General features: G+C 44.7%; 1 protein-coding gene across 2 annotated transcripts; it reads right to left on the reverse strand.

The window, feature by feature from the left end:
* Window positions 1–15,319: 15,319 nt before the first annotated feature.
* On the reverse strand, window positions 15,320–74,449 carry SLC15A2 (solute carrier family 15 member 2). Of its 2 annotated transcripts, XM_032763641.2 has the most exons (23): window positions 74,369–74,449; window positions 66,767–66,813; window positions 60,721–60,808; window positions 58,922–59,063; window positions 56,792–56,884; window positions 55,595–55,694; window positions 51,109–51,199; window positions 48,174–48,251; window positions 44,361–44,443; window positions 42,196–42,282; window positions 41,496–41,585; window positions 41,007–41,051; window positions 38,636–38,668; window positions 37,033–37,121; window positions 34,944–35,025; window positions 33,037–33,162; window positions 31,787–31,951; window positions 28,637–28,683; window positions 25,212–25,322; window positions 23,698–23,791; window positions 19,212–19,358; window positions 17,343–17,447; window positions 15,320–16,293 (listed from the first exon to the last, which is right to left on the reverse strand). In XM_032763641.2, exons 1-23 carry the CDS (start codon window positions 74,415–74,417, stop codon window positions 16,117–16,119), a joined length of 2,169 nt encoding a protein of 722 aa, XP_032619532.1. In that variant the 5' UTR covers window positions 74,418–74,449; the 3' UTR covers window positions 15,320–16,116. The 2 variants fall into 2 exon arrangements, with proteins under 2 accessions (XP_032619532.1, XP_032619531.1); XM_032763640.2 differs by lacking the exon at window positions 74,369–74,449 and having other exon boundaries at window positions 66,767–66,927.
* Between the last annotated feature and the right edge of the window lie 69,730 nt (window positions 74,450–144,179).

A 144,179-nucleotide genomic window follows, 5' to 3' on the forward strand; every position in this document is an offset into this window, starting at 1 on the left:
AGAGGAGTTTTCAAGTACATGAAAGGTTATTGCAAGGAGGAGAGAGAAAAATTGTTCTCCTGAATCTCTGAGGATAGGACAAGAAGCAACAGGCTTATATTGCAGCAAGGGAGGTTTAGGTTTGACATTAGGAAAAACTTCCTAACTGTCAGGGTGGGTGAACACTGGAAAAAATTGTCTATGGAGGTTGTGGCACTAAACCATCATTAGAGAGTCTTAAAAGCAGGTTAGACAAAGGGATGGTCTAATACTTAGTCCTTCCATGAGTGCAGGGGAGTGGACTAGATGACCTCTCGAGGTCCCTTCCAGTCCTACGCTTCCATAAGAATAAAATAGTGTGAATTAATTCTCAGTGCAGTGAAAAGTGCTACTCAATTTACCTTCTACAACTTTTTCCTCCTCAGGGACCAATCTAGATAATAATGGTTGTGGTATAATAATTTGGTTTTTAATTTAGCTGGATGATCCAGTAGTTAAAATATCTACAAACTTTAAAAACACAATTTTTTACATGTGGATGGGCTCATGTGGAACTCCTGTCATGGAAATCAATGGGAGGCTTGCCCAGGCCAGGCCTGCAGGATCAGGTTCTGCATGAATTATTTGCACAGCATTATTTGTGGTTTTGCCATGAAAATTAATTGAACTTCTAAAAAAATCAATTATGACACGAGACAGTTCATAGATTGCAAATGTGAATGATGAGATCTTCACAATTAATGATTATGAGAGAGAAGCTCAATAGTTTGGTTCATTATTGCTGGTTTAACTCCCAGGCTATGTGTAAGCACAGCAGGTAACTGGGACTGTCTAACCCGTAGTGTGGCAAGGTGGGTGAAGCTGGGTATTAGAAAGACAAGGTGGGGAAGGTAATGTCTTTTAGTGGACCAACTTCTCTTGATGAGAGAGACAAGTTTTTGAGTTTACTGAGAGCTCTTCTTCAGGTCAGGGAAAGGTACTCCCAGAAAAACACAAGGTGGAACCTAATCTTTAGCACAAGTAGTTTGCATATACTGTAAGGGATCATTCAAGGGGGAGTGTTCTGTTCTGCAGTCATTGGCCAAAAAGAGGGAGGCTAGTGAAATACATATTGTTGTAATAAGCCATAAATCCAGTTTCTTTCCCAGACCTGAAGAAGGGCTCTCTGTGGCTCAAAATCTCTCTCACCAACAGAAGTTGTCCAATAAAAGATATTACCTCACCCACCTTGCCTCTCTAATAACCTGGGACCAACATAGCTACAACTACATGGCATACATTATCCTTAGCAAGTCTATATAGTGATGGCACTTTGAAAATTCTGACTAATGCCTTTTACTTTGTAAAATCTTGCTCCCCAATGGGGGCTGCAGATCTCAGGGCAGCGATATTCATGTGACAGAGCAGATCATGTGGCAAGGGGGGACCTAGAAGAAGTATGGCTCCTCTTTGCTACCCAGCACATACACAATCAGCAAACTTCTCAAAAACGTCCAAGGAGAAAATGGCTGCAGTTTAGTGTCATATAAATTGTGACTTTAGTGTACATGAAAGATGTTGGCTTGAGACTTGGAGACCACGGGACTGCATTCTCCACTGCCTTGAAGCCTAGGTTGCACCTGCACCTGTGCAAATCAGAATGGTAGCATTTTACCCTTTGCCCAGGGTCGGTGGCTACACAAGATACAAGGTAGAGAAGAATTAGGCCCTGGAATCCTTTATTTGTATATAGAGTAAGCACAAAACAGGCATATGGTGCAAGCTTCCCTAGCACTTCCCTGACAATAAATCCTAGCCCTGCTCCAGGAGGTGTTCACCTCTTGAAAACACATCAGTCTTAGTATCAGAGGGGTAGCCGTGTTAGTCTGGATCTGTAAAAGCAGCAAAGAATCCTGTGGCACCTTATAGACTAACAGACGTTTTGGAGCGTGAGCTTTCGTGGGTGAATACCCACTTCGTCAGACGCAGGTAGTGGAAATTTCCAGGGGCAGATATATATACGCAAGCAAGCAAGCTAGAGATAACGAGGTTAGTTCAATCAGGGAGGATGAGGCCCTGTTCTAGCAGTTGAGGTGTGAAAACCAAGGGAGGAGAAACTGGTTCTGTAGTTGGCAAGCCATTCACAGTCTTTGTTTAGTCCTGAGCTGATGGCGTCAAATTTGCAGATGAACTGAAGCTCAGCAGTTTCTCTTTGAAGTCTGGTCCTGAAGTTTTTTTGCTGCAGGATAGCCACCTTAAGGTCTGCTATAGTGTGGCCAGGGAGGTTGAAGTGCTCTCCTACAGGTTTTTGTATATTGCCATTCCTAATATCTGATTTGTGTCCATTTATCCTTTTCTGTAGAGACTGTTAGTCTGTGAGGTGCCACAGGATTCTCTGCTACGTCAGTCTTAGTGGTCCCTTTGATCTAATCTATATCAAAGTGCCTCTTGCCATAGTATTTGCACAACACATCCTATATCTCTGCTGAGTCTGCTACCATGGGCATTAGTTAGCGCTCACAGTGGTGGATTTGAGGTGTGAACAATTGCCTGCTACAAGCGGAACTGAGTACAGTGCCTACCACAATGGGGCCCTGATCCCTGTCTGGGGCTCCTAGATGCTACCACAAGACATATGATAACTCATTTCACCTAGGGCAGGGGTGGCCAAACTTCCTGGCCCTCTGAGCCACATACGACAATCTTCAGTTTGACAGCAGGGGCGCATCTGCTGGGGCTTGGGGCTTCAGCACCCCCAGTTTTTTGCCAGGGTTTGCTGGCCCTGCTTGGTCACATGGTGCTGCTGGGCCTGGCAAGCTGGGAGCTGCGGGCAGTGGAGAGAGGCAGCGGCAAACAGCTGGATGCTGCAAGAAGAGCTGCTGCTTTTGCTGCCGCCTCTCCCCGTGGAGCTAAAGCAGCAGTCCCTCTCTGCAGCTCCTAGCCGGTTGCTGCTGTATCTCCATGCAGAGCTAACACCTGGGAGCTGCAAGCCCCCCTCAGGGTAAGAGCAGGGGCATGACTCAAGCTGTTGGGGGGTTAAACCTTTAAATTGTGGGCCTCCCCCACTCTCAGCAGGTGCCAGTTGTCTTTGGCAGAAGCCCTTAGCCCCACCGAGGCCCGGCTCTGGCTTTTTTGCTGCCCCAAGCAAAAAAAAAAAAAACCCTGTGGGGTGGCCGGAGCCAGGGTGCAAACTTTTGGCTAGCGGGACTCCCTGCACTGCAGATGTGCCCCAGGCAGTGGAGTGCGTGCCACGGCTAGGAGGGGGGAGGGGGAACGAGTGTGGAGGAGAGAGAGAAGGGGGGCGACTGGGGCTTCTTTCAGCCTGGGCGCTCACCACTCGGCCCCTCCCGCCGCACCGCCTGCCGGGAGGGCTCCGCATCGCTCCGGTCAGCGAGGAGGGAAGGACGCGGGCTGCCGGGCTTGCTGCAGACCCGGCACCGGCTGGGGTAGACGGAGCGCGCAGCCGGCTCCCAGCAGGATGCTCCCCTCCTCCATGCTGCCGCCCCCTACAGGGCGGCTAGAGCGGCGAACAAAAGAAAAAAGAAGGGCGGCTGTGCCGCCCTAGGATTGGGTGGAAGCTGCCCCTTAGAATCTGCCACCCCAAGCACGAGCTTGCTTGGCTGGTGCCTGGAGCGGGCCCTGGCCCCCACCATCCCACCACAAGGCAGAATCCCCAAGCTCCCCCCCGCCACATCTGGAAGGCAGAGAATGGGGTAGTGGTGGGAGCTTTGTGAGCCACACTGCACACGGCTTACAAGCTGCAGTTTGGCCACCTCTGACCTAGGGCAACCAGCTGCCATTAGCTGGTAGCGGCTTCCCTTAAGTGCCAACCTAAGCCAGATACAACAAATTACTTAGATGTGAATGGCTCCATCTCCCTTCAGCAAAGCCCTGAGTCATCCTATTCCTCAGTAATAGTTAACGTGAGCTCTTAGATAGGATGTGGCCGGTGCATTGTAATCATAAGGAAAAGTTTTAAACAAAAGTGCTAATAAGGTTAAGATTTAACTACATATCCAAGATGTCTAAGATACAGTTTATCCCAAGATTGAAATGTGCAGCTAAGATGAAATATACCGTAGTGCCCTTCTCCTCTTACATCTGTGCTGTGGACTGACAGGTATTATTTCCTAACGAGGTTTCCTGATCAGTGTTTAAGATCTTGTTGCATTAGGATCTTGTATTGGAAATTACCAGAAGGTGCATATGAACCAGATTGTGAGTGCTGTATCATTTTTACTGGTCATTGAATACAACAAAAAACGAAGACTTAAGAATTAGAAACCTTATGTCTTTGTTATATAGAGAGTTATCTCAGGCCAAGCTGTGGCACTTACCTGCTTTTGTGTCCTTATATTTATTCTTATCTTGCTTCTTCATTTTTATTATAAAAAAATCTTGTAACTATATTACAGAACTACATATGCAAACTCTACCAGTGTTGCCAACTTTTGCCATTTTTGGTGTTGCAATGATCTGGTGTTTTTCTCAAAGCCCAAGCTCCTGTAGGCATGTTATTTCATCAGCTTTCATTAAATAAAAAAGCAAGTTTCTAGCCCTCATTGTTGTGAAGAAAAGTTGAAAACATGACTTACCCCCCCCCCAGCCTTAAAAACTAGAAGGCAAATAAAGAGAATCCCAAATGTGTTATCATTTTTAAAAGTCTTATGATTTTAAAGGAACCTCATGATGTTTGGGGGGCCTAGCTCAAGATTTGTGATCATCTGAGGTTAGCAATACACCTCTATATAACGCTGTCCTTGGGAGCCAAAAAATCTTACTGAGTTATAGTGAAACCGCGTTGTATTGAACTTGCCTTGATCCGCCGGAGTGCACAGCCCCGCCCTCCCCCAGAGCACTGCTTTACTGCATTATATCCGAATTTGTGTTATATCGGGTTGTGGTATATCGGGGTAGAGGTGTACTTTGTTTCAGAATATTGCAAACAAATTCAATTTTATGTCAGAAATATAGTCCAAACACTGGTGAAGTAAGTGTATGCCCTATGGCTAGATGCTCCAGAGGGAAAGAGCTCTTTACTCCCTTCATTGGTAAAAAGGGAAAAGAGCTGCCATAGAGAGCTTCATTTGCATAGGCTATCTACCCACAGTTCCTTTAATGAATTCCTCCAAGTGCATGCCTGGAGCAGCACCTCCGGCGGCTTGCCTGTGGGAGGTCTGCCGATTCCAAGGATGCGGCAGCAATTCTGCGGCGGGTACGCCGAAGCCATGGGACCAGCGGACCTCCCGCAGGCAAGCCACCAAAACCACGGGACCGGGGACCTCCTGCAGGCAAGTCGCCAAAGACAGCTTGACTGCCGTGCTTGGGATGGCAAAAAACCTAGAGCCGCCTGTGTAGTGACTCTTGGGGAATCACCATAACTAGACATGAACTTGGAATTGGGGGTAATAGGCTCCCAGAGAGGCTAGAGCTCATTTCTAAGCAGTCAGAACACTGCTCAAGCTCTTAAACAGGAGAAATCCTCCCGCAGTTGGATATATTGCTCGTAAGGCCTCTCGAGCCCTTTCCTGAGTGTACAGAGGTGAAGCTCTTACCATGTCAAGAGCTGCATGTACAGAGAAAGCCATTTCCACTGCACCAAAATAAGAAGCTTTAGGGCCCCACAAATCCCAGAGAGATGACATCATCTATTGACACCTTATCTATTAACTAACTAATATTTACAGACATCTCCTTTATGTAGCAGTCCTGTTATAGATGCTGTACATATACTCTGTATCAGACAATCCCTATATGACAACTTTACGATCTCCACAAACAAGACAAACACAGGGTGAGAAGGAAAAAAATGGATCTGTTTGCAGGATCATAATGTTAATGTTCTCATATAAATAGAAGGAATAAAGGAAGAGACTAAATACTTTAACAAGCAAATAAGAATTTTGATTGGAAGATTCAAAGGGACTATACGGGTGAAAAATTTGCTCCCAGGATGGGATTTAATTTAAGTTTCCAATGGTCTTTATTCACATTGTTTCTGTAAGCACAGAGGACAAAATTACCTGCAACAAAATTATGTTTTAAACAAAATAATTACTAATCCCTGCTCTGGCTGTCAAAAAGATTGAGATTTCAAACCAAAATGCCAGGGGGAGGGGGAAAAGCAAGCTTGATAATTTGTTTGTTAAGTATTTGCAAACTGTCAAATCAATAATGCATAATAAGAAAATCCTGGTGTTCCAGAACCAATACACACTACAAAGCCGCACTGCATTACACCTAAGCCATTATCAGCAGCACATTTATTATTATAATAGATGAAAAACAAGCTTCCTGGCTGAAAAACAAGATCAATTGCAGCTCAAGCTATTTCCTTATAGCCTAAGAGCTGTAATTAAAATGCAGAATATATGCGCCTCAAAAGAAATTATGAAAAAAACCTGCCTTATTGCAATCAGCATACACCTTCCAGCTCAGAGCCTGCAGCCATAGAGGAGGCAATGTGCCCACTGTATTCAGTTTTCTTTGTATCAGGGGGCCAGATTCAGAGCTCATTGAAGTTAATGGAAATCAGGCCATGGGACTGCAGGATGAGACGTCTCAAATATTTGTAGCTTGCACTGAGCTGGCCGGTTTGGATTATGAATTGGTTAGAGTTTAGCAAAGATCCAAATTGGCCTTAAATCACAATGTTCCCTCCTGGACTTAAAAGCTATGACTCTATGGATGTGAAAGCAGGTTCAAAAGACTCAGTTCAATTTAAAGTCTAATACAATAACTGAATATCAATAGATCAGGACACCTGACTTGCACTTTTACACAGTACAATGATCATTTCCAATACACAGCTCAATATTGCAAGTTAACATTGACTTCTCCCAGGACTTTTATCTGAACAGGGTCTGCTGGACTGGCTCTATATATTATAATCAAGCTCTGAAACCATCCTGCAAGTGCTGAGTAGGGTGACCAGATGAGATGAAGAAAATATCGGGACACATGGAGGGGAGGGTCTGCCAGCAGAGTGGAGAAAAAAAAAAAAAGGCCAAATGCTGCCTGTAGAGCAAAAGAAAAAAAAAAGACGAGAAATATCAGGACAAATTGTGTCCCGACCAAGGATTGGGTCGGGATGCGGGACAACCACCCAAATATAGGGACGGTCCCGATTTTATCAGGATGTCTGGTCACCCTAGTGCTGAGTGCTGAGTGCCTACTTGTTATGCTTTTCCATATGCCCTGGGCAAGCAGAGGCTTTCAGTTTAACTTTACTGTATATTAGAACAACAAAAGAGGAAAAAGGAAGGTCTGCATGAGAAAGAACATGTTGTGTTTGTCTCTCCTGTAACTGGCTGCATCTGAACCTAAAATGGCAGCTGCATCTGTACGGGGCCGGCTCCAGGCCACAGCGCATGCTTGGGGCGGCACGCCGCGCGGGGCGCTCTGCTGGTTGCTGGGAGGGCGGCAGGCGGCTCCGGTAGACCTGCCGCAGGCGTTTCTGCAAACGGTCCGCTGGTCCCACGACTCCAGTTGGCCTCCCGCAGACACGCCTGTGGCAGCTCCACCGGAGCCGCGGGACCGGCAAGCGGCAGAGTGCCCCTGCAGCGTGCCGCTCTGCTTGGGGCAGCGAAATTGCTAGAGCCTGCCCTGCATCTGTAGCATGGTCTTTACTCAATTTAAAGGTACACTGCACACAAATCAAACTGCAAGAGATCCAGTTTACAAATGCCACCCTAGACGTCTCTGGGAGTTGTAGGCACTTAGTAATTTGCAGAAAGTTGCTCAGCAGTTTATAGGCTTGGGGTTTTATTTTGTTCAGACAAATAAGTTACTACTGAGTCCTAGAAATCTCTTGCTAGCTCTCTAAACAAACTACAGCTCATTGTCTTTTGATGTTTAATCCCACTCCCCAGGAGATCTATAATACCACATACACAGTACAAACTGGCTCATCAGATCTGTTTCTCAAAGGAACCTAGCTGAATCTCACTCTTTGATGAAGACAGTGCCTTTGAAGACTACCCTGGCTGTAACGATTTGCTTAGTTTACTCTGTTTAAGGTTCTGTGGCATGAGTGTGCTTAGACTAAAATTGAGAGAGCACAAGGAGCAATAAGGAGAATCCATGACTAAGAAGATTGAAGTGTCAGTAGTTTGACAGCATGAACCAGGGGGAACCAGATGAGAAGCCCAGAACAATAGAGGAGATTGAAGAGATGAAATAAACACGGGGATGGATGTCACCATTAATAAAAATCAGGAGAGCAGTCAAACCAATGAAGAATAAGACTCCCAAGGAGTGAACAATCAACTCCTAAGAGAGATCTACAACACATAGAGGGGGAAGAAACTCGGGAGAATCAGAACCCAGGCAAGAAAGATAGAGAAAAGTTATCATCCAGAGAAAAAAGGAAGGAGGGGCAAATACAGCAATATTTGAGCACCCAGGATATATTCTGCTCTGAGTGACGCAACCCCAGTGAGACCAGTGCACACTGGTATAACAAAGAGAAGAATTTAACTGGTTTAATGGTTGGGTGTGAATGGGTAATTTCATGCGGAAGAACACCGGGCTGTAATGGTCTGAAGGGGAAAGGGAGAATCATGTGTATTAGGAATTCTTATTTCTGAGGGGGTTTGTTTTAGTAGTTTCTTTTAAAAACTCTGGGCCAAATTCTCCTTTCAGTTACACAAGTGTACTCAGCAGGAATTTAGGACATCTTGTTTTGAGTGGACTGTATCCTTTGTTTCAGAGTCTGACAGCCTTTTGCATACTAAGGCTATGAAGTAAAGCTGACAGAGACCAGTTAGCAACCAAGAGAGTGTGTCTCTTTAAGAATGCCCTCAGAAGGCATAGCATTGGTTCATTTCTATGTTGATCAGCTGAGGCAGGCGTGTAATGCTCCCAGCAGGCTGGGAATGAGCAATTTTTTCTTAACACGGTGATTGTTTTATTTCCTGTAAGTTCTGTAATACATTGTGAGCCCTTGTCAAGGCAAAGCATGAGACAGGATTCCGCATTATTCATTTGGGAAGCACTTGCACGAGAGATGAATTTAGGTGCCTGCATTAGGAAATGGCTGGTTTGCTTCAATAATCAAGTGGTGTTACCATTATTATTAATCTAGTTTAGTTACGAGTATCTTATTTTTTAGAAGAATCTTTTTTTAACAAATGTCTATGGTAATTCAAGCGGGCTCACTACATTTGCAGCTCTGGAATGCATGCGGGAGAGCACATCTCTGACAGTTCAAAGTGGGAGAACAGTCAATGGTCTTTAATCAATAGTGATCTTTGATATGATGAAAACCTTCCTGAAGACTCAGACATTCTCAGAGAAATAGCCCACTCCTTCCCCAGAAGTTAATGCAGGCCAGCACCTCAAAAGAGCACCTCATCCAGTAGTTTGCACCCAGGGCATCTCAGTGTTACTGCTATGAACATTTGAAAATCTGGTGATCAGCATAGAAAGTTCTGGCCAAACTATTCCACATCAGGAACCAAGAAAGCTCACAGAGTGTGTCTTCATAGCATGGGTAGCTCAAGCGATACCTCAAATTTTACCTCTGCTGTAACTCCCATCCACACACAAAAATCTCTAGCTCAGGTTAAGTGGCGCTTTATACTTGAGCTAGCTGTCCCATTGTGAGTGGTGGTGGGGCTTGGGTTGAAGCCTGAGTGCTCCTGAAGCTTGAGCTAGTAACGCAGTGGAGATGCAACAGCTAAGTTACAACTCCTCAGTATGTAATCCAATGACTCTGTGGTGCTAATCCAATGACTCTGTGTAACTCCAATGTTGTTTTGAAGTGTGGTCACTCTCGTTTGCACTAGGCTAGTGAGTACAGTAGTTTGAGCACACTAAATCAAGCTACCTGTTGCCATGAAGACAAGTCCATAGCGCTGCTGTTGAAATCATTTAAAAACAGTGACTGTTGTGCACATGAAATGCAAGGCATGTGTATTCCACAATGAGCAGCCATGGCAGTTGCCATGGAACTGTGCTGCCTGATTTAAGCTTCTGTTTAAAAAAAGTTTCTCGTGATTGTGACGATAAACTTGTGAATGTGAAGAGGAGGAAAATACCGTTATATCTCAATTGAATGTTAACCCTGAAACCTAAAGATGTCCATTCAATATCAACCCCATCAGCTTTCTGACAGCAGATCATTTAGCAGAACCATCCAGCAAATGTGCTTCTCTCACAATCCCACTCTGTCTCCCAGGCCTAGCCTGGAGGGGACATTTAGTATCCAACTAACACAGGAGCTGCTGTACTGAGTGTATCATTCATTTTCACATTTGATGCATTAAATTTGTTGCATTTTAACTTAAGTGAGTGACTTTCTGGCTCACTGCATTAATGCTGCAGAACCACTTCTTCAGGAACCTTTCTGCAGATCTCGTAGCCTTTGTCTCCGAAGGAATCCTGGGTTGGAAACTAATCCAGATCAGCTCTAGCTCCTGAGCACTGGAAATGGACCGGGTTTGTTTTCCATGTGTGACCAGCAAGCTGAGCTCCCTCAACTCTCACTGAAATCAAAATACAATTCAACTTGATTTCTGGGAGTGGAAAGGTGCTAAACATCATGCAGAATTGGGCCTGAAATCTTTGACCCTTAATGCTTTTTAGGGAGACCGAGGGTCTTACTGGGGTTATACTGATGTAAAACTGGAGCCATGCAATGTTGACTCCTGGATGTTGCATACCTTTTCCCCTCCTGGATTGTTCCAAATTTATACAAATAAACCCTGCTGGGTCTGCAGGGTCAGGCCTGGGTTAGTACAAGTGATTTATTATATCATTTCATGAGTCTACAGTAATTTTAATGGTGCAAAAACAATGAACAACTCTGATTATTTTGCCCCAATTTTATCATCATGGCTTGGTACATAAAGAAGTTTGGAATGGTGCAATATGGCATCTGAAATTTACAGATTCAAATCACATGTTAAATGGATCTTTTATGAGTTTGGAATGATGCCTGTAATTTGAAGTCAGAGTGTGCGACATCCTCTGCTAATGCTGCCAATGAGCTAAAAAACATTTGAAAAAGGAGATTTTGGAGCAGATGTGGCTTTTAAGAAAGCCTCATTTGGCCACTAGACTCATCCTCTTACAAATCAGTTGTCAGTGCGCAGCCTGCTGATCGCTTCCCTAGGAAAGTGCTCCAATAATTTGCAATTGCTTTTTACTCTGCACAAGCCCTGAAACCCCAAACTGCTTCCGGACTCAAAGCTTATAAAAATTTAAATGCTCCAATAATTTCAACTTGAGTCTGCTCGGTGTTGCTGGAGCTTGCCCTTCATTCCACCACTTTTCAGGGGGAGAGGGGAGAGGAGGAGGAAGAAGGTCCGTTTATTAGTGCTTCACTTTGGAAGCGAATCAAACAGCATCATAGCAGAGCACTTCAGCAGCTGCTGAGCTGATTCTCAACGTATCATGAAAAAGGATTAGGAAAGCAAGAAGACTGCCTTGAGGGGAAAGAACCAACAGAGTCCTGGCAAGAGGAGAATAATATGAACAGAAGCAAAGGGCATAATCCTGAACTGGGCTCTGAAGAGTGGTCTGGGTGACCTAATAGATGGTTTTGTATATCCTTTACTCCTCAATGAGATGTAGCTTCCTCTGGAGTGGAACCCAGCAGCTGTTCAACAGCACACAGCACATTAGCCAAAACATATACAGAACCATTGCAACTATGCAATGGTTTAGGACAGGAACTGAAGGCAAACATCATACTCAACTGAAATTGCAGAAGAAATGTAGGGAAGCAGAATGCAATTATCTGGAAACTAAGTAATTTGGTCATCTCACATGAAAAGTGCCATGGGATTGGCAGGCCCTGATTCTGGACAGCATCCCTGTTTAACACAGCTCTAAAGCATATCAAGTTAAGCATGTGCCTAAGGGCTGTCCAGAATAGGACTGGAATTAAGCATGTGTTTCCAGTGCTTTCCTGAATTAGGGCCACAATGACCACATACGATCAAGGCCTGACTTCTGCATCATTTGAAAGATGAAAGTCTCTTTAAAAGTCTATTCACTATAAATCTGCCTCATCTGCTATTATTCTAAGAAAATGTGCTGAGAGCACTGTTACAGCTAAAAAGCTGTGATACACCCTTGCCAAATGAGACAGCACACGGAGAGAGTCTAGGTGAAGAGTGGGGCACAGATGAGGGAGGGCACCTCCCTGGCAGTTTTGCTAGACCAATAATTATGAGCTTATTTCTGGCCAGAAATCTCATCCTCATACAAACTAGAAAAATTGGATAATTATGTCACAGCTCTGCTAAAATAGCTATTTCCAGATTCTGGTGCTGAAGAACAAAAGAGAAGACAGACCTTTGATGAAGTTAAAAAGAGAGCTAAGTGAGCAAAATAAATCACTGGTGCAGTGTTCTGCCTTCTAGGCTGAAAACTGAATAGGATAATGAAGCATCCTTGTTTAACCCTCTGCAGGATGCCTGGAATTTTACAGAAATTGCTGCAACATTTCTCCCCGTGGGGAACAACTGAAGCATAGGATGGGTTGCTTCAAAACAGCTATATCCTAACCTGAAGTCGCAAGGGTATAATGTAATACCAAATGCCCAGTAAGGTTTTATTACTTTAGCAAGGAGTCTGGGTCTATGGGATTAAAACATAATCAGTTCTTTAATTGTAGCTTATTGAAATAGTTCATGAGTCTGCAAAGCCCACTATAAACTCCGTACATGAGACAGATTAGACCAGCGGTTCTCAACTTGTTTTTGGATCAGGACTCATTTGTAAATGTTGATGGCCAGTCCCAACGCAGTAAATAGCTTATGTAGAAAATATGCAAGTATTTTGGCCCCCAAATATTTATTACTCTCTACACAGCATCATAAATTGCACCCAGCCTTAGCCCTGTCACAGATCCTGCAATGGCTGTTGCATCCCCCTTTATTCCTCACCCATTGCTTGGTGCTCTGTGCAGCCTCTCCAGGAGCATGGTACTTGCCTGCAGTGGAGCGCAGTCCTGGAGCCTCTACCTCTGCCCCCTGTCGCCCCCAGCACTCTGCAAGGCGCTGTGCCCAGCTGCCCCCAAGTTGCCCAACTGTGCCAACTTCTCAGGAAAGGCCGAACGCGGCATGCTCTGCCCCTGGCTCCCAAGCAAGCCCTGCGGCACTACCAGCAGGGCCAAAATGTGCACAGCCAGCGTCCGCCTCACTGCAAGTGCCCAGTGCACTGGACAAGTTTGCATGGGCACACGCAGAGTGCTGCAGGGCCCAGACACTTGCAGAATGCCAGGTGCACTAGCTGCAAAAGCATCCACTGGGTACTCTCACCTTCCTCCAGCTCCCCTTGGACTCCAGTCCCCCAGGATTCTGGTATCTGCCACTGCTTTGTGAGGCAGGAGTAATCCCCCTTTCTCTCCCCCTGTGCATACCAGCTGCCCCAGGTCAGGAAGGGGCTGCTCAGAAGCTTTTTCCTTCTCAGAACTGCTGCAGCCCAGAGCTGGGTGATGAAGGCGAGGTGCTGAAAGTTACTGGGGCTGAGTAGGAGACCCCTGAAGCTCCCTCCTGCCAGACTGCACTTGCTTTCCTTACCTGCAGATCTCCATCTCCTGCTCTCACATGTATCTCCCCTCACAGGAGCCGCCACATGTCCTTTGGGTTGCCAACTTTCTAATTGCTGAAAACCAGACACCCTTGCCATGCCCCCTGCCCCGCCTCTTCCCCCAAGGCCCCATCCCAGCCCTGCCTCTTTCCCTGAGGTCCTGCCCCCCCACTCACTCCTGTCTCTCCATCGCTCGCTATCCCACCCCCAGCCCTCTCACTCCCCTCTCTCCTGGGACTTACCTGCTGCCTGCAGAGCCAGACTGGGAGGAACTGACACAGAGCCTGCTCACCTGCCCAACTGGGGCATAGCAGGGTGTGTGGGGGTTGGTCCTCAGAGCAAGGGGCCTGGGGTTGGAGATGGGTCAGTCCCCGTAGCGAGGGTAGGGCCAGAGCAATCAGGCTACAGCAGGGGGGCAGATAGGATGCTACCCAAGCCAGCGGCACCTACTTCTCGGAGCCCGGTCCAGAAGCCAGCCACTGCTCTCTGTCAGGTGTCAGCAGCTGAGCACAGAGCAGCCCTTCCATGTGGCTCCACGCACAGCTCTTGCTCTTCCCGCCCCACCAGTGGTGGAGGCTGGTTACTGTGGCCAACCAGACTTTTAGTATCCAGTCAGCTGTGTTGACCGGATGCTGCCAGATTCCCTTTTCGACCGGACACCCGGTAATCCTACATATTCTTTGAGTAGCAAGCAGCTTGCAAGGCAGCTGGGCACCAGCAGAGGCCACCATGTGTTGGGATGATGCCAAATTGGTGTGGCCATATTGAATGAAAGGTGTGAAAACATGACTTGACATGACTGAACTGTGAAAGAGTTCACTGAGCATCAGGCAGATGGCAGAGGTGAAACTGACTGCCTCCATGCTGCGTGGATGATCAACACTGATCTTTGAGTCAGCAAATATGTCCATTTGAAAGCAAACAACACGTGTAGAACATCCTGAGTGGAGCATGGGCTCACCGGGGCATCTTGACCCTGTTGAAGGACATCATGCATGGGGCTGAAGTGAATTACTGATAAAGGAGCGAATGTGGGGTAATGTTCAGTTGGCACCATGCTGAAGTATCCTCCTAAAAATACTAATTGGGTAAAAATTAGTAACCACACGCCCACTGGGCATGCTTTTAAGACATGTGACTCCTTTGAGGAAAAAGAGTATAAAAATCAAGCAAATTAAATTACTGTTGGGATTCCTTAATTAACACTTAAAGAAGCAACGCTGTTAGACAGAGTAGCCAAAACTCTGCTCCATAGGCTCGAGTAGGATTGTGACCAGAGGGGTGTCAAGGCAGCCGAGCCTTTGCCTCGAGGGAATCCGAGACAGACCAGAGGGCTGAGAAGAACAGACCTGGAAGGAAGAAGCCATCCATAAAATTGGTAGCCACCTTCTCTGTTTGCCAAGCAGGAACTGCATGAGGCTAGTGCAGGGCCTGTTTGTGTATGTTTGTGAAAGAGACTCGTTAAGGGGAATGTATAGCTCTGAATGTCTAACATAGGAGTTAGGTGCTTGATCTAACCCTTTACCGCTTGTGTAATTCCTTCTCAATAAACTGCTGTGCATTGAAAAGAATTACTGTGGACCTTTCTCACTGGTATGACAGTAATCTGCTGCACCGCGGCAACACTCCATTTCAGTGGCAGTAGTGCCCCCTGTTGTCAACACCACGCACATGGCAGAAATAGGCGGCTGGGCCAATAGTGTCTACCACTTCCCTTCCGGAGGCAGTCAGCTGTGGGGGCTGAGATGGAAGAAAGCTGTTCCCCAGTGCACTCTTTCCCATAACTCTTTGCACCCGACTGGCTAATGGGTGGCACCCGCATGTTCAAATAACTTTATTGGTATGCACAGCATTAACATACGGCGAAGCACAAGAGGCATCTATTTTAAAAAACTGTATGCAAAATATCATCTATTTTTAAAGTTTCATACATTCTGGGTTGTGACCCATGGGTTGAGAAACGCTGGATTGGACAGACAGATGGCAGTGTGCACATCTTGTAGGGTAGTTTCTGGGGGACATTTTGTCCTGCAACATTTCATTGCCCATTATTACATGTGGATCCGGAGGTAGAAACCATAAATCAAGACCCCTTGTAATATGTAACAATGGAAGCAAAATGCCCAGAAAAAAAATCACATGATGAAATCTTCCATGATTATACATAACTCTTCCCAACCTTACTGATGACACGGAAACCTCCTACCAATCATTCCACCAAATTGTTCTTCCGTAAATTCCATCCTGTTCTTCCAAATGCTTACATAAATCAGCGGTGTTGTCTCAAAGTCCAGTGTACGTGCTTCCCTCTGCTGCTAAATATATATTTAAAGCCAAGTCACAGAAAATAATTTCCTGGCTATAAAGGGTGGGCAGATTTAAAATTACATTGTATTTATTTGTAATAGTGCCTTAAATCCTAGGGGAGCTTTCCCAGGCAGTTTTATACAAATTTTCAGACCCCTTGTTTGGAGAAAAGGGGAATTTTTTCCAGTTTAGCAGAAAGATACATTTTGAGTGAGAGGCCAGAATGCAAAAAACCCCATCCCCATTCCCAAACCTCCTTCCTCTTAATGTGCTGTTTAAAAAAAGCAACCAGCCCAACCCACAGTCACGTTATAGCTCCGTTTTCTGGGGAACGAGGCTAATCACGTTTCCATTACTGGGCATCTCTTTCTCGTCTTCTTTTTTTGTTAGGTCTTCGGGATCCACGCTAACGTAGAAATATCCCATGATGGAGAAAATGATACACACGGCAAAGAGGAGGCAAGCGAACAAGACAAACTCAGCCCACTGGAGAAGAAAAAGAACAACTCTGAGGACTCTGTGCCTAACACGAAGGGCATCACACTTCATTTTAAAGTGGCTCCTTAAAAACAGTACCTTGACTTCCCAGGAGTGCTCATGGTGGAAGTCGTGAGTGACTTTTCTTGTAAGCCACTTAGAAGCCTGCCTTACATATACCATGCTAATTATAAACAGATGGATTATAGATCAAACTAATTGGACCGATCGAATTAGTTTAATTAGGGCTTCTCCTCAGAATCCAGTCTGAGTGTGCCCTATCTGCTTCCCCCCTTTTCAATGGATGGGAATACACTCTAACAGCTTATGGGCTAGGCAAAAATCTATTCTGTTCCTGTGTATTTGAATTTAGTGTTAAATTTTAACTTAAATCAACCCCAGCCAGAACCTTTTCTGCAAGACCCCCAGAATACGGACAGTTTGCAGAAAACCATATCCAAATCCAACCCGGACTGATTCAGACCAACAGGGACAGCTAACCCTTGGGGACTAGTGGGGCTCAGCCTGACCAATAATGACACAGATGTGTTGTGTGACGGGTGTTCTGAAGGTTGCAGTACCCTTTGCTGCCACTAGAGATCTCCTGGTGGAGCTAGAGATAGCTGCACAAACCCGAGAGGCTGCAGGATGCTTGGCTGCCTCCAGTGGAGTACAGACAGCCAAGGCAAAAGACAGGGATTAACAGACTTCTGGGAGGCTACTGCAGCTTAGGCCCACAGAGGCAGGGTATATACCACATTCCGCACATGGTCCCTGCTGCCTCTGCTCCAGCAACACCACTTGATCTGAGCACCAGCCGCTACTGAACAATTAAATAACAGTGCAGCCTCAGCCCGTCTCCAATTTGGACTGCCTGATTTGCGGGGGTGCAGAGAACACCTTGCTCCCGCTGCGGCCAATGAGGCTGCTGAGTGCTTGGAAAGAAAATAATTAGGCCCTAAATCTACCAAATGCTTTACTAGCAGAGAGCCGGTCTTGGGATTCTGCCAATGTCATGACCTCGGTTCAAACGCGGTCAGTAATATTCAAAGCCATACCTGCTCCAGCAGCGCTGCTTGGGCAACAATGAGCACAATGACATTTCCAAAGGCCACGGTGAGCAGCCAGCCTGCCTGGAGCACTGATTTCATGCTGACGGGAGCCTGAAAATAACAACGCATAGGCCTGATAAGTGGGTTTTCCTCGGTTTTCGTGTTCAGCTGCTTTCCTTCCCTCTTATTTCCTGCCTTACAGGTGTGTGGAGGGGTGGGTGCTCTACAGAGAGAAACAGGACTGATGTGGGAGGAATTTTCTTCTCTACCATGGCGACTTTCTGCCTGGCCCATGGCTGCAAGGTGATTACCAAGGGGCTGCACACTTAATTGTCCCCCATTCCTCCAAGCAGAGCCACAACTCTGGTCTAACACAGCGCCTGGGTCACGAGCACAGGGGCTTTCCAGGATGTGTGTAGATTGGGTCCAGGATGGGGTGTGCCAGGATAAAGGAGACATGTCTGGGACAGACCTGTGCCCCTGCTAGCCCCACTGCTGCAAGCCCCATAGATTCATACATTTTAAGGCCAGAAATGATCATCTAGTCTGACCCCCTGCATAGCACAGGCTGGCCATAGAATTCAACCCAATCAATTCAACCTCTCTAGCCCAATACCTTGTGGTTGGATCAGAGCTGAAAGAGACCCAGTCATGACTAAAAGTCTCCCAACTGATGGAGAATTTACCACATCCCTTCATAAACTGTCCCAATGGTTAATTATCTTCACAGTTAAAAATGTGTACCATATTCCCAGTATAACTTTGTCTAACTTCAACATCCAGATGAATGGATCTTGTTATGCCCTTGTCTGCTAGATTAGCCCTCTTGTAGCAGATACCTTCTCTCCATATAAGCACCTAGTGACCATGCTCAAGTCGCCTCTTCCCTTCTCTTCACTAAGCTTCTCTGAGCTCCTTTAGTCTCTCATTGCAAGACAAGTTTTCTTGTAGCTCTTTCTTGAACCCTCTTAAAATTTACAACATCCTTTTTAATTTGGGGACACTAAACTGGGCTCCAATGCTGTACACAGAGACTAGGTAGGTATATCTTCTTATTCCTCCTCAGTATTCCACTATTTCTACATCCAAGGACCACCCCCATTTCTCTAGTGAGAATCCAACTGAAAAGACAGGAAAGAGTTAAATAGTAAGCTTTTAGAGCCCAAATTTCCCTTGCATTACACCTGTGTAACCCCAATAATGGCATGAGGTGTGCACAGCTGTAAATGCAATGGGCTTACATATGAGTAGCAGCAAGGGATCATTTGACTTCTAGATAACAGGGTCAAATTATCTGCTAGTGTCCACTGGAGTCAGTAGAGCTGCACCAACTTGCACCAGCAGTGAACAGAGTCATTCATGTTACATTTTGGCTGCTGTCTCTATAAAATATGCATAAAAATGAGAAGAAGAAAATCATCTTGGGGGAAACTGATGCTATGGCATTTGGGTCCTTCCCCTTGAAAAGTGACTGACCCAAATTCCGCTTGTTGTTTCAGTCCTGACTTGATGGGAGGTTACCTGAGTATAGTTTAGAGCAGAATTTGGAACATCTACATTAACCATTTCCCCAAGTCTGCCTCACAGTCCCAATTTCTTATAACTGCAACCCAGTAATATTTTGCCCTCCTAAAGCATCCTTCTTCCAAGGGTATCAAGGCACTTTCAACGCTTGACTGAATTTAGCTTCACATCCCTTCTGTGAGATACACACATCACTATCCCCATTTTAAACTGAAGCACAGAGATGTTACCATAAAGTGTCATGCCCAAGGCTCTGTTACAACTCAGTGGCAGAGGCAGGAATAGAAGAAGAAAAAAAGAGTCAAGACTAATGGATTCTAAACTACAAACCATCAATTCCAAGTACAATACCTGAGAATAAGAGAATGCTAATCCCGTAACGGAGAACATCACTTCCCCGGCTGATATTAACAGGTACTGTGGCAATTGCCAAGCAATATGGACATTGTTGGCCATGATATCTTCTGTCTTCCATGCTTCAGTAGTGTTTGCAGAAGTCTAAGTGAGAAAATAAAAAGTCACATTGATTAGCTGCTGAAGTGTGAGATCTATATTACATTGGCTTCCATGCAGAATTTACCAAAAACGGGTTTTCCTTTAAAGATTGAAGCAAAATCCTGCCCTTCAATTCACTAGGTGGATCTGAACTGTGCTCTTCCTCTCTGCTAGCAAAATTCTGGGCAAGTCAGGAGTGCAAGATACCGGAATCACGATCCGCTGCACAGATCCAAGAGAGGATTATTGTTCTAAACCTCTGCCAGACGGACCCATATGGTTTATTGTATATTCATTTACAATGCTTTTATTTTATTTTTCTAGATTTCAGTAAAATCTGCTCCAATTCAGAGAGAGAAAAATTTGAGTGGTAGCCAAGAAAACACTGGGCTACACTGACTTAAAGTCAACAGCAAACTCTCCTTTCAGGAAGGATATTATGTAGAACAGAAATGTGCAGAAGATGCACTTAATCACCCTAAAGGGAGGCAAATCAAGAGAGTGTATTTAGAAAGCTAAAAGGGGGGAGAAGAATTTCTGTGCTCACTAGACCCCAAAGAAATATCACTAACCCCTAAAAATAACTGGAGATTGATGAAAGCCAGATGGAGACACCGTCCCTAGCGATTTACATCTTACAGTCAACCACACTAACATGCCATACATGGCGTGTAGTTCATTTATTTATGCAGCACCCATCACAGGGGATCTGAGTGCTGTACAATTCGTAGTAATAATTAGAACTGAGCTGGGCCTAGAGAGAAATGGCCACTGAGCCTACAGAAAAAAAAAATTGCCCAGAGGGGAACAGATGGTAAAATGGAGAGGTCAGGAAGGTCAAAGATGACCTCAGACAGATGGGAAGGCCTTGCACGGAGCCTTAAGAGACAGCCACAGCAGGACTGTGGTCAGCGATAGAGTTCGATAGATGGAGCCCCTGAACTGAGCATCCCCTGCCTCATCCTTGTCCGCTTGGAGACAGAGCAATAGAGATGAATGTGGACAGCCCAGAAAGGACAGCGTATGAGTGACAATCATTCAAGTACCTTGGAGAACAATTCTTGAGGGCCTCATATACCATGAGCACAACCATGAGCTGAATCCATTGTCCAACCTGGTACTGCTGCAAGGTGTTACTCATTCCCTCATTCTGATAGGAAGGAGCAAACAGTGGGGCCAGATTCCAAAGCCTCCACTTGGTCATGACTCAAGCTAAACTCCCTTTTGAAGAAACTGAGTGAGAATGCCAGGCTTTGTCCCAATTGGTTAGGTCATGACTGGCCATCTCTCCAGCCACCTGTGGCTTCCCTCAATACCCATCTACTTGAAGAGCTGCTGAAACTCTTGGGGCTAGTTCGTTATTTTTATGCATTAGTACAATATTGGCCAATCACTGTGGGGATAAACAAAAGTGAAATGAACATCCTTGATTTTCAGTGTCCAAGCTGAAAGAAATGCTGCACACAAAAAAATAAATAAGGAAAGAGCATAAACAAGCAAAGGGCTTGGGAGACTCTTGCATTTTTAGTATTAAAGGGGGTGATCTTAGTAATGTAGGTCAAGAACTGTCTTTGTTTATAGCACATGAGTTTTGTATTAGTGGCCCCTTACCGATGGAGGGCAAAAATAGGAAGTAAACAAAAAATAGCCACATTGATTTATGTTCTGTGCCATAGGCTTGTGGGAATACATGGAAACAATTGGTCTTTGTGTGCAAAGGGGTGCAATCTCTTTTGCCAAATAAGAAAGCCCCTAAATGCACATTTTAAAAATAAAAGTAAGTGTGTGGGACGGGTTAAGGGCTCCCCTGAGTCCTCACCAGCCCCAACTTCAAATTGTTTATGTCCCCTCTACCACCACTCATAGAATACAAGGGGTCTTTAAGCAAAACAAACAAACCAACAACAACAACAAAAAAGACTTTTTCTCAGGGGAAGGATCACTTGATGATCACCTGTTCTGTTCATTCCCTCTTGGGCACCTGGCATCGGCCACTGTCGGAACACAGGACACTGGGCTAGATGGACCTTTGGTCTGATCCAGTATGGTCATTCTTATGCTCTCTTTTCCTTATGAGATGGGAATCCAGATGAAAGCAAAGGAAGGCACAGGTGGCAGTCTTAAGCAGTCTTTCACAAGTCAGCCCTTTGGGCTTGGGCTTTCAGCAGGGCTATTGCCTTTAATTAAAAGTCTACATCCAGTCCCTCCTCTTGGGACATTCTGCTCTACAGCTGGTCCATGCAGTTCCAGGAACAGTGAGACCAGCACCTGTGTTCCTCTTGGCTGATCTCTCTCCGTGGTCAGCAGTCTTTGACTCTTCAGTGCCCCCTTCCTGTGGCAGGTTTTTCCTTTTTAAACTCCCCCCTCCCCTCCCCTCCCCTGCAGGCAGAGCTAGCTTTACAGGTATGTGCACCTCATTAGTGCTGAACAAGCCCAGAAGAGTTCATGAGTCTCCTCTCCATCGGAGGGGGGGAGGTGCCCTGCACAGTATGGCTAATTTCAGTTCAGTAGCCTCAGTCTAGGAAGAGCAAAATCTACCCTAAAAATAATGGGCTGGGCCTGAGCTACTGCTAGCCAGTGTCCCTCCATTCAAGTCAATGCAGCTGCACCAGTTTACACGGCTGATGATCTGGTCCAATATATCATAATAAATCTGTGTCTACTTAGGGCTACGCCGATGTTACTCTTCTACATAGCACTGACAATAGGAATAGAATCCAAATTCTCGTGCCTCCAAAACACAGACTTCTACCATTTAAAATGAAGGAGAAACACCATTAGCGTCAGGGCCTATGATACATAGCTGAATCTGAGCAGTCCTAATTCCATCCAGCAGAGGGCAGCATTATGCATATATCTGAGTCAGCTCATTCCAACGATTATTTACACTATAAAACGACTTTTACGTAATCACAATCACACTTACTGATAACATGAGTTGCAGAGATAAGAAAAACATCCCTTCGCAGAGGATAAACAAATTGGCCAAGATCCATTTGCTGATTTGTAGAACCGGACTGAGGTTGTTAAGGTAACCAAAATTGTAAAAGTTATCTGAGCAAAAAGATACCGTGCAAATGATGCTACTTATTGCATAAACTTTGGAATGCTTATAGTTCAGAGATAGACTTAAGAGTATATTCTCAAGGACTGGATGAGTGTGATTCCTGATAGCATTTATGGGTTAGCTACATAAATCCTTGTTCATAAAGATGACAGCGTATGTCTATTCCCTTTAGAATTCTACACCCCATTCTAGCCACAGCTGGTTATTTTGTGGTTGCAGTTTTTTCTTTAGATGGTTGGGCTTTCCAGACATGGACAGATCCCATTAGTTATCCAAAAGGGAGACTTTATTACCTGGGAGTAGTTAACGGCACTTTGCTATCCGAATCACAAGCCTGTGGTCAGAGACAGAGAGGACAGCTGAGCAATGTTTTCCTGTCAGACCTGGTTTATCTGTATGACTGTGCACTGGAAAGGCTTAAATAGTAACTGATCTGATCACATTTATATACTTAGCCTTTGCCAACCAGAACAGAACAGAAGATTTGAGCAAGGGCATCAGTTAAAAGGATTTGACCGTACATGGCTCAGAAGGTGCTCAAACCCCAGCAAGGGGTGTTTTATTAATGAAATCCTTCCTTTCCATTGCTCTAAACCAGCTAAGAATAAAGGGTTTCCTTGGTTACAGCCCAAATTTACTACATTGACCCCAACTGAGGACTGGAAGGACAGAGCAAGGTCTTTCCAATCTTACTCACCGTTTTGTACCCTAACCCCATCTAAAATCCTCAAAACATGTCATATTGGCCTAGAAATTGGTAGTTTAGGTCTGGGGACATGGTAGAATGTTTCTGCAAAGTGATGTGGCCAAGGGGTTTCTGTTAGGACAGTATTTCAGTGACCACATATAGACAAGACCAGAATGCCTCATTCAAAAGATGGTGTTTCCAGCAGCACAGCAGCCCACTAGTACTTGCTGGGTCAGTATTAACTCAGTGCAAACAATGTTGCTTAGTGGAATTGCCAAGAGCAATTCGTGGATCACATGGTTTTCCTTAGAGGGTTCCCATCCAATGTACTTGCCAGGCCTTACCCCTTATCTGACAAGATGACAGATTGTGGTGGGATGGCTGCAGGCTGCATTAATTCACACGGGTGGGTACCAAAAATCTTCCTCAGGCTCCCATTGACCCACATGTAATTCATGCCTTTAAATGGCCACTCCCCCATTCCTACCAGGGCAAAGGAACAGTCGCCAGTGGAAGAGCAAGAGCAGTGACAGATACGGGCTGAATGCAGCATGGAAACAATATGTTAAAATAAAAGCGTAACTTACTTTAGTTATAACAATGGTGTACGATGCTCCGAAGTCAAGCAGGCCTAGATCCAGGGTGACTTCCGTAGCTTCAGTTTTGCACTGTACATTGTATCTTGATACAAGGACAAAGTACAGTATTTGCTGGTTAGTTTCATAGACAAAGAGCACAGAACAGAGCCATTAAAAATACTCCTGAAGTGGACTAGGGGGATTGAATAGACTACAGTTGTAGTCATATAAATCTCCATGGGCTGCTCTAGAGTTTTTCCTATTGCTTTGAGTTCCCTTCCTTTCAGGACTACTTTGTGAGTATTGGTTAAATTCAGCTTATGGTACATTAAATTCCTGGCGTTTTTTAATGATTTCTGCTTCTATCTGGCACTGATCTCCTAATTTCCTGAGTTTATTTTTCTTCAAAATTAAATCCCGCTCCTTCAAGGTTTGTGGACCAAACACTTCAGAAGGGCCCATAGAGTCTTCAGCTCTCTTAAGAAAATGAGCTCTACACCTCCACAATCTAGTTAACCATTTGCTTTCAAAAGAACAGGACTTGCCTTCAGATGTGTTCGTCTTGCTGTGGACAAGTGAGATTTCCATTCAGATGCATAGGGGCTGGATGCAGTTACCAGAGTGGCAGCTGAATCTCAGCAATAAAGTTCTTGGGCAGGGGTGCATAGGAAGGGGGGAGTTGTGCAAACTTTTTTTGAACCTAACATGTGTTAGAGTGATGGGCACCTTAGAAATACCAGCGTATTCAGTTCAGACAGTTCTGCCAAACCTGAAGCCCAGCAGAGACAGGCTGAAATACCAGTGTGGCTTCGCCCAAGCCCCAGCCATACAAATGGCTATGGTGCCGACATCTCAGTGCTGATTATAGCTTGAGCCCCACAGAGAATCACGCTTGTTATCATCCCTTCAGCAGGGGCACCGTGCAGCTCTCCCGTCATCCTGTTTAACAGATAACCATCCCTACAATTCCCCTACCTCTAGCAAATCACACACCAGTTCTGGATGCCTTGCCCATTCTCTCCTGCATTTCCCAGACGACACGGAATAAGAATTTGGGGCAAGTCGGAGAAAGTCACACACTGTATTTTTGACACATTCCAAGGGGTTTGCTTGACTTGGCCCTTACAATAGCTAAAGTAAGATATTGGGCCAAACTGCTACATCTTTACTTGGGTAATGGAAATCCAAATCATGGATTTCAGAATTTGCCCCCTTCACTGTATCTTAATCATCTATCCCAAGCAGTAACAGCCTTGGAGAAAGAGCTAGTCTTGGCATTGACCAGACGCTGAATTAATCTGACTATAGATCACAGAAAGGGACCTTGATCTGCTGGACACCCCATGGAGTAACAACTCTGCTTCCCTCCAAGTCTATCCAAATGGGACGTGTCTGCTTTTACAAATGTAGTGAGCAAACTGGGAGATGGTGCTCAAGGATCTTTGTATCAGCCCGAGAGAAGCCCCACCTAGAGGGGGCAATGAACTCCAGATGTAGGCTTTAGCTGAGTTAAGGAATCTTACTTTCCCCTCTCTAACGTTGTGTATTTTGAAACACTGTAGTTCTTATTAACACTGATGATCTCCTCTCTGCCAATGGTGACGTTGACATCTTGGTCCAAAGCATTAATGAACCTGCAAGGAAGCCATATTTTATTATGGTGTCATATGAATCTGGAGAAATACAGCACCAGATATTTTACATGAGCCTCTCAGTCTCTCCTAATGCACTTTTTACCTTTTAATTGTTATGGCCTGCCAGATACCAACATTTAAGCCTGGGCTGTTGCCCACCTATTCATTCTACGATTACTGGTTCCCACCCTCATATAATTTAACCCCTTATTTCCCCCAGAGTTGACTGCCACCGCACCCCCTTTCTCCCCTATGAACTGACTGTTAGAACTCGCAGGCAATCTCTGTGGGGCCACTCCAAGAGGAGATTTGACCTCTTCCAAGGAAACTAGGTCTTACCTGCACAGTGTAGCTGTACTGGCAAGTCGACATGCAATTCATACTGGCAGTGCATTTGCCGGGATAGCTTATACCAGTTCCGAGTGAAATAAGTTTCACTAGCAAAAGGATTTTTTTGCCAGTATAACTGTGTTTACACTAGTGTTTGTGCTTGCATTTTGATGTTGGTCAGGGGTGTGATTTTTTTTTTTCACACTCCTAACAGACACGGCTATTTCAGCAAAACATTTAAGTGCAGATCAGGCCTAAATATTAGAGCTGGTTATAATTTTTTTAAAACAAAAAATGTTTTTTTCATCTACATGGAAGTTTCTATAGAAATGTCTTTTTCGACACAACATTTTGGATTGTTCATTGAAAAATCAATGTTGTTTCAGTTCCCAAAAACGGAAAAAATTTAGGTGGTCAGGAGAAAAGTCTCAGTAAAAGCAAAAATGTTTGCTCAATCAGTTGAAATTTTTCAGTTGCCAACAACTGAAAAAAAAAATTAAACTGTCTTATTGGCCAAAAAACAATCAAACCAAATGTTTTCAGTGAAAACCCAAAAATTTTGAAGAAAAGAACTCAAGGAAAACTGAAAACCTTTTTCATTTTGTCAGAATTTTCCCCAGGAAAATAAAAAACTTCCTGATCAGCTCTACTAAGCATGTCTCACTGTGATGTTCAGTCACTACTGACAGTGGTTATGAAAGTGCTTCTAGATTCAGCTAACCAATAAGGCAATGAATGATACATTCTACTGGGGCTGTGCACCAAGCTATCTGGCCATTAGTAACGTATGCCTTCAGCAGAGACGTTCTTCTTCATACCTTCCTTCCAAGAGGGACTTGCACTGCAGAGTTTGAAATCAGTACCCTCTTTTACAGTACTCGGTGCTGCTTCTGCAGCAGCCTGGTCACAAGGGACAGGCCAGGCAAGGCTGGCTCCAGTGTTTTTGCTGCCCCAAGCGGCGAAAAAAAAAGAAAAAAGCTGAGATTGGTGGCACTTTGGTGGCATCTCTACCGCTGCCACTTCTTCAGCAACAATTCGGCGGCAGGTCCTTCCCTCCGAGAGGGACTGAGGGACCCGCTGCCGAATTTCCGCCGAAGAGCCGGATGTGCCACCCCTGTCTGTTGGCCGCCCCAAGCACCTGTTTGCTGCGCTGGTGCCTGGAGCTGGCCCTGAGGCCAGGGCAGGCCTGGGACTGAGCATTCTGGAGACGAGAGGAAGGAAGCAGGAGGAAAGGGGGTGCAGCAGAGGCAGATCAGCATGTGACAGACTGTCAGTATCCTGTAATGTACTGAACAAATCTTATGGATTTAAGTTAAACCTTATTGAATCAGGGTTAACACCTTTGGAGTATGCAGTATTAAAAATGCCATTGTGTATGTGTTGTTGTGACATTGTATGTACCTTCTCAAGTAGGGAGTGGGGAGGCTAATGAACCTTCTCCATTATCAACCCTTAGATGTCACCTCTGTGGGGAGAAATGCACATACTCATTCAAACTGGATTCTCCAGAGACCAACCAGAGTTTAGATACACTCAGGCCCTTCTTCCTGATCCAGCACATGACCAAAACCCCTGGTCCTTGGCAGGCCCCAGTCTTTAAGGGAAGATTGGGAGGACTTGACCTACAAGGAGCTCCTAAGATTGTGTGCTTGTTCTGATCTGAAGCTCTGATGAACTTGTAACCACAAGGATGCCCCTCAGTAGGAGCGCCACCAGCTTTTTTGCCACCCTAGGTGGCAGAAGGTCCCGCCCCCGAAATGGTGCCCCCGACAGAGGCGGCAGAAGGTCTGGCTGCCGCAGTCACTGCCCCCCAAATGTTAGCACCTTAAGCGACTGTCTAGGTTGCCTAATGGGTTGCACCGGCCCTACCCCTTGGGCGAGGTATGAAAAGACTGCACTTGCCAGAACCCACATGAGAGCTGGGATGAACTCTGGGAAGCTTATTAACCTGCATGGAGGATCTTTCATGGTTTTTAATGTTTTCTCTGTACTGCTTTCACCTGAGGAACAAAGGCTGGCTTAGAAAGAGCTGTGGGGTGACATATCTGTAGCAATTATGCTGCTATCCATCTCTGAAGAGAAAAAAAGCAGGTATCCTAGGACAACTGTCTGGCCTGGGCATACGCTGGTCAGAAGGGAGAGAGGAGTGTCTCCACGCAAGAGAGGCAACAGCTGGGGATCTGGAAACTGAGCGTGGGAGCCCTAGCTGTACCATAGAGAAGAAATACCCTTACCTGGGACACAGCACTTCTGTACAACTCCACCAAGGGCGCAAGTTAGGTCAACCATGTGCCAGGGGGCAAAACAGGCTGCCTCCCATTAACCTCAGTGCCATCCCAGCAGCGGTGTTGGCACTGAATCCATCCCTGGGGGCCTGATTCTCTGCTGCCTGACACCTTGTATAATCCTTTACACCTGAGCAACATGGAGGTCAAACCTTGCCATCGCTTGGAATGGAGAATTCTGGTTTGATAGCTGTAGACAGATGCCCGCAAGGGTCAATGACTGCACAAGGTGAAGGAGAGGGGAGAATCAGGCCTGAGGTGGGTTGAGATGAATGATCATCATGGGTTGGGAAATTTCCAGAGCAGCAATGACGGGCCCAGTTAGCTGGTGCAGTTTTCCAGCCTGCTTGCTCCTGGTGCTGTCAGATCAGGAGCAATAGAGGACTATAGTGTCCTCCTCCTTCAAAGTGACAAGAAAGCAGTTGTTTTCTTGATGTGTTTTTTTTTTGTTTTTTTTTTGCCATCTCATTTCTGAACTTCTTAGGAGGTGACTGCTAGTAATACCTAATTCTGCCTGGCAAGTGTGATGGGAATTTTACAGCTCACCAGGGACTGAGCCAAAGCGGCTGACACCTGAAGCCTCCTTCCACTCAGGAATATTGATTGGATTCAAACTCTGGCTGAGAAGGGCATCCAAGTTCCATTATTTCCAAACCCCATTAGATAGCACCATACAATCAACCCAAAAGCAATTCCCACCTGACAGCAGTCTGTCCCTTTTCTGGTTTTGTTTCCATGTCAGCAATCTAGAAATAAATCAAATAAATAATTACTATGGTTGCCTTTCAAAGGAGGTGCAGGGAAAAATGTAGAAATCAGGGGAATTAGGAACCTGATCCAAAGCCCACTGAAGTCAATGGGAATCTGTAATAGGCTTTGATTCAGGCCCTAGGGACGAAATCCTGACCCCCCTGAAGTCAATGGCCAAATTGCCGTTGATTCCAATGGGGGCAGGATTAATAGATTTTCAGGCTAGAGGGGACCATTAGATCATCTAGTCTGACCTGCTGAGTAAAGCAGGCCATAAAATTTCACGCAATTACCCCTGTATTGAGTCCAATAACTTATGTTTGACACAAGCACATCTTCCAGAAAGGTGTCCGGTCTTGGTCTGAAGATATCAAGAGATGGAGAACCCACTACTTCCTTTGATAGTTTCTTCCCAATGACTAATCACCCTCACTGTTAAAAGTCTGTGCCTTATTTCTAATTCAGATTTGTCCGGCTTTAACTTCTTGCCATTGGTTCTTGTTATGCCTCGTGTTATGCCTTTCTTCACTAGATGAAAGATTGCATTCGTATCCAGTGTTTTCTCCCTGTGAAAGTGCTTATATACTGTAATCCAGCCACCTCTTCATCTTCATTTGGATACGCCGAACAGGTGGAGCTTGTTAAGTCTCTCACTATAAGGCATTTTCTCCAGCCCTCGAATCATTGTTGTGACTCTTCATTTAATCATCATTTTATGATCACTCTATGCAGCTCTTTGTTAGGACCCCCAAAGGGGACACATGGAGGGTACGCAAATACATCCTGGAGATGAGAAGCGTAGCAGCAATTCTAAGATTAATTATATTCTCTCTTTTTATTTGAGGAAGGCCAACTGTGTTCAGGGCTGGGAAAAACAGGAAAACACGGTCCCTACCCAAAGGGGTAATAAAATCATACGGACAGATCCTCAGCCAGTGTAGCTCCATTGATGTTCTGTGGTCATTGAAGTCAGTGGAGCTATACCAATTTACACCAGCCAAGGATGTGGCCCATACCATGCACAAGGTGATCAAAATATGGGTTTATCTCAAAGTAGTGCAAACGTTTTACATTCCCCACCACCGCACACACTTCTTTCCCTAGATTAGACTGAGTTTCTCAGGGCAAGGACCTTGTCTTCTGACATGCCTATAAAATGCCTATGATGTTTTTGGTGCTGTCTGCTGCTCTATACAGAATAAACAGTCATAATGGATAGTAAACACATGTATAATACATAACAGCAGCATTTATTTAAATGGTGGCTATATGGGAAATAACGTCACCTTTTAGTGAGGCAGGCCAGTTAAATTATTATTGGCTGTAATCAATGCACCCTAGAGCTGTTTATTTCTTTATCTACAGTTCAGGGGCTCCAAAGATGGGAGAACATCACAGAAAGCTTCTCCAGGCTGGCTCTTACAAGGAAAGCACCACAGACCTGTGTCAGCAATGGGCAAACCCAGCAGTGCCTCACGACGGTGAGATATGTCCTGCTCTCAGTGGCAGCAGTACAGTTCCACTGACATTATAGAGTGTAGCCAGTGAGAAAGCTGGCACATTGCCTGCAGTGTAAATGAGAGTATCATTTGGACCCCAGGCTTTAGAAAAATAAGGGTCAGCTACAGCTCTAAAGCGTGAAATCTGCACCTGCCCCTCCTGTATTCCTAGGCAGGTGAAACGGATGGAGGGGTGACTCTCTCTGAGTGCAAACCCTGCCTCCTGGGTCCTGCCATTGGGGCACAGGGCAGGTATGAATTCCAACTGAGGCTGCATAGCAGCCCTGTCGACTGGGTTTATCTCAAAGTAGTGCCTAGGTGATGAGTTCACAGTCAGCTTTGCCTGGCTCCTCCCATGTTTCTCTTGAATTTGTGGCTGTCTTGGATAACTCCAGGCTCCAAGGCACAGTGTAGGGCTTGCAGCAAAGGTGCCAACCTGGCCCTAAAATTTACAAGCGATGCTGAGGAGCATTGAATCCTGGCACATTCAGAGCTGCTCTCGAAGCTCTTCCGAGCACATGCCCGCAAGCCAACATAGTACTACTTCATTCTTTTAAGGGAGAAGATGACAAGAGTTTCGTGCTGCCAACTCTTGTGATTTTATCCTGAGCCTTGGGTATCTGATGTTTTTTCTTAAAGCCCCAGCTTCTGGAATCAAGAGATCTCATGAGAGTTGCAGATTTGGGTTTTTTTTTAAAAAGCGAGTTTCTAGTCCTCACGATTGTGGAGAAAAGCTTGAGAATGGGACTCGAATGCAGCCCAAAGGCTCCAAAACCCAGAAAGACCAAGAAAATGAACTTCAGATACAAACTGATTGTTTTTTATAATCTCCTGAGCTTTCAGCCAATCTTGTGATTTTGAGCATTCAAATTCGCGGTTTTCAAATGCGTGGAGCTAGCAACACAGAGTGACAAGGCTGAGGAATCCCAGGAGGAAGCATGTTTCAACATGAGGTCAGATTCCAATCACATTTACCCCTTGGTCAAATTTGGAGTACCTCCATTCACTTCAATGGCGTTTCTTTGGCTTCATGTAGGTGATCAGAATCTGGCTCATAGTGTCCAACATACATCTCCAAGGCCATTGCAGCAATTCCCGAAACTGCACACCAAGCTGGCTCTGCTGCCGGCGCAGAGAGAAGCTAGCGTAATCATTTGTTCTGTTCAGTAAAATGAATGGCTCTTCTGTGTGTTTTTAGTAGACTTGTAATGACTAAACCTACAAAAACATTCCACTGACGTTTTCATTCTATGCCTGGCCCCAGAGTCTCTTTTTAACGTCATTGCTGTATAGAAGCTCAGATGCTCAGCTTCCCTATCTTCTGCTGCCCTGCTGCCTGGCAGGCACTATTCCACTCTCTTGCTGCAGCATTCACCAGTTTAAACAGTGCCCAGTAACGATGATGCCATAAAATCTGCTAGTTCGTTAATCACCAGCAGAACTGAGCACAGATTCAATGCTGCTAACTGCGAAGTCAAGTTTACAGCGTCTGAGAGCAATTAGACTCTGCAACTGAGCGAATCAATTAATGAACGCATTACCCACTGTATCATCTCAGCCATTGAATTAATACTGTATTTACACTTCAGTCTTCACTTACTAAGTGGCTTGATAGGCTTCCCTCTGACTTGTAGACAATTAAGCTGTATACTGATTTTTCCTGCACAGTGTGGTAAAAAGTGGACACCGATCCTTGGGACTGCAGCTCAAAGTCAAGGTTTTGTTGTGCTCCATTCAACATTAATTTTGAATACTTAGCTGGGTCCTGCAAAAAGAAAACAGGCTCTGTTACATATTGTCTTCATAAGAGAAAAGATCAAGTTCCTCCTGGGGAACTGCAATCCCATTCTGGATTCCAGGAAAGTTGTAGAGACAGATTAATAGGGAGGGGGGTTAAGGTTAGCTGAAAGCATCCCAGCCTTTCTTGGTAAATGACCTATGTGCTTGATGCTAGTCTACCCAGAGCTCAGAGCGACTCCTCCAGGTTTAATGCTACCCACTGCTCAGGGCATTCTCTCTGTGCTTGCTGCTACTGCAGCAGGACAGATCTTCCACTGGGCTTGTTGTGCCACTCAACAAACTCTATAGCTACAAAAGAAGATTATGGACAGTCAGTGGCCAATGCGTTACCATGCTGAACACCTAACGAGGCTGGCATCCAATGTACTTGGGATCCTGAAAGGAGAGAGAACTAAGCTGCCAGGTTCAAGTTTAAGTAAACCCCCATCCCTCCTTTTCTTTTATTCTTTCCAGGTAAATACATTTAAAATCTAAAATTCAAATCCCAGCAGTGACATTTGATTTACTTCTAAGCAATGAGAGGTGCAGACTGAATGTGGTTTTTTTTTCTTCCTCCTGCACATGTTCATCCTGGGACAATTATCCTTTATTCCTAGTTATAGGTGAACACAATTAGCCATCTGTTCATCTTCTGCTTAAATGCAACTCAGAAATCTCTGTTTAAATTTTGCCACCAAAGGCACAGTGCTCTGTCTCCAGAAGGCACTCCTTCCAGGCAGGGCTGGCTCAGGGAGTGAAAGGTAACAGCTTTCTGAGTCTCTAAACATATAGGAGTGTGAATGCTTCCTCTTGCAAGTGGGAGCCACAGGGCCCCATCTGCTGAGATGACATCTGAGCTTTCTGTGAATTAGGAAGTCTATGTAGGAAGTATTCAATTCAGGAGAATACAAATTTGGCCTAATATTTGCTGCATACATTATTTGAGGTGCCATTACACTCCTACCGCCACTGTTTAAGGGCTTCATCTAAGGCCATGGATGACACTGGAAAGAATCTCTTTGGTTTCAATGGACTTTGCATCAGGCCCTTAATCCCAAAATATGTTCTTACCTGAAAAGCCCCAGTGGGTTGCTGAAATAGGTCTTGGCCTTGGATTTTCACATGAACACTGTCATTTGCCAGATTCAGAACCTGAATGAAACTTTCTTTTGGAACAGGCGAGGGCAAACTGGTTTCCTGATTAAAACAAAATGCTTTAAGTGCTAGTTTTACCCTTTATTATAGCTGCTTAATACCACTCAGTTCCTAGCTGTAATATTTTGCCTCTGCAGTGAGGATGCTGTTGGGTGCTGCACTGTGAGACAGCTGATTGTAACTCTGATTTGGGAAGAGCTTACTTGGTAGGAACCTCACTGCCTGATCTACCATTCTTTGGAAAGGTGGTCTTCACACCCACCCCTATCAAATACACCAGAGACGATGTGTAGCTGGGATACTTTTCCTGGAGAGTTGGCCCAAGCTGATTTTTACATTGTACATTTCCCAAGTGCAGAGGTTTAATTGAATAGTGTATTACCATGTTAGATAGCGATACAATTACAGTGATGTCCATGGGTAGGGTTTTCGAATGCACTCAGCATCAATCTAACTCTGTTCCCATTGACGTCAACAAGTATAACTCCCATTAACTTCAAATAGGAGCAGAATCAGGCATGCTGAGCACTGTGTCTCTACGTCTATAAGAGATATTTCTAGCTTACATATACAATCCCAATATCAAAGGGCTATTTATACATGTCTTTATCTATTGACAGAGAGGCAGAGAAACAAACAAACATACATGTACTTAGATCCTTATTGGAAATAATTTGCTAGTAAGAGCTTTTCAGAAGCATCTTGCATTATTTGCACACCTAACACAAATCAGAACAGGCTGTTTTTAACCATCCCACCCTACTTTTAGTGACTGCAAAGGCTGCAGTAATGCCTGGTTGGTTCTGATTTTTTTGTCTGATGTTATAAATCACGTGTCTTTGATAGAGATTTTAATGGCAAAAACTCTCATGGGGTCTGTTTTCCACACAAGGGCGCAATGCCTCATTGGGAAATAACCACACCCTGGGACCAATGCTCAGACAGAACTCTCATTGATTTCAGTGACAGAGTTTTGCCTGGCAAAGGAGTATAGAATGGGGAGGAGAAATGAACCCACAAAATCTCATTTCAGCGAGTGGTTTCCCAGTAACTTCATGAGAGCAGCAGTAAATAAAAGCCCAATTCTATGGGCCATAGCAAGTTAGAGATTACTCTGTGTCAAATATATCTTGATCGGTTGGATCTTTTATCAGTCTCAGTGGAAGTTTTAAAAATTAATTCCTTATTAATTTTTTAAAAGGAAAAGATCAACCTATGTCTTCAAAATACCTGCCATGCTCAGCCTAGAAACAACAAATAGTAGTAACACATATGACAGACATACAGAAATTGCAAGTGATTAGAAAACATCCGGAAAATAGGACAACTGATTACAAATGACTGTAACTAAATAAGTCTGAGTACACTCAAACCCATTGTTATTGAAAGCATTATCCATGCAAACAAATCTAATCCTAATGTAATCACATGGGAAGGAACAAAACCATTCCTACTTAAATACAGGCAGGATAAAACATTAGACAGAAGACAGCATACACTACCTATTGGAATTAGCCACTAGTGTAAATTAGATGTTTGTAAAGTACACCAACAATAGACAGCACTATATACTATAAACTGATACAGATGATTGGCACATCAGAACGGCAAAGATTAGGAGGTGAGAGAGCCAGACAAGGTGATAAGTATTATTAAAAGTAACAGTGTGCTTAATTGTAAAGTATATGTTAATGAAGGAGATCAAGCTGTACAATAGTTACAAGGAGTGTTATCCAACAGACATTAATAAAATAGCCCAATGGAAGCTATGTATCTATGTGGATTTGTGTATATCGCCACATACGCAACTGCTCTGTACTTACATTTATTTTGATTTCTACAATGGCTGCAGCTGCAAACGCCAGACCTGCAAGGATCATACCTGTTGTCATTTTTCTAATAGGCCTGCAGAGTGAATGGAAGAGATTTCCTGAATCCAAGTGTAATGTAAAATGTGTAATACCATCCCTCAGAGTCAAAGATATTCCAAAGGCATGTATTAAATTGTCCAAACAGGTGCCATTGTGGATGATGGGCTGTTGAAATTGACAATCGTTTAACTTCAAACTATTCTATTATACAGTACAAGGCCAGCACTGAGGCCAATTAAAATTGATATGCCATGAAAAAAGCTCTTTGCTTGCAAGTTTCATAATATTTTGTTCCAAGCTCTTCTAGTGAGAATAGATTCTGGCATTATGTTAACTTGTAATGTTGGAAGAAGCACCACAAATGATCTATCTTCAAGTCCTTTTGGGGAAAAACAAAAAAGGTAGCAGGCTATTTAGCTCCAGACTTCAAGAACAAAAATATAGTTCACATCTTCAAAAATTCCAACCAGCTGCATTATCTGTGCTGTTATTTCTCATGCAAATACATTTAGAGTCCAATTCAGACCAGGCTTACTGTACTTGGTGTAAACCAAGAGTAACTCCCCTAGAGTTACAGGAGTGATACCAATATGGAACCAGTTAAAATGAGATCTGAAGTCAGGTCCGAGCTGAATATTTAAATTAACGTTAGACCCAAACCAAAACAACTCTGGATGCTTAGGCTGTCCAAAACCCAAATGTGGATCCATATCCAAATAATGCAAATGGCCCCAGATCCAAATTTCCTGAATGTTGGACTGTTGGACCTCCAGCTAGGAAGCCAATTTTTCAAGTCTGAGCCCGTCTCTCAGGCTCAGTAATGAAAAACACTTGTTGACTCTTTATGCTGTTGTAATAAATGAACCCATTTTGGCCCTGATCCTGCAGTAGGATCTAACAATCCAGACCCCTGCAGCCTCGTGGAGTCCTTTGGGGACCCTGCATAGCGCTAGCAGATGTAAACGTAAGACAGGGCATTGGTTTGTCAGCACCTGTGTCTTGGGGAGGGAAAAAGACTGAATTTAATTCAGAATTATTTTTAGAGGATTCTTTTTAGATACAGTATGACACTAAGATAGAGCAGAGTCTGAAGCATGGAGCTTTCTCTAGTCCCTGCTGCATGGCAGAGCTTTTAATCGGCATGTGAATTTAGGGCTCATGAGTGGAATGGACGAAGAATGGGTTATAATGTGGTTAGACGTCCAATTAGCTCTGCCAGCGTAAGGCCCTTTGAGGCGGGGTGGAGAAGCGCTGCTCCAGTGTGCGCTCCACAGGGTACCATGTCTCAGGAGGGCATAATGCTTTCTTCTCTGAGGCACGCATGGGGGAGTGTGACCATGACACTCCTCTGGAAGAGGGCGCAGCTTCTTGCCCTCTCTGCATCTTTCCAGCTCTGCTCACAAGCAACTTGTTCTCTGAGGGCCTGATCCAAAGACCACCGAAGTCAATGGAAGACTCCTGAGAGCAAGGACTGCCAATGAGTTTAGTTTCCTTCTTTCCTGGTGGGGCCAAAGTGGAGAAAGCCTCAATTAGGCCCTAAAACAAGAGGTCAATTATTTAGAGTAGTGTGAGAAGGTGCAATGAGGTGCTGTGGGATGAAATTAAGAAAGGGAGTGATGAGATTGACTGCTGGGGAAAATTCACTGTCAACAAGATCTGCTAGCGCCTGGGACATTCTGTCAAGGCTCGGGGAATCCCTGTTTCATGAGACATTTACTTTGGACTAGACAAAGCCCTACTGAACGCTCACTTGGGAACAATCCGGCACCCTCAGTAGGCAACAACCCCCTGATGTGGAACTGGAAGAGCAAATCTAATTGCTCTTTTCCCTCTGTAAAGTCCATGGACTATGTGTTAGCTTGGTGATGTTGCCAAATGCAGAACAGAAAGCTAAGTTAGTAGCAAGAATAGGTTGTGGAATGAATGTAAGCTCAGGTGTCTTGTCCACCCAATCTTGTATAAACTTATTTTGGGTGGCAGGAGAGCTGCAAAGCTGCAAAGGAATAAGAACTTGGCAGTATGCACTGCCTCAAATACTTACGTGAAATTAAATCTGCACATGTCGATCAGGGGGTAGACTCCAAAGTCAAAAATTGGGATGAAGATCAGAATCAGGAGTGGGTTCAAGAACTGCAGCACCAATGGATGGGAGAGATTAGGCAATACAAAGTGATTTACAGTAATTAAACCCATAAAGCAGAAATAATTCCATTATAGGAATGACACAAACAAACACTCAAAACCTCCCTTAAAAATATAATCATACTTTGCACTTCAATATCTTCCTCCATTTAAGGTTCACAGACATGAATATATTCATCCTTACAACACCCCTAGGAGGTGAATAAGTGTTATGAACCCAGTATTACCAATGGGGAAACTGAGGCACTACATTTTTAAAGAGCACAAAGAAATGCATTAATAACAGAGATGGGAGAATTTCCAAAGGCTCAGAGCTCTGATTAGGGAATCAACCCAATAATTCAGATGTTTAATCAACAATGATGCACAAATCTTGGGTCTTCATTACAGGGTTAGAAATCTCATGAGAACAGACTCTTTTTGTGAGATTTCCAACACAGACTGTTTCCAGTCTGCTCAGAAGTCTCATGAGAGCAACTTTTCTTCTGGGACGTCTATGTGCATGCTGCCAAATAGCAGTGGAAATACAGGGAAATGAATAATGGCTGTGGGGAACAAACATCAAGGAACGTTCAGCTTGAGTTTTGAGTGAAGATTGTTGGGAAGAGATGACTGAATTTCTCTGAAGCAGTTCAGCCACCCCTAGAGAGCACACAAGTACTGTAATCAACTGTGATTACAATGCACAGTCCTGGAGCCTTAAAATTCCACCTTCCCTGCAGAAAAGGACAGAGAATTTCTCTGTCCGGCGATGCAGAGCACAGCTCAGGCACCAGGAAGAAGGAGAGGTGGCTTGTGCCTCTTCTATGCAGGGGCTGCTGGGGGCTGGTTCCACCATCAGTGCATGTTGGAGCAGTTTAGAGGCCCACTCTAATTTGTACCCCAGCTGCAAAGACCCTAAGGAACCATTATGATGACAGAGAACAGTCAGGGAAGAGAAAAGTCGTGGCTGCACTCCCCCAAATCCCAACCCCAGCCCACACTGACATGCCCGTGACACATTTCCTGCATTGGAAATTCCTGGACCAGGGGGTGGGATAAAGCTGGCTGTGCCAGCTCTGCACTGGTTAGCAAAACCCTTTGTGCTCACCTGTATTATGCCAGCATAACATGACTGCAGCACAATCATTTGGTCTTGCCTCAGAGCAGGACGCTGGCCTAGATGACCTCTTGAGGTCCCTTCCAGCCCTACGTTCCTATGATTCTAGGAATTCCCTCTGAAGTCCCTTGTTTTACAGGCACTCACCGTTAGTCAACAGAATTCACCTGACAGGGTAGGAAATCCCCTGCAGCACAAGGGGAAGTTGTATCGCCAGAGGACTACGTTTCACCAAATACATAGCAAAATTAAGGAGTTGATCCTGCACCATTAAAGTCAGTAGGAATTTTGCCATTGTCTTTAATAAGAGCAGGACTGGGCTGTGAGTCTAGTGAGTGAAATATGAATCAGACAGACAACACATTTACCAGGACAGTGCACTTTTTCCTATGGGTTCTTTTACCTGCATTTGGTCTGGCTTAAAGACTGCTCCTCCCTGAAATAAACAGACATGCAAACTGATTAGTCAGCACAACATAATACCATGTCTATTGATAGCAATTAAGCAAACAGCCCACAATAGAGACCTGGGTAGCTGAACTGTCTTCTTGGGTTCTATATCTTTGCTTGAGTGGTGTATGCTGTGTTCTCCTTGACATTTCTCTCCTAAGGATGTGGTGTTTGAACTGATCCCTTTGTAGAAGGGACATAAATCCCTGCACAGAGGACAACTGGGGGAGATCCGATCCCTGAAAATGTTTTGCTAACACTAGAAGCTACTGCCCCAGATTTGAACAGCCCTAAACTTGGTAGGGAAAGAAGAATGGGTATTATGGAATTCAGATTGGGATCCAAATGTTGAGCTTCCCCTCTACATCCATAATGGGATGAACCAAACCTCTGCAACACAATGTTCCCAAACTCTGGGCAGCTTAAAAATATGGTTGTGGGATTGTTTTATTTAAGTCCGTTTCTGGACAATGCCGGCCATTTGGCACAACTGTAACCCACACCCACTCAACCTGGTGCTCTGGCCCCCTCTCCTGGTGGTAGAGCCCTAGTTCTAAAAGCATGAGCCTCTAATTCTGTTAGTCAAAGCTGTATCAGGATCAACTACCTGGCCATGAGGCCCCTACGCCATTGGCAGGGATAGAACACTGCACTTTGTGTGAGGGGGGAGAGGGCGCTGTACAACCTAGTACTCCAAAAATTACTCTTTGGAAATATTTTTAGGAGTGAGGGATGTGTATAAGTGCCTGAAAGGGATAGCTTGGCAGTCTCCAGAGAGGAGGAAGTATGCATTTCCCCAGCGGCAGGTGTTTCTCTGAGCACAAAGAGCAAACAGATATTTTCAGTCAGAATGACTTTCATTTTAGAGAAACGAACCCCCCCGCCAAACAAGAACAAAAGTAAAATCTCCGTGAAAGAACACAGCGTGCATTTGTCTCCTCTCTGAGAGTCTGCACTGAGCTGAGTGCAAAATGGCTGCAGGTCTCTGCAGACAGCAGAATCTGTGAAAGTCACAACTGCAAAGCTAAATATGCTGTGCCAGGGAAATATCCGCTCCTTCCATCAGTTTGTATACTGTGTGCTAATTTGGCATTAGCAAATAAGAGTCTACATATTTCAGCTCACATAGGAACAGATCAGACTTTCCTTTTTCCTGTTAATGGTCAGTCCTTACTGAAGGAGAACACTTGACTGAGAAAGCAAGAGGGATTTTACAAAGAGAAATGCCAGGAGGCCTTGAAGAAACAGTTTGCCCTTGATGTGCACAGAGGAAGTTGGACAGGTTGATACATTAGCCAAAAATCCATAGGAACCGTTGGGACAAAATGCTAAGAACAGTTTTATTTTCAGCCAGAGAGTATTTAGTAAATGAGTTCTGTCAATTCTTAGATGTTTCATTAAGATACCACTAAACACAGAGACTACAATATTTATAGCTACCAGTCACAAGGGCTGTGTGAACTTTCCTTCCAGGGAGGGAGGTATAAAACACAGAGTTGCAATCTTTTCATGCCTCTCTTGGATTAATTACCCTAACAAGTGACAAATGCCCTGGGCCCAATCTTCAAATGTGAGTGATATAACAGGACTCGCACTTTGGAGATTAAATCTGAATTTACACAAAGAAAATGGCCATTTACATGCCCAAGTACTGATCTAAGTGTCCACATGTAAGATGTGGATGGCCTATTAAGACATACATGCAGCGCTTAATTTGTGCCAGGACTTGCTGGGGCTGAGTCCCAGCACCTCTTGGTTTAGCAGTTCATAGTCCCAGCCCCTCTGGGCTTTCTGTATCAGGTGTGAAAGTAAAAAAACTGTTTGAGCTCTGGCACCTAATTGCTTGACCCCTGGCACCTCTTTCATTGCAAATTAAACGCTGCATACACATCTGCAAATGGGACCCTGTATGAAAAAATCCTTACCCAGCTGATTTACACACATTATACTTGACTGCACGCTGTTCCATTGGCAATTTACATCTTAAAAGGACTTTATGGATATTAACTAATAGATCCTCACAACATCTGCACATTTTACACCCAAAGGAGAGAAGTTAAGTGACTTGCTCAAGGTCACAGAAGTAGAATGCAGGTAGTCCTAGCTCGCAGGACTGGGCTCAGTTTACTAGGCCTCACTTCTTTCCGTAACATTTCATGATCATTATGAATTCTGGTACGTACATCTACAACATTTTTTCTAATCCATAAAAGTGCAACTCTTAAGAGGTTGTAAAGCAGCAGGTTTAACCATTGTGAACAATTAATTTAAAAAAGCCAGGGTTACTACTAGTTTTATAATCCCTAGTAATCTTAAATACTTACAAAGTCTGCATTCATTTGAGTAGCTTGCAGAGTCCATCTAGATCCCTAAGGACAAAACAGACCATTGTAAGTACCCTGGTGCGCTCTGAGGGATGGGAGAATAAGGGAACAGAGGAGAAGTGAGTGCTGGAAGGGCCTGACTTCTCCTCCCCCTCCTTCACTCATTCTCCCAGTATCTCTTCTGCTGTTTTCTCCCACCTCTGGTTCCCTTCACTCAGCCCTCTTTTTCCCCTGTTCATAAGCATGGCACCTTCTTTCCAGCCACCTCTGGCATCCACCTCATCCTCAAACCAAGCAGGAGATTGAAGGCCAGATGCCCATGAATGGCAGATGCTGCCTCATCAAGGCAAGTGGATATCTATTGGGAAGACAAGACCTCTGCTGCCCTCAATGCACTGTGATTTCCATGGAGTTACCCCAGATTTACATTGGCATGATGAATATCAGAACCTGGCACAATAACCATGTCTGTGATTTGTTATACTTTACCTGTTGATCAAAGAGAGCCCAGAACATTGGCAGTGGGATAAACAGGAAGAGAACTCGTGTCACCATTTTAATCTCCGTGATCAGTTGCTTCTATTAAGAGAAAAAAGCAGAAAGAGAAAATGAGAGTGGAACAGCTAACAGCAATTTCAGTCCCCATGTGTGAAGGTCCCTAATTAACTCCAAGGAATGGTGTGTCAAATATTTATCATACTTATACATGCTACTTTCACTATTTGCATTACAGAGAGCCTAGAGTCTCCAGTCAGAATCAAAGTCCCATTGTACATACACAGAGGTAGACATAGTCCAGGTCCTAAGGAGTTTACAGTTTAGGAAGGCAAGTAATAAAGAGAGGCTGGGGGGAGAGACAACCAAATATATACAGTATTTATATACATAGGCCCTATGAGATACTCGTGTACTGGAGATGCTGTGTAGTGCTCAGTGCAGCATGGCTTTTTTAGTGCGGCATTTGTTTTACATCTTGAAGTTCACTAATGTTAATTAATTTCAGTGTTAATTTCAGTGTATGGAGAAATTCATCTGTTCTGGCAATTGCTCAATGGCTCAGATACACAGCTTGACACAAGGTGTCCCTTTAAAGCTACCTTATTACAGCCCAAGAACCCAAGACACCACCCAGCCCATGCCAGATCAAAGAACCAGACACTCAGTCACTTACATGTAAGTCATCACTTACTGAGTATTTTTCTGATGCCCAGTCTAGCCAGTGCTCCCTCTTCGGAATCCATTTGGAGTGGTTTTTCAGTCGGTTTGTAATAGCAAACTAGAGGGAAGATCAAATGAATAACAGGGGTAACTCATGTGTATGTCAACCAGTTAGACCATCTCCCTTATCTCCTCTTTTATCCCCTCTATCCATGTAGAATTTCTAACTCAAAACTCCCCTCATCATTCTCAAACCTCCAAGGTATGGCCTATGCAGCCACAGAAACTATGCAATCCTGTTTTCTTTGTTCTGTGCCTCTATGTTCCTAGGAGTCTGCTCCCTGCAGGGGCAGCTGCCTTTTTGCCAGGCAAAGTTGATGCTGCATGCTACACAGGAGACACACACAGTGTGCTCTCTCTCTTCCCACATGGAGACTTTTCTTGCTTTGCAGTTTTTCTAAATCAGACTGATATGGTTGTCCTTTGCATGGGGAAACTTAACACATGAAGTCACTCAATATTTTCCTGACCTCAGAATGTCTACCTGCATCTTCCTACACCCTCACCCCTCAAATGCTCACTCCAACCCCAGATCTGCCCTTCTCCTCAATATTACACATTTGGTGTAACTCCTCTTCATGTCCTGCTCCCACCAAACAACCCTCTGAATTCCTTCCTCTTCTTAACTATCCCTGTATTTTTTCCCCCTGATGTCTTTACTTTGGGATCGGTCCTGGGAGTCTCTGGCATCTCCTGAGGGATTCTCACAAATGAAGTCAGCGGGAATTGAGGGGTTGTAGGATAAGCTCTTTGAGAGTGATTCTCTCAGGGACTCCTCTTTTGATGCTGGTCTGTTTAAGAGGATCAGCTACATCCTATTCTTATCTCTCAAAGGCAAAGGTGACACCAGCCGCCATGATCATTTCCTTCTTGTTTTAAAACCAGTCACAGGAAAAATCTTCTTATTTGAAATTCACTTAACATCACTTCATTTATTTTCCTTTTCTAAAAAGCACAGTTTAAATTGACCACTGGCAGGAAGGAATAAATGCCTCATTATTTACAGTAACTTCAGAGCCAGAGGCTACGTCTACACTATGGACCTTACAGTGGCACAGCTGTACCACTGCAAGGTCCCTTGCGTAGCTGCTGTGTCGATGGGAGAGAGTTCTCCTGTCCGAAAAATTAATCCAGTCCCCAGTGAGCGGCACAAGAGCGTCTCCCACTGGCATAGCGCGGTCCAACTGGTGCTTCTGTCCATCTAACTTATGTTGGGCGGGGGTGTGGTTTTTTTCACACCCCTGACCAACAAAAGTGTTACTGTAGACATAGCCAGAATTTTCATTCCTCTGTTTTCCTGCAGGTCTGTTTGTCGATGAACATTGTTGTCCCTTTCTCGAGCAATAGCTGATTTCAGGGCCTTGCCGCTTGGTTTCCCATCGGAGGACAAGTGGGTATTTTTTACATGTGATTTGTTTATTTACACTGTCTACACCAGTCCTTGAGAAACCAATGGCCTGTTCCCAGGAATCAACTCTGGCTCAAGGATTGAGTCCAGTTAGAGACATTAAGGCAGACGGAAAATGCTTGATGTTTGTAACAACTCCCCCAGATAGAAACTATATGGGAAAACTAACAACAATACTGTATTTCTTCAAAGACTGTACACAGCTTGCATGCCAGGAAAAAGGACTGGTAAAACTGTGTGTTACAGTGCACTGGTGACTCCCACCATAACAATACCAAGCTGAGCTTGGTTAGTGGGTACGTGTACTACTGCTCTCTGCTGAACTAATCAACTTTGTAAAAGTTACAGGACAGCTAAAAAGAAAAATGAACCTCTGATTCGGCCACTCAGTGACTTTTCAGAGTTTCCTCTCAGACAGCATAAGGGTCAGATTCTACTATCCTCACTCTGCAAGTCACCCCACTGACCTCAGGAGAACACCTTGTGAAGTAAGGCACCATTCAGCATGAGGACGAGTGTCAAAATCTGTCCCCAAATGAGTTTCCCTTCCTCACATCTCATCAGTGGCACCACCAAGAGCAGAACCCAGGTGTTGCTGGCTCCCAGATACCTCCAGATTACATTATTATATAAAAAAAGGTACAAAACTTACCCCAATGAAAATGTGCTTTTACAATGCTACAACCTGTGAACTGTGCATGAAAATGATGGGACAGAAACAAGCTCACCGCAATGCACTGGCAAACTTCAAGTAGGATGTTCCCTCGCGGCGGTGTTTTTTTGTACATTCCACTTCCAGCAATAAACACAACTGTAAAATATTAGAATCCAAATCTAGAATTCTTCCTGGTGCCACATGACTGTGGGCTTCCTCCTGTGCAGAGAACTCCCAGTGACTTCAACAGGAGTTGCACTCGCAGCAGGATTGGACCCAGGGTGTATGTAGCATAAAACAAACACATAAGCATGCATGTACCATCTACCACCCGACTGTGAGTATAATGTGTCATTTACATGTATTCAGTGGCACACACTGTATACAGGGAGATTTTCAAGGTCTCACAGGGCAGTTTGGCACCCAATCCCCCTTGGACTTCAATGGGGCTCCTAATTCCTATGCGAGCCTTTGAAAAGAAACCCCACTTTGCATGGCCTGACGCAACATTATAAACAGCCATGAACTAGGCACGCCATTCATCCAGTTTTAAACTGGACAGTCCTCTCTATTGTTGTGTTGTTGCCTGTCCAGTACTGAGATAAAACTGGATGTAGTTTTGTCCAGTATCAAATGGGGGACACCATTTTGAAGAGCACACTGCTCCGCTGCCACCAACATCTGCGTGAGCGGTCACCTTGGCAGGAGTGGAGCAGCCTGCTCTTCAAAATGGCATCCACATGGTGCATACACAGCCCATGCCACTCCTGGAAGTACCGGAATGTCCGATATTCTGAGACTGCAGGAGTGGTCACCCTACCCTAAACCGGGGTTGCAATCTGAAACTCGAACCAGGTCTAAATGTTGCATTTGGTCCTTATCTGCAACACAGGCTGAGCCAAAAAAACCCCTACCATTTATGAACACCTAGAACTTTGACGAGTGGAATCCAGATGCAAGACTGCATCCAAATTTTGCATCTTGAGGCCATTTCTAGCATTATCAGTCAATCCAAGTCATTTTTTTCATAGATTCTAAAGCTGGAAGGGAACATTGTGATCATCTAGTCTGACCTTCTATATAACACAGGCCATTCAACGTCCCCAATATAATTCCTATACCAGATCTTTTTAAAAAACATCCAATCTGGATTTAAAACATCAAATCTGGATTTTTAAATCATCAGTGATGCAGAATCCACCACAACGCCTGGTAAAATTGTTCTACGATGCTCACTGGAGTTCACAAAGATCAGCTCTGAGTATGATGAGATGGACAATTTGAAAGATCTTTCTGTGCCAAATCATTCTCCCCAAGCACAAGATATATCCACAGCAGAACAGGCTTCCTAGAGTGTTTGTATGAGATGGGGATATTCAGGATGAAGTATCTCAAATACCAGGGTTACTTTAATTACCTGCATTGGCAAAATGCTGTCAGTTTTAATGGCGTGATGCTCTCCCTTTCACAGATGTGTAAAATGAAGCACAGAAATGGCTAAAAGCCTTGTGCAGTGTCACAGATTGTGAAACAGAACCCATGGAGTCTTCATTTCTAATCCCCTGCTCTAGCCACTAGACACATGTTGTGCAGCTTGGCAGGGGGTTAAATTAGATGACCCTTGTGGTCCCTTCTAACCCTATGGTTCTATGATTTCCAGCTTTCCATTGCAATGAGTATATATCCCATGTCCTAACACGTTGCACCTGGACCCCATTCATTTTGACATTTATTCAGCATGCTGTGAATGCTGTAGGAGAACCACAGCAGAAAATAGATTTATAGTCAATTTGTGCAATGAAATTGTCCAATATTTGCAAGTCAGTTTTCCCAGGCTATTGATACCCTGCTAGAACTATTTGTCATATATGTGTGTAGGAAACATCCGGTAATCTCTTAAACTGATTGGAACAAACCTTGTGGGAAAATGGGCCGCTTCTCAGAGCCAGTGACCATGCACTTTTTTAAATCAATTGCTGTAACATTAATCGTTGGCTCACTATCTTTTTCTAGTGTCCTGTTCTGTTCTCTTTGCTGGAGGCTCTCCAGAAAGATGCCATGTTCATTATCTCTGGAAGAGTGAATTTCCAGGTCACTGATGTTACGGCTAAGCCAATATTTTTTGAAAACTGCATGATCTCTTGGACTATTAATTAAACTTACAATCTGAAAGAGAACTCACACAATGCAGTGACGAAAACTCTTGAGTGCGGCATAATAAGGGGAATGAATGGGACTTGTTCTCAACGGTCATTAACAATTTTAACAGAGAAACAAACAAGTCGGTGTTTCTATTGGTCACTGAGGAATGGCAACAGAAACGCAGCCAGCATTCGCTATTTTATAAGGCCTATAAGAGACATATGTTGGCAATAAGATGATGCGGCTAAAGTGTTGGATTTGGGAAGCTATGTGCCTGAGACTGAGGAATAGTAATGTACAGTATTCTTACGCTGTAACAGTAATTGCACGAGTAATCACAGCCAATCAAAGCAAGGCAGTTGCTCTAGTCTCAGTTAACCCCCCTGTGGGAATCTCTGGATTGTGAGTAGGTCATGAAGCAAACATTGGATACAAAGTTGAGATGGCCCTGAGCTGCAAACTGTGTGAGTTTGAGGCAGAAGCACTGTGATCAGCTTCCATCCCACACATTGGGGAGCCTGTTGTGACAGATACGGTAATTTCCTGAAATATGTTTGGACTATCTTATTGTACTACATGTATGTATCGTTGTGGCCAGAGATTGTATGTAGTTCCCTGTGGGAGGGTGACCGCAGCCCCTCCAGGAACTAAGAACAGTGTTTGTGGTGGGGGGTTGGCAAATTCACTCAGGTTGTAACATCCCCAAAGATGTCGCACCACCTGGAGAGGCTTACACATACTGGTTCTGACTGGATTCTCCAGAGTCCAACAGACAAAGAAAGGACCTTTAGATAAACAGCCTGAGTTTAAACTAACTCAGAGCTTTCTTTCTGAGCCAGCAGACAGACAAGCCCTTCCCTTCAAGGAGGGCCCCAATCCTTCTTGGGAAGGGTTGGAAGAACTTTGGCCTACAGAGACCCCATAAGACTAATGGGTGACCCCAGGTTAGCTTTTAGCATGCACCTAGGAACTCTATTTATATCTATGTTTTTGCTGAAATGCTTTCACCTCAAGAATAAATGTGCTTGCTTAGAAAGAGCTGCATGCTAACTTATAACAGCTGGCAATTCCACTGTTCATAGATTTCAGAAAGAAAGAAAAGTATAGACACCAGCCTGTTTAGGCAGTCTGGCTTGCTGGAAATATCTTAGTGTAGGCAGGGAACTGTGCCACCTGGAAAAACCCCAGCCAGGAGGGAGAGACTGGTGACAGCTGAGAAGTCAGCAGCCTAGAGTGAGTGCCCTTGGTGGACCATGAAGGGGAAATCCAGGTGCAATTGCCCTGAACTGAGAGACCTAGGACTGCATATTGTGGAGGCCCCAGAGGCCAAATTTACTCAAGGACAAAGTTGCAAACCACAGCACTGGGACATTTGCTTTGCAGCCTTTTGAAGCAGAATCATATGAGGCCATCATATTGTGAGATACACCTCACAGTATCAGCAGATAAGTGTCACAACATGGCACATGCTGCAGAAAGGCCATGATGTGACAGCCGCTAATCTGAACTGCCATTTTATAGGACATAGCCAGGACCATTCTGTGAAAGTGACAAGTGGCAAGGCAACTCCTTGCATAGGGGGATCAGCGGAACAGAAGATGTGGATTGTCCTGCCAGTGGGGTTTTGTGTGGGGGTTCGACACTTCCTTTGTTCTCTGAGCAGCGGGGGAGGAGAGATATACTGGGCAGTGAGAGGAAGCCTCCTGAATGGAACATTCTAAACATTGTGATTGTTTCCACTTACCCAGGGCTATAACCATGAGTGCTGCTGGGACACCGAAAGCCAAGGCATAGCAATCTCCTCCAAAGCATTTCACATCCCCTAAAAGAGAACATCATCAAAGCATCTCATTTCACCATGTTTAAATTCAACGCATGCTCCCCACCCTGACTCCTCCACTGCGACCTCTGCCGAAGCAGTCACCTCTCTCAGCTCTTCACTTGTGCAGTGGGTTTTGACATTGTGCACCCAACCCACTTAAAACAAGCGCGCTGGGGCTCCACTGATGGTGGCAGTTTGGAAGCAGAACTGGCACAGCAGCCTCTTCCAACTACAGCAACGGTGAAAGGGGCCAGTCCTAACCACGTTATTGCGACAAGCAGTAGCAGATGCTGCATGGGGCAGAGGGTGCTGCTACTTAAAGCAGGGAGTAGCAGCAGGGTCAGAGGAAGCAGGGAAGGCCCCCCTGAGTGGATAAAAAAGCCCTACATAAAATAAACTGATCATTTTACATTTATTTTAATAGGCTTGGGTAATCAGTACAGTGGTTCTCCACCATTTGGGAGCATCTTATCTCACTTCTATCCCTGTAATCAGGAGTAGCCAGGGTGAAGCCATTGGTACACCAGGATAGGTGAGATCACAGAATCAAACCCTAAGATTTCAACTGTATGAACCAGCTCCCTTTGCATCCTATTGACTTGTGTCCCCCTGCCTGGCCCCAAGGGAAATAGCCTGCTCCAAACCCCAGTCCTGTGATAACTCATAATGAAAGTAGCATTGTGAGAATGGGGAATGGAGCAGTTCACACTACAGTACAGTGTGGGAACATAGCACAGGGTTGTACCATGACCCAGCACAGCTCCATTCCTGTGGGTGCCTGGAGAGCCAATCCCAAACAGACATTCAGTAGTATGATCTGCACACCAATAGTTAGAAGCTACTGCTATTCGTACACTCGACAGTAGTAAATAAATGTGGTTTAAAAACCCACGTAGCTAAAGCAAAACAGGAAACCATCGAGCGAAACCTCCGGTCATTACTGTGTATTATTCATGTGCAAAGACACAGTCAGTTTCAAAGTTGTGTGTGTCTATCATTTATCTGGCCACTTTCCAAAGCATTAGCTGAAATCCAATAAACCAAACAGTGACACTCTAACATGTACATTTAACTTATGACATACAGCATGGGAAGAAACGGTTGGATTTTGCCATCTAAATCCACATGCTCAACATGAAGCTGCCAAGTTTCAAAGGAATTGCTTCTCTCTCCTCTCCAGGAATCGCAGAAAATAATTAGAAAACCTACACCTCCCTTTATACTCTCACTCTCCAGTTTGGTTTGATGTTCCAGTGCACTGACATAGAGTAAAAGTTTTAAGGGAACTGGATTTTCATCCACCCACAGAACAAATTTAGCAACAGCCTCTTAGCACCGAAACGTTGACATGGGTAAGAGAGAGAGAGAGTTGTAGTTTGTCTTTTGCTGTGTGCTTTGGCACAAATATAGTGGACACACACACCTCTAACTCCAGGAAACAAGCAGGATATTAAAGTAATCACTCAGAAGAAAACCTTTTGGAAGATGTCAGAAAAAATTGCTATTGAATGTGCCAGGTACGTCAGTTTATGGGACACTGCCCTCTTCTCTGTATGTCTGCATATTTATAGATACAGCCCTACCAAATTCACGGTCCATTTTGGTCAATTTCACAGTCATAGGATTTTAAAAATAGTAAATTTCATGATTTCAGGTATTTAAAATCTGAAATTTCATGGTATAATTGTAGGGGTCCTGACCCAAAAGGTGTTGTGTGTGTGTGTTGTGGGGATGTCACAAGATTGTTGTAGTGGGGGTTGCGGTACTGCTATTCTTACTTCTGTACTGCTGCTGGTGGCAGAACTGCTTTCAGAGCTGGAGAGCAGCTACTGCTGGCTGGGAGCTCAGCTCTGAAGGCAGAATCACTGCCAGCAGCAGCGCAGAAGTAAAGATGGCATGGCATGGTATTGCCACCCTTACTTCTGCACTGTAGCGGGGTGCTGCCTTCAGAGCTGGGCACCAGGCCAACAGCCACGGCTGTCTGGCTGCCCAGCTCTGCGGTGGCAATACCGTAAATACCCCGTAAAATAACCTTGTGACCCCCTTTTTAGGTCAGGACTCCCCATTTGAGAAAAGCTGATCTCCCCTGTGAAATCTGTACAGTATAGGGTAAAAGCACACAAAAGACCAGGTTTCACCATCCGTGACGTGTTTTTCATGGCTGTGAATTTGGTAGGGCCCTGTTTATAGGGCGCCAATCACTGAGGTATTTGGGCACTGAAATACAGTGAAGTAAGTGCCGCAAGACTCAGAACAAAAATGGGTTCTGCACAATGGGTGGAATGCAAAATAGGCCTTAAATGAGGCATAGGCCATGTGCTGATCCTCAAAACAAGCCACTCTAGGCCATGATCTGCAACCTGATCCACGCAGGCTGAGCTTTATGCCTGTCTGGAGTCCCACTGAAGAGAGTGGGGCTCTGCATGAGAGCAGGGGTCAGTTTGCAGAACTGCAGCCCTAGGCAGCACTGCTAAAGTAACCTAGAATTGAAGCCTACAAGGAGTAGGATCAGATCAATCATTATCAATATGTTAACTATGGGCTGCAGAATATGCCAATCCCACATTAGCAGGGAAATGGCCTGATGGGTCTTCTCCATCTCTAAATTTTCGATTCTATGACTCAGGCTGGTTTAAAGAAAATAAACAGCCTGTAGCATGGTATGTCTGACTCTTCTGCTAGTTTCCATAAATCTGTTATGCAGCTTCAGCAGGATTAACAAGGCATAAATATAACACCCTGGTCACTCAGAAGATAATGTAATCTCTGACATTCAATCATTATAAGAACCTAACCATCCATAGCAGAACAGTCACAGTGCAGCTAATTTAGTGGTTCATTCTCAATCAACACTGACCTCTCAATACAGGAGTAACAAATGTGGAGATCAGACTTCCCGCATTAATAGCTAGATAGAAGACTGAAAAGAATTTGCTCCTTTCTTTGGCCTAAAACGAGACAAGGCAACATCAATATCACGGACAAAGCGCAGCATTGGATTTGCAAACAGAACACTATCAATGCTCTCCTTAGGAGGGCTGGGTTAATATTGACACATGGTGCATAAAATGCGAGCTAAAGGCACGCAAACCAGCTTGCTTTTAGGTGATGGGATAGGTTCACACAAATCAGTTCATATTACTGAAAAGAACTTTGGGTCTCTTAGCATTTTGGAGGAAAAGCTGCTGCTCTGCAGCTGTCAGGAAGTTCGAGGGGGAAAGTGTTTACTTATTTAGAACAAGTAGCTTGATTCAGATTTGCTGTCACCTAATTCAATCCAATTTGGCAGTGCTTGATAGCTTGTCATTTGTTCCCACGTCCTGCCTTTTTTTTTCCTCAATAGAAACAGAAACCTATGCATTTTGAGGAGCTTGTAATGACAGCACAAATGAGACAGTGTGTTTGAGAGAGACTGATCTGCTGGAGAGTCTGGGAGGAGAAGCTAAGAATTACGAAACTGAGTGTTGTGATGATTTAACCAGCCTCAAACAAATAGGATCCATTAAACCAGGGGATCTGCTGCTATGTGGCTTCACCAACCATTGCTACCCTCAGAAGAGTCATGGGGGCTACTGCGGCTTGCATGGGAAAGGTGCTTTGATCTCTGGTCTCTGCAGTGAAGTGAAGAAAGTGAAAAGCCCAACTGCTTGGACTGTTCACTGATCTCCTGGATTTGGCCCCTACAGAAGGTTTAGGCCTTGTCAGTGCCAGCCAATCTAGCCTGCATATTGTTAGTGAATGGTTTATCTAGGAGTAAGGCCCAATGAACCTTTATTCAGATAACTGTCCTCGTAGTTCACGTCTTTGGTTAACGGTAAACAGTGCCGGATTCTATTAAGTCCACATCGCTATTTTTATCTCTCATTATCTATTTCAGTTAGTTAATAATCTCCAGTGCTAGTCTATATAGTTAAAATATTACACTTTTCTAGTCACCCTACCCCTGCGAGGTATTACTTATAGTTACAAGGGGCCGAGGGACCCAGCATTGATCCACCCCCAGTAGCAGGCAACACTTTTACAATGGGATAAAGATGGGGTGGAAGATTACTTCTCTGCTCACTTGGGTTCTAAGTTCTCAGACCACACCTCTAACCCTTGGTATTCGAATGTCACTGCATTTTTTTATTTGTTTAGCAGGATTCAAATCCATGAGCTTTGACATCATAAAACTGCTGAGCCATAGAGCGCTCTGGATGAGAAAGTTTTAGTGTGGTCTCCTCTTTCACTTCCCAGTATGCAAAGGGTAGCTTGAAAGGAACAGCCAAAGAAAGCTCACTCAGGCTCTGCTGGTTCTGAACACAAAATATCGCATAGAATAAACTGGTGCCACGGGTAAATTAAGAGCATTGGTGGCAATGACAGTTTAGGCTTTGAAAGAGGAGCTAAGAGCAATTTTAACAAATACAAATAACATTCACCTGCTTGTGGGCCGGTTTCTGAGACAGAACCTCTGTGAAATTAGTAAGGCACTTTGAGACCCTTGGATGTTAATGAAAGGGGGTGGAATTGTGTCTTTAGATATAACAGGTGAAATCAAATAGACTGAATAGCAGGGAAAATATCTTAATGGAGAGATCTCTTTGATCATGCAAGAATCTCCCAAAAGAAGTGTGAAAGACCATTTGCTTGAGGCATTTAAAATGAGACTGAACAAAGCTCTAGGAAATATGTAGGCAGGCAGGTGGATGAACAAAATGACCATATGGTCTTTCCATGTGTAAATTTAACTATATATAATGTCTACTAGATTAGCAAAAAAGATAAACATTAATACATGTAATTTATATAGCACAGAAGTAGAAGTGCCTTACAAGTACCCGCAACTGAAACCCTCACAAAACCCTTGAAAACACTTAACAGATAGGTAAACTGAGGCACAGAGTGGGTCAGTATCTTGCCCAAAGTCACATTTGTATCTGAAACAGGAGTAGAATGCAGGAGTCCTGACCCTCAATTCCTTGCTCTAATCACCAGATAAAAATTGTGCTTCTTGCACATGATATTGCAAACAGATTGGTTTTTGTAATAACATGATTATTTTACCAGGACGTGGCTATTTTTTAAAGATAACAATGATCTGTAAAGAATTTTGGTCATCACATTTCACACGTTTACAGATTTCAACGACTTCAAAAAATGATCTGAATGCCAGAAGTGTGAACATAAAAAATGACCTAGCAATTTTTATATTACACTCATTAGAAAAATATATCCTTCCTTGCTTTCTTAATCTTTGCAGCAGACATATGTTCATATCATGATTCGGATTAGCTAATTCTGAAAAAGGTACCATTCATGATAATCCTGATCTCCCTAGCAACAGGAAAATAAAGAAACAAAGAAATGGTTTTCAGTATTATACAAAGCATAACACATTGTTTGAAAGCAGAATAATAATGCACAGAAGCTTTTGCATTTACACAAAATCTTGCCAATCTGATTTTGTTCAGCCATATTTAGTCTGGACAACCAATTGTCTACAGACAAAAATGCTTGGAAACGAAATTTCCTGCAAATAAATCTTTTTTTTTTTTTGTGTGTGTGTTCTACCGTACCTGCAGCTCTGAGCCAGTGGCCCCTACAATTGTTCATGGAAGCACCGCCCAAAACATGGCAGGTCCAAGGACAATTATATTTATAAAGTTCTTTGAAGAAAACAAGTGTTCAGTATTAGGGATTAAATTCAGTCTTGGTGTAAGCAGCTGACACCCTACTGACATCAGTGCAATTCTGCCCACAGGTACCACAGAACTGAATTTGTCTCTAGATAAAAAACTTTTCCGCGTCCCCATGAGGTAATTAAAGGAAGGTTACTTATCAGAGTTGCAGGAGCACTCTGGTTATATGGTCTCTGCAGGTCCTCACTTGGATAAATAGGGATCTGCAGAGGCAGTTTTATGTATGTAGAAATATTACTATCTCTACCATTTTACATATGGAGAAACTAAATCAGTGATCTCAAGTACTTGCTGAAGGTCACAGGAGTCAGTATAGTTGGGTGGGAACCAGACTTTTTATTTTGCAGGAAATTTCATGATTTTAAAATGTCTTCTACTCCAAAATGGGGGTGGAGGAATCTAAATTGCCCACAAAATGGAATTCTAGGGGGAAAAAACAAAACATTTCATTCCAACAAATGAGAAAGTTTTGTTCCTATTTTGACTTTTTAAATTTTATATTCTATGATATAATAGAAAACTTTTTAAAAATGAAACACAAAGTAGTTTCAAAACAGAAAATCAAAATGGAATTTGAAAATGTCAATTCTGTAAAATTGCCACAAAAAGCATTTAATTTCAAGTCAATTTGACATTAATTTGAGTCTGCCTGAACTGCTTTGGTGCTTCATGGGAGTTGTAGTTTGGGTACATCACGCTCCTTGTTTTCTTCTACAGGCTGGCCTCCCTGGCTGGACTACATATCCGATGACTCACTGGTCTCCCCTCCAACTGAGCCATTTTGGTGCATCATGGGAGTCCCCTGACTGTGATGCATCATGGGAGATGCAGTCTGGCTAAAGATCCCAGCCCAGAGGGAAGAATGGCGGCATGAAGCACCTGGACTACAGTGCTCATGAGGCACTACAATAACTAAGCTAAAATGAAACATTGTGCTATTTCCAAATTGAAATTTTTCAGAACTTTCTGTTCTGTGAAAAATTTAGATATTTTGACTTTTTACCCTGATTTGGTTCCAAAACAAATGTCGACATATTGGAATTACCCACAAGATAGAAATTCTGATTTCCAATCAGCTCTAATAAACAAGGAAGCAACTGGTTGGATGGAAAACATCAATGAACACCTAGGATCTTCAGTCAGCAGTGCTGATGATGTGGTAGGTAGCACTCTCCTGTCTGGCTCAGTACTGAACCAGTGTTGCTAAGGATCACAAAGTCAATGAAAGTGCTGCCTTTTGGATAAGATATAAAGCTGAGGTGCTCAACACTTGTCATTAAAGAAGCAATTTCACACATATAGAGGTGACAATTTTGGTGTCTTCCAACTCAGGAAATAATCTGTCTACCTACTTCTCCTCTGTGCCCCAGTTTTAATCAAATATAATATTTTTCTTTACTTACTGCCCCCAAATTATTATTTTGTGCTGCTACATGTTAGTGACAAGAGTTACTGAAGCTTTACCTCTCTCAAGGCTGTTGTGAGGGCCCATTAACTAATGTTTGTGAAGTGCTTTGAGATTCAAGATAGAACAGTGAAGTACTATCATCTCTCTTTCCCAAGGCAGAGCATGCTTTCATTTGATTGTAGTCTGCTCGTGTCATATACCTCCCCATACACTGATACACCAGACACTGCATAGTTTAGAAAATAAAATCTTACATGTTCTTCTTCAAACTGGTCCCCACCAAAGGCAGCCACACAGGGTTTGATACCTCCCGTTCCAAGGGCAATCAAAGCCAGGCCAAGCATGGACAGAACCCTTCAAACAGGGATGAAAAACTTCAGCACCACAGAACCCCTTTAGGATAAAGCAGAGCACTCTAGCTACATCTTAAACCAGATGTGTCATTTATTAATCTGCACATAGGCTGTGAGTGAAGAGCAAGCTGAGATGGGCTAGTCATAGGAACAAAAGAATTATCCCCAACCCCATCCCAAACCATCAAAACATAAACCGAACCATTGCTTTCGGAGTGTTGGATAAATTCAATTAACTTTGTCGTTTTCTTGCATTTCTGAATATCAACCAGGTATGAAAGTGGAAGTGCAGAGATGCATGAGAAAGTCAGTTTCTGGTCCAGCTGGAAGCAGGAAGTACCAGAGATCAAGAGAGAGAGTGAACTTTTTCTTGTAAGATTTTCAGGCCAGATTTGCCAGCAAAAAAGGTTTTGATCAGCATCACTTCTGGGTGCTTTCTGCACCCAAACTCCTAACCTAGTGAGATCCATCCATTGCTAACTGCAATCAGACAGTGGCCTTCCAGAATGCTTCCCAGCTAGCTTTAAAATACATGGAGTTGGACGGATCCAGGGAACTTAGAAAGGTGTCTAGTAAATCTGATGTTGTTTTGCCTGGTTGTGCACATTTTCTGAGCTGTGCCCAGCTAGCAGTTTATCAGACATGCCAAGAAGCGAGTTGGGGAACTGTACTGGGGAGAAGACTGATTGAAGCTCTGGAGGGAGAGAAGAGAGATGCACTGAAGAACAGATAGGTTCCTTAAGTTGTGGTCCTGCCAATCTGTTTTGGAAATGTGCTCAAACTGATGATTTCATGCTCCATTGACAGACACACACAAAGTTGTTTGCACTTTCCCTAAACTTCATCCATATCATTCTGCCTGAATTTTTCTTAGCAGGTCTCGAGACTGGCCATTATCTCTAGTACAAGTTATCTGCTTGGTTTACAATTATGAAGCTGCATAAACTACAGGATGTATATGAATAAAAGCATCTTGTGCAAATCTCAAAGGCTGGCGGCCTGACAAAGGGAAGACACAATTAGAGATGTCTATTTGGGAGCTGTATAAATGAATAACCACAATAATGTATCAAAACACCAGTTCGAAGATTTACTTACACATGAACAACCTGGTTTCCCACAGTTGGTATCGCACCAACAGATTTTATCACGTGGCCAATCACATAAACAATGGAGAGGTAGATAATCGTCCTAAGAAAGAAAACAGTAGCAGCTGAATACTTGTCAGATAATTTATGACCTGCAAACAGAATGCATGTCTGCATTTCCTGATACAGTGGGATTGCTTGAGATTTGCACTGGTAACTGGCCAGTCCACAGCATAGGCAACTCCCAGGCTGTAACTTCTGTGTCAGCACTGAAAGTGTCATAGGAAAGAGACAGGCAAATGGGTTCAGATGGTGGGGTTAAAATTAACAGAGAGGGACAGACATTGCTTTGTGCACACACAGATCTCCAGGTGGAATTAACTAACCATGTTCCAATTCAAAATGTTGTTTTAGGTGGTTATCCAGGTCATATTTAGTTGATTAACACACACAGGGATTTGTCAGCTCACCTGCAAAATGAATGCGTACTTTGGAGGGTGCATATTGTATGCTCATACACTCCAAAGAGTTACGTTGTATCTGCGTTTCAGGCAGATGTTTTTAAGAGCAGCATTGACAGATGCAGTGGTTAGGATAACACAGTGTGATGAAAGCACTCTGATGATCCCATTCTAACAGCAGCTGAGGCTCCAGAAGACAACTTGTGATCCAATGGTCACAGCAAAAGTTGGGAACCAGAGCAGCCCTGAATGGGTTCAAATCCCAACTGATTCAGCTAATTCCTAGGGAAGTAAGAATTGCCAGATGGGATCAGACCCATCTAGTCCAGCAGACTGTCTTCATCAATGGCCAGTATCAGCTGCTTAGGCAATAACCCTGCAATAGGCAGCTAGGGCATAACCGCCCCAGGGAAAGTTTCCTCTGAACTCCTACTACTTAAAAGATCTGCTTGAGGGTTTATATCCTTCAGGTCACCGACACCCTTGTATATCAGTGAACTCAGCTATTAAACTTGAGTAACCAAGCTGCAAAATAAAACCTCCAGTGTTACTTTGTTTGTTTGAATGGACAAGGGAGTTTGGAAGCTGGATTTTAGCATAAGGGAAGAGGATGTTGGCGGCCTGTTGGGAACCTGCTAGCAGAAAGAGGGATCCAAACTGGTTTTCTCTTGTTCAGAACCTTGTTTCTAGGACAGCATGAAGTGGGAAGTCCATGCTCAGTTCTGGAAAAAAGGGAGATCTTCATGTTGTTTTTGAGAAGACAATATGGTCTAGACATTAGAACACAAGACTGGGAAGCAGGATTCTTGGATCCTCTGCCACTGACCTTGGGCAAGTAACATGTTAATCTAGGAGTCTTGTGGCACCTTAATGACTAACAAATTTATTACAGCATAAGCTTTTGTGTGCTATGACCCACTTCTTCAGATGTATGGAGTGAAAATTACAGTAGGCAGGCATAAATATACAGCACAAGAAACGATGGGAGTTATCTTACCAAGCCCGGGGGAGGGGCGGGGGAGGGAGTCAATGATTCAGTCAGGAGGATGTGTCCCATTCCCAACAGCTGACAAGGTGGTGTGAATGTCAATACAGTAAAAATTATTTTTTGTAGTGCTAATGATGCCAGTTGCATCAGGGTGGATGACCCATACTCAACAGTTGAAGGGAGATTACGTCTTGTAGTGACCCAGCGATTCCCAGACTTTATTCAGGCGTAATTTGATGGTGTCAAGTTTGCAAATGTACCTCAGATTCCTCATCTGTAAATTGGCGAAATAATGGTTGCCTACCTCAGAGGGGACTTCTGGGATTTAATTTGTTAATTATTGTAAATCATTTATTGAGCCTCGGATGGAAGAGAAATACAGAGCTTTATTAAAAGTAGTGCTCCAGCATCTTCTCTCTCTCTCTCATTTGGTTTTTATACCAGGCCTACCACCGTGCTCTACAGGTACCTTGAGAATCATGGGGAATCTTTGAATCCTGTGCCTCATCACCATAATACGGTGCCACCACAATACACACATCATGATTCCCCACATGCGAGTGCTGAAGCACTTCTTTTATGGCGGCCCTGAAAACAACAGGCTTCAGCAAGCATATAAGCTGTTCACTCCTTACTGGAGGGGTAAAGCTGGTGGTTTGTATATTTGAACTAAAAAGGTTTCCTTCCTTACTTGAATTTTCCCAGCCATGTGTCAGCGATGAGAGCTCCAATGACAGGTGTGAAATAACACAGGCCTGAAAAGGCATGGTATATGGTGGTAGATAAGTTGTCATCCCAGTGGAGGAAATTCAGAAAATACAAAGTCAGCACAGCTTGAAAAAAAGGAAACAAACAAAACAGGTCAGATAATCCATACACACAACCAGGCAGGTGAACAAAGTGGGTTAAATCACTGTGACTAAGATCAACTGAATTGTTTGTATAAGACTATGATGCACACAATGGTATGGAAAGAATTAAAGGTCTTGGACTCGCCTTTGTGACTTTTCTTTCCCTGCCTGTCTTGCGGTCAAGTATCATTACATGTCTCATTAGATCCCTTTTATACTATAGTAGTAGACCCCTGGCTAAGATCAACTCCAGTACCTCCATATTTAATATCATCAGTCCCTCCTACATGAACTAAAGGAACAAGTCATCATCTTGAGCACAGAAGCAGACTTATAAACTCCTTAACATAGTCCAGCTTTTGGAGGGGGACAAAGAACCACATTCTGCCAGTGTGCAGTACACTCCCCCTCTGCCTGAGGACACTTGCCCTGAGCATCAATGATCCACAGCAGTTCAGTAGTTACATGTGGACAGTGAGGTGACGTGTAATGGGCCTGTTTTCTTTTATGAGGCTGATACTGAGTTCAGCTGGGGCTTTGTCTTATACAAGGACAGGATCTGGATGTCTGTCACCTGAACGTATTCAGTAAGGGTGATACTCACTCCTTTTGGGTAAGGCTGGCATAAGGACAGGCAGGAGGTTTAAAACCACAGGGAAAGGGTAGCATGGTGGGCAGTTAGGGTGGAATAGCCATGTGGTAGATCTCCACATTATCCTGTGCAGCAACCAATGTGCAAGGTCAGTTTCAAGGGAGACCAGGGCAGGGCTACAGGATTTGCATTTATACAGATCCAGCTGCTTAGAAACCTGCAGAAGCATGTGGAACAGAAGCAGCTGCCTCATCAGCCTATGGGCTGGAACAGGGGCTGCCAAAGATTGTGCTGCACCCTGTAAGCAAAGGTGACCCGAGGAGGCAGTGTTGGGATCAGGTTAAGACTAGGGCTCATTTTGCTATCGTATTAAGGATTAAGATTTGGATTAGAATTCATTACTGTCCACAAATCTGCAAATGGCAGATCCCATATGGCAAAGCTGTCCGGAAATCAGCTGATATTTGATGGTGGAAATCTAGCAAGATCAAGTGAATCTCTGAGACTGCAACCTCACGGGGAGATTCCAGCTATGTCAGATAGAAGCCCCCTTCCCAGTCTGGCATCTGATCTGAAACCAAACCTGTAGGTGCAAATGTGGATCCATGGTTTCAAATTTGACCCTCCCACCCACTGAACCTGGAAGGGGTTCTGACTGGCTAGTCTGGTTTCAGACCCCCTCTATTTGAAAGTGTATTGATGTCCTGAGTGCATACTGGGACATATTTTTCTGCCAGCCCGATCCTAACCTCTGATTTTACACAAGCAAGTTTTGGGTGAGCGTGCCCTTGCCCACATAGTTTCCTACATTGCTCGTGTACATGTAATAAGTGCACACACAAACCAGTTTATGGACGAACTCAGAAGCCACGGGAAAACCTGATCCAGGATGCACATGGGGTTTCAATTAGTTAAACTGATACTTTCAAGAACTCTCTCTGAGTCACTGTGCAGTATAGCAATGGGCATATATTTGAAGACAACAGGCCAGGGTGAAGGGGGCCCTGCCAAGAAAAGCAAAGCAGGCTTATTAGATCCACTGTGTACCTTTCATGCCATAGTAGGAGAAGCGCTCGCAGAACTCGTTCACCACGATGAAGGCAATGCTGAGCGGGTAGTTGGTGCCACATAGTTTCTATGAGAAACAAATAGGAATATGCAGGCTTTGTGAAAAGCAATGGTCCCAGCAACGTCTTCCCATATGCTATGTGTAGCTGATGTCACAGATGAGTCCAATCCAAAACCTCACAGCCAAACACCCCAAATTCCAAGGAGATTAACATCCACATCCCAGCCATGTAGTTCTGGCACAGTGGTGAAAATCAGGCTCCGAGGATGGGCTGCTCCCTGCCAGCCATGGTTACTGCTGCAGTCAAGGTTCTCCTAGGTGAGTCGCCTAGGGTTACCAACTTTCTACTTGCACAAAACTGAACACCCTTGCCCTGCCCCCTACCCCACCCCTTCTCTGAGGCCGCTCTCCTGCCCCATCTCTTCTCTGAGGCCCCACCCCCTGCTCACTCCATCCCCCTCCCTCTGTTGCTCACTCTCCCCACCCTCACTCACTTGCTCATTTTCACCGGGCTGGCTCAGGGGGTTGTGGTGCAGGAGGGGGTGAGGGCTCTGGCTAGGGGTGCAGGCTCCAGGGTGGGGCCAGGGATGAGGGGTTGGGGTACAGGAGGGGGCTCCAGGCTGGGGGGTAGAGCCAAGGGATTCAGAGTATGGGAGAGGGCTCCAGACTGAGGCAGGAGGTTGGGGTGGGGGAGTGGAATGGGGTGGTGGAAGGCTTCAGCTGTCGGGTGCATACTCTGAGGTGGGGCTGGGGATGCATGGTTTGGGGTATAAGAAGGTGCTCTGAGTTGGAACTGAGGGGTTAGGAGGGTAGGATGGGGATCAGGGCTGGGGCAGGGGGTTGGGGCACAGGAGGGGATCAGGGGTGCAGGCTCTGGGTAGCACTTACCTCAAGCAGCTCCCAGAAGCAGCAGCATGTCCCCCCTCTGGCTCCTATATGGAGGTGTGGCCAGGTGGCTCTGTGTGCTACCCCCATCCACTGACACTGCCCCTGCCCCTGCAGTTCCCATTGCTCATGGTTCCTGGCCAATGGGAGCTGACGAGCTGACGCTTGGAGTGGTGGGCAGCGTGCGGAGCCCCCTGCTGTCCCTATGATTAGGAGATGGACGGGAGACATGCTGCTGCTTCTGGGAGCCGCACGGGGCCACGGTAGGCAAGGAGCCTGCCTTAGTCCTGCTGCGCCGCTGACCGGACTTTTAACAGTGCTGACCGAAGCCTTCAGGGTCCCTTTTCGACTGGGTGTTCCGGTCGAAAACCAGACACCCAGCAACCCTAGGGTCACCTGCCCCTCCCCCAGGCATGTTCCACCTGCTGAGGTCTGAACTTCCTTCAGCTTTTCTTTTGCTCCCTCACTCCCATGGCAGCTACTCCATCAATGAGCAGGAGTCAGGGTTCATCTGCTGCTCCTGTTGAGGCTGGGATTCCCTCCAGTGATTCCCCTCCTCTCCCCACAGGTTACTGCTCCTTCTGCTGAGGCCTTCTGAGCAGGACACTCACTGTCCCTCCCCACCCAGAGCTGCTTTTTCCACTGAGGATTCGTCTTAGCAGTTCCATCACTCTCTGTTGCCGTGGCTGCCCCCTGGGCTCTCACAGCAGTGCTCCGCCATTTCCCACCAGCTCTCTTGCCCAAGGCATGTAGAACTGTCCCACCAGCTTTACAAAGAGGGAGAAGACCAGCTCTTCCCAATTTTGCCAATCTGTATCCCCCTGGCCCAATTCATCTATTTGGCACTCCCTTCCCCAGTCAATTCAGTTCTGCACCACTCTTCCCCCAGATTCTGTCTCTAGTTTACTCCTACTGTGGCTGGAGTCGGTACATAACCTGCCTTTATCACAGAGTAACTGCCCCTCTCTCTTATTCCAAGAACAGAGCAATGTTGTAGTATCAGTGGGGGTTTTTTTGTTGTTTTCTTTTAACGACTGGTGAATAATTCTTCTGTGCTTGGCTGCTATTTCACTGAATCTCACCTAACCGAGGCTAGCTGTACCCTTTCAGAGTAAAAACTCAAGGGATTTAATTTAAACACAAGTGAGTCTTGACAGGACCACAGAGCGTGCCTCAGTCATTCCTTCTATATGCTCTTGTCCATGCATTGCCTGCTTAGCCTCGCTTCCTTACAACAAGGGATGTGCCTCTTCAGAACACGGCCTATCCCATACCAAGTAGGGACAGCCCCATGTAGTAAGAGAGAGGGACTCATTACATCCAGAGGCTGGGTCTACACTGCAAAGTTAGGTGGACATAAGTCACCTTACGTCGACCTAGTTGTGCACATGTCTACACTTTAATTTTAATCCCACCAATGTAAGCACCCCATTATGGTCACACACTAACACCAACTCCCCAAATGGCGTTGAGGATCTGGTGCTTGCAATACTTGTGACAATAGTGCAGGGCTTTGCAGTTTCCATCCTACTGTCAGAGATGGCAGACAGCAAGGAGGGCTGTGTGAGCTCATGGGATTTTTTAAAAAGGCATGAAAATGATGGGGTGTCGATGACATGGGATGGAGAAAATTGCATGCTGAGAACTTGCTTCCAGTTATCTCTGCATGATTCATTTCTGCACTACCATGCATTGCCAAAACTTCCCCAAACACAGTGCGGTTGCAAATTGCACACTGGGATACCTACACATGGTGCACCGCACTATGCAGAGACACAAATACTCCTGGTGAGTACCTGTAGAAGCCAAGTAATCATGCACATGAGTGACATATTAACTGCAATGACTTTATGCCAACATAACTTGTGTCAGCCAAAGTCTGTAGTGCAGACATGGCCTGATTCGTGGGTAAGGCTCTGTGTCTGTCAGTGAGGTCGTGGAAGTCATGGATTCCGTGACTTCCCTCTACCTCCATGACTTTTGCAGTGGCCAATGTGGCTGATCCCTGGGCCACCCAAGCAGCTGGCTTCAAGGCCAGATGCTCAGGTGGCTCCGGGGACAGCCACACCGGCCGCTGCTCAGGTGACCCCTCGCAGCCGTCCTAAGGTGGCAGGAGCAGCCGTGGTCTGCTGGCCCCTGCAGCAGTCCCCAGGCAGCCCGCTGGAGAAGCTGCAGTCCACTGGCTCCAGCAGCAGTCCCCAGGTAGTTGGCTGGAGCAGCCACTCTCTGCTGGCCCCAGCAGCTAGTGCTGATGGCCCCAAGAATCCCCCCAAGATTTAGTCACAGGTATTTTTAGTAAAAATCATGGACAGGTCATGGGCCGTGAATTTTTTGTTTATTGCCCAAGACCTGTCCATGACTTTTACTAAAAATACCCATGACTAAATCATAACCTACTCATGGGTGGTGTTTGTGTTTTTAATTTCTTAAAGAGCCATATTATGGGGCCAAAATGACATGAGATCTGGTCTTCCCAGTAGATTTTAGCTCCTGAAGGATGGAAATACTGATCTCCTCTTTTTTCAGCCTCAAAAATGGCTCACAAAACACAAAAACAGATGCCAAAATAGATGTTTATTCCAGCATGCCCAAATATAGAGGCATTTTGGGTTTATTTTAATTCCTGGAGTGACAGAATATTTTAACCTCAAATACCAGTGTAACAATACTTTTTTTTTTTTTTTGGCCAGGAATGTACAAGAGCAATGAAAGACTGTATGAGTGAACTAAAAAAGAATAAAAAATTAAACCTTCAAGAATTTAACCCCATTTGTCTAAACACAAATATTTTGGTGCATCATTTCAAACACATTTTTCATCTCTTATTTATGGGATAAAGACTTCAGCCATCATACCTGTTTCTTCAGAAACCTTCTGATTATGTGCCCAGGTTGAGCAATTGTTATTAATGTTATTTATTATTTACTCTGTAGCTATAAAGTCTGGAATACAGTTTGTATGCAAAATCCTACACAAGGTGGCCTAATTTCTCAGATTTCTGCACTAGTGCCCCTTGTTAATTAACGCCCAAAGCATAAAAACTTGTAAATATTGCAAGTGTGGATGCACACCCAGGCGCACACACATACACACTCACACCCCAGAGTGTAATGTCTGCCTTTCTCCAACAAGTTGTTTGCAATCAAGAAAAAGCAGAGAAAGGGAAGTATTCAATTCTGTCTTATTTTGCAAACAGAAATAAAAGTACACTATATGAACATTTCTGCCTATCCAAAAATTTGCAAGAGCGTCCTGATTTTCACAGTTCTGTGTGGCTAGTGTGCAGAAAATGTAAAAAGTTACAAATTTAGGGCCCAATTCTGCAGACACTTATTGCCACATGTGACGATTACTACCCACTGAAAGTCAAATTGCACTTCTCACATCAGTGATCACTAACAGAGCTGTGACTTTTTGGTTCTCTGGTCATCTGGAAAAAATTGGAGTGAAGGGTGGAATTGCTTCAGGTCAACCAGAAATAAAGTCTCTGACAAATCAAAAAAATCATTTTGGGGCATGCAGTGTTTTGTTTGACTTGAAGCAAAACATTTCCTTTCGTTTTGAAGGATTTTTTCATTTTCTAATTTTTTTAAATAAAATTGAAGTAAATTTCAATGTGAAAAGTCATTGTGCATCAAAGAAATCAAAATGTTTTGTTTCAAACAAAACAAACATTTCAAATGAAACAAAACATTTTGATTTTTTAGGGGAAAAAAATCATCTTTTCTTCCAACCAAAACAATGGCAAATTCAAAATGGATTTGTAAAATGTTTTGGTCACCCTAACTGCATTTTTCAGTGAAAAAAAGTTTCATCTGAAAAACTTCGCCCAGCTGTAACTACAAACGCTGCGTGTAGCAATTGTCTGCAGTATCGGGTCTTTAGTTTTGGCTTCAGCATCACGATGTGGCAATGTTGTGTTGCGAGGAACGAATGAAGTGGTATCTTCCCAAACTGATGTTGCATCAGCATGTGATGTCATCTAGGAAGCAAGAGGTGGCAGCACAAAACCAAAGGCAGGCTTGACAGTTAAGAAATAGTTGTTGTCCCAGCTCTATCACTGACTTGCTCTGTGGCCTTGGGGCAAAACTTTTAAACTTGGGTATCTAAAATTAGACAACTTAATCCATATTTAGGACAGCTTCTGCCACACTTACTGACACTGAGTAGCAGCACTTGACTCTGCAACTAGTCCCATTGAAATCAGTGGTGCTGCTCTTGGAGTAATGAGCTCCTCAAAGTATACAGAGGTGGAAGAATCTGTTACCTAGCTAATGGCATAATTTGCAGAACTGTTGAGCACTCACAGATCCCAAGGAAGTTGACCCTCATCACCTTTGAAAAACAGGCCCCATATGAAGGTGTCTGTATATTGATTTAGACCCCAGATCCTCAAAAGTATGTTATAGGTGCCTAACTCCCTTTGGCTCTAGAATTAAAACGAAATATTCCCATTTACAAGCACAAAATAGCAGCTGTTTTTATGGGCCACAGAAGTCAGGTCCAGAAAAAGCAAACTTCAGGCTCAGCGGAAGCATGACAAAACGCATAGGTCTCAATCACTGGATGAGAACTAGCCTGAGAGGCAGCACATATGTCAAAGCTGCATGGCAAGAAAATGATTTGCTAGATATGCCTTTAAATCTCAGCTGAAGATTTTAACTGGAGCCTCTCACTCTGGAGACGGAGCACTGGAATGTGCTGCAATGGCCAGTGCTAGCATTGCATCTGTTTCACTGCTCAGCAGCATCTGGAAACTGCCTCTGTAGTGGCTTTACAACAAACTGTGCAAATAAATAGGCCCACTCCGGAGCCCCTACACTCCTCCATGCCCTCCAAATCTTCACTTCAGAGGAACCATCCTGCAAGAGAAGGAGCCTCCAGGAAAAAGGCAGGAATCAAAGCTGCATTTCCCAAAGAATCTGACAGCTCATTTCCCCCCATAAACTGCCCTTTCTTAATTTAATCCGGTTAGCAGAGGGGATTTTGTTTTGAGTTTTTAATGCTAATTCCAGTCCAAGGCAAGAAGGAGTATCTGTCTGCAGGCACAGCATGACAAGGGAAGGAACAGAGTGATCCTGCAAGGTTTGGAGTGAACAAAACAGAAAGCAAAAAAGAGAAGCCCGATGTAATACTCACAGGGGATTTTTTCTGAGAAGAGAAACCTCCTCTGGGGGGATCATCTCCTGCAGGAATAAAAGTGAACAAAGTTTCCATGGATTTGTTTTTCTGAAAAGCGTTCATCTCCCTTTTCGCCTCGTCTCACACCATGGTGTGTAGCTGTTGTGAGTTGACTGGAAGACTTCCAACCGCAGGGCTTGGAGTTTGATTCAGTTAAGTTAACCCTAATCAAGCACATTTCTGCACTGGTGGGGATGATACTAGGAATGACAACAACAGAGCTGTTGTAATAGCTCATCCTAAATCACTAACGGATTTGGGTTCTCAGCACTTTGCATTGTTTGTTTGGCACTCCCCTGGCTATCGTGCATGAACTAGCCCGACAAAGAACCATGTGCCACAGAGATATGATCCCAAGAACAAATGCCAGATCCAAACACCTCTGGAGCCTGTTGAAGCTCAGATTTAGGAGCAAAGTTTGCATCTCAGGCCACTCTCAGTAATAACAGATTTGCATCTGACGAAGTGGGCATTCACCCACGAAAGCTCATGCTCCAATATGTCTGTTAGTCTATAAAGTGCCACAGGACTCTGTTGCTTTAACAGTGTTATTAAATTCTTTCCAGAGCTAAAAGGTGGACTGGAGAAAATTACCACATGGATAGCACAGTGAAAACATAAAAGATATTACCTCATCCACCTTGTCTCTCTAACAAGCTACCTGTGGGTTATACTTGTGGCGCCAACCTCTGCTGCACCTTTCAGACCATAGCCCTGATGGGTTCCTGAACCCCATTAAATAAGACCTGCTCTGCTTTCAGCATATAGATACACTTGATATTTTCCCCACATTCAGCTCCCCACAGCAATCCTGCAATCCCCTGTGGAACCATTTCATTTGCTGCCCCCATACAGATCCCTCCCCCATGCTCCACCAGGACAGCCCCAAGTGGACCCCCCAATTCACTGCCCCATTTCCCCCCCAGAGAAGGCCTAAATCCCTCCCCCTGTACAAACCCTTCAGCAAGCTCATTCTGGAGGCCTCCTGATGTGCTCCCCATGGTGCTGAATGACTCCTGCATGGTGCAGTGAGCCCTTGATTCCCACTGAAGACGATGGGAGTTAAGGGTGCTCAGCTCCTTGCAGGATTGGACCAATAGACACCCAATGCCCTTTGCCTATATACGCCCCTCCCCCTAAATCTTCTGCAAGGGGCTCTGTGGAGCTCTGTTCCACAAAATATATCCCTGATGCATTGCCCACACTTGCAACACTGCTGGCCATAAAGCCCCATATCCATTCCCTCCTGGAATTTCCTATCTTGCATTTCCACACCCACCAAGACTCCCTGAAGAGCTCCTGTACCCTCTTCCCTAAGATCCATGACTTTGCCCTGTCTAGAGACACCTGGGTCTGACCATTACCATCTTGTATACGGACAACCAGACACTTGTCCAACACGAGCACAGGAAAACTGCCTTTTGATCATAAAGGGAAGCCCCACCAATTTCTTGCTCGCTTTACCCCTTGCACCTTAATCATCAGTAAGAACACGTCTTCTCTTGTGAAGCAGACCAGCACAGGTTGACTTCAGTGCACCAGCTGAGAAGGTGGTCCGGTCAGAATCTGGCCGCCTCTGTGCAAGATACACTGCATTGGTGGGGATGCAGCACCTCTACCTGCTGGCACAGCTGCGAGGAAAGATCTCCTTCCCCACTTTTGGATGCTTATGCTGACTCCATAATACTGCAGGCCTGTCTCCTGATTATTAATCGTCACAATACCTTACATGCCTGCACAGTAGAGCCTTTCATTTGAGGGTCGCAGATCATATACAGCGGATCATTAATTTAGTCTCCTGTGAGGTGGGTAATATTATCCCCATTTCACAGATGAGGAGACTGAAGCACAGAGAGAGAGTGACTGACCCACAGTCACCCTGTCAGTCAGTCACTAGACCTAAATGTCCATTTGAAATATCTCTCCTGATGATTATGAGTCAGACCCAGTGCTCACTGAAGTCAATGGAAAGACTCCCACTGACTTCAGTGAGCATTGCATCAGGACCTAGCTGCTTTTCTGGTGTATCATCAGGCAGCCCTGCCACAGAAGGCTCTGGTCTTCCACCAGTGCACAGGTTTGCAGTGGGAACTCCAGCAGCAAACGAGCTAGACCAGTAATAAAAACAGGGTGGAAAATGTGGACTGGACTCCATGCTGCTAGCACAATGAGATGCTTTGATTTTTCCACAGTCTTGCACCTACTTATCCTGAGCACGTGAACAACCCCAGGGCTGCCGAGAGTGGGTTTGGGCACTGGTGAAAATTTTTTGGAGGCCCCCCAGCAAGGGCAGACCAGCTAAACAGGGCTGACAAAGCCAGGGAAGCCAGGCCCCGGGCCCGCTTCCGGACCACTGGGTCCTGGTAATTTGTACCAGCTCCCCCGCCTCTCGTCGGCCCTGAATAATCCCATGCTTTACATAAGGTAAGTGATTTACTTAGAACCAGTAAGAAAACTTGTATCAGGTAATGGGCTTAGTACACAACTTACCAAAAGCATTGCAAAGATATTTACACAATTAATGACTAACAGAGATTAGCAGACAGAAGTGGGGAAAAAATCATATCACCAGCAATCAGTGTTATTTTGTTTTACAGGACGCTGAAAATGAGGCTTTGTCTACACCTAAAACTTTTACTGGTATAGTGAAAAAACCCATACACCCCCTAGCAATAGAGCTATGTTGACAAAGTCCTCCATGTAGACGCAGCTATGCTGACAGAAGAGTGCTTCTGTTGGCATTGCCAATGTCATTCAAGGAGGTGATATTCCTACACCAGCAGAAAAACTCCTCCTTTCATTGTCTGACATTGCATCTACAGATGGTGCTAAGCCAACCTGCTTGTGCTGAAATAGGCTCTGTAGTGTAGATGAGCCCTGATTCTGCAGAATTAAGAGAATAAACCTGAAAATAGCTAAAATAAGGGGAGATGCAAATGAATACAAAATAAGACTTGATCATCTATGGTTGTTGCAAAAGCCTTAAATTCTGTTAAACTGATTCTCCAGTTAGTTACAACAGTGTCAGTAAAGAGGAATTCAAGAGAGGGCAATGGAGTGACACTGCTCTTAAACCAGTGCAAGTAAAATTATAATCAGACTCAAGACTTTGTACATTTTAAGATGATACAATGAACCAGTATTTGGATCTGGACCCAGATTAATTTTATGCTAGACTAGGGGGTTGGGTTGGTTTCATTGATGTCAAAAATCTCATGAGCTGTTCCTACAGATCTCAGCCCCAAATGGCTGTCTCAGAAGCCTTCTACTGTAGTGGGACTTGCAGGATCCGCTGTTTTGTTGCTCCTCTCTGAATTCCTTCCAATTGCCAAAGAAGGGCTGAGAACTGAATTCAGCATTCCAGTCTCAATCTTACCATCCTTAGGCACAGGCAGCATATGCGGCTGCATAGGGCACCTGAACATTTGGGGCACCACTGGGTCTTAGTGGCCACCCTTCTAGATTTCCTATCCCTGTTCTGACCCTTCCCGCAGGCTCCCAAAGCTGGCTGCTGCAACCTGGTGATTCTTACTCCGGAGGGGATCTAGTAACTTAAAAGTGAAAAGGCCTCCAGCCTGCCAGACCTATTAGCACAACAATGAAACCGTTAAAGAGTCATTCAAGTGGTAATGAAGCCATTTAACAGGCATTTGCCAACCTCCAGGTATATAATCAAGTGTTTACTCAGAACATGTTAGTCTACAGGATCTTAGTTTAAAATTTGCTTTAGAAATATTTCATTAGTGAGTTGGTGAAGATTATAAAATCACATCTCTAAAAAATCCTTGCATAGATTTTTAGATGTACAATCATCTTTAGCCTTAAACGCTTGGATCTTCAAAGATATCGTTTTTTAAATAAATCCTTCAAAAGACCACTCTTATCTAAAATACACATTTTAAATTTTTAATTACTATAGTAAAAAAAACAACTTGCTTCCAAAATCTTCCTGTCTTTTCTGTCCATCCCTTTCTCCCTTCACACAGCCACACCCCCATTGAAGAGCACCCTTAAAGGGACAACACCCCTTTCCTTCCAGATAGCTGGACAAACAAGTTTCCCTTTCTTTACTTCTGACTACCTGATGAACTAGTTTTAAGAGAACCCTCCAGCAAAATCAGTGCCTTAGTAAGATATAAAATCCTTTGCTATTCCTAAAATCTTTGGAAACATATTTTTTAAAGTTGGTGAAATTTCATAACATGTCTATTGTTATGGAGATCATACAAAGTAAATTAGTGTTCCCTTTTTCTAAAAGCAATGAACATTGTTATGAACACACTCAATCTCTGTGACTGATTAATTTAAAATAATGTCTTTGTTTCAGTGAGTTAAATATGTAGTAATCTGGAATGATTACTTTATGAAGGCTAAAGAGTACATTTAAACTATAAAACAGCTTAGAAATACTGATTAAGAAAATGTAAAACAGAAGAGCTGCATCATGTATTCCATAATATTTAATGTTGTATTCAGCAGGATAGCTGACTCCCCCTTACTACCAAGTTTTTGCAAATAAATCTCTGACAAACTTCAGGGCATATCAAAAAACCTGTGACTGACGTTTTTTATTCCCAAATGTAGTGCTTTTAATTAGGTACCTTCTGAATGGCCATTCTGCATGAGGGAGAGGTTACAGGGGTCTCTGTGGGGAACTGAGACTCTTTGCCACCGGGAGGCGAGGCGGGCCGGGCCGGGCCGGGCTGGGCTGCCGTCGGGCATAGGGGCACCAGTTTAATAATAGTGCGTAGGGCACCATAAATCCTAAGGACAGCCTTGCTTACCATGTAACCACTTCTCTCTTTTGTGATATGCCTCTGCATGTCCCTACTGAGTTGGAGGGTTTTTGTTGCTATATTGCATCATGAGCAAATATCTAATTAATAATTCACAGTATGTGTGGCAGTGAGGCAGGAGTGCAATTCTTCCTCTCCCAGAATACCTCCATTTTCCACCTGATACATTAATTTGCATTTCTCCGGCCTGTGTTAATTTATGCCCATATTCCAACAAGCTTTCTTAGTTCCCCCAAATTTGCTTTTTCAAAATCCTTGAAGTCCTTTTGTCATTTTGCAGTACAGAGTGCTCATCCCCAAGCCACTTCAATGAATACTTCACACACTACTCAGGCCCAAGACCTCTCCCAATTACTACTGAAGTCAGTGGAGGGTTCCCATTGACTTTAATAGAAGTTGGATCAAGCCCCAAGCTTCTCAGCTCCCAGGATATTCTTCCTTGAAATTGAAATGGAATGACCTGTGGTCTATTACACCATTCCTTGACATGTTACACTGAAGTAGCTCATGGTCAATAATAGCAGCTAAATGTCCTATTAATATCATATGGCCAATCAATCCTAATTGGTAAGTGCTAGATTCAGAATCATTTCTTTCCAGGGTAGATTTCCTACTTTCTGGATAACAGAGTTGTTCTTTACAATGTAACTGGGGAAACTGTTTCATGAACCTCTGAGTTGCAAGCACCTCAGGAACAGAGGTTATTCATAACTCTGAAATGTTCGTAATGCTGAACTAAACATTATGGTTGTTCTTTCCAGAGTTTACAACTGAACATTGACTTAATACAGCTTTGAAATTTTACTGGGCGGAAGAAAAATGTTGCTTTTAACCATCTTAACTTAAATAAACAAGAACAGAAACAATTTCCTTACCTTGTCAAATCTTTTTGTTTTTTAAACTTTCTCTTTATATTTTTACTAGTTTAAGTTTAACACAACACTGTACTCTATTTGCTTTGTGTGTGTGTGTGTGTGTCTCTCTCTCTCTCTCTCTCTGCTGCTGCCTGATTGCCTACTTCCAGTTCCAAATGAGCTGTGTGGTTGATCAGTCAGTCTGTAACTCTGGTGTTCGTAACTTTGAGGTTCCACTGTAGCTGTAATTTCCACCCCACAGATGTCTGCATAGTACTCATCAAGGACTCTGACAGCATCCTACGGTTTTGAGTTCATAGATACCAAGGCCAAAAGGGACCACTGTGATCATCTAGACTGACCTCCTGTATAACACAGAGGCCACAGCACTCCCCTAAGAGCAAATCTTTTAGAAAAACATCCAATCTTGATTTTTAAACATTGCCAGTGATGAAGACTCCACCATGACACTTGGTAAGTTTTTTCAAATTCATTCAAGTGAATTAACGATTAGGGCATTTTTCACTATTGTCCTTCTCCAGTCCTGCAGATCTGATACCCACTGCAGTTTCTCATTTGCTTTTGATTCATTGGATCCCCGTCTGAGGCATGAAAAACTGGGAAATCCTTTTATTTTTGTTATGGCTCTGGGGCAGGCTGCTGTGTGTTTGGTTGTTGTGATGTGCGATTTGCAGTGGAATTAGATCACAAGGGGGCTGTTATAGGTAGAACCCCATGTGGCTACACACTTATATCTGCAGATGTGGATATCTGCAGTGCTGCAGGGCTCTACCAGGAACCACAGTGGGGAAAGGAGCAGCATGTCAGGCTGCCACTCCCAGGATATTAATTTGTATTTGCACAGAGATCTAGTTATAGGAACTGTGCCAGAAAAGTAAATAACTGAAACAGATAAAAGTCCTGGAGGAAACAAATAGAAAGGCTACTTATTGAGGAACACCCCCAGTCTGGCTCCATCCAGGAATATGCTAAAGCCTGGGATGAGAGGAATTCTCAAAGAGCCTAGAAAAGACAAGGTGATTGGGTGAATTAGGAGGGGCTACCCAGGGTATGTCAGTGAAAAGCACACAGGTGAGTAAACACACAGAGAGACAGCTGAGACAGGCTGGTTCTCCTGACTCTAAGGTCTAATCTCCCTTAGTCAGCACCACTTCCTTAGGTATCTTGCTTACTTTCCACCTGGCCAATGCATCTATGTACACTTATTTCCACTCTGTGCCTAGAAAAGATTTGCTACTAGTTATATCATTCACTGCAATATTTTCATTGTTTTGCTGATCTTCTTTCTGACTTGATTCAGAGATTCCAGAAGGGACCATTGTGATCACCTAGTCTGACCTCCTGCATAACACAGGCTACAGAACTTCCCCAATATAATTCCCAGAGAGATCTTTTAGAAACACATCCAATCTTGATTTAAAAATCGTCACTGATGCAGACTCCACCACAACCCTTGGGAAATGGTTCTTAAGTACTAATTTGTCTCCTCCCAAGACAATAATAATACAACATCCTATGGAACCTTGAATCCAAACATTTTTATAAGAGTAAATTTTCAGATGAACTGAGATACAGAGGGCCAGATTCTTAATTGATGTGAAACATCATAACTGCATTGACTGAAGCAGAGCTACACTGATTTACACTATCTGAAGATCTGGGTCAATGAAATTAAGTGATTTGCCAAAGGCTAAGTAGTATATTAGTGGCAGAGTCAGGAACAGAACCCAGGAATTTTGAGCCTCAGACCCACACTCTAACCACTAATCCCCATAGCCAATGAAGAAGAAAGAAACCCTATTCTGCTAGACTCATCAGCATTTTCTTTGCATCCTCTCTCAATCTTTTTTTTTTTAATTAGCAAGGAAAACAAATATAAAATCTCTCACCAGTTTCGTTTTTCTTTGCTGTTTCCTTTGTACCTTTCTCCTTTGCCATGTTTGCAAATTCCTGTGCTCTGTGTGATGCCAACCCTGAGTGGCTGAAAATTAATTTTGCTGAGCGATCCTGCCTATCTATTTAACTTTTGTTAATGTTTTACTTTACCATAGTGACAAGTTAGTCACCATGAAAATGCCATTGGACAGTCTTCGATTATTCACCTTCAAGAGGAGCTGAAGTTATTTATTCTCAACTTCTGTAGACAGAAAATCATGCATGGACAGGCCACACATGTAAACTATTGGTAAATTACAGTCAGAATGTTCCCTGTGTTTTTCATGGTAGACATTCCTGAGAAGTCACATTTAGTTTCAGCTGTGGTGGGGTGGGGTGGGGTAGGAGGGTGTTAAATAGAATTATTATGCTGTTGAGGGAACAGGCTTTTAACCCAAGACTAATTAGGGCCAGCTCTACAGCTGGCATAATCCAACATAGCCCTATTGACTTGGATGGAGCTACTGCAGTACACAGCAGCTGCAGATCTGGCCTTACCTGAGCGCATGTGACAATAGTTAACGCTGTTCCGAGAGGGGCTTCATCAACTCTTAACAAGCCAACTTTAATTCTAAGCTCTTCCTGCTTCCGGTGTGCTACCCTTTATTAAATTGATGCCCCATTCATCGTGCACAGAGCCCTTTCTTCACCCCTCGTACTTTAATGTAACAAGGAGCCTTGTATACAAATCATTTCCTTTGCACAATTTTTTTACTTGCCTTTCACGTTTCTCCTGAACTAACCTCTAAAGGGAAGCCACAATATCTCTCTACAGAGAAATGAGTGCCTGTCTTTCCCTGCCCTCCTCCCCCTCCGTGAGCTGCTACCATCCTCCAGTGATGACCCAAACATCTCAATATACTTAAAACAATGCGAGTTTGCTAATCCACAGTTATCAGTGTACACCAAACAATAGGAATTTTAATAAACAGAATCTAATTTTATTGGGTTTATTTATAATTATTTATTTTTCAAAAACTCCATAATAGAAACATCATCACTTTCTATTCTAGTCTATACGGCTTTTCAGTAGGGGAAGGCCCCTTCTCCAGACACATTTTGAACAGTCAAATGAAGGGGAAATGGCTTGCAGCAAAGCTCAGTTGGCTGAGCAGTGATGTGAAATACAGGTCTCCAATGACCCCTTTGTTGCCACATCTCAGGGCCTCTAATCGATCCTCATCCTCTTTGAGCTCTCCTCTGCTTTGACACTGCTGACCACACCCTCCTCACCGGCCCTGAGTTTCCATGATCCTGTCCTCTCTTCCTCCTTCCCCTAGCCCATCTCATCAGCATCATCTCCCAGCTTGATTCTCACAACCTCCTCTTTTCCGGCCTCCCAAGCCTGACTCCAATCCTTCAATCCATTCAAAACACGGCTGCTAGGATTCTCCCTTCATCATTCTAACCTCATTACCCCAATTCCCCGATGATTCACCCTTTTCCCACCATATTATAGTCAAACTTCTTGCCCTCTTCTTACAGACTTTTCACAGCTCCACCATCCCTACTTTTCTGCTCTTGTCTATGATTGCATCCTTCGTGTCCACTCCAGTCTCCCAACAGGCCCAGCCCACACCATCTCTTTGTCGATTGGTCCTACAAATATCTGTGCCCTTTCTTTCATTCTGTATGGAACGCTTTTCCCTGAACTCATCCATCAACTCACCCTCTCTCCTCTTTCAAATCCCTCTTCAAGGTTAACTGCTACCAGCCAAGCCTATAAGAGACCTGCTAACAAACAATGTCAAGGCTTAGGGGAGGGAATAATCATTTCAGTATGATGATGTGAACATAACATTTATGTTGTCTGTATGATATAGCTTTCCCTCTTTCTCCTCTGTCATGTGCCAATTGTGTTCTTAGTTCCTGCTCCCACAGATACCTAAACACTTATGTAACTTTATATAATGCCATTGACCTCCATCTGTCAGGATGGATAGAAGGGAAAAAAATGACAGTCAGAGGGAAATAAAAGGGAAGAGTGAAAGGTAAAAGTTGTAGTGGTGAAAAGAGAAGAAATCCAATAGGGCTGCTCACAGAGATAAAGTTACTCATGTGCTTCAGTGTTTGTAATATCAAGGCCTTTGATGGTAAGCTCTTTGAGACAGGGACATTGTCTCCCCAGTATAACACATGGGCTCCTGATTGGGGCCTATGGTAATAAATAGTGCTAATGACATGGGAGAGACAGGGGAAAGAGGCTGGGATTGAATTTCTTCTCTTTAAATTTCTTCTTCATTCACCAGTACAAATGTTCCCTTTCAACCTTTCCTCTGTTTGCCTGCTATTGCAATCTTTCCCTTCAAAGATTTGCTCAGAGGTGCCTCCAATTTTAAACTGACTACAGAATAGGTTTTCTGCAGAGCTTTCAGCTGCTGTTCCTATTTCCTTTGCTCTCTTACTTTTCTCCCGACTCTTTGCAGCAGGGACAGTCTGGTATGTGTTGAGTATGGTGCATAGCATGATAGACCTGATCCTGACAGGTGCCTCTAAGCTTTACATCAATACAAATAAAGACACTTTTGTACTCCTCTGACTCTGGGGTCTAATTCAGCTGTTGGTGTAAGTTAGCACAGACTCAACTGTAAAGTCATGTGCTCTCAGAGCATGATTTAAGTGGCAAAACCAATCAGGAAATTTATGACAAAATGGTTTTCCATCTAAAAAGGTCAATGTGGGAAAGGGTCTGTTTGGACAAACTTCCTGCTTCAAACAAAAATTCTGAAAAAGAGTTTTGAAATTGTCTAAACTGCCTGTTTTGACATCATCTAAACAAAAAGTTCTGATTGTTGGTTCAAAGTGACTTTTTGTTTGGAAATTTAAGTTAATTTGTAGTAAGAATCATCTTCTAAAAAAATTTCAAATAAAAATGAAACGTTTCAAAATAATCAAAATAAAATGTTTGGCTTGACCAGAACCAAAACATTTGTTCAAATCACTGGATCATGAAATTTTTCAAGCTTTTCACTACCCCCCGCCCCAACCAACACAACCTCAGTTCAAAATGGGAACATTTATTTGAAATCATCAACATTTTCCCAGGATGAGAAAACTGTTCCGCACCCAGCTCTAACAAGCAGGATCAGTTAGTGCTTAGATCTAGTGCAGGTCCTCAGCACAGGAATGAATTTCACCTGATTTTCCATTTTTCCCTCAAGCAGCACTTCATTTGTCTATGACGTATCAGATATGAAGTCAAACCTTGCGCTGTGGGATACTGGCTTGATCCAAAGCCCACTGAAGTCTGTGAAAAGACTCTCACAATTAGGTATTCTATTCCAAGGTTCCACTGAGTGTCATTTAAATCAGTGAATGTTCAGGCCCTTGATCTTCAGTTTGGATTGCCGGAACTTGCCATGTTCCTTAAATGTGTACATTTCAGAACATGAGTTCCGTTGTCCTGATTTGCCTTCCTTTCCTCTACATTCCCTTTGGTAATGCAGGGCACGTTGTAAGAGTTTCTGGGATGCAGCACACCTTTCCAATATAATCACATCATGGCTAGATCAATAAACATTTATGAGGTGAAAAGTAAAAGTAAGGTCAGCTGCAAACTGATGGTTTTCAGCAAGAAAAGGAGAGATGAGATAAGGAAAACAGAAAGTGAGCTAGACAATCTGTTAGAAAATAAGCCTAAAGTTTGACTTATAAGGATATAAATAACACATTCTGAACACTTTTTTTTAGGCTCCTAACAGATTAGGGGCATTAAACTTTCATCACTCTACATACACAACAGCCTGTATGTCTTTCTGTCTTGAGATCAGCATGGCTTGGATTATATAGCAACTAGAAACAAGCTGTAAACCAAGGGTTCTCAAACTGGAGGTCGGGACCTTTCAGGGGGTCGCGAGGTTATTACATGAGGTGGCGGGGGTCGCGAGCTGTCAGCCTCCACCACAAACCCTGCTTTGCCTCCAGCATTTATAATTGTGTTAAATATATTAAAAAGTGTTTTTAATGTATAAGCAGGGGTCACACTCAGAGGCTTGCTATGTGAAAGGGGTCACCAGTATAAAAGTTTGAGAACACTGCTGTAAACTGTCCTGTTCATACCTAAACTTGGAATGAGGAAATCAGGCCATGTCTACAAGACAGGTGCTACAGCTACGGTGCTATAACTATGCCACTGTAGCATAGATGTGTCCCACGGAACTAGGCGCTGTACAAACACAAAATAAAAAGACAAACCCTGCCTCAAAGAGCTGACAATTTAAGTATTAAAACCAGGGATAATAGATGGATGCAGAGAGACAGACAGAGGGTGAAGAACAAGGAAACAGTATTGGGCTGCCTGAGAGACACTGGTCTCAGCACACCAGCAGCCGAACCTTTGTCCATTTTTTTGTACTCATCATGGCATAGGAGAGTTTGAAGGAGGGATTTGAAGGAGGCCAATGAGGTAGCTTTGAGGATGTTTATGGGGATCACTTCCCAAGCACGAGGAGCAGCATAGGACCAAGCATGGAGGTTCCTGTTTGAAAATGTAACAGGTGGGCGACAATGGAGGCTGACCCCATGGGCCGATCAGGAGTCGACATTTCAATAGCAAACGAGAGATGTTAGGTAGGGTGGGGATAGGTCATGAAGGGCCTTGGCTGTGAAGCCACGTGGTTTGTGTGTGGTGCAATAGAGAAAGGGGAGCCAGTGGAGGGAGGCAAAGCAAGGGGTGCCATGGTCAAACAATGAGCTAGGAGAATCAACTTTGGAGCAGCATTCTGAGATGAGCGGGACAAGGCCAGAGAAAGAAATGTTGCAGAAACCGAGACATGATATGACGAGAGTTTGAGCTGCGTGGCTGGCTAGGAAAGGCCTTATGTCAGAGATGCTATGCAGAAAGAATCAGCAAGTTTACACACAGCCTGGATGCGAGGACCTAACTTCCCTGTGACAACCACACAGAGTAGCACTGAGTAGTGATGTGTTTATGCTGTCTCCGCAGTGATAAAAGGCTAAGCAATTTGTCTACTTTTGTGCTTGAATGTGTCTCATCTGCCTTCTTACCCCTCTCCCCTCATCCCACTTCTAGGTCTCTTCTGCCCTGAACAAGTTGTCCAGGATGCTTTTCTCCCCCATGCACCTGCAGCTGGCTGCCTGATTCCCTTCTCTCACTGGTGTCTTCAGTCCCCCACATAGATTCTGTTTCCTCCTCATTTTACAGACTCTTCTTTAGTGAGGTGAAGCTGGAAACAAGGAGAGTTGGCAACACGTGACTAGCCAGCTCTCCCTCCGCCACCGGAAACCCAGGCTGTAGTATCATGGAGTGGGGGAGAATTTGTGGGGGAGGATTTGTTTCCTACTTGTTAGAAGACTTGGAGTCAGGACTCCTGGATTCTATTCTGTCTATGCCACTGACTTTGCTGCACATCCTTGAGCAAGTCCTTCAGCTCTCTGTGCCTTGGTTTCTCCATCAATAAAACTGGGGAAAACAACATTTATCTACCTTCCGGCAGGGCTCAAAGGTTTGATTCATTAATGTCTATAAAGTATCTGAGAGATCCTCAGATAAAAGATGCTGTAATTACAAAGTTTGCATGCAACCTTTATAGGATCACTAATCGTTTTATTTCTAAAGAGCGCTACATGTTTGTTGTTTTAATCTTTGTTATTATCATACAATCAGTGTTTTATTAGGGCAGTCTGCAAGAATCACACAACATGGATGATCCCAAAAATATTTCTGAGATAAGGAAATGGTTGAGCCGATTCACAGCTTTATCATTTATTTGTCTGTCACCTGTGCCTGGGAAAGCTATGCCTGGGAAATTGCTCCGATGATGGACATTTTGTGTTGATGTCAGACTCTCGCTTCCCAGAACAAGCCCTCTACTCTCAGCTCACACGTGGTCAGAGATCCCGCGGTGGTCAGATGAAACGCTATAAAAACACAGTGAAAGCGTATCTCAAGGAAACGAATGTGAACATCACAAGCTGGGAAAAGCAAGCCACCAACTGACTCCAATGGCACCAAATCCTCCATCAGTCAGTGGCCCACTTCAAGGAGCAGCGCCTTGCCCTCAAAGCTGAAAAGAGAGAGAGATTGAAGGAAAAAGAAAGAACTTTCTCCCAGCCGGCAACTGACCCGCCAGGAAATGTCTGTACCTACTGAGGGCAGCTCTGCGGTTCCAGGATCGGATTCCTGAGTCATCTCAGGCCCCATCTGTAAGTCCGTGGTAGAGATTATCCTCAAATTGAGGGATCGCCAGTGATGTCTAATTGCTCCTCTCTATACCCCGGGGACTGCCATTCATGCACAGTATTGAATCTACCACCTGTCCCACTATGACCTGCTACCCTCCCACACCATCCCATCTGCATTGCCATCCAGAGAGCCAGGCAGCACACAATTTCATCCAGTGGAATTCATAACACCTTCCTCCCCCCAGTTTCAGAAATGAACTGTAATTTGGGGGTAACTCAATTTCTCAGCTTCCCAGTTTTAGCTCTCTGACGGCGTGCGCTCCAGCAGCTCCCATGGACGCCAGCTGGAACTGGAGGCGCTCAGCCCCTCTGCAAATCAGGCCTTCGGGGCTCAAAGTTGGAGGCACCCAAAATTAGAGGCCCCTTTTAAAAACACTGGCCAAAGGAAACAGCCACTGAGCTCAAGCCACTCAGTTCATGACAGCATGGTTATGGACATACCTGGGCTGGAAACCTACCCACACTGAAGTCAATGAGAGACAGGACAGAATGTATCCATCCTTTCCTGTTGCTTTCTCACTGCCATAGACCTAATCCTGCAAGGGGCTAAGCGCCCTCAAGTCCTGCCGATGCCAATGGGAGTTAAAGGTGCGCAGCCTTCCCATATCACATTGCCTCTTTCTGTCCTATATCCTCTTGCAAATTGGCTTTGGGTTTATTCAATTTGCCCTTCTCCTAGAAATAACCATCCCCCTGTTACAGCAGCTTCAGCCAGAGTTTTTAAAAGGCCCCCTAAAGGATTGAACTCACAACCCTGGGTTTAGCAGGCCAATGCTCAAACCACTGAGCTATCCCCCCATTACCATTGCCTGAAATGGGAGCAGGCTCCCTGTGATCAAACTGCATAAACAATCCTCTCTCTGTCTTTTAATTGCCCAAGCGCTCTCAGATCATCACCACTGCTAGGGTGGCAGAAGGTTAAAGCAAGGCATTGAAAGCCACATTCACTCCATTGACCTTGGCTCCTTAGGATTTTCTAATTCATTTTTAAGCAGTTCCTCAGTTCACTATGAAGGGTAACAAAACAATCCTCCACAGATTGTCCAGATAATTCTACAGACAGCGATTAACCACTGATCTGATCATTCCTTCCCTCGATTGCCCATCACCTGCCAATCCTGACAACTGCAAAAACCACTGTCTGAGCAGAGTGTGATACCATGATATGCAACGCATGCAGATTTTGGCAGTTCCAGAGGGGCACTTGCAATCTTTTGAAACTGGTGCCTTTGGAGGAAACCATTGCTAGGCAGTCGGGTAAGTGGAGCTCAGCTGCATTTGCAAAAACGAATGGATGTACCAACTATGAGGTAGTGTAGGGAGAGGCAAATTGGAGCACCGGCTGCTGTGCTGCGGGTGGAGAATTCTGTCATTCAGAGAGGGCAGGTGATGGTTCACCACACACTGAGCCTGGGTATTCTGGCAAGGAAAGGGAGCATTCATTTTCACCAGGGACTCCTTAAGAGCATACAGGGATGATGCCCCTTCCATGACCAGCACTGTCCAATTCTGGAAATGTGTTGGCACAATCTCCCTCCAGGTCCGTCTGTCACTTGTGCCCTGTCATAATGTTTACTTGTAGTATATTATTCACCCACTAGATGTCTCTCTATGTTGTAAAGAGTTCCAGGCAGGGTGTTGTCCTTGGGTAAACACAGAAGACAAAACTGGAATTCATGCTGCGTAGAAACCTAGTTGTTGGTGGCTGTAGCTATTATCTTTAAAAGCTCTTCCTCTTTAAGCACATCTGTGGTTTTCTACATGCCCTTCACCTGGGTCTGGACTAATGGAAGCAGTACAAGCCATGAGTTGATCTGGTCTTGCCAAATTTGGGCCCAGTACTTTCAGGTGTAAGTGATCTCCTAAGATGTATAAATCCAACTGATCTAGAGAAGGTTTTGTGTGCTTAGCAACTTGCAGGACTGGGCCTCATGTTTAGAGAAAGTAAAGTAAAATGCACAGGACACATTTTCTCCATCTCTCCTTCAGTTTTATCTCTAACTATACGTCAGCAAATAATTTCATCACGGAATGTCTCAGTATCATATTCAGCCATGGATATCTTTTGGCTGATACGCAGCTGTACAGACTCAGCGATTAAAATTCATTCTCTCCAAGATAAAAACATCTAGAAAGAATTCAAGGTAATGAAACCGGTTTTCAACATTCCTGACATTTCCCATTGTTAACAAAGAGACGATCTAAGAATAGTAAAGTCAGAAGGGTAATTTCTCTCTTATATTAGGGCTGATTGATTAAACTTATGACAGAGATTTTATTACTTTTTGTCCTTACCTCACATTTTCAAGGAGGCCTTGTCTAATATGGCCCAGCCTCTGTTTTGAGTCCTAAACTCTTAGATAAGCAGTTTCTTCAAGTTCATAATTTGATTCAGAAAGGCAATTTTCCTTAAAGTTATTCTAATCAAGTAGTCAGGGCCCAAACCATAGAGGTAGATTGACTGCCGGCAACACTTAGATCTTTCTGAAAGAGACTAGTTTTAGATTAAAAGAGGAAAACAATTGTTATTTTTACAGAACCAATTTCTATTGTGTCGTAATGTCTTCAAATATTTGCATTTACTGCAGAGTTTCAGAATTATCTACAGAGATAAAAAGAAGGCTAATATATTCATCTCTAGCTTTGTTTAATAGCAGGATGGATGGATGGATACCTCAAGACGAGTAGTATGTAAAAGTAATGCTCTTATCTGTGTTTATTAATAACTAGCCTTATATACTATGGAATGTACAGCACTCTTGTAAATTACATTAACAGGATGACACATGCCTATAGGAGACTATAATCCTATGTGTATTTCTGTTAAATTTCAGGAAAAGGGTATATTCTTCTCTTCAACCATCTCCAGTTTGATATTTCAGTGCTCAGTAGTAGATTATATAGGTGCAAAATCAGCAAAGCAGGTCACCAGACGTTTATATTAAAAAAATGCAGACCCGGTTATGCACCTACATGCATATGCATTATTGTTATTATTCGTATTACAGTTGTACCTATACATTCCAACTAAGACTGTGCTAAACACTACTAAAAAAAATCACACAGTAAGAGACAGTCCTGTCCTGATAAAACTTGCAATTGAAATAGACAAGAGAGGCAGAGATGGGAGAATGGAAGTATTGTTATCCCTATTCTACAGGTGGGAAACCAAAGCCGAGCCATTAAAGCCCAGATCTTCCAATGCATTTGGGTACCGAACTCCCCTTGAAATCAATGGTCCCTTTGCACCTAGTGGATTTATACCCCCATAGAAAATTGGCTCCTAATATCATGCGTAAGAAATGCTGAAATATTCAGAGTTTACAAAACAAGAGAAATCTGATAAAAGAAACTTTGCCTGAGTAGCTGAGCTGTTGTCCTGATAGCTTCGTTGAAGTCAATGATGCCTTTGAGGGTTTAATCAGGGAGAGCATTATGCTGTAATTTCAGGGCAGACATCTTTCCAATGATGATTATCCTGAAGAATCTATAAAACCCCTGAGGAAGACATTAATCCCTTCATTCCTAGGCAGAGTTGCAAGCCTGAGAGAGGTAGCAGCTACTCATATAAGGGGGAGTGTGCTTCCTCTGCACGTAACAGTACAGTGGTTGCTGTATCCCACATGCTCCCTCTTTCTGCCTTTGGCCTTTGCATAGGGACAAAAAGCTGCCCTAACAGGCCAGCGAGAGGTTCTCCCTGTACAGGGAAATCCCTGGCTATTACAGAGCAGACAAAGCTGGCTGTATATCATCCATACCCAATCTACCCTACGGTGTACAGTTTGTGGCAGGGGCAGATGGAGCTTTGGTGACCCTGGATCAGCGGACTGGGGAGCTGTTTTAACTTATGCCAGTGGCTGAATCAACCAGCAGGAGCAAGGGAAAGCTAAGGTGCAAAGTACCATACTTGTAAGTAACAGTTCCAAGGAGCTTACAATCTAAACATCTGATGAGACACAGATAGATACAACAAGCAGATATGGTAACAATGAATTTATGACAGGGTAATAAGACAACTTTAAGGCAGCCTTTGTCCTCCCTTCCCGGGGTCTTTTGTCAAGCACAAAAATCTGTTACATGAAATAATGGCTTATTTTGAGGCATATACGCTGAGTAAACCCTAGACCTGAACCCTTCTAACCTGAAACTCCACTTCCGCTGAAACTTGGCTGCGTCCTGAAGTGTGGATCATTTACCCATTAGTTCCCCAGTTATTCAGTCTACTGTTGGTCAAATGTTTTGCTTTCCTTATAGATTCAAAGCCCAGAAGGGACCACTGTGCTCATCTAGAACTTCCCCAAAATAATTCCTATGGCAGATCTTTTAAAAAATATATCCACTTGATTTAAAAATGGGCAGTGATAGAGAATCCACAATGACCCTCAGTTAATTAGCCTCAGCTGTTAAAATTTTACACCCTATTTCCAATCTGAATTTGTCTAGCTTCAGCTTACAACCGTTGGATCATCTTATATCTTTCTCTGCTAGACTGAAGTGCCCGTTATCAAATATTTGTTCCCCATGTAGGTGCTTATAGACTGTCACGTCTTAACTTTCTCTTTGTTAAACTAAATAGATCAATCTCCTTGAGCCTACCACTCTAAAGCACGTTTTCTAATCCTGTAAACATTCTCATGGCTCTTCTCTGAACCCTCTCCAATTTAGCAACATCCTTCTTGAACTGTGGACACTAGAACTGGACATGGTATTTTAGCAACATTTATATCATTACCAAATACAGAGGTTATATAAACTCTCTATTCCTACTCGAGATTCCCCTGATTATGCATCCAAGGATTGCATGAGCCCGTTTGGCCACAGCATTAAACTGGGAGATCATGTTCAACAGATTATTCACTATGATCCCCCAATTTTTTTTCAGTCATTATTTACTTGGATAGAGTCCCTCTTCCTGTAAGTATGGCCTTCATTCTTTATTCCTAGATGCAAACATTTACATATTGTTTGCTTGCACCCAACTTGCCACGTGACCCAGACTGCTTTGTATCAGTGACTTGACATCTTCATTATTCACCATTCCCCCAATTTTTTTGTCATTTACAAACTTTGTTTTCTTCCAGGTCACTGATAAAGATGTGAAGTAGCATATGGCCAAGAACTGATCTCTGTAGGATTCCAATAGAAACACACTCACTTGATGATGATTCTCAATTTACTGTCACATTTTGAGACCTATCAGTTAGCCAGTGTTTAATCCATTTACTGTGGGCCATGTTAATTTTGTAACTTGTTTTTTAACCAAATTGACTTGCAGTACCACATCAAATGCCTGACAGAAATCAGAGTATATTACATCAACACTCTTACCTTTATCAATCAAACTTGTCATCTCATAATATATATATATAGGGATAGTTTGACAGAACTATTTTCGATAAACCCACATTGACTGGAATGAATTATATTACCTTCCATTAATTCTGTATCAGTCACATTCTGGATCAGCCACTCCATGCCTGGAATTGATGTGAGACTGAAGGACCTATAATTAGAGGGGTTGTCCCGATCACCTTTTTCAAATATAGACACAACATTAGATTTCTTCCAGTCTTCTGGAACTTCCCCAGTGTTCCAAGAGTTATTGAAAGTCAATATTAATGGTCTTGAGAGCTTCTGAGCCAGCTCTTTTAGGTTGCAATAAAACATTGCTTTATTTCTTAGAATATACAATTACACAGAAGAACAGAGAGAGAAATAGGTGGGATACATACAGTTGTACATGTCAAGGAAATGGCATTTGAGTCAGACTTTCAGCCTGGCTTAGATTTTAGCTGGAATTTACAGTCTGGCCAGGGCTCAGGTTCACATTTGAGGGCACACAGACCGTCTGATTTTTTTTGTGAAATTTCAGCCCAAAATAGTGGAGTTTCTCATGAGATTCCTGCCATCCTTCCAAAATCAGCCATTCGCAGAGTTTCCTCTGATTTGGGGACAAAATCTCCCAACACAAATTGATTTTGTGGGACTTCAAGCTGCATATGAACAGGAACATGGACCACTTCTAGCTTTGGACCCAAACAGAATTAAAACTAAACGGGTACACTTGGGTCTGGGGATTCACATCCCAGCTTAAGTCCCCAAATACACTGGGGCAATCAGATTCAAGAAGTAAAGGTTCTGATCCATCTCTAATATATCTGATCTGCCCAGGGAGCTCTAAAAGAGCTTGTTAAATTTGAAATTCCAAGCATGCTGCTGAAGAGGCATCCTTTTAAAAAATAATTCTTCCCATGAATGACACTATCAGCTTGGTTACAGACATGCCATGGCCAAGAGCAGCTACTTCTTGGAATTATTCAGACAAGAGATCAATAAGGGGACATAACTTAAAAAGCGTGTCACATTTGGGACAGTCCCCAGGGAGAGCCCTGGAATTGTCAGTGCCGTTAAACAATCACTAAGAAGTAGGTATCTGTCCTTGTTAATTACTGAGGGAAACAATGCATGGGCCAACAGAACAATAAGGAAGAAAGGCCAGGATTTTCAGCATCAGACCTCGGCACTTTCCAAGCTAATTGATGTATGTGGGGAATAACCCAAAGACCGCTGAAAGAATTGCCATATTGGATCAGAACCATGATCCATCTAATCTGGCATCCTGTCTTTGACAGTGACCAGCATCAGAGAAAGATGCAAGAAATCCTGCAGTTATAGGGTAACCTCTCCCCAGAAAGACTCCTACTGATTCTATAATGTGTTAGTCCCCACGCATACAAGCGTCAATGAACTTAAGAGGTCGTCTACACAGCCCCACACTGTGGATTATGGGGGGGTGAGTTGCAGTACACACTAAAGTGTTGCACTGTAACTGCCCCATGTGGACCCTGAATTTAAAGGTACCAGGTTCATGCTAACGTGTAGACAAACCCTAAGACTGACTAGTGCAGCCAAAATGCTTCTATACAGTTAAATCAAACCAATTTCAGAAAACTGGCTAGAAATCTGGTCAGAACAGGCATTGCAGAGAAATTTGGGGCACTTTTGCTTCCAATGCTGGCTGCAAATAGAACAAAACCAGCTTCCTTTGTGTTATTTTGTCAGTTCTGGAGCTGGGCAAAGAATTTGCAAAAAATCACATATTTGACTCATTTCCTATCTTTTCCATTGCTAACTATCTGGGGGAAAATCCCAATTTTCTTGAATTTGTTATTCAAAATTATTTACCAAATAATATCTACAAATAATTGCAGCTCATTCACAAACAGTTCCTTCAGAATATTAAGGATTGAAATTAAGCTGTTTTGATGGGACATATAGGTCACCTGGTCTCTATCCGTTATCTGATTGGATAAGCATAACTTGCAGATTTAGAATCAGGTACCTGATGTGAGCACTGATGATTATGCATTTGAAATTAACTTCATGCGAATTATCTGAAATTCTTGCTGAAAATTCTCTTTTCCCAGCAAACCTACCTGTTAGAATATTCACAGAAAGTGAATGCAAAAGGAACTTAAGCATAATCAAATTCATTGGAAAGAAGATTTGTGGGAATTTAAGATCTTTCACTCAGATCCAGACATTTCCATTTTTGCTCCCATATGGGAGCAAGAAAGTGCCGTTTTCTGAAGATGAAAAGCGGTGGTGGAAAAAGCGACATGAACTTTTAAAACCTCAAGAAATGTCTGATTTGAATTTATGGCTAGGATTTAGGTTGGTTTTTATTTTATCTGCACTAATTGGTATTTGAGTGTCTAGGTGGGCCAATCTGATGAGTGAGTTAGGGTGACCAGACAGCAAGTGTGAAAAATCGGGATGGGGGCGGGAGGTAATAGGATCCTATACAAGACCCAAAAATCAGGACTGTCCCTATAAAACTGGGACATCTGGTCACTCTAGAGTGAGGTATAGGTTACAAGACAGGTGACTAGCTCCTTAGAATTCATGCTTAATTTGTACTTGGTTAATCTTTGGCATCTTTATTTGTGGTTTTGACATGGTTAGATATGCTTGCAATGTATCTCCCTATTCTGATTTCTCTATCTAGACCCATTTGCTTCCTGAGAATCAGCTAAATTAATTTTAAAAATTCATTTTGTTCTTAATTTACCTTAATTTCTTCAGGATGTTAATTAATATATTCTGTGCCACTCATTTCCTTCATACAGATGTAGGAGGGTCCTCCTGCAATGCAAATGCGACAGAGAGCAAGTTCCCATAGGAAACAGTCTATTCTTTTGATTATTGAAACATGGTTACAGCGAATTTCCTTTAAAATATCAGAGCAAATCCTTCAGCTCTTCCTCAGGCTTCCTTCAGAGGTTTGACCAATTTTGGTACTCCATATTTAGCCACTATCCCAAAGAAGTGCTGGCGTGTCTTCAGAGGGAGAAGGGAGAGATTTAAGTGTTAGGCATTGTATCTATCATGCCCAGTATCCTTCGCCAAATTTGAAAGCACTTTACCAGCTGTAGGCCAAATTCTGCTATCCCTGCTGGCCAATGGGAACTTTGCTTGAAGAAGGACCACAGGGTTTGGCCCCATTGGACCAGATTTTCAAAAAAGCTCAGCAATCCTACATGCATTTGAGGAAATTCAGCAACCATCTAGGCATCAAAATAAGTGGCCAAATTTCCAAAAGACCTTTATTGTGTTGGATGCTGAGCTTTATTGAAAAACCAGCCCCAATTGTGGGTGCTGACCCTTTGACAATCTGGCCAACCATATTCACATCCAAGAATCACCTTGCTTGTCACTGAAATGCAGCTATCTCTGCATGTGTGTGTGTGACAGGCAGACAGAAGTGTGGAGCAGGGGAAGGGTGGGGAGACTTTCACCAAGGACACAGGAAAAACACCATGGGTTCTTTAATTCCCAAAGAGAGCAGAGAGAATTTCATTTTTAAAGTCTCACCCACAAGACTTACAGTAAAATTCAATCTAAAACTTCCCTGGGGAAAAGATAATGGGCCTGAGCTGACTGCCTGGCTGTCTATCCAGGTGCTTCTAGGCCCCCAACGCAGTAGTATCCAAGCGAGTCAAAGACATTACTGATTCTGCCAGGATTCAGATGTAGGGTTCCAGTGAATCTAATTATTTCAGCCCCGATGCTTCAGCCGCTAAGCCACCCATGGCATGTTACTTAGTCATTTAATAAGGCCAGTCGATGAGTGATGTATTCATCATTTTAGAGGAGATAAACAAGCCATTAAAGCTGTTTGCGAATGGCTGGAGAATAAATTAGAGAACATTATTAGACACGATCGTGTCCCTGGAGACTGGAATGAATACACTAAGAGCCAGATTCTTCTCTTGCTTATGCTGGTGTAAATCAGGAGGGACTCAGCTGAAGTCAATGGATTTATACATGCATAATACAAAAGGGCAGACTCAGGCCTTTTGAATGCATCCCCCATCTAGACTGTACCCTTGCTCACTGTGCATTGAGTCCTACGTAAAACCTGTGGTGTTCTTCTTTGCTTCTGGTTCTTTCGAGTGATGTTCAAGGGAAGGGATTCTGGAAAGCAGTCAAAACTGGCTCAGTGGACCAACTTCTGTATCATCGACGCCAATTACTGGAGTTACTCCGATGAGACCAGTATAACTGAGATCGAATCTGACCTATGCTGGATGTATGTAACCTTCGGCCCTCAGTTGGCAGCACAGGGCCAGGTTCAGTTATCCAGGTTCCTGTTCAATAACACAAGGCATAACTAGCTCGAGCCCCCACCAGTGACCTGGGACAGTTCATACCACCCTGGGCTCTAGGCAGGCAATACTCTCCCTCTCGCAGCACGGAGTCTGAGCTGTAGCAAATCTTTTTAATAAGGAAGGATCAATGCGGCTCCCATTGGAGAAACCCACAAACAGAGTTATACCACAGCTCGGCAGTCTGGGATGGGGTAGGCGTGCCTATGCAAATATTTGAGATTTCGCATTCCAGACATTCTTTCCACACTTCCCATACTTCACCACCAGATGTCAGGGTCAAATATTTGAGATTTCGCATTCCAGACATTCTTTCCACACTTCCCATACTTCACCACCAGATGTCAGGGTACAGCTCATCCTGACTCTGCTTACATATTTGTATAATTTTAAATTAATTTGGTTGTGCTGGAAGGTGCCAGGCAGAGTCCTAGAGACTGAAGTCCTCCATATACTGCATAGGCAGTAGCAGTGCAAGCTTCCCCCCACACCATCCAGCAGCACACATGCCATGCCCCACATCCATGTGCATCAGCTCTGAACTGGAGGGACCAACTGTAGAGATAAGAAGGTAGTTTAGTTGCTACGTCCATACAGTCATAGACCCATCAGACAAGACTTCCATGAAGGGCACCAATCAGGAGCAGCCCTGGTAGGTTTTCAACATGCTACTGTGTGACAGAATTCTGCAGAATTCTGCAGAATTCTGTGGAGCATAAGGACAAGCAACGCTACAGCAGAATTGTCTAATCTCCGCCCCCCTGTTGCTGCTACAGCAGAAAGTAAGGCAATGTAGACAGAGTGAAAGCCTCAGTACACAGTCGCATGGCCAGCTAAGTTATTAGTAATGCTCAGTTACACCTCAGGCTGGGGGTAGGGACATACAGACACCAGCACAGCTGACAATGGCAAGGCTTGCAAGAAGGCGATAAAGAGCAGTAGCCCTCTTCCTTCCAGCATCTCAGCCCCACACATCTCAATTCTGTGACATGCCTGGTCTCCCATTCACAAGGATGCAGGAGTTGCAAGGTTGTTATAGAGTGGAAGGCTTGAAGGTGGCGTCATAGCATGTTACTGCAGCACCTTCTCTGGGTAATGTACAGTACCTGCTCAGGAATAGCGCTGGACTGAAAACAAGAATTCTGTTCCATGAAGAATTACAAGACAACAACCCAGACCCATGCCCGAATAGCCAAGGCATTCCTCTGGGATATGGGACACCTAGGCTCAAGTCCCTACTCCATCTGATTAGGAGCAAGGACTGAAACCTGGGTCTCCAAAATCCCAGGGGAGTGTGCTAACCTCTGGGCTAGAGCCAGTCTCTTCTGTTGGAGCCATTCTGCAGCCTGGCGGTGAGTGCACTAACATCAATTGGCTACGGTGGGGCAGGTCTCTCTTTCTCAATGAAAATTTCACCAAAAGATACTTTTCCACAAAGAAGTTCCGGTTGTAGCCAATCAGTATTTTCTGACAAAAAAAAAACTTTAGTCAAAAATTTTTAACCAGCCCCGTTTAGTGTGTCATGTAGCAACAACCGCATGAATACTCAACTTAAAGTGAAACATCTAGTTAACACTGGGCATGCTCAAAGGCATAACACATTAGCATAGTCACATGCACTCATTTGCATAGCCATGCCCACAGTTGTAATACAATCCCTATCCTTACCACCATGACGCATTCATCAAGTACTGTATAGGACCACATTATCAAGATAATTCAGCTGTACGTGTGTCACTGATGGCAGAATTTGGGTCATTATTGAACAAAGCAAGAAAGAGCGCACCACATTTACCGACTTTCTTGCTGGAGCCTGCACGGCTGTGTATGTGTCTGCACATCTGGCTGTTACAGGGAGGCAATGTAGGTGCAATCTGGGCACAGATAACTTAGTCTCCAAATTCCACACCAAGAGAGAATTATGCATCAGTATTAATAAATACAGAGCATTTTGGTTTGAATGATTTCAGGGAGCGAATGGCTGCTGGCACAACCAACCTCTTTCATGAGAACTTAGCAGGGGAGTAATTTAATGGAGCTAGAATAAAATGCATTCACCTAGAACTCAGATTTAAAAGAAATTGCTTTTTTCTGAATCACCTGGTTGCACTTTTTTGCACACTTTCCCTGATCAGTGTGCTAATTAACTCAGAACTGTTTGGGCAAAAAGCTTTGGACCTTTTTCCTCTTGCCTCAAGCAGCAGGTTCTTTAGAAAAATTAAATATAGATTCTCTTTTCAAGTTCAACTTGTGCAGACTTTGGGTGAGATTCAGCCCTGGAATAAGCAGGTGCAATTCCCACTGCAGTCAATGGGCACTGGTCCTGCTTAAAACACCCTCTGGCCTACAAGTGGAGGGTCTTGACTAAGGACATTGGTTGTAGTCAAATAATTGATGGGGTTTCATTGTCATTATTTGCTGAGGGCTAGATTGTCAGTGACTAAGCCACAGTGGGAATCCCCACTTACTCCTCTACTTAGCCGTGCTCAGATTATAGACAGGCAGGACTGGCGCTAGGGTTTCTTGCGCCCTAGGCGCACGGCCATTTCGCCGCCCCCCGCAGTGATCCTGCAGCTCTGGTGGAGCTGCCGCAGTTATTCCTGCGGAGGGTCTGTTGGTCCGTGGCTCCGGTGGAGCTGCCGCAGGCATAACTGCGGCGGTCCACCGGAGCCACGCGAGCAGCCGACCGTCCACAGGCATGACTGCGGCAGCTCTACTGGAGCCGCGGACCAGCGGACCCTCCGCAGGCATGCCTGTGACAGGTCAACCAGAGCCGCCTCCTGCCCCCCCGGCAAAATGCCGCCTCCCTGAGTAATCCTGGCGCCCTAGGTGATTGCCTAGGCTGCCTAAATGGTAGTGCTGGCCCTGTAGACAGGCATCAGTGAGGAGTGCAATACTCCCCCAATACTGGCTGCTGTGAGTGGGAAGGGGTTGAGGACCCCTTGCGATGCAGTGTGGAAACTGGGAGACACTTTAGGATATTATGAATACCAATATTATAAATCACAATGAGTTAGGCCAGACATGGCGTGTAAAATATCTACAAAAATGTTATAATTTGCCAAATGTGATAATCTTGTTTATATGTTTGTATCACCTTGGTATTAGGGGCTATAGCTATGCATGTATGTCTGTATTTCAAAACTTGTGCTATGCTTCTGGGTGACACCCCCAGACAGTTTGGCATCATCACTCCATAGCCTGCTTGATGGCCCATTAAGGAACATCAGCTATACAACTGACCCACTGAGAGAAGACAAGGGATACACTTTATGACTCAGGAAGGCATGCAGGGGCCTGCCTATGGACAGAACTCAGACTTTCAGGCCATGTGCCAGGCAGCTTGGATCTGGAACAAAGGAAATCAATCTGCATGGCAAAGACTATAAAAGGCAGCTGCATCTTCTCCATTTTGTCCTCATTCCTGCTTCTCACCTCTGGAGGAACTTTTCTACAAATGGAGCTCTGAACAAAGGACCGAATGACCCATCCAAGCTGTGGACGTGTTCCAGAGGGACTTTAAAACCTGCAAACTCACCAATACTGCTAGGAACCTAATGGACTTGGAAGTCTTTGTATGCATGTGACTGTTTTACCATTTAACATTTCTCTTCTTGTTCTTTCTTTATAATAAACCTTTAGTTTTAGACACGAAAGGACTGGCTGGCAGAGTGGTTTTTGGGTAAGATCCAAACCTATGCTGACCTGGTGAGGTGACCGACCCTTTGGGGTCAGAAGAACATTTTACATAGGTGAGTAGTTTTTTAAATGACTTCTCCCTGTACTGGACCGAGGTGCTGACTGGGAGCCAGAGAACTGGAATGCAATATGGGGGCTGTGTGATTTCTTCTTTGCTTACTGATAACCAGTATGGGGGAAGAGAAGCAAAGTTTGCGACCGGTTAGAGAGTTTAACTTCAGTGTTACCCACCAGTCTTGGGAGTATCTTCTCCCCCTTTACAGCCTGCCCTGACCTTGGCATTTCCAGTGAGGGCTGCCCAGGCACCCAGGGTCACATCCCTGACTCCACCTACTCCAGTCACCAAACAAACTAGCTCAGCTCTATGAGGCAGGGACCACCTCATTGTTCTGTGTCCGTGGGGGCTCCAAGGTGCTACCACAATACAATAAATAAAAATTGATGGCCAGGTGCATAGGGAGGAGTGAGCAACTCCACAAAAAAGGTGTGAAATGGTTTATTCCTTCCCCAAGAAAGGGAGGGGCATGGGAGGGATTGTATCTGTCTGAGCCACAAGTCCTCCTCTGGTCTGCCTCGTGGGTAGCACAGTCAGGCACTGCTCCCTACTCAGCACAAGACGGTGGAGTTACAGACTAGCCCCAGGTGCTGACAGCATGCTCTGTGCTGTACCAAACAGAGAGGAAGATTTGGGGTCAGATCCTCAGCCGATGTAAGTCCATTTAATTCCATCCACTTCAGTGGGACATGACCAATTCACACCAGCTGAGGAGCTGGGCCCACGTTCTAGAAGGCACACAACAGAATTTGAACAGCCTATACAAACAAAGCTTCTAAAAAGGGAAAATACATTTACTCTCCGACTCAGTCATCACATGGCTGTTCCCCTCCTGTCTGAAAGCTTTATTCATGTAGCTGCAAGACCTGGTTGGAGAGGGAGATTCAGCTGATGGCAAATCCAAAGTACATACATTTTCTCAAAGCTCTTGAGAAGAATTAGGAATGCAAAACGTATGAGAGAGAGGGAGATCTCCTTCTATCCAGTGCTTTATGGGGCTTCTTGTTCTGATTTCCTGACTCAGGCCACAGATTGTTCCCACTAATCTTTAAAAAGACGACAATGGCCAAGAAAAGCTGGTTCTGGGGGTTAATTTAATGTAATGTTGCACAGCAACCTCCCTAGCCTGCAGCTTGAAGTGTAGAACTCAGCTTCTGTGATTTTACAGCTCTGGGGATGACCCTCCGGGACGAAAGGAAGTGATAACCATGCTGCCGGCCCTGCAAAGCTGTGAGATGCATTCAGTGAGAGCTCATTGCCAATACTCATGGCACTATTCAGCTTGCTGAAAAGTACAAATGGGAGCACTGGGCATGGAGAGGACAAAGCCTTTTCATTGGATGGCCTCCCAGCCAGTGTGTGAATAGGGTTCTTTTTCTCTCACACACATTGTGAATGGTGGAGGGTTGGGGGTTGTTCCGTGCAGGACTCAGCTCATTGTCTCTTCCCAGCTCTCACTTGCAAATCCTGCAAAAAATGCCATTGAATTCAATGGGAGTTTGGGTGTGTTCCAATTAGGGATTCTATTCTGCTCATTGGAGAGAGGGCCCGATTCTCATCTCAGGGAGACCTGTCTAAATCAGGAATAAGTCACTGAGATCAATAGAGCTACCCCACTGTGAAACTGGAGTAAATGAGACTAAGCCACAAAATTCATGTCTGGATCCAGACTTCCTCACAGCCCTGGGTGGCGCTGGATGGTGAATTCCAACCTGAGTCCCTCGCTGCCCAAACCTGACTTCAGGTTGCTTTGCTTATCTGCCAGATCCCCCTTTGGATGTGATCGTGCTGCACGTTACATGGATTACAATAAGCCAAAAATCCATGGCAGTTGTGGCCAGTCCCATTTCCTGCCATATCGCCTCTTATAATCCTGAGGGCTGTCAGGTGGTTCTGCAGCAGGCACCACTGAGCTGAGAGCATCGAGACGGCAGTTAAAGAAAGGCCTTCTCAACTCCCTCAGGGCTCACCCCACAGGCCTCCAGAAATGAAGTTTTGTCTACCTCATTTCACACAGTAATGGCCTCGATGACCTCCCATGTAACAGAGACTGCAGCACACCAAGCAAAATCAAGCGTGTCCTTTCAGTGTCCTGTGGGACAGTGTGTGTCTTTAAGGCACAGCCCTGCATTGGCAGTGGAGAGAACTGTACTACCCCAGAGGGAATTTAGGGAGACTAATCCCACCCCAGCTCTTTAACATCCATAGGACGGCGTGCAGCCATTTAAGATGGTACAGCCTGTTTCTCATTCCCCATCCCCAGTGCATCTGCCTGCTCTGCCAAGCAACATAGAGATGGGGAGACCTATCCAGGGCAGGGCCGGCTCCAGGCACCAGCATTCCAAGCTGGTGCTTGGGGCGGCATTCTGCAAAGGGTGGCAGTCCCTGTTGTTTTGCCCCCAAGCAGCACGCTGAATTGCCACCGCAGAGGGCAGGGGCAGTCCATGTGCCCTTAGGGCAGCAGGCGCGTTTCCGCGGTGAGGGCAATTCCGCTGCAGCTTCTATGTTTAGCTGTCTAGGGCGGCTTCAGCTAAACATAGAAGCTGCCGCCGAATACATATAGATATATAGATCCCCGAATGAACTCCTGTCGATCCCGGAACGCCACCAACCCGAACGGTGGTAGCGGAGTCAACATGGGGAGCTGTGGACATCGATCCTGCGCCGTAAGGACGGTAGGTAATTCGATCTAAGATACTTCGACTTCACCTATGTTATTCACGCAGCTGAAGTTGCGTATCTTAGATCGATTTCCGCCCCCCCCCCCGTAGTGTAGACCAGCCCTGAGTCAAAACAGCTAACTACCCAAAGGAGCAGAGTAGTTTGATATAAATGTGCTCATTGCACCAGGAGTGCTCTAGAAATGGGGTTTCTTCAAGATCTCCATTATTTCCCTTATTTCTCAAAGGGACATTGTTAAGGGAAAAACAAAAATTCCTACCCTGTGTTACCAATACTACCCAACTTCATCCAGACAGAGAGTATTTTAAAAATCTCATTTGCTGTTTATTCACTCTTTGCATTTCACAGGGAAACTGCTCTGGCCAATCTCACTCTGTGTTTTTCATCAGTTTCACTCACGGGTTCACCGCATCAGATCTGCCTCAGGGTGGGGGCTGGGTTTTTAACTCAGCCAGAGGATGTGCCAGTTGTTTCTCATTAGACTGTTGAAGAGCCGCTTTCACGTGCAAACCCTCCTTCCCCTCTTCTTTATTCTTCTTTTACAGTCCCTCAACTCTGAGCTTAAACTTACTTGACAATCACCATGGAATTGTTCAAATTAGGCCCAGTTGTCCCCTGTGGAAAAGGAAGGTGCCAGGTGGGGAGCACTAACTGCACGTCATTGGTCTCATTTGCCTACAAGCAGCCCTCCACCACACATGCTCCAAGGGTAAGAAGGGCAAGACGGGTTTGAGAGAGCCAGGCCTGGAGTATGGCTTTATCGACAGCATTGTCAGCTCTGCAGGGATATCCCACAGTGTCAGAGTTCACTTGGGCAAGTTCCTGAGATGGCTGGAGAGCGGGGAGGTGACCAGCAGGGGAACTCCTGGGGACATGGCTCCATTGGCTGCCACAGAATCAGGCAGGAAGAGGTGGGCCAGAAGACAACAAGAAGCCTTTGAACAGCTGGCCTGGGCTGTCAACTGACCTCTGGAGGCTGCACAAGTCCTTCCAGCCAAATCCCCTCCAGCTCAGGAATGTCTTGAAGAAAACACCATCTCTGCAATTTCAACGTGTTTCCTATTTACACTGTAAGCTCCTGGAGGCTCTTTGTGTTACACTTGCATAAAGTGCCAAGCACAGCAGGGCCCCAATCCCTGAATGGGGCCTCCAGGCACTAGCACTATACAAATTATAAGTATCTCCAGCTTCAATACAAGATTATTCTCCTTCTACTTTTCTCCTAGTTAACACTCCCGCTCTATGGCCAACTGTGGAATTTTCATTCCAACCCTCTAGTCATTCCCCACTGCCACCACCTACAATGGAGATTCAGACGAAAACATCCACCTGGTTGTTCTGCTTCAATGTGAACTTACATCGAATCTTTGCTTTTACTGCTTGACTTACAGCTCCAGTGCTGTAGCTTCTCCTATTTGTCAATTTCTCCATTTCTCATCTGACCTTTAGTACTTTATAAGGAATCTTCTATTTTTTTCAGTAGGCAGCCAGTCCTTGAAACAATAATTACTCCATTATATCACCATAGCCGATTCTAAGTAATTTTCCAGAAGTTCAGTTCAGTCCTCTGCTTGCCTAAGGAGATATAAAAATTTACACCTATTATAAAATTGAGAATAAAAGCTGATTGCAGCAGGTAAAGACAATAATGTGCTGTAATGTTAACTAGCTCAATTGCATTGCATGTCTATTTAAAGACGACTTGTCTGATTGTCAACAGGGCGGTGATTTAAATTCCTGCTAAAATTACCACCATAAAAGTAACAGCATTTTATTACATTAGTACAGGGAACAGTTATGTACATTTTGGACTTTTATGCCTGTTGCCAGTGATGAGCAATCTATTAATTATTAAGCCAAAATGATCTGCTGAAAGAGGCAGCAAATTTAGTTCCTAAAAAATTGTTTTTTAAATCCAGCAAAACTGAATGACAGAGTTGGGAACAGAATCCAGGCTGCACATGGGACTGTTCTCAAGGCAAGCATGAAACAGCAAGGAAGACTACTTCAGTGGTTAGGGAGCTAGACCAGGATTTGGGAGACCCCAGTTCATTTACTCTTTCATAGACTGCCTGTGCAACACCTTGCATAAGCCTCAGTGTGCCTGTTTCCCATCTGTAAAATGGTGACAACACCACCCTTGTGAGATAGGGGGAAGTGCTATCAGGATAAAAACAGTGAGGACTGCAAGATGCTGAAGGGGCCACTCTAGATAGGACAGAACTTCTATTGATGTCAAGGTGTGTTCTCGATGCAGATCAAGGCAATATGGCCAAATATACTATGAACAGAGATAATTTCATTCTGCACTGAAATGCAGCCTATGGGTAACCATATACATACGTATAGTACTACAGTGCCCTAGCACAAGCCAAGCTGTGTCAGTGCAAGCTTCCCCATATTACCCAACCTACACACTTAAACTCTATACGGAGCAGATCACCTTGCATTGCAAGAGAGTAATTCAGTCTTGATACCAATGCGGCCCTTGAGACTGCTGACAGGGTGGGCAGTTTGTGCCAACTGTGGCGGTGGTTTTGTGATAGACACTTGTCTGTGAAAAACTGAACTGAGATCCAGCAAACTCATTTCATGCAGACCACCAAGCAGCAACTGATGTGATGGTGATGCCTTTAGGATGCTATCAAATCCAACATAGGAAGGATTAGAACCAGCAATTTATCAAAATAATCTTGTTCATTCACATTCAGCTTACTCATCATTTATTCACTCTTTACTCAGGATTATTCTAGACTGCTGAGTAAGGATAGCCAGATTTGGCCCTTTATTGCTGTTACGGTTTTCCCCAGGAAATTTGCACTGGAAAATGTTTGCAATTTTGAAGATAATGCCTTTGTAAACACTGTGGCTTTGGGTTCCACAGAATAATAGGACCATTATGGCATAAATTCGTTAGAAGTGATAATAGTTCAAGCAGGCTATAGCGTAAAAATCAATTGTGTTAAACTTTATGACCCCTCTAGAATTCATTTCTTTTGAAGTTCATTCGATTTCTGTAAAAAAAAAAAAAAAAAAAAAAACTCTCACTCAAATAGGCTGAAGGGAAGAGCTTTGGAGAACTCTCAGCATCCCATTATATTTGGTACAATTTTGTGATTGGATTTGCATAAGATGATTTCTAATTAGGAACCGCAGCAGCTTAGGAACATTGGTCTGACTGACACAGATAGCACTGCAGGGGCAGCCAAGATAGGAAGAACACATGCCTGGAATGTGAATCGCAGAAACTGGCTTTCAAACTTACCATTAAAGAAAGATTTGATCTGCTATGAAAAATACCTCATCAGCTGGAACAAGGGCCCTCACAGAGCTATGAATCATCTTATCAAGCAGAGCACAGGAACCATGTACATATAATGACCAATCAGAGGGATTTATAGGGCGGTTTCTGAGCCAAAACAATAGAAAACACCCAACCATCCAGATGACACATCAAAACGAGACAGCTGCTAGAGGGGAACAGCAGGCATGTTTTGTAAGTTACCCTAGTTTAGTATGTGGGAGATGGGTTAAAATACAAAAGGAGGATTATAACATTAAGGCGTGGGATTGGGACTCAGGAGATCTGAATTTATTTCCCAGCTTTGCCACAGACTGTGTTTGGGAGCTGCGGGAAGTCACCTTGACTCTCTGGGCCCTAGTTCCTCACCTGTAATGACAGTATTCTCCTTACCAGACTTGTTTATTTTGATTGTAAGCTCTTCTGGGCAGACACTGTCTGTCTATGTGCTTGTACAGCACATTTTATACCGGGGCCCCCAATCTCAGCTGGGCGTGCTACCATAATACAAATAATTAATAATATTTGTCAACTTTTCAGTGTTTTTACATTTGGGAATGGGGGTTGTTCCCGTTCCCCAACATAGAAATGAATATGAAATAGACCAAATTCCTTTCCCCTTCATTAAAGCTCTTCAGAGGGCAGGTCTCTGGTTTGGATGTTAAGGGTTTTCATAAGCTACATAGAATATCACCACTCTTTCCGGGACATTGGCTATTGCCTACAGGACCTTCCACCCACACAAAGTAGTAAAGTCTCCAAGTGGTCCCTGGTGGGGTCTTTTGGAGCCGAGGGGAAAAATCGTCCTTTAAACTGTGGAAATCTTCAGAGTGGAACTTCAGAGCTCCACCAACAGCAGAAATAGGAAGCAGCTGCACTGACAGTCCCAGTTAGGAGCAAAGACGTGCAAAAAGGGCTTTGAAAAACAACTGGCCTTTCATCTTCAATAGCAAGCTAAACAATTATAAACCAGCTGAGCTTAGCAGGGGAAAGAAAATCACTGCCGCACAGTACATTAAACATGGCAAGGCCTTCAGATGCCATATTTTGTCAATCTCCTTTTTAGATAATGTGCTCTTTCCAAAGGCTAAAACGTGACCTGATTAATAACAATGAAGACGTTCCTCTGGATCTCGTCAGTTTCACTGCCCATGTCCTCTGCTTAGTTTACAACAGGGGGAGGAGGAAGGTGTGGACATTCAGGCAGAGAACTGGAAGTTGGAAGATCTGGGTTCACTTTTGACTCTGCAAAAGGCTCCCTTTGTGACCTTGGACAAGTCACTTCATCTCTCTCTGACTCCATGTCTTCATCTATAAAATTAGGATAATTCTAATGTTATATATGTATCTTGTGGCCATGAGTTCCACAAGAGCAGACAGGCTAACTAAGTATTGTACATAAATACCTTTCTCTGGTTAAATTTGCTGCATTTCAATTGCATTTAATGTCCCCTTGTTGAGAATAGGTGTTCACACATTACCCAATCTTCCTTTACTACACCCTTCACTATTTAATATATATTTAGAGCGGAGACACATAAAAGGGAACATGGTAAAGTCTCAATCCTTTCATTTTCACCTCACATGGAAGACTCTGATCATTTTTGTTACCTATCCCTTAACTCCCTCAATTTCAGCTGGATTCTTTCAGAGACAGGGCGACCCCCAGAGCCAAACACAGTATTCCAGAGTGCACCGCTAATTTGTAAGGACAGCCCTTTACATAGCCCAGGTGGTAATGCGCTTCCATGTTCTATCTTAGTGCACAGATATACCTAGCTTAAGTCCAGCCTGCCTGCTCTCAGTGCGATATGCCAGCATGTCCTCTCCTCCTTTACCAGTGTTACTTAGCAAATAAACCTGGAGAACTGCATGTTGCAACTAACCTTTCCCCACTCTGCTCCACATTAGGATACAAGATGACTCAGTGCACACGGAAACCAAACCCTGCTTTCTCTGTCATTACATCTTGTGCCCAACTTTTTGCTGTTTGTCAGGCCAAATGACCAGCACAATTCCTCTCTGGCAAATGCAAGCTGGTGCTGACACTTGTGGCTAAATGCCTGGTGTTGTGCCAGATGTTTTTATATCCACCAAGAGCAGACAGTTGCCCCTCACAGGAGTTGCCTTGAGAAGAGCCCAGCTGTTTTACTCTGCTAAAATGTGCGCTTTAATTTGCTTTCACTGCTTTCACCAATGAAACTGCATATGGGTCTCTGCTTTATTCTTTAATTCCCTGCAAAGCAACACCAGGGTTTCAAGAGGGACCGTTTGCTAAGATCATAGTTCTAATTACAACAAGATCACGTACAGATAGTGCCTACTCACACGTTAAACGGTGCAGCACATTTAGCATTTCTACAGCATTTTCTGGAAGACCCCTGGGAGCACGACTTATAGATTCCTGACTAGGATTTTGGAACAAGCAATGGTGACATTGCCCCCTGAGAACTGGTCCCACATTTTAAGCTGAGCAGAGGACATGCAGGGAAAGGCCCTTGGGAATTTAGTCAGTGGATGAATATTTATACTGTGTCTGAGCTCGTTCCCACTGAATTCAGTGGCAAAATTCCCATTGATTTCAATGGGAGTAGAATCAGGTCCGTGTGATGGTTACAAACTTCATTGGTTATATTTTATGTACCTCATTCTCAAGAATCTCAGCAACTTGATTCCAGATCTCAGTGACCCGAGATGTAACACCTTCCGCCTGGGGACCAGAAAGTGCTTTGAAAAGATTAGCGAACAGAGGCTATGTACATAGTACCACTTATGTCGGTATAATTTACGTCACTCAGGGATGTGAATAAACCACCCCCTCAAGTGATGTAAATTACACTGACCATGCCAGTGCAGACAGCGCTATGTTGGCGGCAGAGCTGCTACTGCCACTCGTAGGGGCTGGAATAATGAAGTGGACAGGAGACCTCTTTCCTGTTGGCTTAGAGTGTCTGCACTGGCAGTGCTACTGTGGTGCAGCTGCAGCAGTGCAGCTACACTGCTATAAACTCTGGAGTGAAACCATAGCCTAAGATTCACAACATCACTTGTGTGGTAAGAATTGTGTGTCCCCATTTTACAGATGGTGAAACTGAGCCACAGAGAGGTGAGGTGACTTGGCCAGAGTCATCCAGTAGCTAAGTGACAGAGCCCAACTGTCCCACCTCCCATTCTGGTGCTTTAACCACAGAGCCTTTGCCATCTAGAGATAACCACAAATATATCCACAAGTTGGTAGCAACACCTACCTCTCAGTGCCTCTCAGCTGAGGATCTGAGCGTATTTTACAAACATGCATTTATATCACCCCCGTGTAGCTGGCAAGTATCACTGTCTCCTTTTTTCTGATGGTGGAAATTGAGGCACAGAGCGGGGACATGATTTGCCCAAGGCCACCTTGGGAGTCATTGTCAGAGCCAGGACTAAGACACCAGGAGGAATGTGTGAGCAGCAAGGAGATTACAACTCTGAATGTTATCCAATTTGTCAGTGCCCACCATGCTGTCATTTACTCTTGAAGAAAGCCCTCAAAATATCCTGAGATGGAAATCAGCAGCTAAAGCCCATGTGAGTTCCCCAGCAGAGCTGTGTGGAGGGGAGAGAGATGCAGTGGCACAAGGAGGAGGTGGGACCAGGAGCTGAGAAGAGAAAGAGGCGGGGGAAAATCAAGGGGAGGGGAGGAGCTGTATTAAGTAGCATGGTCCCTCCCCCAGCTGTGCTAGGCACTCTGACAGTCCTCTGCAGAGCATAGCAGAAGGCTGGCCCTCGGTAGCAGCACTATCTTGGTGTTCCGGGTCAGTTTCTTGTACACAAGTTTTGCTATCTAGGATCAATTATAACAAGTTCTAGATTGGTGCTAGCTATTAAAACTTCTGGTGCAATTCACAGGCCTTGGGCCATAATCATTGTCTTCTTAAGCTGATGATTAGGCCAAATTCAATACAAGCTAGTGCAATGCTACTGCAAAGCTGCTGGAGCGCCTCTTCACTATGGGTGACGAGCACTGCTTCATCGGTATAAAGAAGTTCTCCTATCAGCAGGTGTTTCATTTTGCGTTTTGCTCTTGAACATGAAATGTGGAAGAGTTTTCAGTCTGGTCTTGTATGGAGATGCACACCTTTGGTGCTAGATGAGAAAGTACAGCAAAGCAGCAGAAAAGACTATACTGAAGAGTCCTGGTGTCAAAACATATCTCAGTTTGACACCACTGTGGATTTCAAAGCTGTCAGAGGGATCAGCATCATACTGGACCGTAGCCTTTATACCATCATGGAAGGATCAAATCAGACTAAGGGGGATTGGGGAGGCAAACAATTCTCTCTAGCAATTGGAAAAGGCCCTTTCTGCTGACCAGGTCAAAATCCTTTGTAAGATCTATGAAGGCCACATATAGTGGTTTTCCTTGTTCTTGACACTTGTCTTGCAGTTGCCTTAGTATGAAGACAATGACAATAGCTGATCTACTGGCATAGAAGCCATACTAACTCTCTGGATATGCACGTCCATTTGACCACAGGTACTAATTTTTGAATGCAAAACCCACACCATGTTCATGGCTATTGTTTGCTTTTTCCATGCCAGAAAAAACGGGTAATGCATCTCGCATAAAGAACCTGTGTCAGCTAATCTGCTTGCAGAGGAAGTGGCTACATCGATGTCAAATTTCTCTAAGTCTCTGTCAGAAAAGGCTGACTTTCTAGGGCCTTGGACCTATTCTAGTTTGACATACCTGTGCACATTGTCCTTTTGTTCCAACAAGCAAGTCTGGAGAGGGCAACCATTGTAACTGAACCTTCAGTGCGTATACCTAGGAAGAAAGGAAAGAGGGAGAGTCTTGCCTTAGGACAAAAGCCCCCCTCAGAAGTACTGACTAGGCCAAAAAGACTTGACGAGCATGATGTTTGGAAGCCAGCACAGCTGCAGGAGATGCCGGAAAGATCGACAGGAGATTTGATTAATGATTTTCTGCCCTGGCCTTTGTTCAACCAAGAACTAGCAGCAAGGCAGCAGTGCCAGATGGAGTCACTCCTTTGTGGATTGTTTTTTATTCCAGGGTTATCTGGCATACCCCCATTGAGTGGTGGAGTTCCGAGTTTAGTTGCTGAGCACCCAAACCATGGCAGGTTGCACTGGGTTAGGTGGGACTGGTAGCAGGCTATGTGCCTGCCCTGACCTAATGTATGTAAGCAGTGGTTCAAATAACAATGAAATAGAAGCGGGAGATCTCACTGCCCCAAGGAGGGGAAGTCTGCGAAGGAGCCTGGAAGGGGGAAGCACTCTCTCCACTCTTAGTTCCAGAGTGAGGTATAATGCAGTTACATTCCTGTTGCATACACTATAAGTACCCTTCTGAGACAGGAAAACCACAGCTGCAGCTAGCAGACCAGATCTCTCAGCTCCTGGCCAGCATGGGCTCTCAAGCAGTCTCAGCAATCTAAACTATGATCAAGAAACTTTGGACATTGGCCTTGCCCTGAAAATGTTGACTCTTTTTCTGCCAGCCTGATTATGATCTTGTGAGTTACTCTCTACATCATGCACGTGGCCATAATATCTATATTAGAGTAGATCTTGCTGACACTCAACTATTCCCCTAATTCACACCCTGGTGATCTTGTGAGAGTCAGTCATGTCAACGTGGCAAATGCGTACAAGTCCCCTACCCAACCCTGGCCTACCCCTAAGCTCCCAGACCCAGCCATTTAAGCTGCAGATTTTATAACCCACCATATCGCTTGGGGATAGAAAGTCAGATCCAAATGGAGTTGACCTTTGGGACTGGGCCTTGCTCCCTGATTTTCATGTCACCCATGACCCAAATCAAAGGGATACTTTTCTTGGGCCAAATGGAAGCAAGACTATTTCCCTGACCTCACCAGGACTATCAGCACAAGCAGTCATCCAGTACAGTGTATTGGGAAACTTCCCACAGAGTCAACATCATCTGATCCAGACTCAAGTTGGAATAATCAGATTTATTGTGAGCACTAATACAAGCCCTCAGTGGAACTATTGTAAAGCAGACTGGCCCAGCTTTACTCAATTCACCGACCCCTACTTCTCTTGGATCCAACATAACTACCCTCCTGAAGAAGCTTACTTGTGGTTCACAAAAGCCATTTACAAAGCTGCCAGCAAGTCAATTTCAAGAGGTTGTTATAAGTCCTACGTTCCCTGCCTAGATGAGGAGTGTGCAGAACTCCTCAAGCAATATGAAGAAAATGCAATCTAGACATGACCACACATCTTTTAGACAGCTTGTACGCTTCTAGAGGAACAAGGCGGAGCTGGCTACTGCAGAGCTAAACATGGCAAGATATAGCTGCAAAGCCTGGGCACTAATCAAAAAAATTGGTGCTGCTCAGAAGCCTTCGACACAGCACCATGACCCAGTCTCTCCTAACAGCCAGGGCAGACAAGGACAGAAAGTTTGAAAGAGAGGTGAAGAAATAGCAACAACACAAACAGAGCGTAACTGAAAAGGCTTCCAGCTTTTCACCCCATCTGAAATCGAAAAAGCAGCCAAAACACTGAAAACAGGAAAAGCCTGTGGGCTTGATAACATCCCTCCTAAATTCCTAAAGAACCTGGGAAAAATGAGCAGAGTGGCTAGCCATCTTCCTACAGAGTCATCCAGAAGCATAAAACACCTACGATCTGGGAGAGAGCAAAAGAAATAGCCCGTCCCAAACCAGAGAGACGGCTGATTTGCTATGAGTTACGGTCCCATCACTTTGCTAAGCTTTGCAGACAAATTAGTTGAAGGTTTATCCTTCAAAGAATTCCCCCCACTGCTGATGATCTCCTGAGCATAGATGAAGCAGGTTTCAGACCAAACCAGTACACATCTGATCAAGCACTGGCGCTCACCACCTACATCACGTAGAATTAATTAATTTCAAGGGAGTATCTCACACTAATGCCCCCATTCAGTCTCCCTCCCCAGACATGCCTTGCACACCAAAGAACATACCATGAGGTGAGCAACTTGTGCCCTCTCCCTCTCAGTGCAGGCCCCAACCTCAGCAGGGCTGTAATAAGCCCAGCTGTGGGCAGTGTCCGGGGCCACAGGTACACCTGGGGAAGCAGAGACAAGAAGCTCGCTCTCAGCAGGCTGTTTGCAGTGGAACAGACCCATGCAGCCGCGCTCCCTCCTTGCTGCACTGAGCCCCAGGACAGATGATGTTCCCCCCTCCCGAACTCCTCACCGACTGCACACAAATACCTCCACCCCACCTGGCTCCTGAACTCCCCCTGCTGTGCTGAGTTCTGGGGACAGTTGGACTGTTCCCCCCGCTTCCTAAACCCCACCCCTATGCTGCTGCAGCCAAGACTTGGGGAAGAATGGGGCGCAATCCCATCCCTGACATACTGACCAACTCTGTTTCCCGCCTCCACCTTGCACTGCCTGACCTCTGCACCATCACTGTGGCCCCACACTTCAAATTTACCCCTTCTGCCTGGCCATTGGCCCCTGAGCCCAGCCAACCCTGCCCCTCCCGCACTCCCAATGATGGAAGTAGAAGCAGAGCAGGGACCAGCTTCATTACCCAGTATCTTGTTCATCAGCCACACATGCTCACTGACTCAGAGAGAGAGGGGCCAATGCGCACTTGTGGTGGATACACAAGATAGTGGGTAATGTACTTTTTATGCAGATCACATTAATAAATTGGGAGTTTTCTGCTTGCAAGCAGGAGTCTTCCTGACACACCAGAACACTTGGTCAATCTGCAGACCAGGCAGAAGACCGGTGCGGCATTCCTGGATCTTACTGCTGCATGTGACACGATCTGGCATACAAAGCCTAGCATACAACCTGTCATTGGTCCTAATTAAGTGTACTATCATGGCTGTGGAACTGTTGCTGAGATTTAATTGGACACACACAAAACATTCCTGGTGGTCTCAAAGCAATGGTCTACTGTAGGGCCCGGTTCTAGCACCAACCCTTTCCAATAGCTTCACAAATGGCCTTCCCAGCACCATTGCCAGGCATTTTGTATATGCAAACAACATCTATCTGGCAGTACAGGCTCCGGATCTCAGTAATCTAGAAGAAGTATTGAATGCTGACATTAAAGATATGTCCAACTATTGTAAAAGATGGAGATTTAAACCTAGTATCAAAAGGGCATTACACTGGGTTGTACCTTGACTTCAGGAACATCTTACCAAGACCTCGCTGAAAACAAAGACAAGAAACAACCCGATCACAAAACTAGCTCGTTCTACCTGGGAAGCCAACGTGCCAATGTGTAGCAGACTATTGCTCCCTGATGCAGCTCAGCTCTTTTCATACAGCAGGAGTAGACACTCAGCTGAATGAAAGCATGCATGCAACAACAGGTACTATGAGACTGACCAACCTGTCCTGACTACCAGGTTCTCTCCAGCATTACCACTCCTGACATTAGGCAACACGTCACCTTCAGAATTTGCTCTTCAAGGTACAAGACATGCCACATCTACCCCTTGTTTAAAGGTGTGTTTAATCCATTCAGGCACTGTCTTAGCTCAGATCACCTTGCTTGGACAGTTCCCCTAAGGAACTTCGATGTCACCTCCAGGTGGCATACTAGTTGGCAAGAACGAGCTTCAAACATAGTCAATGTCTATCTCACGACAGATCCATCGGTCCAGCTTCTTCGTTTTGACCTTCCACCCGATTTTTGGGAAAAGCTCAAGCTCTTCAGATGCGAAGAGATCAAATGTGCTGCTCAGGACTGTAAGTGAGGCCTTTGTGACTCCCCTCTTTGCCACTGTGGCCAGTTGGAAGAGGAAGGCCAAATACTTGCAGGCTTTGCCCATAGGCAAGGGCTGCCTGATTCCCTCCTGGACTGGCATTATCCCCTTCCTTCAGTTACTGAATGGTTAAGACACTTAGACTAGCATCTTTGACTTGACCATCTAGTATAGATGTGGGCCAATTACAGCCCATGGGCCACATCCAGCCCATAGAACCGTCCTGCCCGGTCCCCGAGCTCCCGGCCAGTGAGCCCAGTCCCCGGCCCCTCCCCCTGAAGCCGGGCTGTGCTCTGGCCTGCCGCTCCCACTGGGCAGCGTGGGGAGTGCAGCTGGCTCTGGCCAGGTGTCATGGCTGCGAGCTCCTGCTGCTGGTAAGGGGGAGGGGAGCGGGGGGGTCTTGGGAGCAGTCAGGGAGGAGGGGGTGGTTGGATGGGGCACAGATTCTGGGGGGGGCAGTCAGGGGATGGGAACAGGGAGGATTGGGGAGTGGGAGTCCCAGGGGGCCTGTCAGGGAGCAGGGATGTGGATAGGGGTCGGAAGGGCAGTCAGGGGACAGGAAGGAGTGGGGATTGGATAAGGGGGTGGGATCCCAGAGGGCAGTTGGGGTGGGGAGTCCCGGGAGGGGGCGATCAAGGGAGAAGAGCAGAGGATGGTTGGATAGGTGGTGGGAGTCCCGGGGTCGGGGCAGTCAGGGGACAGGGGGGTTGGATGGGGGCAGGAGTCCCAGGAGGGGGCGCTCAGGGGACAAAGGGGAGGGGATTGGATGGGTAGGGGATTCTGAGGGGGGCAGTCAGGGGGCGGGAAGTGAGAGGGGGCGGAAGCAAGGCTATTTGGAGAGGCACATCCTTCTCTACCCAGACCTCCACACACAGTTGCGCAATCCCAAGGTGGCCCTCAGGCCAAAACATTTGCCCACTCCTGATCTAGTAGATGCAATTGCAATATATAGCTGAGGGAGAGCTGTGCTAGACCCAACCACTTCCCAACTTTGACCCCTGCCTGTAAATGAAGAGTCTCATTTCTGGGACTACACTAGCAATCATGAGATTCAGGTGAGAGTACATAATCATTGTATCATACACACTCAGCCTGACCATCATCTCCCAATGTTCTCCAAGCAATTCAGTCCAGCCATTGAGATGATTGTGCAGAATGAGCAAACCAGACTGTTAGATCCCAAAGTAGCTTTGCCTCTACCTGTGGCTGCTTCTAAACCAGCAGGATTAGGGGACTGATGCACTCAGCCTCCATATACACAGTGGGCTAAATCAGTATCTTTCCATCATGGATGAGTCACTTCCAACAGGGCTATTAAATTATTACATTGTGTTATTATATTAATGTCATTCTTGCTTTCAGGAGAAGATAAGCTTTCAATTAACGGCAGATTAAAATTAGGTTTATCGAGAGACCAGCTGCATTCCCACAGTGAGATGGCCCTGTTTTTCCTTTCCCCTCCTCCTCTCCACACTGTAATGCTGATGAAAAGAAACATCTCTATTCATTGGGGGCAGGGGGGAAGCAGCTTGGACTGGATCAAGCCTGTTAACCCACATCTTGGGCTGTTATCACTGATCTGACCCTTTCTAATAGCAAAAACCTCACAGGGTTGAGGTTTGGCAGCACGTTTCAGTGGCTTCATGAGCCGTTCATTTTTATGTCAGAGCATCTGACAGTTTCCATTACAGGGAGTGAGAATATTAAAAGATATTCAAGCAGCCCGGGGAGAAAATTAAGTATATAATGCAGAAGAACTGTGCAGATTTTAATTACAGATTCCCCCAAAAATCCATAGAAGCACTGATTAAATGCCTAATTACTTTTAAAGAAGTGAATAAACAGTCAATAAGAACAGCAGTCTCTTACCCTCTTTCTTCTGAGCAGGGACTGTGCATATAATCCACGATAGACATTTTATCACGAGCAAGTAAATGCTGAACATGGGGGTGAAAAGGAGAAACAAAGCTTCAGAGAGTCCTTTAAAAAGAACTGTTTTGCCAGATGCTCAATGCTTGGCTCCACTGAAGTCAATACAGCTATACTGATTTACATCAACGGAGGCTGTGGCCCATTATTTCTAGCCAGGCCACCGTTGTCCAGGATTGTATTGGCCTTATCAATAGCCTACCTGCCATTGTCCTTTACTCCAGTTCCCTAAAGGTCCAGTTTTGCCCTCGGGCACTGAAATGCAGCTTCATTAAGATTTAAGCCTCTGCATCCAAGGACAGAATCTAGCCCTCCTCTATATGTTTTATCAAGTACCTTCTCAAATGCATCGATTCGTGTCCCAGTGGCCTCCTATGGCAGGTTTTCCCACTTGCTAATTAACACTCTCACAGTTGGACCATTTCTCCCTAAAAGATGCACAGAAGCTGCCTCTGAACTGGGAACTAACAGACAATCTTCAAAAATGCAATCAGTGCAGACCCAGACAACACAGGCAGCCATTGGGCTCACAGTACAAGGGAGCCATGGCGGGACTGAGCCTGGGCTTATTGCTCCATTAGGGAGAAACTGTTAAAACTCACAAATAGTTGAAGATCTGTGTGTTTGGACTATGCTACAAGCCAGAACCCTGAGAGAAAGGGAGGTCCTTCACCCAAAGGGATACCTGTGCTGAAGCCCTCTTACCCCAGCTGGGGGCTTGCTCTGCTGGCCCTCAGTGCCTCGTGTGTAGCCCTATGAGCCTCTGTGGACTTGCTCAGGCGTAGCTGACGGGCATTTAACAAACACTGGTGTTGATGTACCAGAAGGAACAGAGTCCAGCTCACTCCCTTAGCTGGGCTGGCTCTGTAGAGCCAACAGCAGTCAAAACTTTAGAAAGCCTTTGTTGTCATTAAGGTCAGCAGGTGTGAGAAACATCACATATCAGAGGCTTACAGACAAGATCTGCTGATTCAGCAGCTCTCCATGTTTTACAGTCACTTTTTAGAGCTAAATCACATTTCAGACATTGCCTTTTGTTCTACCTCCTAACCGTGCAAACCCGAAGCACGAGTGATTTCATTCACATGAGCCGTTTCAATGAAGGCAATGGGAGTAATCCGAGGAGTAAAGTTACACATGTGCTTCTGTCTTTGAAGGATCTAGGCCAAAGTTATCATCTTATCCATATTAACAGGCAGTTACCACCTTACAACTCCTTCCTGGTTTGGGGGTTGGGACGTTTTTGTCTCAACGTCTCTTTAAATCCCCCCTATATAATGGCAGTAGTAACTCCATTGACACCAGCCAGCCAGGAGTGTTCTTGGCCTGTACAACCAGGCAGAGCCTTGTCTCTCCCCACCCCAAAAAAGCCTAACCTTTGTGTAACATGCAAAGCAGAAATACTCACAGAGAGCTACAGCCTCAGTGACAGTTAGGCCCCTAACCCCCACTGAAATTCATGAGAATCAGGTGCTTACATATCTTTGACTATGTGGTCCAAAGCACCTTTACTATGGAAGTTGCCCAGGAGAAGACATTACAAGGGGAAAATGTGATCTATTGGCTAAAGCACAGGACTAGGAAGCAGCAGCAGTGGGTTCTGTTCCTGCTTCTAAGATACCCCTGCTTAGAAATCAACATGAGAGGCATCTTAGAAATATCAGTGATACACAGATCACTAGTTCCACCACTGACTTGCTGAGAAACCTTGGTCAAATTGCTTAACCTCTCTGCCCTTCAGTTTCTTAGTCCCTACTTCAAATGGGAATTGTGAAACTAAATTCAGAAAAATTAACAAAAGTCTTAGACTTGGAGAGTCTTCCATGGAAGGTTCTATAGTAGTAGGTGCAAAATCTTGATAAACCATGGGGCTATCCATATGTAATGAAGCACTTCTCCTTTGTACTGTATAACTAGTATATGGGGAAACTGGATGGAAATGGGGCTAATGCACTGGATGGGATCTTGGGAAATCTGGGTTTGATTTCAGCTTCCACCATGGACTCCCTCTGTAACTTGGGGCAAGTCACTCAGGCTGGGAGTTTCAAAAGATTCGTAAAAGCAGCAAAGAATCCTGTGGCACCTTATAGACTAACAGACGTTTTGGAACGTGAGCTTTCGTGGGCGAATACCCACTTCGTCAGATGCATGAAGTGGGTATTCACCCACGAAAGTTCATGCTCCAAGACATCTGTTAGTCTATAAGGTGCCACAGGATTCTTTGCTGTTTTTACGAATCCAGACTAACACAGCTACCCCTCTGATACTTCAAAAGATTTGGTCACCTAACTCCCATCAGCTCTTTTGAAAAATCCCAGCTTTAACCACTCCGTGCCTCCAGTCCCTATGTCTAAAGTGGGGACAAGGATACTTCCTTTCTCCCGCCCTTTGTGCGTCTTTCCTAATTAGACTGTACACCCTTGGGGGCTGGGGCTGTCTCCTTATGTGTGTGTACAGCATCTAGCACAATGGGGCCCCAAATACTGCTATAACCTTAAAGGCCTAGAACACTCTTTAAAAGTTGCAGACCTATCCCCCCATCCACCCACAGGCATGGAAAACCTGCTGCTTCTAAGGGGGAGGCTGATTTAAAAAAAAACAAAAAAAAAAACACCTTATGTATCAGCTTGGAGGGGGAGAGGGAAGAATCTTGCTTTGTGTATAAGAGGGGTGGTTTATCTGCTTGCTCCTGAATTCGGAGGAAATAACAGACTGCTTTGCAAGCAAAACAGCGTAATAAGATGTGTGTGGCTTCCAGTGACAGTGTGTGGATTTACAGTATAAAGATATATAGTGCCACTTGGAACAAACCATTTCTAACATCAAATGGCTTTGTATATTGATTGCCTGAGGATGTGTGCAGATACTCTATTGCCAGACATATAATGGAGCATATTATTTACTCACTCTAAGAGCCAGATAAATGGCTGGACTATGAGAGGGAGTAAGGCAGCTCATCAACAGACTGAATGGAAGGAGAGTTTGTCACACTGAAGGAATCAAGGTAAATCACCACTGAAGTACATAGAATTTGCAGAATATCAGGAGGTCATCTAGTCCAACCCCCTGCCCAAAACAGGACTAATCCCCACACAGATTTTTGCCCCAGATCCCTAAATAGCCCTTTCAAGGATTGAACTCACAACCCTGGCTTTAGCAGGCCAATGCTCAAACCACTGAGCTACCCCTCCCTAGGGCTGGAGTAAGATGGTGCATCCTGCATGTCATTTGAGATGGAGAACCCTTGTGACATTCCAGCCTCCTGCCCCCACCAGAAGGGCTTGCCTAGGGGTGGGAGTTGAGGGACATTGTAAAGAGCAAAGAGGGTTTGTGCTCTGGGGAGGGAAGAACCTGCAACTGCTGGACACTGTGGGAGGTATGAGGAGGAAGAAGGAATCCCTGCCTAGTTCTGAGCTCCTTTATCAGCCCTCAGGCCTGTCTGAAGCATGTGGAGGGTATCATGTATCATTCAGGGAGCTATATATACACACAAGATTGTGGGGTCCTCTACATGCTCTGGAGTCCAAAGAGAAAAGCGTTGGTTTGTTTTCATTGTCCCACATACAGATCTTCCTGAGCTAGGTCACATCCACAGTCATGATCAGGGAGACCTCAGCTGAAACACTCCCTCCAGTGCAAACCAAGGTCTCCAGGGACAAACACCCAATGACTGAGAAGGTTTTGGATGGATTCTTGCCCATTTTGGAGAAGCACCTTGAGGTCTCCCACAAATGAGCAGCAGGGCAGCTCAAACGATGGGTAATGAAGCTCTACCCAGGTGCGTATGTGGCCTCCACCACAAACCTTTGAGTACTTTCCTTAACAATACGTAAACAAGCAGCCCCCAATCTTCACCTTGTCCCGTCCTTTCCTCTCCCCATCCCTTTGCCCATGGCTAGCACTTGCAATGTTAAGCTAGATTTAGATCATAAGCTCTGTGGAGCAGGGACTGTGACATTTTAATCTTCTGTAAAATCCTTAGTGCACTTCAGTTACTAATCCAATATCTGTCCCCATACATCAGAAACCTACAGCAAGGCAAGGGCCTGGCCTGTGTATTAGAGGAGGAATGGATTGTAAACCTGGCTTTATGTTCAGTAGTAAGAAGCTTCACCACAGAGGCTCTGATGTTTAAAGGTCTCACTATTTTTGCAGTCCTGCTGCCACCCTGAGGCCATTTATGGAAGTGAGCTCTGAAAGCTGAGTAACAGCAAAATGCAAGCGTGTTTGTTCCACTTTGTCTGCTTTTCTAGAGCAGGGTTAAACTTTAGCTAAAGAAAGACTCATTTGAAAAAAAGAAGAATTTAAAATATATATAGAGAGATTTACCTCTAAATAGTTTGTTGTAAATTACGAGTAGGTTTCCAAATGGGTTGAACTACATGATTCCCCAGCCATGAATATGCATTGCAAGACTGCTTCCCCATGCAGCACTTTGAGGATTTAAGGCAGAGGTTCCCACATACTATGTCCTTATTTGAAAAGATTCCTGTTCAGCTGCACCCAGAATCCTTTGCCCCAGACCTCTGTGATTCAAGGATGATGCCTGGTCTTTTAGTGCTTTTAAGGAGGTGCTGACAAAAGCCACTGTACAGGTTCTGAGGAGACCCCAGGTCAAGTGGTTTAACCAAACCAAGTTCAGCAGCAGACTGGAAGGAGAATGAGGAGCAAGTTGGTGATCCTCCCATTCCAAGCCACTGACTGGGAACCAAAGTCATGATTGCCCACATTGAGAACTGCTGGCTTGAGGGGTTAGTCCCTGCAGGCACTGAAGACCGAGTCGCTTAAATGTTTCTATGCAATTAACACTAACACAAACAAAAGAATGAACATTTAGAAAACTCTTCTTAACCAATCCCCTGTGCAGATGACACATTATAGCTGTTCCAATTCCAGCCACCTGCATTCAAACCACTTTGGGCCATGCATGTACAATACAGCCTTCTTCTAATGAAACCTAGTTGCACTCAGTCCATTGCTCATGGATTTGTTTGATAGCATGGTCTGATAGAGGTAGATGAGGAAGAATTCTAAAGGGAAACGGTGCTTCCCCGTTAGATGTAAAATAGCAATAAACTTTGTCCAGCTTCTGGGCTGTATAACATGCCCTGCACCAGAAGTGCAGTAAGCACCGGTGAGCCCATGGAAGTCTTACATTGCCTCAAACTGAAAGCCATGGGAAGTATGTTTTACTTAAACATTCAAGAAGTATAATTTGCTGCTGTAGATCAAAGTATTCCCTTAGTAAATAGAGGGAACAAAACCACAAGTTATTTATGAAAGGGGCTTTGCAGCTTTACAGGGTGCACAGCAGCGAATGCTTTAATATATGCTTAAGGGATAGCATAATATATATCATCTAATATTCTTGCATCTATTTGGAGAGATAGTGTGTGTACTGAATAAGTGATGTTATGATATAGAGGTTTTAACGGCATGAATTTGGGAATGCTACAGTATTCCCACATGGCAAAGTGTACCTCCCTGGTGTGATGCTGGTTACTTTTTTGAACTGGAGGCATTTCCAGACACATGGATTCTGAATGTCTTCATTAACAGTACCACTACATGAACTTCAGGCATTACTGTTTCACTGAACAGCTTGATGTATTGTCTCAAGGCAAAAAGTTATCATCTCTCTTTATCTCCCAGGCTAATAATTCTCAGTTTTGACTTCTGTTGATGTGAATACCATGATATATTTGTTTTCTCCATTTCACAGAGTTAAACTGAAGTACACAGAATTTAAAATAGTGTTATACTGTGAGATAACCGATTGAAATTGTCATCAAACACTCTCCTTGCAGTCTGAGAAGCCATTTGACTCCCAAGATATGTATCTTACTTTATCTAGACATTCCTATCACTGTAAAAAGCTGACAGTCAAATCTAACATTTTCTTCACTTATCTTCATTGGACAATTTTTAGCCATCTTGAACAGAGCAGTTCCTATTTCTTATGGAAGGGAGCATAGATTGATACAACTTAAAAAAATTAATATTAAACTTCAGAAGTTTGATGTAATTAAAATTCAATAACAAAAAATACTGAATAAAGTGAATAATACCCAGTGCTTTAAAAATAGGATCATTCAGATTACCAGTTGGTTTCCCGTTGTCCTCCCACTTCAATTCTAGCATGATTTTAGCAGCCACTAGTCCCACAAACTCTTAGAGTAAAGATTAATTCTTTATTGCCTATGAAAAATGGGGTTGCAAACTTTCAAGTGGTATATAGCATTGCTTCAAGTCTACCAGTTCTCAAGACCGCAGCCACTAAAATCATAGTAGAACTAAAGTGAGTGGGGGTTGGAAAGCATTGTGGTGATCAGAATAAAAATGGAGTCCGGGGACACCTTAAAGACTAACAGATTTATTTTGGCATAAACTTTCATAGGTAAAAAACCCACTTCTTCAGATGCATGGAGGGAGGATTACAGATACAGGCATAAATATACTGGCACATGAAGAGAAGAGAGTTACCTTACAAGTGGAGAACAAGTGTTGACAAGGCCAATTTAGGCAGGGTGGATGTGGGCCACTCCCAATAATTGAGGAGGTGTCAATACCAAAAGAGAGAAAATTGCTTTTCTAGTAAGCCAGACACTCCCAGCCCCTATTCAAGCCCAAATTAATGGTGTTAAGTTTGCAAATGAATTGTTGCTCTACAGTTTCTCTTTGAAGTCTGTTTTTGAAGTTTTTTTGTTGAAGGATGGCTACTTTTAAACATCTACTTTCCCACCTGGAGAAGTGAGGAAACAGACTGACAGAGCAAGATGGGTACCCAGAAGTTACCTACTACAGGACAGGCCCAACAAGGAAAATAACAGAACGCCACTGGCCACCACATACAACCCCCAACTAAAACTTCTCCAGCACATCAATGATCTACAACCTATCCTGGAAAACGATCTCACTGACCTTGGGAGGCAGACCAATCCTTGCTTACAGAAAACCTCCCAACCTGAAGCAAATACTCACCAGCAATTACACACCACACCACAGAAACACTAACCCAGGAACCAATCCCTGTAACAAACCCCATTGCCTACTCTGTCCCCGTCTACTCTAGTGACACCATCAGAGGACCCAACCACACCATCAGGGGCTGATTCACCTGCACATCTACTAGTGTGATATGTGCCAGCAATGCCTCTCTGCCATGTGCATTGGCCAAACTGGACAGTCTCTACTAAAAGACTAAATGGACACAAATCAGACATCAGGAATCGTAACACACAAGAGCAAGTAGGAGAACATTTCGATCTCCCTGGACATTCTATAACAGATTTAAAAAAGTAGTCATCCTGCAACAACCAACCAACCAACCTTCTGACTTCAAAGAGAAACTGCAGAGCTACAATTCATTTGCAAACTTAACACCATTAATTTGGGCTTGAATAGGGACTGGGAGTGGCTGGCTTACTACTCTCTTGGTATTGTCACCTCCTCAGTTATTGGGAGTGGCCCACATCCACCCTGACTGAATTAGCCTTGTCAACACTGGTTCTCCTCTTGTAAGGTAACTCCCTTCTCTTCATGTGGCAGTATATTTATGCTTGTATCTGTAATTTTCACTCCATGCATCTGAAGAAGTGGGTTTTTTACCCACGAATGCTTGTGTCCAAATAAATCTGTCTTTAAGGTGCCACCGGATTCCTCGCTGTTTACAGATCCAGACTAACATGGCTACCCCTCTGATACTTGGTGATAAGAATGGTGATTTTAAGGTCAGATGACTCATAAGCCCCTAGGGCTAGAAAGTATTACTACACAATCTCAGCTTTCCCATGACATTTAGCATTAGCTTTTATCTCCAGTTGTCAACAACTGTATGTTACATTAGGAGTAAACTTTTTAAGAGAGTGTCTAAATTAGATCAATGGAGTTAGGCACCAAAATACATTTGAGGATCTGGGCTTATGTCCCTTTTGAAAATGGGACTTAGGGGAAAATTTGAGCGCCTACCTTTGTTTGTGTCTCTTCCAATCAAACAAAAAAGCAAACCATTTGCCAGACATAGCAGGATGCTTTCAGCTTTCTAAAAATCTCAGGTCTGCTCCGAATCCATATTGCAACATTTGTGCCCAAGCCAATTTAAATTAATTTTGTTAGAAAGATTGTGAGATACCATCAATTTTATTCAATTCCATAAACTGTGTTCTTCCCTTCATCTATTAGTTTTGTAATGTATCCTTAATAAAAATCAAGTTTGTCTGGCATTATTTGGTCTGAAGAGAGATGGACCCGAAGGTAGAACAGGCCAGAAAATAGCAATTCCGTTCCACCGAAAGTTGAAGTTTCAAAATGTTTTTTGTTCTGATGCAGAATGACCCTGAGACCTGAAATTTATCATGAAAAACATTGTTTAAAAACTAAAATATAAAATTAGCAAGGCACAAAATTGATGGATTGTTAATTGGCTAACTGAGAGGCCTCAAAATATAATTGTAATTGGGGATTCATCATCAAGTGGGTGTTTCTAGTGAGCTCCTGCAGGGATCGGTTTTTGGCCCTATGCTATTTAACATTTTTAATCAATGACCTGAAAGAAAACAAAATCATCACTGAAATTTGCAGATGACAAAAATTGTGGGAGTAGTAAATAATGAAGAGGACTGGTCACTGATTCAGAGGGATCTGGATCATTCGGGAAATTGGGGGCAAGCAAATAATGCTAGATGTATACATCAATGAACAAAGAATGTAGGCCACACTTACAGTACGGGGAACTCAGCCCTGGGAAGCAGTAACTGAAAAAAATATGGGGGTCATGGTGAATAATCAGCTGAACATGAGCTCCCCAATGTGATGCTGTGGCCAACAATGAGCTAGCTGATCCTGGGATGCATAACCAGGGAAATCTTGAGTAGTAATAGATTTAACCTCTATATTTGGCACTGGGGCAACCACTGCTGGAATACCATAGCCACACTTGTGCCCCCAGCTCAGGGATGTTAGTAAATTGGATAGGATTCAGAGAAGAACCATGAGACTGACAAAGGATTAGAAAACACGTGTTATGGACTCAAAGAGCTCAATCTATCTATTTAATTTAAAGAGAAGGTGATTAAGGGATGACCGGATTACAGTTGACTAAGTATCTCCATGGGGAACAAATATTTAATTATGGGCTCTTCAGTCTAGCAGAAGAAAGTATAACATGATCCAATGGCTGAAAGTTGAAGCTAGACAAATTTAGATGGGAAATCAGGCAAAAGATTTGGACAGTGAAGGTGATTAGCCACAGGAACAGTTTACTAAGGATTGCAGCAGATTCTGCATCACTGACAATTTTTAAATCAAGACTGGATGTTTGTCCTCAAAGAGCTGCTCTAGGAATTAATGTTGGGAAATTCTAGGGCCTCAACTATACAGGAGGTCAGACTAGATCAGGGGTTCTCAAACTGGGGGTCGGAACCCCTCAGGGGGTCATGAGGCTATTACATGGGAAGTCACAAGCCATCAGCCTCCACCTTAAATCCCTCTTTGCCTCCAGCATTTATAATGGTGTTAAATATACCAAAAAAGTGTTTTTAATTTATAGGGGGTGGGGTTGCACTCAGAGGTTTTCTGTGTGAAAGGGGTCACCAGTCCAAAAGTTTGAGAACCACTGGGCTAAGCCTTTATGATAGGCTCTTTGATTTCAAAGTGCTTATCTTTAAAGTAAGAGCAACAAAGCAAAGCAGGACCAGTCAGAAGACAGAATTTCACATGGCCTTAGAAGTACATCTGTCACTTCCAATACATTTAAGCACAAGGAAGGTGGTGTAATATTGGCATAGCTTTTTCTGCCCTTAAGAGCCATTATTATTGAAAAGCAGAACTCTTGGGTGGAATAGAATCACAATATTCAGCCATCTGGCCCTTCTTAGGACTTCAGTGGAAATTCATCAGATTGGCTCTCGCTTCATCTACAGCACTAATGATGCTACAAGACGTGAAACAGGGCTTGGCTACACTTGCAAGTTGCAGTGCTGGTGAGGGGGTTACAGCACTGCAACTTAATCGGTGTCCACACTTACAAAGCTCAGCCAGCACTGCAACTCCCTGGCTGCAGCGCTGGCTGTACTCCTGGTCTGCTACGGGTGTAGCGAATCCAGCGCTGGTGATGCAGCGCTGCTCATCAGGTGTGGACACTCACCAGCGCTGTTATTGGCCTTCAGGGTATTAAGAGGTATCCCAGAATTCCTGTCTACAACAAACCGGAAGGTACTCCCCGGAGCTACCAAACACAGCTGCTCTTTGCTCCAGTGAGCGAGCCGAGCCGAGGCTTTGGAATGTTCACAGCTTGAGGAGACAAACAGCACGGCTGCTTGAGGAAACAAACAGCACGGCAGCGGCGGGGAGGGAGTCTGTCAGAGAAGCTGCTTATCTGGTCTGAAGCCTTTTTACATTTAAGAGTGATTGAGAGAGGGGTGGGGGAAATGGCCAGAATTTGCAAGGCAGGGAGCTCACAGTGTCTGCTTCAAAAATCCGCTCTCTCTGTCTCCCCGATGCTCCCTGTCACACTCCACCCCATCCCCCTCTTTTGAAAAGCATGTTGCAGCCACTTGAACACTGGGATAGCAGCCCACAATGCACCACTCCCAACAGCGCTGCAAATGCTGCAAATGTGGCCACACTACAGCGCTGGTAGCTGTCAGTGTAGCCACACTGCAGCGCTGTTCCTACACAGCTGTACGACCACAGCTGTAACTCCCAGCGCTGCACATTTCCAAGTGTAGCCATACTCTGGGTTACAGATCAAACATGATACACATTTGCTTTTACCTGTGAATATGAACAAGGAAGCACCCAGCATTTTCATTTGTGCACCATTAACAAGTCATTTGTTGAGAGATTCCCTCCCACTCCAAATAGTCCTGGATCCAACTAAAAGATTTCATTGCATTCAAGAAAGTTTGTGGGTGATAAGCAAGCGGCTGGGCCAAGGTAAAAATGCTGCAGCTGGGAATGCAAGAGTTTCACTTTTTTTTTTTTTAAGCACAAATTGCTGTGGAGATGCTTGCAGACAGCACTGGTTATGGTATTTAAATGGACAGTACCATTTATCTATTGTTTAGAGTCACTGACCTGGGCAGCACTAAAGAGGGTCCTTGGCAGTTATCCCAGGTATTAGGGAGTTGATTACACAGATTCAATGAAGTTCCAATACAAATCTATGTTGAAGACTCAGTTCTGCACAGTAGATTCCTTGAGCCTGATTCTCCACTGCCTGCACCTTGTCTCATAACTTAGTGCCAAGGCAAGTAGACTGCTCAGGATGAAATAGTGTACTTACCCCAACTGGAATATTTTACACCCCATTTACACTTGCCTTGCACAATGTAAGCAACAATGGAGTGCACAACACAGTTTTTGGGTATGCCTGGCACGCAGGAAGCCTGATCCACATTCCACAGGGCATTGGGTCACAGGAGTTTGATAATAAGTTTGCCCTTGTGATGAAGTCAAGGCTGGCTCCAGGCACCAGCCCAGCAAGCAGCTGCTTAGGGCTGCACATCCAGCTCTTCAGCAGCAGGTCTCTCACTCCCTTCCCGTGCGAAGGACCAGCCGCCGAATTGCCCCCAAAGACTGAAGTGGGGGCAGCAAAGCTGCAGATTGTGATCACTACTTTCTTTTTTTTTTTTTGGCTGCTTGGGGCAGTAAAAGCTCTAGAGCCAGCCCTGGATGAAGTGCTTGATCGGTTTCAGACTCTCTCCTTGCTCTAGTACTGTAGCACAAGGAAAAATTGTGATATGTTGTGTGCTATACCTTTAAATCTCTAAGAACCCTGCATTTAGAGTTCAGCTGCCATTTTAACATGGTGAGAACCCCTTTCCCCTCCCCCCACATCCCCAAAGCCCATAGAAAGACTGGTCTATCCAGATTCTTATACTCCACCCATCACTGTGGGTCAGGGTTGCCAATTTTGGCTGGACAGTCCTGGAGGGTTGGCAACCCTACCATAGGTTCACATTGACTTGAAGCAGACTCTTTGCAGGTTTATTGGTATGTGATTGTAATGAGTTCACATTCACCTCTCACAAGCACCCCCTGGCCAAGTGTGTGCACCAGTACTCTGTGGTGGGTCTTCAGTGACTCAGCCCTCTGACCAAGTCACACACACAGTCTGTCTGTGAGATAAAAGCAAAGCAAAACCCCTTCCAGGGTCCAAGTCCAACAGGGGCCTGTCTCAGTGCCCGCTAATGTCTCTGTTTGTCCCTGCTCTGACAGAGTGGTGCCCCAGGGCTTCTTCCCTGGAGGCAATGCCACTACCATTCAGTTCCCCTTCTGGCATGCCTCAATGTCCAGGCCACTCCCACCCACCCCCCCAGTAACTAATGGGAGGACCCAGGCCCCCCCACAATTCCAGGTTCTAGCCTAGGGACCCTGTAGAGAGCAGCCATCTGCTGTGTCCCTTTAATTATATTGCACAGCTTCTCTAATTCCCTGAGCCACTTCCCCACACCATCTTCACCCTTACCTCAGGGCTTTGTCCTAATGGAGTCCCAGCAACCAGCTCTGGGCTCTTTCTCACTCTCCCCAGCATCTGGCAGCATGGCCCTGTCTGAGGTTCTGTAGCTCCATCAACCAGACACACCCCATCCACACTCCTACAGCTCCAGCAAGGAGCTGAAGTCACCCTAGCCCTGCAGCTCTTCTTATATTGACCTGCTGGGCCCTGATTGGCTGCTTCCCACACAGCTGCTCTAGGCAGGTTGGAGGACCTCTCTACTGCTCTTTTCTGGGGTGGGGTGTCCACAAGGCCTCCAGCAGGGGGCCTCAGGTCCTAGTCCACCCCATCACAATGATGTTGCCATCTGCTGACTGGCTCACAAAAGAGATAATAGGCGTAGTACTGTCTGAGGAAGGTTCTGCGTTAGCTCAGTTAGGAGAGGCCTGTGTTTCTGTAAAAGACAGATCATGGTTCTAACCCTGGAGCCCCTCGCGTGGGTGGGTGGTTTATATAGTAATTGTGTCTGTTGCCTGCAACATTGCATTACAAATGGCTAGACTGGAAGCTGAACCTAAGGCATCTAGGGCCAACACGTTTAGATCAGAATGTAAGGAGAAGTACAAGCAATAAAGAGAATTGTGTTAATAAATATGAACTATCTATATGAAGCAAGGAGAAGTGAGTTAGGAGGGTTATTAAAAGAGCAAAAAGAGATATTGAGTATCATCTTGACAGCAAATATTTTAAAACATTGCTCTGCAAACAGATCTGCAACCGAGTCAATAGGAAAAATTATTCTGCTAAAAAAAGAGGGATGAAGTAGAGACAGCAAGAGAAGAAATTGTGGTATTTATGAAGTGGAGGAAGTGTTTTGGTGTTTTTTAAATTTTCCCTGTGTCTTTGCAGAGAAGGAAGAGAGGTCTGAAAGCTGTGACAGGGATTGTATATCTTGTCAGGAGAGGGTTAGATAATGGACAGACAACAGACATGGTTATGGAAAAAATGGGACACTCCTCAAGATGCATTAACTGTTTGAATGAAAATATCCACAGCAGCTGTAAGGGAAATAAAGATAGAAATTGGAGTGCATCTGGTCTAGGGAATGTATTTAGATGCATTTAGGAGGGTAAGTGCAGGAACCTCAGAACACTCATCTTGACAATGACTATGTGTAATAGTGGAATGCCTAGAGGCTCCAATCAAGGCTTAATTGTCGTAAGTGCTGTGTATACACATAGTAAGAGACAAGCAGTCCCTGCCTCAAAGAGCTTAGGCTTTGTCTACACTACACAGGTTCTGCTGATATAGCTATACTGCTTTAGCTGTACCAGCAGAGCCCCCTAGTGTAGACACAGCGTCTGCTGACAAAAGGAGACGTTCTGATGGTATAGTGCAGGGGTAGGCAACCTATGGCACGTGTGCAAAAGGCAGCACGTGAGCTGATTTTCAGCGGCACTCACACTGTCCGGGTCCTGGCCACTGGTCTGGGGGGCTCTGCATTTTAAATTTAATTTTAAATGAAACTTCTTCAGATTTTTAAAAACCTTCATTACTTTACATACAACAGTAGTTTAGTTATATATTATAGACTTCTAAAAAGAGACCTTCTAAAAAGGTTAAAATGTATTACCGGCACATGAAACCTTAAATTAGAGTGAATAAATGAAGACTCGGCGCACCACTTCTGAAAGGTTGCTTGTATCTAGCCCAGGGGTCAGCAACCTTTCAGCAGTGGTGTGCCGAGTCTTCATTTATTCACTCTAATTTAAGGTTTTACGTGTCAGTAATACATTTTAACCTTTTTAGAAGGTCTCTTTCTAGAAGTCTATATTATATAACTAAACTATTGTTGTATGTAAAGTAAATCAGGCTTCAAAATGTTTAGAAGTTTAATTTAAAATGCAGAGCCCCCTGGACCGGTGGCCAGGACCCGGGCAGTGTGAGTGCCACTGAAAAATCAGCTCGTGTGCCGCTGTCGGCACATGTGCCATAGGTTGCCTATCCCTGATCTAGCCTACTGGGATCACAGTTAGATGGATAAAGATACAGGGCAAATGACTGTGAGGCCCCTGGACTCCCCACCACACACACACCTGTTCTCAGTTTCCATACAGTGTCTGCTGTTTAGGATTTGTTCCCCAAAATGATTGCATGTTTTAAACAACTGTAAGTATTAACTCAAGGGGCTCTACCTGATAAATTTGCTACTCTTTCAAGTTGGCTACAGGAAGATGAGATACATCGCTGCTCATAAAGAACAGGTTCACGTGTATAAATCATCTCTCCACTTCCATCCATGAGAGTCTGAAGCTAGAAGTGTATAGTTCATGATCACTTAGTTATTATGCAGCTAAGTTTCAAATGTGCTAATATAGTCTTTGAACTAAGCTATCATTGATCAGTCAGCTTTGGCCCAGACTCAGCCTTGGAATACTACAGACATTAAGTTGTCCAGCCCACAGCCCTCTGGTAGTACTTCATACCATCAGCCCATGACTACAGCCTCCTCTAGTTCAGTTCTGGGATTTCCCTCAAGAATTCTACAGCTGAAAGGAGAAATTCAGCATAAACTGCATCCTGGCCTTCAGACATCGAGACTGGCTGTAGCTTAGTCATCCTACTGCCTTTGTTTCTGACTTTGACTCTCATCTGCTTAATGGCCACATAAGGCAATCAATTTTTCACCACTGCTGTCTGTCCAGGAACAGCTGTCTTCATGATGGCAGCATCCTTTTCCATGGTCCTGTAGTCACTCTTCCTTCCGGGTAGGATCCAATTGAAGTTTGTGCTTCTGCAAACTTGGGAGGGATAGCCTGATGGCCTGCCCAAAGCACTGTAGCTGTCTCAGTCTAATTGGGGGAGGGATAGCTCAGTGGTTTGAGCATTGGCCTACTAAACCCAGGGTTATGAGCTCAATCCTTGATGTGGCCATTTGGGGCAAAAATCTGTCTGGGGGTTGGTCCTGCTTTGAGCAGGGGGGTGGACTAGATGACCTCCTGAGGTCCCTTCCAACCCTGATATTCTATGATTCTGCAGTCTGATGACCTATGCAACACATCACTTCAACAGCAGTCATGCAATCTCTCCAATGAATTCCCAAGATTATTCATAAACAACACTGGTGGAGTGCATTCAGCTTCTTGTTGTGTGCCAAGTTTCAGGCATACAGTAGCATTTGTGTGTGCCAAGTTTCAGGCATTCAGACAACAATAGCTTTATATAATCTTCTTACTCTTGCCATATGTTTGACAAATGGGAAAATGATCTACTGGCTTTACCGATTCTTGCCTTCACTTTTTTAGTGAGCTGGCCATGGGCAGATATTTTATTTCCCAAGATAGACAAAGTCATCAACTCTTTTGTACTCTTCTCCATCAATCACTCAACCACCAGTTTTGACAGCATTCTCTCCTATCTTCCAAGTCTTCGTCTTCTGAGTACTGATAGGGAGTCCCACTTGGACAGCTTCTGCTTTTATGCTCATAAAGAATCTTTCCATTCCACCCACATTGGTATATAGAATGATCCTATCACTGGCAAAAATCAAAGTCTTGCAGCTTCTCTCTTGCCCAAACAATACCATTGTCTTCAACATCAGTCATCACTTTTCTCATTACAAAGTCTATTACAGTGCAGAAGAAATGAGATGAAGAACTGTCATGGAGTGTGCGGGAGCCAGGGCCCTGCACCCCCCACTTCCTGCGATTCACTATGACTCTCAGCCAGCCAGTAAAACAGGAGGTTTATTAGACGACAGGAATACAATCTCAAGCAGGACTTGTAGGTACAATCAGGACCCCTCAGCCAGGTCCCTCTGGGGGGGCAAGGATCTTAGACCCCAGACTTGCGGTTCCCTGCTTCTTCCCAGCCCTCCCAAAATTGAAACCCAAAACCCCTCCAGCAGGGTCTCTCTCCCTTCTCCCTTTGTCCAGTTTCCCGGACAAAGATGTCGACTTGCCCCACCTCCCTTCTTGGCTCAGGTTACAGGCTCAGGTACCGTCCTTCACATAAAGTCATCCCCTGCTCTCCCATCCCCCATGCAGACAGTCCCAGTAAAACTAAACGACATTCCCAGGTCAATCCACCCCGCATCCTACTGCGTCACAAGAACTGATGGTATGAAGTAGCCCTGGAGCTCAGTGCTGGACAGTTTAATGTCTGCAGCACTCTGAGTGAGACTGAGTTGACTGAACTAATCTAGAATGGATGCTCAAAGATACATATTAGCCCATTTGAAACTCAACTAGGTAACTACATGATAATGTAGTATATATGACCCAGAGGTTGTGTACCCAAGTTCATGCGCACAACTCTCAAAGAGTCATGCATCTGATGAAGAGGATATTCACCCATGAAAGCTTATGCTCCAATACTTCTGTTAGTCGATAAGGTGTCACAGGACTCTGTCAACTCTCAAAGAGAGCAGGCAGCATTCCTTAGCAGACAGAACAGTCTGGCCCTTAGAACAGATCCTCCCACCTCCTGCAGCTGGAGGGAAGACACCTCTTGGGGCTAAAGCACAGGACTAGTAATCAGAAGATGCAGATTCAGGAGCCAAACCCACCACAGGCTTATTGCGTGACCACCACAACCACTTATGCCCTCAGTAGATCAGTTTCTCCCTTTGTAATCAGGGATGCATAACACTGACTTGCCTCACAGGTATGCAGAGGGCCTGTTTATCTTGAGACTCTTGCAGGGAAGGCACTCTTAGAAGCGTGAAGCTGTGTTTGGAGGGCTCAGAGACAGCAGCAATGAGTACTATAGGAATGCTTCTAAAGAACCAATAAATCTTGTCTCTTAACTGCTGTGCATTGCACGGCAGCTAATGTCCCCATGTAACTGCTGCTGAAGTACATTATCGAGCCATGTATCTAGTGCCGGCGTGCCACTCAGCATTGGTAAGCAGCACAAGTATGGGGGTGTTAGCCCTGTGTTCCCATTTTGACTTTGAAAAATATTACAGTCACTTTAAGGCTCTGGCTTGCCTCATCCATTAAGGGGTCGTTACTCACTGTCTTCTCTGAATGGATGGAGCCCATGCCCTAAGTGTTTTCCTTTTAATAAATGCCACTGACTGTTTTACAGCGTGCTCTCTACTTAAAAAACAAAACCACCACAGCAATGCCAAGTTGTTGTTGTTTTTTTAATAATTTGGAACTGGACCAAGATAAACTGACACAGCCACTTTGAAGTGGTCATATGATAACTTCAATTGCTAGCCCATGGTGGAGTTGATATCATTACCAAAGGGAAGAGTTTCTATTACCAAACCTGTAAAGCCATCTACCCACCCAATGGGTAATTGTATATTTCCTCCACCCCATGAGAAATCTTTTTCATTAAATTTTCATGGTTTCAGCAAAATTTTCAGCAGAAAGTTGACACTGTCTGGAAAAAAAATAGATGTTTTTCTACAAACAGTTTTGGTTTTCCAACAAACAAATTTAAAAAAAAAATTGAAGAAAGCAGATGGACACTTCCAGTGATGTTTTTCACTGGTTCAAAACTCCCAAATTTTGTCAAAAAACATTAACAACATTTTTGGTCGCCCCTACCACCTCCCCCAGTGTTCCTGCCACTGAGGAATATGCCTAATGTTCTAAAGGGACCCAATGCTTAGTTGGCACTTCCTTGTATCTGAGTCCTCTAGGCTAAGGGCCCAGCCTTGCCACCATTATTCATGCTGTCGTACTTACTCATACGAGTTTAATAGGACTATTCCTGTGAATACTCAGCATAGGCAATGGTTGCTGAATCAGGCCCTCATAAAGGGGTAAGTGTTTCTGCTGATCTCTAACAGAGTGTTCTGCCCTTCAGCAGCCAGAGGCCTGGGATCAGACAGCCCTGGTCATTAAGTAGGTGCAGCTGAGGAGGGGAGAGGTGTTGCCTAGAAAGAGCTGGTCTAACAGTAAGGAAGGGGAATCAGGAACAGCAGAGAGTACCTTGGGAGAGACACCAGTGGGAACCTGCTGTGGGGAAAAAGGTCTCCAGGGAGAAAGACCTGGGAGGCAGTGCTCAGCTAAAAGAATAAGAATCCTGTAGTAGGACCAGACTCAAACTACGTCTACATTTACTGCCACAGCAGCACAGCTTCAGCACGGTAGTGCTTCAGGTCAGATGCTCACTGCAATGGGAGGGGCTCTCCCACCACTGAAGTTAATCCACCTCCCTCAGAGATAGTAGTTAGGTCAACGGAAGAATTCATCCTTCAACCTGGCGCCATCTACACATGAGAGGTTAGGTCCACTTAACTGCGTCACTCAGGAGCGTGGATTTTTCGCACCTCTGAGCCGTGTAGCTGGGTCGACCTAAATTTCTAGTGGAGGCCAGCCCTGAGAGTACATCTACACTGGAAATGCTACAGCGGCACAGATAGCATTTGTATAGGCCCTACATTTAAACCCTACAGTCACAGAAAGGGTTCTTCCATCACTAATAAATCCAGCTCTCTAAGAGGTGGTAGCCTGGCACCGTCTACACTGGGGCTTAGGTTGGCTTAATGACATCTCATGGGGGTGTGAATTTTTCATACGCTCTCCCCCAGGACCATAGCTAGGTCAACCTATATTTTAGGTGTAGGCCAGCCTTGAGAAGCAAAGGAGAAAGCCCCCTGGGAGCTGTAGCCCAGGAGGCTGAGGAACTGTTTGTGCTTTTTGCCTATGTTTGGAAAATAAAACTGCCTGAAAACAGATTCTGGGTGTGACAGTGGGTCTTTGTGGGCTGGGGACAAGTCAGCACCTTACAATCGCTCATTATCCCCTTTTCTTCCAGGTGTGCTTATGGTGATAGTTCATATAGTTGTGTCGTTGGCAACCTCGTCAGCTGCAATTAGAATCAGAGTGAATTCTTCACCCTTCAACTATGGATGACTGAGCCTTTTGCTGGGCCCGTTCAGAGATCAATCTGAGAAATGGCTGTGCAGGAGCAAATCTTTAAGGCATAAAGAACTTGGATGCTATTCTAGCCCTAATGGAATGACAGACGTGCTGCTCTAGGATGTTCAGGAGTGATGGATCCGCATCCCTCGCTCCCTGTAATATCCCAGTTAATACAATACCATTAACTTCGAAAGGTACTGCAAGTGGTAATGCTTTGGGCCATTAATTCTAACAAAGTCAGCGTGCTCTTGCAGTGACATTTACCCTAATTAGTAATACATCCTTTTACTTAACAGCACCCTTCTCAGGAAATAGTTCATACTTGGCTGCATCATAAACAGAACAACTTTGGAGGATGCTGCTATGGAGCTAGGACCAAGCTGCGAGCACTAGAAAGCAATGAGAGAAGGGATAGAAAAGTAAAAGTTAGAGCAAGAGCTAAAGTGAGGGAAAAGCAAAGAAAGATGCCACGAGTTACTTGAATCCTTTGAGCTGCGGCTGCCTCTCCGCCGATTGTTCAGAACAGTGCAGGAGAGATCAGGTAGAGGGCGCTAGACCAGGGGATGGTCCTATCATCATGCTGTCTAAGGAAGTCAACAGTGGGAAGTGCAAAGGAAGATCAGGAAGGGGGTGATTTGAGGTGGTCTCTGCAGGGGTGAGGTTAGAAGGTATCAGCAGTTGGAAGAGGGTGAGAACATTTAGAAGAGGACTAGAGAGGTGGATGAGGCATAGCAAAGACTTTACACTTTGTAGGAGCAGTCTACCCATGGATCACAATGAACTTCACAAATTAGTGAATCAGGCCTCAGCTTCCACTCCGGACATGGCATTACTCCAGTCTTATAGGAAGAGAAACAAACACCCAGCAAGGGGAAGTGATGTGCCTAACACGATACAGAAGTCTGTGCAGAGCCAGGAATAGAATCCTGACTCCCAGACCCATGCTTTAACTAGAAGATACTCCATCCCACACTCTTGTTCACAGTTTCCTAAATGGTTACGCTGTTGCTCTGTGGGAGGCAGTACACCCACTCCCTGGGGGAAGGCAACACATCAGGACACACTGCAACAACATCACAGGTCACCAGTGCCGGACTGATGAAGATGGACTCAAGAGGAAGCCACGTGTAGGCCCCCTCAGCTGCAGTCCTGATTGCAATGGTGCAGTGCCTTTAAGGACTGATAAAAGCATAGGGAGGACTCTCAGGGGCAAAGTGTCCCAGAACCTCAGGTTTCTGGGGAATCAGGAATCAAGACAAGCAAAAGCCCTTAGGAGAGGGACAAAGGTAGATTTAGTCTAAAATGATGGCTGCAATGAGGGATAGCCAAGCACTGTTGTACAATGGCTACTAAACTATGCTTGTGCTCCCTGTCATAGGCACCAACTCAGTGGGTGCTCTGAGGCTGGAGCACCCGCCAGAAAAAAGGAAAAAAAAAATGGGTGCTCAGCACCCACCAATCAGCTGTTTGGCTGGCCCTGCTGATCAGCTGTTTGGTGGTGGCGGATTGGGGCAGAGAGAGATGAAGCAAAGGCAGGGTCGGAGGGGGAGGGGCAGAGCATGGGTAGAGCACTCACCTGGAAAAATGAAAAGCCAGTATCTGTGCTCCCTGTCTATCGGCACATACAACTCTGAGGTCGGTCAATCACCAGACTTGTGCCTGGAGCAGATTAGAGCAGCTTCAGAGCTACTCAAATCTGTGTCATCTGCCCAGATCCTCAAGGAGCCATTATAGCAGGCAAGGATTGCTGGGGTGCAGGTGTGATCCATGTGCCAAATAGGGGGATCTCTTTTTAAGAGATCTATTGCAGGGGGGCAAGAAGTGAGTTGCATCTGGGTCACTGTGGCTAGTAGGGTGACCAGAGGTCCAGATTTCATAGGGACAGTCACAATTTTTGGGTCTTTTTCTTATATAGGCTCCTATTACCCCCCATCCCATCCCAATTTTTCTCATTTGCTGTCTGGTCGCCCTAGTTGCTAGGCAGATGCACAATTAGGAGTCTACACCCAGAAGTTTCTGGAATTGGGTGTGGTAGTTTTGGGTATGCTCAGTAGGATTCAGGCTCCATGAAGGCAAGTAGTCAGGGCAGCTGCTTTGCAAAAAGCCATGTGCAGGTTGGAAGAAGTGGAGCTAGAGAAGCAGAAAGCAGGCTGTTTCCTGCCCCAACACTGAAGCATTTTGCAGCATGTTTTTTGTTTGTTTTTTTTTTAAGATCTATATACTTAAGCTGAGTGGTTGGTTAATAACAGTGATTTCAGCAGGGGAGGGGGAAGGGTCTGCATTGAGTTCAGTTGGAGGTTTGTACAAGCAAGAGGAGAGATGATATTGCTGCAGTGCCTTTGACTCAGCAGACTGAACAGATTTTGATGATCAAAGACCAACAGACTCAGAGGAACTCAACCTAATTCATCTGTTTCAATTTAATTTGTTTTCATTATGTATAACTGAAGATGATGCATGTGAATTATAAAGTAGCCATGTTAGAAAATTTAAGTAATTTATTAGGTTGCTTTATTATAAGATTCTATAAAGTTGGTACTGAAGAATTCAAGTTTATTCCTTGCGTTATTTTTGGACTTGATTGTGGGGAGGTTGATCCTGTGCAATCGTTGCTGAAAATTCTGGGGGACTGAATTCTAGGTCTCCAGGTGCCTTACTATGGGAGTTGAGGGGGTTTTAGACAGTGGGGAAGGGCAGTAAAGTAAACTCAAGCCCACCCAAAGTTTACACAGGGACAAGCCCAGCCAACACCCCACTGCACCAGGAGCCAGGAGAGAAAAGGCGGACAGAGGATCCACCACACCAAGTGATCCCCCTGCACAAGAGGAACCCAGCTAAGGAAGCACCAGGGTGTTACAAAGCACCCTTAAACTGGAGGATCAGGCTTTGTAAGTCTAACTGACACCATCTTATACAATGAGTTTAGCACCCCTTTTATTGGGGGGGGGGGGGAACAGATGCTAAAGGAAACCATGTTCTGTGCAAACTTTGTCTGAAGAGAGGATAGGCGAACCCAAAGATTGTCCAGGGAATTGGACTGGCATCTAAGCTTCATTGAAGCTATAGGAACTATACCTACTTCCCTCAGCTGAGGTTCCAGCCCTCCAAGATAAAGTATATGAATTAGTATTTTTTTTAAAGCCTCTAAAATATTAGGGGTCCTCAGCAACTGGAACAAACAAATAAATTTAAGTCTTCATGCAAGAGCCTTCTCCTTTGGAACACCTGGCATCCATGATCAGCTTTCTCCCATCTCTGCCTCATCAGCTTGCCCTCTCTTTTCCAGTTTCATCAGAAAAGATCATTGCTCCTTCCTCTATTTTCCTTCATTTCTCCCTGCTGCTGTTTAAATGTGCTGGACAGTTTTGAAAAGTCAAAATGCAGACTAAGTCTAAGTAGAGCTTTACACTAGGTTTGGAGATAGATATTTTCTTTAGGGTCCTGGGAGCAGAGCCTTTCTATCTATGTTTCTTCCAGTTACTAGAGTGTTCAATGCACTTATCTGCACCACATCCCTATGCAGGAGGGTAGTCTCCATTTACACATGGGAAATGGAGGCAAAGAGACTAGAAGACTTGCCCACAGTCACGCATAAAGTGTGAGGCAGCAGTGAATTGAGGCTGTGTCTTCAAATCCCAGAGTAGCACCTTAACCACTGGACCATCTTTCCCTCCTTTGGAGCAATAGGCTGGGAGCCCCCATTTTAGGACGCAGGTGCCAAGACCTTTTTCAAACTTTCAGGAGATGATGCGGAGGCTTTTCAGGATGACTCTGCAGAGACCCACTTAGAAGATTAATATTCTCGAGACCAGGCCTGACGGATACTGCTGCTGCCATTACCAAAGAGTTGTTAGCACAATGCTGACGAGAGATTTCTGTCGTTCCCCAGACTTCTGATGTGAGCAAGGTTAGGATCAAAGAGAGATGCAGGAAGTGCCACATGGAGGCATGACCCATAAAGAAAATAGCTGACTGAACCAGAGGAAGGAACTTTTGCTGCATCTTGATGACCTTTTTGGCTGTTCTGCAGCTTTGGAGAGCCAGCCACCAATATTCATCAACACCAGTACAGTTAACAGCAGTTACTTTTGATAGTTCTGAAAGGTATTATGAGAAATATGCCAGACAGAAAAGTCTGCTGTAAGCAAAATTATGAAAGGGGACCCAAACTATTACTCCAGGTCTAAACCCTCCCAGAGTTTAGAAGAACTCCAATCTAGGCTCAAATTGCAAATGTGGGGTCTTTGTCCAAACAGCTCCATACCCCTTAGACTTTAGAAAAGTGATCCAGATTCAGATTTGGACTTTACTGCAGGAGAGCATTTTCTGGGGGGCTGGTCCAAGACTGGAATGAACTCCTGCAGGATCTAAGAATCACCACAAACCTCACCCCCTTCCATTCCAAGTGCAAGGCATATTTCTTTGACCTAATAAAAAAAACTTAACACACACTTGTATTTAGAGAGAAAATTTGGAAAAAAAAAAAAAAATTACCCTCATGCAGCTCCCCCACTCCTGCCCCTGGGTAGAGAAGAGAGAAAAATGGAACCATATGATAGATGCTAGTCACCTCATGTAATGACCTACTGGAAGGCATTCAGGTACTATGACGATGGGTGTGGTATTAGAACCACAGTAAAATCTCTATATGGCCCCATTCAGAACCCCAAATCAGAGCACCCCTTCAAATTTTAGGAAAGTTCAAATGTGAATCTGATTTTTGAGACTCAGGCTCCACTATGCTAATTTAAGTGTAATCCTTCTGACCCTCTGAGTTGGCAGCAACAAGGGCTGGGTTCAGTATCCAGGGGTTCCGTTTTAATAACACCATGCATAACCGGCTCAAGCCCCCACCCGGGGACACTTACATACCACCCCCTCGGGCGCCTCTAGGAGGCAAATACTTCCTCTCTCGCAAGCACGGAGTCTGAGTGTAACAAAATCCTTTTAATAAAGGAAGAAAACAATGCGGCATCCCATTGGAGAAACACCACAAACAGGATTATAACACAAACCATAAACAAAACCCACCTCCAAGTACATTTGGCAATGTCCTTTTCCCCTTATGGTCTTAAGTCCAATTACCCCAAAGTCCAACAACCTAAAAGTCTCTGGTCAGTGCCACCCCAGAATTAAAGAGTTTATCTGCAGAGTTTTACCCTCCCCCCCAGCTTGGGTGGAAATGGGCAGGGGGGGAGGGGAGTCCACACAGGATGTTAAGGGGCACCTTACGTGGGCCAGGGCCAACTGCTCCACCTCTCCGTGGAGTTCTGCTGCAGCCTTCACCATGACCTGCTCCACCACACCAGAAGTGCCACTCCTCCAGCTGTCCCTGCAAATCACTTCACTCCGCTCACTGTTCCATGGGCTGCTCCAACATGCTGCAAATTGCTCTGCTCTGCCCTGCCAGCCGCTTAACAATAGGTCTTCAGGCTCCCCCACAGTTTAACACAGCACTCAGTGATTTCAGCTCTTAGCAGGGGAGCCCTGGTGCTGGTGCACCATTTGCCCAACATGAATTCAGCTCAGCAGTCTCTAGATGGACTCCTAATGGAATCAAAATTAGCTCTACTCTTTAACATTGGAGAATGGAGAATGTGCAAATGGTGTTCCACACCTTCAAAAGGGAGCCCATACCACCAGGTAAACACACCAGTCCCCAACCTCTCTCAGTTCATGGGGTTTTGGAAGCAAGTACCACCCAACTGAGGTTGAGTCATCTCTGTCACAAAGCAGTCCCATAGCTCCCCATTCACACAATCAGGGTGACAAACTTTTTTTTTCCTCCTGCCCCAATAACAAAGAAATTGGGGATCCCAGAGCTGTTAAAATAATCATCCCAGTCTGCTGTAGGCTTATGCTAAGTGGGGGGTGGATGCCAATGCAAATCTTTCCACACTTTGAAATTCTTTCCACACTCCCTACAATTCACCACCAGATGTCAAGGTAGCGCTCATCCTGACTGCTTACATATGTATTGCTTTGCAAATATCCCCACAGCAACATGAGAATATAATTGAGTAGACAAGAGAGCAGGTGTCAATGGTAGAAGGAAAAAAAAAGAGTCACTATAAAATGAAGAATGAGATTTCTAAAGTCAAAGGGAGGAGAGTAATACAAGAGGCTCTTCTTGGTTCATGATTGGAAGAGTTAAAGCCATTTAAGTTTCATTAGGAAATATGAAAGTGAACCTTGGAACGAAGGCTGCTATGATTAAAGGCCTCTATCAGTGAGACTGGCACCACACTGACATGTCATGGTTACAAAATTATGACAGTTTTATTACCATGGTCTCTTGATCCTGTAGTAAAAAACAAAAATAACAAAATCACCACACACCACCAACCTGCAAAACGGAATCCAAATGGATTTTGGAGATATTTACAGAGCTAATCAGCCCTGCATTTTTAATTCAGAGACACAGTGCAATATGGGAGTGATGGGCGCAGCTATTTCAGGAGAGAAACTTTCCCCCATTCATTGTTTGTTGCTCCTCAGGGATGTGGCTGAAACGTGGCCTCGGATCAGGTTGAGCACATGAAGCGCTGTACAAAAGGAGGCCAAATGGCAGAAATGGCAGCCCACAGAGATGAACGGTCCAGCACATAATAGCCTTTAAATGGTATTGAACTGAGCAGCTTCCAGGTAGCTCAAGACTGAACCCGTCAGTCTACAGCCAGTCATGTCCATGGACCACTCCTCTGTACAGAAGGGGAAGGGTCCAGCAGTTGGCTTTACTGTATGCCAGTTAGGTATGGCCTTCGGGCTGCTGGCCAGCTAGGACACCCTGGTTTCATACTAACCTGCACCCAACCACAGCTTTCCGCAGTGATGGTTCCTCCCCAACAGTGCACGCGCACACACTTCAAGGTGATGAGACAGTAAAGAAGCAGCAGAGCGTTCTTGCCTGGTGCATCTGCAGTGAACTGGCATTGTGGGAAGTGATTGCCTAATAAGTCAGACATCTACACATTATAAAGTGCTGTACTTTATTGGAAGATAAAAGACATGAAACAGACACTGTAAACAGAACTGTTTCTGCCAACTGCTCCCTTCTAAAGCTCTGACTGTCCACAGGTATTAGCTCAGATCTCATGGCACAGCTACCTATCTTATTACAGCACATGTTGGCCCCATTCCCCAAGCAATTACACCTATATGAATATATATACACACCAAACAAGAATGTATGAGTCTTTCCCCCTCCCCAAGCTGAAGGTAAGGCCCTATTTTAATGTGGTATTTGAGGGATTTGCACGCCATGGTTGTCACAATGCTCAAGATGACAACATCAATCAGCTTAAGGCAGAGGAGGAGAGTGATCCATCTCTCAGGTGAGGTGAATGCTGATGCAAAAGTATATCTAGCAAAACTCTGGGTCAGATACTGTGCAAGTATAAGTCTGCCTTGCTCCATTGATGTCAGTGGAAATAAGGCATTTTACACCTACCAAGGATCTGGCCCTATGTTTAGGGGGAAGAGCTGGCATTAAATTATTAAATGTGAAATAAAATTGCAGTTCTCCACCCAGCAACATTTGGTTTGTATTTGCCTGCTATAGCAGCAGAATAAGCCACTCTGGTATCATAAATTTCTGTTGCAGTGACCATCTGTCTGCTGTTTACTCAAACCTTAGGGAACTCTGATCCACTTCTTAATCAACTGCATGAAAATTTAAATGGAGGAGCTCATCGGACCAGTGCTTGATCCATTTGCATTCAACACCCCCTGCCTGAACTCATTACAGGCAACAAAGGCATTAAATGAATGGTGTTTATAATATACAATAAAACAGAAACGTTTGCTCCAACGATAGGCATGAAAGCATGAGACACATGCTGGCCTCCTTTTGTCCGATGGGAACAGAAGGGTGATTAAAAACAGAAACAAAAAAAAAAAAAAAAAAAAACGACTTCTCCAAGTCATTCACTTCAGGAGATCTGTTAGGTTGATTCCCCTTTGCCCCCTCTCATCATTTATATTAGCAGACAGCTCTTTGGATAGTTTTAGTAAGCCAGGAGAGGTGGTTCAGTGCATAGGGAACTTCCCTGGGAGTCGTGAGGGCTGAGTGCTACTCTTGGCGCTGCCATTGCCCTTGGGCAAGTCTCTGTACCTTTGTTTCCTCTCTGACCCATTGTTTATTTAGACAATCAGCTCTTAGGGCAGGGATGGTCTCTTACTAGATATTTGTACAATGCTCAGCACAATTGGGTCCTAATCTTGGTGCTGTTTTAGACCAAATAATCAGAACAAATCTCCCTGTCTAGTGCATCATGTTCTAGCAGACCCCATTGCTCAAGACGTTACCTACTGGAGGAGCTTTTGAATCCCTGGGTGTTCCTGGATAGCAAGGTGGCAACAGTACTTTCCCACCTACACTTAGGAAAGTGACTGAAACCATTACCGTCAAATCCAGCCTGCGCTACCACGATCCACAGACTGGATTGCAACAGGGCACTTTGCATGAGGCTACCCCTGAAGGTCACTTCAAAGTTGGTGCAGAATTTGATCACTCACCTGCCAGGCAGTGCTAGCTTCAGGACATGTTACACCACTTCTCCAGCAACTGCAGTGTTTCCTATTTGCTTCAAGCTATGGAATTGGATCTGGTAAGTCCTATATGGCCTGGTTCCTCTTTCTTTAGATGCTTGAGATCAGCTGCAGTACTAGAGTTAGACTAGTCTCTTGCTTTGAAAGCCCAGGTACTACAGGCAGAACGTTGTCATTGGAGAGAACTAGAGTTTTCTTCCTCTGACAATTCAGAGCCAGAGCTCACCGACTCTAGATGCACCATCTCTTTGCTTTGGCATTAGCCCGGAGGCCTGGGAAACAGAGGATCAGGTTGATTTGCAGTTTTCAGAAAATTTTGATTGTATTTTTTTAAAGACACGTTAAAGAAAAAGCAGAGAGTGTTCAGGGGCAGTCAAGGGACACAAATCTCATGTGCTATATAAGACTACTACGATACAGAAAGTATGTACATCTGATTAATATTACACAGACTCAATATAGTAAAATGGAGAAAAATTGGGCTGTTATACATTGCCAGACAAGAAGCTCTTGGTAAACCACTACTGTTAAGGCACATTATCAGACAATTAATATTGCAGCATCACCCAGACTGGTGCTCTGTTGTGCTAAGCACTGGATAAGTTTACAGGCCCATACAGCTTGCAGTCTGAGTGTTATTGGACCAGTTGGCTGTAGGACTTAACTATGCAGCCACCAAGCTTTTAAAAAGAGCAACCAAATGGAATTGTGTCCAGAGAAAACTATGATTTGCTAGCCTCCGTCTGCCCCGTCCAACTTGAACAAGCCACTTGGCATTTTTTTGTGAAGAATTCAAGGACACTGTAAAGGGTCCACTACTCACCACTAGGGCACCTCCTCCCGGCTGCTCAAGGGATTAGCTCCATCCAGGTCTGACACCCCTCTCCGTCATTTGCTCTTGCCATGGCTCCCCTTGCTCTGTGCTCTCCATCTTCATGGCTTGGTTACTTCCTGTTTGTGACCAAGTCACAAAAGAGTTCTCCCTGCCAGGGAACTATCACAGTCTTCCATGCCACCCCAGGCAATCCTTAAATCCACTGGCCTGGCTGATGCACTCCCTCAGTGGTTAGAACAGATAGACCCAGAGAGCCTTCAAGTTCACCGGCCAGATTGTGCCCTCATTCAGGGGCTGGTAGGGGAACCCTGGCCCTCCATCTCCTCTGGGTTCCAGTCCAGGACCCTATCTCCCACAGCCAAGGTCTATGCTACAGCAAACCTTCTCGCCACTCCTTTGGAGTACTTTCTTTCTACCCCAGGCTCACCTTCTCCACCCTTCTAGTTAAACCCTTGTCTTCTGGGTGTGCTAGACAAACCCTTCCTCTCATGTCCAAATCCCTTTCTCACCCTTGACCCAGGGAGAGTGACCACAGCCTTCTTCCCTGCAGCTATCTTCCTTCTAGCAGCTCTCTGGTTTTGTAGAAGTCCCACCTGTTCCTGCACAGGTGAGCTTCCATTAATTAAGGATAGCCTCTCAGCCTCAATATCCCCCACCTTGCAGCCTAATAGGTTAATGTAGGCCAGAGGAGCCAATTAACCCTTTCAGGATGAGTGTAAGGAGCACACCCTATCACAGAAACCAAGGCAGGAGATACCTAGAAAGGGTTCAGTTTGGGAGACTGTTCATCTTCATGGTGTTTAACCTGCAAAACCAAAAGCAGAGTGGGATTCTTCCAGTCTGCTGGAGTGATTTTAATCTGACTCTGCAGGGGAGAATGTTGAGTTTGAACAGGTCAGAGGTTTGGCTCATTCCTTGCACTGTTCGTTATTTAACAGATGCCAATCACAACTTGAAAGGAAATTTACTCTTAAGTTTGTTCAGAGATTCTTTTAGCAAGTTCTATGGGCAATACTTATTTTAATCAAATTTTTTTGAAAACTAGGAATCTTTGGCATGTAATCATGTTAGGTTAGATATTGCACGTGTAACACAAGGTACAGAGGACAGCCCATTTCCCTCAAGTGGCTGGCCTACTACAACACAAGCTCCCTTAGCTTGTGTTAGAAGCCTATGCAGGAAGTTGGGGTCCAATCTTGCGTGATAATCCGCATCCCTAGAGACTTTGTACGGGGTGTATTTTGCAAGTTACAAGATCAGCAAGTCAGTCACTGCCCTGGTCTCCACCGACAGCCCTTTTTACTCCCTTTGTTCCATGTATGCCCTATACTCACTGTCATAAAGCATAAGTCCCAATTCTGAACCTTAGTGTCCAAAATGTGGGTGCCTGCATGAAACCTCCAAGCTTAATTACCAGTTTGGATCTGATAGCGCTGCCACCAGCCAGAAATTCCAGTGTCTGGCTCACTCTGGTCTCCCCAAAACCTTCCCTGGGGGACCCCAAGACTCAGACGCCCTGAGTCTCACAACAAAGGGAAATAACCTACTTCCCTTCCCCCTCTTTACCTCCTCCCAGATTTTCCCGCCCTGGGTACACTAGGAGATCACCGTGTTTCAAGTCCTTGAAACACAAACACAGAGAGGACCATTCACCTTTCCTCCTCCTTCTTTTTCCCTCTCCCAGTCTTTCCCTGAGAGAGATCGTAATCCTGGCACCGAGATTCCTATCCCCTTGAGCCTCAACTAGAAAAGAAAATCCAACAAGTTTTTAAAAGAAAGCTTTATATATAAAAAAAGAAAAAGACAAAAAGCTGATCTCTGTCTCAAGGTTGACAATATACAGATTGGCTTAAAAGAAAACAAAATGAATAAACAGCCTTATTCAAAAAGAAATACAATTTAAAACATTCCAGCAAACTACACACATGTAAATACAAAAAAACAATATAAGCCTATTGTCTTTCTATCTTTGTACTTACACTTGGAAACAGAAGATTAGAAAGCCTAGAGATAGAGATCATTCTCAGAGCCGAGAGAGCAACAGATCCGAGACAAAAGGACACACACCCAACCTTCCCTCCCTTGAGATTTGAAAAATCTTGTTTCCTGACTGGTCCTCTGGTCAGGTGTTTGGTTCTCTCTGTTAACCCTTTACAGGTAAAAGAAACATTAACCCTTAGCTATCTGTTTATGACACTCACTTTCTCTCTCACTCCACTTCCACAAGCCTTCTTCCACACTAACCCTTAAACCTTGACCAGCCTCCCTGTTAACATGCTCAAAAATCCTCTCAGACTTTCCTTCGAACTCCCATCTCTCCCTGCATGTTGCTGACATCTAGGCCACGGATGCCTCTGGATCAGTCGTTTGGAATCTAGATGTCTCCATGACAACCATGGGCCGTCCCAAGTGCTTTCCGTGGTGAATAGTCTGGATCAGATTTTAGGATGGGAGGCGGCGGAGGAAAGATGTTGAAAATACACCACTGTTATGGAGGATAGCATACCATTAGCAGAAATCTCATTCCAAGGGCAAGGCAAGCCACCTTGGTGACACAATGCAGCAGCTGAGGCAAAAAAAAACCCTCTTCCCCTTTGGGCTAGCGTCTGTGAAATCCAGACCTGCTGAAGCATTCTATGTTGTGGACAGCCTGGTAAACCCAGAGTGCCTCTGCATGGCTAGAGCTGAGTGAGCATATCTCAGCTAAATAAGCCAACATAACCTATTAAGAGAGGAAAGCCTGCAAGTTTTTTTGTAGCTTGAATAAAGATTGGATCGGAGGATCATCTTCCAGTACTTGTCATGGTGCTCATGGAATGGACAGCCTGTCAAGCAGCCCCAGAGCAAGCAGAAGGGCATAGTGGAGCTGACGTTAGGAGTTTAACGTTGCTTTTCATGACACTGCTGCATTGCTAGCCACAGTCAACATTTCCCTTACAAGTCCCTGCTTTCAGCTACTCAGAAGTAAAACTACATTACAGACACATAGCTCAAGCAGACGCAGACAACATTTCCACCAAGGCATTGACCCCACAAAGAGACCTGCCGACACCCTCCAGAGGAGTCATCGCAGCTTGGTGTGCTAGTGACAAATAGGAACAAATTTCTTAGACTGATATCCCCAATCACATGAATGAGCCAGGTCCTAACGAGCCTCTCAGCTGGTGTTACTCACTGTTTTCCAGCTCAATAGCCATTTTGTCATTGCAGATGGTGGCAAAAAAGTCATTGTGAAAGGGTTACATAGTGGCAGCTGCTGCCTCAGTTTCCCTCTTTGAGCTGAGGTGTTCATACATAAATCTAGTTCCAAAGCAGAATCTCCACTTCCAGGCTCTGGTTTAATCGTCTCATTAACACACAATAGCTATCTCAGCAACCTCTCCCCATCCAAACCTTCTCCTCAGGTTCAATTCACCCTTGTGTTCCTAAGTCTAGGAGCCATGTCTTAGGCCTCCACAGATTCTTAAGACCTTCCCGTTGATTACTGGCTGCAGCTAGTCATTACCTCTTAGGCACTTTCCTGGAAAGGCCTAACTCCCATGTCTGTCTCCTTCAGAAGGGTAGGTAGACTCTCTCCAGCTCACAGGACCTGGCTTTTATATCCTTCCCAGTAGGCCTGGTTGTAGCCAACAGCCGCATCATCTGGGAGGAAACCAAGCCCAGGTGAGAGCTGGGTCTGGATCCCTCTTAAAGGCCCAGCAATGGTCTCCTGAAGTAGCATCCATATGTGTTAGCAGTGATGTGATGCATCACTGCAATGCACCAATTTACCATCTTCATCCCTTCCCTTCTCCTGGCTGGTAGGAGGTGTGGGATGTGTCAGTCTGCCCTGCACATCTGGTGGGCGGAGTCTTTTTCTTGCATGTGTGTGGTGGGCTGGAGAATGGTTTGGGAAATGGAGCCCAGCTAGGGTGACCAGACAGCAAATGAAAAGCCTGGACAGGGGTGGGGGTAATAGGAGTCTTTATAAGAAAAAGATGCAAAAATCGGGACTGTCCCTATAAAATCAGGACATCTGGTCACCCTAAGCCCCGCAGCTCCAACCCCAGGAAGCAGGTTTGCTCAGCATTCTCTGCTCAGCCATGAGAAGGCAACTGGAGCATTTGTGATTATCACTCCCTAGGATCAGAGGGACAAGAAGATGCTTTGATTCCACCTGTAGTGCCCTGTGTGTGCGCTCCCTCCATCAGGCAGAGTGCCTCATGCTCCCTGCCTGCCTGCCAGCACTGACTGCTTTGGCCCCCGGACTGATCACTGCTGCATTTTCCCCATCCTCAGCCTGACCCTGGATGTGACCTCCCTGTGCCTGAGGGAGCAGCCAGGGAGTGGGGGTGGATCAGGCTGGGAGAGAAGGGAGTTCAAGTGCACATTCCTTGACCACTCCCTCCCAGCTCCTTTAACGGACTCTTTCTCCCCAAGCCACCTCCCCACTCATTCTTCCTTCCCCCTCCAAGGCCTCCATGATTTTGCCCTTGGTCACATTGCAGGGTGCACTCCCAACCAGTGAGAGGCTGTGTCGCCACTTGTATTATACTCACTTATATTATAGCCCTGCGCGCCCCAAAATGCTACTCCTACTACTTGTGGCTCCCAGCCTAGGATGGACACACATCCAGCAGCCATCATGCGCACCATGCTCTGTATGCTGTAATAGCTCTGATTCAATGGCTTTGAATCCAACAGCCTGCCAGCGTTATCCCAGACACACTCTTGTCTTTGCCAGATTTGGTTAATGTTAGCAGGTGACCCCCACACACCCCCAGTCCCAAACTTT

This window comes from Chelonoidis abingdonii, chromosome 10, assembly GCF_003597395.2.
Source record: "Chelonoidis abingdonii isolate Lonesome George chromosome 10, CheloAbing_2.0, whole genome shotgun sequence".
NCBI classification, from domain to species: Eukaryota; Metazoa; Chordata; order Testudines; family Testudinidae; genus Chelonoidis; species Chelonoidis abingdonii.

Coding starts and splice junctions, on each gene's coding strand:
- SLC15A2 (XM_032763640.2), bottom strand. CDS start 66,871: ATGAACGCTTTTCAGAAAAACAAATCCATGGAAACTTTGTTCACTTTT. Junction 35,026..37,032: donor ATGTGCAGATTTAATTTCAC/GTAAGTATTTGA, acceptor TTCACTCTGCAG/GCCTATTAGAAAAATGACAA. Junction 33,163..34,943: donor TTGTAGAAATCAAAATAAAT/GTAAGTACAGAG, acceptor TGTTTTAATCAG/GAAACCAGTTTGCCCTCGCC.